At 49.1% G+C, this 132,018-nt stretch overlaps 2 long non-coding RNA genes across 2 annotated transcripts; both read left to right on the top strand.

The window, feature by feature from the left end:
* The first annotated feature begins 69,324 nt into the window (after positions 1-69,324).
* LOC122495686 lies at positions 69,325-92,877 on the top strand. Its single transcript, XR_006300538.1, has 3 exons — positions 69,325-70,784; positions 86,208-86,398; positions 92,494-92,877. It is a non-coding gene; the product is annotated as an uncharacterized LOC122495686 (long non-coding RNA).
* Positions 92,878-107,699: 14,822 nt separating this feature from the next.
* LOC122495685 lies at positions 107,700-110,549 on the top strand. The gene is made up of 2 exons (XR_006300537.1): positions 107,700-108,756; positions 109,854-110,549. It is a non-coding gene; the product is annotated as an uncharacterized LOC122495685 (long non-coding RNA).
* Positions 110,550-132,018: the final 21,469 nt, after the last annotated feature.

Below are 132,018 nucleotides of genomic sequence, written 5' to 3'. Positions count from 1 at the left end.
AGCAAGAATACTTGCTTAATTGACTAAAACAGTAGAAGAGGAGAAAAATCCGTAGTCTTGCCCATTCAAGTTGTGAATAAATCCTACAAATACTTTATAATTCCTGTCTTGTCCATGCTGAAGGCACAATAAAAGAATGGTCTATTTGCAGATTGAGGCTTTCATAATGAGAATAAACCTAGCCTAGGAATTAAAAAAAAAAAACCTTGTTCTGGTCTTTTGATAGCAAAAGTATGAATTTCTGAAGCCTTTTTACTCTGCTGGGATTGCAATCAAATTTGTTAAGGATGGTTTGGATTAGATTTTTTCCCCTAGGTCTGTTGCTAATTCAGGATGGGGTTTCAAAAGTATAGAAATAGGAAAGCATTTTAAGTTTGAAGAAATTCTGGTAACGTATGATCATCAATTTGGGCAAATTAACTTGAAAAGTAGCAGTGCCTACTCTTTACTGAAGGACTTTGTTTTTCCTTTGCTTACTACAGATTGTGGGTGTTACATGTATCTTAATCACAGTTTTTTATCTTCACCCAGAATGCAGTGTAGATAGGGGAAGACAGAACTGCTACAGGCACTCTGTCCAGTGTTGCACAGTGGAAGGATTTATGTTTTATCTGTTGAAAATGGCAAACTCTTTTTTTAACGGCAATGAGTAGAAGGTTTAATCTACCCAACACGCTCATTTTGTGTGTTGTCTTGGAGCAGGTAAGAACCATCTCTTAACTTCTGAATCCCTTGACCTATCTTGACTTTAATTTCAGATGCATATTCATTGGTAAATGGTGTTTCTAATCCTGATTGTACCATAACACTGCTTATGCCTGTTAAAACCTGTGCAGTTGATGGCCTAGTGAGAAGATTACTACTGTATTAACTATGGGAAGTTAAAAAGAATCTACAGTTGACCGATGACCTGATTGTGCATTGGTGTCCCCCCCCCCCGAAAGATTTTGTAGGAGTGCAAAAGAAAATCTTGTAGTAAGCTAGTAGGATATTATTCAGATTCAACATATCTACAACTTTGACACCACCTCGATTTTTAGCAGTAGTATGCAGAAGACCTATGACTAAAGGTTAGGAATTTTAATTTCTCTGGATTTTATTGATTTCCTCCCATCCACTTGGTGTCTCAAATTGCTTTCTAGGAGGTCTTCTTGGCTCCATATTCCAAGTCTATTTTTCACTTTGGCAACTTTTTAATTTCCAAGCTAAGGGTGCAGTATCTTTTATCCAGGAGACTGTCCCTGAATTCTTCATGACTTAACCCTACTCATATTTTTCCTTTTAAGTAATCAACAGCAATGAAGCAAGAGCACTTTCCAAGTTCAGTTTACTCTAATTCTACAAGGATGCAACACACTTGGGGCGCCTGGGTGGCTCAGTCAGTTGAGCTTCCGACTCTTGATTTTGGCTCAGGTCATGATCTCCGGATGGTGACATTGAGCCCCGTGCTGTGGTCTGTGCTGTCTGTGGACCCTGCTTGGATTTTCTCTCTCAAAAAAAGATGTAATACACTTTAAGAGTTTGCTGGGAGAGGGAGAACTTTAGTGGTTGCCAAAAGAAAAGCATTTAAAAATGTTTATGAATGTGTTATATCTCATGTTGCCCCAATAAGAACTGGGTTGAGAATAGACTGAAGGGGGGGGCATTAGGGTGTAGAGCTGGACATAAATTCATATTGAGGAAAATATTCCCAAATAGCATGACACGATTGCCCCCTCCCTTTTAGGTACATTTTTGCTCTAACTTGACATTCTTACTTAAACATGTTTACACTGAGGGGCACCTGGGTTAAGTCCGTTAAGCGTCCCCCTTTGGCTCAGGTCTTGATCTCACCAGTCCAAAGTTGGTGCCCTGCGTTGGGCTTTGTGCTGACCGCTCAGTCTGGAGCCTGCTTTGGATTCTGTGTCTCCATCTCTGTCAGCCCCTCCCCTGCTTGTGCTCTCTTTCTCTCAAAAAAAAAAAAATGATTGCACTGAAATTGTACCGTGGGCCCTTGGGAAAAATGTGGGGTTCAGAGCACAACACTTTGTCCGTGCAATATTATCTTAACATTGATCCCTAATAAAACCAATCACCTTGGGACAAAGCGGTTTCAAAATACCTCCCAGGAGGGAGTAGGGTTGAAAAGTACCAATACTAAAGGATCAGGCTCAAGCCTTAGCTACCAGCAACCCTACTCTTGAGTGACGGCAGTTTTGCGGCAATCGAGAAGATTAAAAAGACGGACATTGGAGCTAAAAGCCTAGGCTTAAGCTGTGTAAGGACCAACATCTCAACAGCCTCGGGACACTATTGTATGACACAAATGAGAAGCTCCAAGTGTCCTAAGGGTTTCTCTCTAACTTCTTGATTTCGCATTTGAAGAAATCTGGGATACCCAAATAGGTTAAGGAATTAGCCTGAGATTTTTACGGCTAAAACATGTCAGAGCAGAGATTTGAGCCTAATACTTGATAAACCTGTGTCATTGTCTTCGATTGGGCTTCCCGGATGCACAGCCACATGCAGAATGTTGGTCGGAAGTGCTCTTGGGAGATGGGAGGCAGGAATGGACAGAGGAGGAAGTTGTGACGATGCAGTTCCAGAGGAGGCCTCAGCTGATGCTACAGGCAGTCCTGGAGCTAGGATGGCTCTTCAGAGTTAAAGCAAATTGAAAAGTGGGGGCTGGGACTTTGTATCACAGTATCAGCCAGTCACTGGCTGGCTACGGGCTGCACTTTGCAAGACATAAGTTTGGGTGAGCAGTTCCCTGTGGCAAAGGACAATTCTCTGGACAATGTTGTGAGCCAATTCCAAGTGGAGAACGAAGCCATTAGCTGCGAGTCTTAAGCCGTTAGTTGTGAGTCTTAAGACGCACTTGATACTCCTGGTAGAAACCTTGGAGGAGCATCACAGTATCCGGTCCTTAAAAGAAAAAGGCTAGATCATGTTTAATGTCTGTTTAAGGTCAAAAGCAGTTTCTGCTAAGAAGGCTAGCAGCTGCTAGGGCTGCCGTAACAAGGTACCACAAATTGGGGGCCTTCAACAACAGAGATTCATTCATTGTCTCGGTCCTAGAGGCTAGAATTCCAAGGTCAGGGTAAGTGTTGGTTGCTTCGAGGGCTGTGAGGGAAGGATCTGTTCCCTCTTTCCTTGCCTTGTCAGATGGCCATTTTCACGTACACCTAGCATTCTCCCTGTATGTGCGTCTGTGCCCAAATTTCCCCTTTTGTAAGGACACCAGTTACATTGGATTAGGGTCCACCCTAATGACCTCATGTTAACTTCAATTACATCTGCAATTACCCTATTTCCAAGTAAGGTCATATTCTGAGGTACTGAGCATTAAGACTTCAACATGAATTTTAGGGGTACAAAATTAACAACAGGTATGCTGCCAATCCAAATGGGGCAACACCTTGACCCTGGGACCCTGGCCTGACTGCCTTAGTGTGCCTGCCTGTCCACTCCTTTCCTCTCAGCGGCTGCTCCTTTCTTCTGTCCCCTCCCTTTCCGTTGCCTGTTAACGTTCTCCAGCTTTCCTTCTTTCTCTTGTCTATCTTCCTTTTTTTCCTACAGAGATCTTTGTTTTTTCCCATTATGAAGTGATTTTGTTATAAAAATTCCAATAATAGGGGCGCCTGGGTGGTGCAGTCGGTTAAGCGTCCGACTTCAGCCAGGTCACGATCTCGCGGTCCGTGAGTTCGAGCCCCGCATCGGGCTCTGGGCTGATGGTTCAGAGCCTGGAGCCTGTTTCCGATTCTGTGTCTCCCTCTCTCTGCCCCTCCCCCGTTCATGCTTTGTCTCTCTCTGTCCCAAAAATAAATAAACGTTGAAAATAAAAAATTAAAAAAAAAATCCAATAATACAGAAAGGTATAAAGAAGACCGTTTTTAAAAATCACCTGAAAACTCTTGACAAATGCTTTTAATCCCGTGTGGCGCTGGCTTCCAGACACCTCCGTTTCCACCTCAACATTCCAGCCCTCTGTTTCCTCCTGGGAAAAGTATGGCTTCATTAACACTTGAGGGCCCAGCATTTTACTTCTGCCATTTCCAATCGTTTTTTCCCTCCAATAGTGCAAGTGAACTGGCTTTGAGTGATACAGGGGTCTGTGACTCCGGAGAAGAAAATCCAGAGAGATGCTCTGAAGTGAGACCACCCCTCAGGTAAGCCCTCGGGTACACCTGGAAATGGTGGGTTCGAATTGTACCAAAGGGGTGTGGCTACTTTGCAACTCTCCAGATGGTTCTCTAGGGGAAGGGGAAGCCCAGGGTGCAGACCTCCATGGCCTGGCCCAGAGGGCACCTGTAGCTGAGGGCGTGAGACTCTGTCCAAGAACTAGTTTTCTTCAGTCTGAGTGGCCACTTTTCACTCCCAGCATTTTAACGTCTCCCTCCCCGTAACCCGGCCCCCAGACCAGCAGCTCAGAAGGCCCTCACCCATTTCCTTGTGCCTCACTCACCATTCCCAGCTCCAGCCTGCTGACCACCTCCACGTACTGCGTGACCCAGAGGATACGCAGCACCAGACTTACCCAGACACCCAGGTGAGGGCAACAGGCACACCAGAAACCACGCCTGGTTCTAGAGACTTGCCAGTTTGACTCCCTCCTGTCTCTTAGTCACTGGACTATAGCAATAGTTCCTACCTGGTCTCCTTGCCCCTAGGAACTCCCCCTCAGCCCACCATTCTTAGGGCTGCCAAGTGGGCTTCTGTCACTGGTCTGATGGGATGACTGGGCCGCTTTACAATCTTGTGTTTGGGAAGATTCTGTTTGGGATCTGTGCTCTCCAGGCAGGCCTCAGTCGGCCTTAGGAACCATCTTGTTACCCATTCCATGAGATTCCTCATCACCTGTCAAATAGCTTGATTCCTGCAGGGCAAGGCTTGAGGGAGGGTCCAACTTCATCACTGATTCATGCACTCGGGTGATCATTTATTCTCCATTTATTTTTGATATTTAGAGGCCAGACATTCTTAACACTCGGACAACAGTAAACAAAATAGCCCCTAAATCCCTGCCCACGTGGCACTTCCCTTCCAGGGAGCCAACTGACTTCTTTCAACTGACTTCTAGATCATGTCTGACAGACAAACCAGCTTCTGCTGGATCTTTGGACCCGGCGGACCAAATGGTCTGACCCTGTAGGTGCCCCATATCTCTCGTCCAGGATGCCAGGCTGGGCAGGAGGAAACGACACTAATATCCACACAACCCCAATCACGTACCAAGCAAACTGCAGGTGACTGTATCACAGCCCCCACCCCTCTCTGCTGGCAAGTTCCTCTTCCAGCCTGTGACCCGAAAACAGAGCCCCGCTTCCCCCCACTCTGGCTTTGGCTGATGTCTGACACAGAGCTCATAAAGCAGTGGAGCTTGAGAATGTGGATTTGGGGCATTGCATTCCAACTTTGTTTCTACCACTTACTAGCTGTGTGCCCTTGGATGAGTTATGTAACCTCTCTGAGCCTCAGTTACCTCTTCCATAAAAAGGGCATATTAGTTATTTAATGCTGCATAGAAAACTGCCCCCAAACTCTCTGAGCTTCATTTCCCCACCTACAAAAATTGTGAGAATTCAATGAATTTTGCATTTAGTGCTTAAAAAAGTGCCCAGTGTATATAGTAAAGGTTCGATATGTGGTAGCCATTACGTCTCCCTTGTTTCTGCTCACTGAATTTTAGCTTGATGTATCCTGGGGTTCTGAACCCTCTCATTCCTGATGACTCCTGGATAAGATGTTTAGGGAGGTGACGGGGAGTCTGTGTGAAATACGGATGACTCCAACTTTTCCCAAAGATTTGAAAAAAATATTTTTCATGTAAGCTAGAAACTAGATAAGGAAAACGTCAATGAAGTGGGGCGTTGGGGGGGGGGGGCTTAAAAATGAGATAAAACGAAGGTGGGGTTAATTCAAAAGAGATCATTGTAAGGTCCTGATAAAGACTGGCCCCGTTTTGGCTCGGAGATTCCTAGCAGCCATAGTTAGAGGAAAATCACATCTAAGTCAAATTTTTTAAGACGTTTAACAAAATTTAAAGCACCTATAGGTGATGAGTGAGGCTTTCTTGGCTTCCTTTTTACAACGCAGAGCGCAGCGATAGGGGTAATGAAGCTCAACAAGTTTTCTCTGATGAGGACCCAGGCGGGTCTACTTCCTGATGGGAAAAATTCTGGTATCTCACGCGGTGCACCACAGCTTAAAGTTTACGGGGAGGACGGCAGTGACAGATATTCACACTAGATGGCGCTCGTGTATTACCTTTTGCTTAGTGCCTATGACGTTACCCCATTTTTTTCCCCCAATGTGCTTAAGCTGATTTCACTTAATATTAAGTTCTAATGTTCTTTCATGTTTCTGAACTTCAAGTGTGCTCCCGCCTTTCCACCCTTTGCATTGCTACAGCGGGGTTTGTAGTGGGGAGGAGCTAGGAGGAAGGGGGCATTCCTGCCTCACTTTCCCCACCCTCCCCCATATCCCCACTACTAGAAGCAACAGCCTTTGCCACTGTAAATCCCAAACTAAGTGCAGGTTTCCAGGTACTGTGACAACTTCTGGACCCCTGAGCCCAATGTGAGCTGGTGTTCCTGGGTGTGAGAAAATGTAACGAAAGGCTAGAAGACCTGGATGCTCAAGGGATGTGGTTGGTAAACTTTTGCGTGGCTTTTTCCAGGTGGGTTTTGAACTCCTTCAAGCTAGAATGCCAGGCCCGCCAAGGACAGGCGTGTGGCCCCACAAGCCAAGTTTACTTAGCTTGACACATGCAAGGAACTCCTACACCAGGCAAGCCTTCAGAGCCTCTCAACCTGATAGGGTTAGGATGGGCTTTTCGGAGGTGGTTGAGGCACTCATAAAGCAGGGAACCCTTAGGACTGGTTGGTTGGTTGGGAGAAAGGAGATTTTTTGCTGATTGGTTCGGGCTCAAAGAAGGGACCTTTTATCTGTGGGAGAAAGTTCCCTGTGTGGTTGTGTCTTTGCGAGATCCATGGGTTGGTTTTTTGTGATTTAGGAGTTAAGATCTTGAAGGCATTCAGTGAATTGGTTTCTCAGTGTGCCATCTCCTGAGGACACGGCTACATCTTTTACGTATCCCCAGAGCCTGGCACATAACAGATGCTCTTTGTCGGAACTCACAAACTCCCCCTCCTTTCTCTGCTTCTGCTTCTCTTCCTGGGCTTGTCCTGAGATGGGTGAGCAGAATGCCACACGCTACCCCAGAGGTGAGCAAACAGGGAGGGTAGCCATCATCTGTTCATTCACATGTTTACCGAACACATATTTATGGCTCTGGGCCAGGTGCTGGCAACACCATTATGGGCACACCAGAAGTGCCAGTATCCTGAGGGAGATGAGTGTCGAGCCAATACACGTAAGACTACGAGAGTCACGGTTATGGAGGAGTAGCACCTGGTGTTGAAGAGCATTCGATGGGGCATTTGGCTTGATCAGAAAGATTTCCTGGTTAGAGAATAGCTGCACTGAGATGTGAAGGAAGAGTGGGAGTTAAACAGGTGAAGAGATGGAGGGAGAATGGTCCATGTAAGGGGCACAGCGTGTGCAAAGGTCCTGGGGTGGAAACTCGAGGGACTGAGGAAGGCGGCCAATTATAGAAGCCTTATAGAGGCTCATAATGCAGTCACCATGCATTTTTATTCTAGGAGAAATGGGAAAGACGTTACCGTTTTTATAGCTACGGGTGGGGTGCGCCTCAGAGCTGTCAAACGATGTGCGTTTTGCAGGTCACGTGCCGCAGAATCCGAGGTGAGCTCGTATTCCTGGGCAGCTGCTCCTGGTGGCCCTGGAACGTGTCTATGTGTGACATAACTGAGTTTGTATTTCAAAGGCATTCGTCACGTTGCATTGTGGAGAAAGGACCTGAGTAAATAGAGAGTTGAAAGTGGAGACTGGTTAGGCCCTTGCATTGGCGGAGGTGGAGGTGGAGAGCAGGGAAGGGTGGGAGGGCTGTTTCAGAGGTAAATGGGCAAAGACGTGAGATGAGTCCAAAAAAAGGCTGGAGGAAAAGGAAGAAGAAGATGCCCGAGTTTCTAGCTGGTGTAATTGCATGGACGACAGGCTTCATCACTGACACGGGTCCCAACAGAAGAGGACCAGAGTGTGAGGGGAGGTTTGTGAGTGTGGTCTTGGGCATATCACATTTAAGGTAAATTTGGGGGTGGGAATCAAGTGGCAATGTCGGTAGGAGGTTGAATCTTCAGTCTGGAGCCTGGAGAGATGCCAGACACAGAGGCCACAGAGATGAATGCCTTGGTTCCCATACCTTTCTTGAGAAGTTACAGCAGTGTCCTTTTTGTCCCGGTAGTGCTCTGGGAGGGTCGGGGTGTTCGGGGGGAAGCTGGGCTCCTCTCTTTCAAAACCCCCAGGGGAGGTCCACTGGGGCCAGCTTCGCCCTGGAAGCGAGTCCAGGAAGAAGACGTGACCGCACACGTGCTGAGGTCCATTGGTTCGAAGGCAGCTGCGAGTAGGGAAGGAGGTGTGACCACGTCCAAAAGTCCAACCCCACTAAATCCCACTCCTCCACATCCCACATCCCAGATTCAATCACATCTCATCAGTTGGCACCTCAATTGTCTGGAGTTACGAGGCACACCGAGGGTGCAAGAGACAGGCGCACGGGAAAGCATGAGCTCATAGCAGAGACTTGCGTCGTCTACCCTCGGGTGTGGCCAGAGGTTAGTGCAGGGTCCACAGTGTCTACAAATTCAAAATTCAAGTTGCTCGGGAAACCCAAAGTTTTTAGTTTGGTTTGGCGAAAACCCATTTGGCCTCAAAACTTGACTGAACTGACATGCAGCTGTTTATGGTGTTTGTGTATCCTACTTGGTGTGAATAGCCATGCATTTTGCTGCAGGTATCGTGTGTTTGATTACAGGGTGTTGTCCAGATTCCAGGTGTGTGTGGGGGGGGGGGGGAGGGGTACCTTATACGTGTACTGTGAATACTTGTGAACCCCAAGCACATCTGCTACGAGGGCTAGTGGACCGTTTTACCATCAATCCCTTTCATACTCACATCTGTGGGGTCAGGGGATCATAAAAGAAAACTTAAGCATGATAACAACCACGATCCTGATAGCGTATAAAGCCTGATCCCCTGTAGATAGAGACGAATGGTTTCTCAGCATCTAGAACGCTGCCAGTGTTCTAAACACTGAGGACGGAGCAATGAATAAAATAAGGCCTCTGCGTTCACAGAGCTGGCAATATTGTATTTTTTATTCTATAAAGAGTGCACACACACAGATTTGCCGATGTGAAGCACCCTAAGGGTAGACATGAAAACTCCTAACAGTGTTGCTTTCTAGATACAGGAACTGTGAGTGATTTTATTCTTCTCCAAATTTCCGAATTTTCCTGAAATGCCCAGGACTCGCTTTTGAAATCGGATTTTTTTGGGGGGAGGGGGGAAATTATGATCTTTAATTAACCAGTAGTTTCTACTGACCAGACCCGAGCAGCCCCCTCAGTGTCCAAAGGCCGGTCGTCGCTGTAGGTGCAGGTGGGGCCCGCGTGCAGTTCTGAGGCTGTACCAGCAGAGGGCGCAGCGCCCCCTGGGCTCGGGGCGGGGCCGCGGCGGCGCTTTTCTCCCCAGCAACACCGGCCCGCGCGCCGCTCCAGAAGCGCGGCCTCGCGGCTTCCCCGGCGGGGCCTCCCCTCGCCCCGCCCCCCGCCCGCGGAGCGCCCGGCAGGGGCGGTGGCCGCGCTGCTGCGGCCCTGCCCACGCCTCGCCCCGGGGGCTCGGGCCGACTGGGGCACAGCGGGCGGGGCCCGGCCGCGCCCGCGCCGAGCGGGAGGGAAAGGGGGCCGAGCGCACTGACCCGCCGGTCCTGGCCGCCTCTCCTTCCCCTGCCCCCTCCGCCCCCGCCCCGCCCTTCCCCTCCCCCGGCCTCCGCCTCTCGGCCCGGTCGGCGGGGCAGCGGCTGACTAGTACTTTGGAGCCGAATGGGGAGACGTGACCGCCGAGACGCGGGCCGCGCGGAGAGCAGCCGCGGGGGCGGGAGAGGGAGGCCGAGTTTCTGGGCACCTGGCGGCCGGGCCGGGTGGGGAGGGCAGCGGCTACCCCCACCGCCAGCGGCCGGTTTCCAGGGGAAGGGGAAGGGAAATGGGCTCCTCCCCGGCGCTCGGGGCCCCGGCCCTAGGCTTGGGCTTGTGCGCGCGCGGCGAGAAGGCGCGTCCTGTTTGCCCCACCGCGCCCTGGGCCGCCGTGCAGCCCGGAGGGCCAGACCTGGGAGGGCGCCCGGATTACCGGTCCCGTCCGCAGTAGGTGGTCGGGCCTGGCTTCGGGACGCGACGGGGGAGGGAACCGGTGGCGTCCCATCCAGACACAGTTGTTTCCCAGTGGTACCTCTGTCCAGCCTCAAGTTTCTAATCTGTAAAATTGGAGCTTCCACACCGGGAAGCTTGCGACGCTGTAAGGAGAGGTGCCCGGTAGAATCCAGAGGGAGAACAGAATTGTCCATGCGGAAATCCGACAAAGGGCCGTCTCGTGGCGCCTCTGCTGCGTTTCTCGAGACCTTGGACAGTCTCTAGCTTGCCTTCAGTTTGGCCGGGAAAGACCTTCCAATAACCACTGGTTACCTTTATAGCATTTCCTCTAGCGTGATGGGGATTCAAAGGGAGAAGAGGGTGCAGCATGTCAATGACTCCCCTTGGGTTTAATGCCCCCACCGTAGGATTAAGTGTGGCCTCTCTAGGACTCTGGGTGCAAGGCTTGAGATGAAAAACGCAAAATCCTAGGATATTAGAAGAGTCGAAAGGCAGGGAGAGATTGCCACACTACTTTCAACTGCAGCTCTTCCAGATTCCAGTCTCCTTCCCGCCGCTTGCCGCTGGCCGTGGCTGCTTCACCAAGTTACTGAATGTCTCTCACCCTCAGTTTTCTCAGCTGTCAAATGGGAACAACACTGCTTGGTGGGGACAGGGTCAGGTGCTCGGGATGGATCTCAAACTGTTAGGGACTCCATGAGTCCTATAGGCAACATTGTCATTTGTCAGGAAACTCTCCCTTTAGGTCTAAATCCTCCCTGGACTCAAGGCCATAGTTCTGCTTCTTAGTCCTGGGAGAGGTTGGCTGGTTACCCTCTTGTTAGTCGATGCCATTTCCCTTGCAGCAGGGAGGCCACTGCCAAGTTCCTAAGCCTGACCTTCCTACCACAGGGCCTTAGATATGGCTTCAGGTTCCTCCCCAAAGCTGTGGACTGGGGAGGTGGGGGTGGACAAATACCGAGGGAGTTGTGAGGCCCAGATTTGGAGAGCTTTCCTACATTTGTGAAAAGAGTTACTAGCAAAACGGGAAGAAGCGAATGTTTACTGAAAACCTTCCCTATGCTGAGGTGACTTAGCTCAAGATCCTCACAGGGGCAGGAACCATCCCTTCCATTTTGCCTGTAAGAAAGAGAGGACCTATAGGCCGGGTCCCCAGTCTATCCCCAGTGGTCCTCTTCTACTTCCGAGGGCCGGTGTGGCAGGAGATGGTGCCACATCTAAGCCCCCTACCAGGCATGTGGAGTCAATGGGACCTGCCTGCAGGTCCCACTGACGCCCAGTTCTGCTGGTGGGGCTCATGGTGGCTGGCTATCACTGGCTCTTAAAAGGCCAGTTGGCTCTTGGGAAGCAAACAGAAGCCTCACCCTCCCTTCCTGTTGGAAACTTTGGGCTCAGCTACAGAGTGGATGCCTGGGAAACACATTTCAACTCCAGCTTCAGGGAGTCCGACTGCTCCTGGAGACCTGCCAAGGCCGTTCTCCGGGTTTGTCGGAGTTGGGAAGTCTGAAGGCCAGGAGGCCCCACTCTGAGGGTGGGCCTGACCTGGACGCGCTCAGTGGTGACATCTGCATCCGTACTTTTCATCCCTGGCTGCCCATTGAAAGAAAGCTGATGCCTGGGCTCCACCCCAGAAAAAGGAAGTCGAATTTCAGGGAGGGGGGCCCATGCATCTAAATTTTTGTTTTCGGAAGCACCCCCAGGTGATTCTAATGTGCTGGGATCGAGAAACACTGAGGGAGAACAATACATATAGATAGTGATCAAGGGACAGAATAGGAAAGTTTGAAATCTGAACAAAAGAGGATTTGCATTAGACACCAAGTAATAAAAGCCATCCAAAGCAGGGAGGTTCCAGCAGCTGTGACTGAGCAGGACTATGGAATTCTTGGAAGGAATCCATCTGTCTGGGAACTGGCATGACTCGGTGCCCTGGGGCAGAGGGCGGAACCCTGTGGCTCCAGGTCCCTCTGGGCCACTGTGCCTGCTTCTGAGATCCACATCTGTCTGCTGGGCCAAGCCGCTGATGCTCCTGTGAGCCTCCGTTCTTCCGGTCCAACTAGATTGCTTGCCATTCCCAGAACTCACCCTGCTCCTTCCCGCCTCTAGGTTTTGGTTCCAGGCATTTGTTTCTGTCTGGAATGTCCTTTCCCCATCTGTTCAAATCATTCCTCTTCAAGGTCCCTACCCTAATGCCAGCCCCACCAGGGAGCCTCCACCAGGGTTTCTGTGTGCTCTTGTTACCCCTGACCCCCATTCTGCTCAACGCGTGCCCTGGGTGCCTCCCTGGTTAGGTTGTATGTGCAGAGTGAGAACCATTAGACTCTTCTGTGCCTCTTCTTCCCCCACTTGTCACAGGGGATGGGGAGCGCCTTGCATAGAAGAGTCTCATATTTCTTGAATGCTACAGAATTTATCCCTGTTGCAGGACAGGGTGGACAGTCACCCAGAGAAATTCTCCGGGCTCATGAGCCTTCCTGAAGTTCTCTGGTCCCTCTGTTCAATTTTCTGAGAGCCACGGGGTCTTGTAGGTAGCCAACAGTGACAGCAAAGCCCTGGAACCAGGCCTTGACCCAGCACGTGGTGGCTACAGCACCAGGGTAGACGCCCCAGGAGAGGCAAGGGGTATAATAAAGAGCGAGGCCAGGAATGCACGGTCGAGGACCTGAATGCTGGTGCTGTCTCTTCCCAGACACACAGAAAGGCTTTCTTAGGGGGCGGAGGGAAGAACCCCGCGACCTCGGGCGCCACAGAGGCCAGCCCTGGTGTCTCGGGACCGCCTCCTCCCGATAGCTGGGCGTGTGCGACACGGGGCGAGGGGCCTCCCGCAGCCCTCGCCCCCACCGCACCCTGCGGGGGCCCGCTCGCCGGGACAGACTGCGCACGGGGGGCTGGGTAGGCCCCTGACGCGGCGCGCCGGCTGCGGGGAGGCGGGGACTTGTTCCCTCTCCGGTCGCCCGCCGCCCGCCCGCGCTGCAGGTGACCCCTGCAGCTGCCAGCCGGCCCCAGCGCCCTCGCCGCGGCCGCCTTCTTGGGGTTTTTCCGGCCCCGCGCGCCTCAGACGACCTCCGCCGCCGCCCGCCGGAGCCTCTCCGCCACACACACCCCCGCCTCCCCCTCCCCCTGCCTCCCCCTGCCTCCCCCTTCTTGCCTCTGTCCCCTGCCTCACTCCCCACCCCCCCGTCCCCTGCCGCGCCGTCCCGCCCCCCGGGCTGTGCAGCAGGGCTTTCTGATGAGTCAGCGGGAGCCCGGGAGCCTCCGGCCGCCCCGGGCATCTGCTCCGGTGACGCACAGTGACTCACGGGCGCCCGGGCCGCCGCAGCCGCCGAGCGAGCCGCACAGCCCCCCGCCGCGGCCCAGCGCCCGTGGGCCCTGCCCCGCGCCCCGCACCCCGCGCTTCCAGCCCCCAGCGTTCCCGCCCCCTCTCCCCTGGCCCCACTCCAAGCTGACATCAGACGCTGGCCGCCCGGCCACCCTCTGAGTCAACAGTTTCCGAAGCGGATCCCGCTGCCAGGGGCGGAGAAAGCGCTGCCTCCGGGGGAGGCGGTGGGGGGCCGGCCCCGGTCTGGCAGCCGCGGGAGGGCGGAGGTGGGTGGGGACGGGCGCAGCATTTTACAAGAAGTCACGGGGGGTAGGGGCGAAAGAGGGTGAGAACCGCCCCGCGGTGCAGCCGGGCGGAGAGGAAACCTGCCGCCCCACAGCCACGTGCTGAAGCCGGCTCTGGGTGGGTGGCTGGACCCGCCCCACAGTGGCTTGGGGAAGGGGGGCATGCTGGGAAAGGCCGCAGGCCGAGTTTCCGGGGGAGGAAGGGGAGCCCGGGTGAACACCCTGGCCCCGGGGCACCGGGGAGCTCGTGAGTCTGGAGGAGGTGGTCCAGCTCCCTTCGGTGGGAGCGGCTCTAGCCGAGCCTGAAGAGGTGCACTGGCCTAGCCTCCCTCCCTCCCTCCCTCCCCTGCCCCGTGGTGGGATGGGGTTGAGGCTGGTGACTCCCCCCACCTCACACCCTTCAAAGAGGACGTGTATCCTAGCCGAAAGGCTTTCCAGAACCTCAGGAAATAGAAGGTGGGTGGTGGTTTAGTGAAGGGGGTGGTGATAGGAAGATGGAAGGAAGCCGCTGTATGAAAAGAGGAAGGAAGAATATTAAGAACGTGTGAAGAACATGACTGGGCTCCTGGGAAAGTGAGCTGCTTCCTACCTGAGATGTTAGGTCAAAGCCCCTTGAGGATAGAAGACGGGTTAGCTGTAGGCAGGAATGAGACATGCCAAGGAGTCTGGCCTTGGTCTGGATAACAAGGCTGTAGCGGCTCTGGGCGCTATGATCTGCCCCTGAGTCGGTGTTCAGTAACCACTCCGGGAGGCTGCATCCTGTGGTTCTAGGGTGCTCACGGAGGGCAAAAGACCCTTTAAAAAGCACCCACTTGCGGTGGCCTAAGAGGCACCCGGAAGCTGCTTTAACCCTGATAGGTTTCCCTGCCCGTGTCAGACAGGAAGGAAGGCAGAGGAGCCCCACAGGTGCTTGGGCTTCCTCCACTCCCTGTCCATCCCTCCCCCCCCCCCCACCACCACCCTGGGCCCTGGGTGGTGGCCCTTCCGGGGAAGCTGGTGGGCTGGACCAGTGGGAGTTATCCTGGGAGCTAAGGCCAGGTGCAGGAGGGGGGCTGTGGCCGCCAGGATGAGCAAGACACAACTGTCGTTGGTGGGCCTCCAGCTGGATTTCATTCTCAGTCTCTTTCCGGGATTTAACTTGCTGTTCTTTCCAAAGCCACGGCTCAACAAGTGATGCCAACCCCGGGGAGGGGGGTGTCCGTGTCTCATCTTGCAGGAGAAGTAGCACAACAGCTGGGTGAACAGAACCCGCCCGGATCTGTCCAGAGCTGTTTGTGGGTACAGCCTCGACAGGGGCCACGTGAGCTGCTGCTTGCCCCATATGACCCTCACTCAAACTCGTGCAGAGTGGGAGCTCCTGGCCCCCTTCTCCTTGGGCAGCCTTTTCCCAAGTGTGCGGGTGGGTGGCTCATTTCTGCCAATCCAGTCCCGCTCAAAATAGCACTGAACCAGACTTCTGGGAAGCTCTGCGCTGTAGGCCTCTGCAGAAAAGAGTTAAGAATGACAGCTCTTGGGAAGTCGAGAGGTCTAATTTGCCGAGATGGGTCAGGATGCAGAGCCCTGTGACATCAGAGGGCAGAAATAGTGGCCAGGGATTGGTATGGAAAGTGTTAGTGGTGGAAGGTCCTGGGCCCTGTGTGGTGGCCCTTCGGGGAAGCTGGTGGGCTGGACCAGTGGGGGTTATCCTGGGAGCTAAGGCCAGGTGCAGGAGGGGAGCTGTGGCCGGATACCTAAGCCACAGACACTGCCACCCCCAACTTCCACATCTTTTTTTTTCAGGCTGAGAACTCCCTTGGGTAGGATTTGCCTCCTCCACTGTTTCACATTCCGATTTTTCATGTTTCTGGTTTGGGCCCAGTTCAGTTGCCACTTTTCTCTGCGAAACTCTTTTCTCCTGCCTGCCTGAGTGCACTTGGCTCTAAACGCATCCACGTAACTCTTACTTTGCTTTGCTTGGCCTGAGCAGTTTTGCTGAATTCAACTTCTTTCTCCACCCGGAGGCCCACGGGGAGGCCCAGGGTTTCATCTTTGCAGCACCCCTTGGTGGAACCCCTGAGGAAACGAATTAGCTGTCATCTCTGCCCTCCTCTGCCCCACGCTTGGCCTGATACTCTTCCTTTGTGTCTGACGGGGCTTCCTGCTTGCCGTGTCTGCTTCCATGAGAGCCTCAGCTTGGGTTTTGACCCAGTCTGCTCTTGGCTTGAGCTCAGCCTCTGCGCCCCCTGGCTCATCATTCTCATTGATTCCTAGCGACCATTCAGCAGGAAGAGCCTTTGCTCCTTCCCTTAGCAGTTGGAATTAGGGCAGAGGGCCAGTGGAATGTAAGGGCACCTCACTAGAGCTAGCCCATCGTGTGCAAGTCCATACTCAAGAATACCGATGGACTTCGTTAAAGCTAACATGTCATGTGTAAATACGTTCGTTAATACAAAAAAATTTTAGGGGCTGTCTCTCTCTCTTTTCCCCCCTGAGGGGCTCTGTCTCATCACAAAACTTTTTTCAAAGCATTCCATTAAATGTAAGAGTCCTCATCTGCATTTAGAGGGCTTACTTTTTTTTTTTTTTTCTTTTTGCAACTCTTGTGGAGCAGATATATTGAAAGTGAGATATAAGATCAAAAGATGAACTAGCAGAGATTAGACTCTTTTCAGGGGTCATGTAACAAAATTCTGTATTACTGCAGATACCAGAAAATTTGGGCATGAGACTGAGCTAAATTAGGAATATCTGCCTCCGAAAGTTGGGCATAACTCCTCAAAACATCTGGCTTCCTCTGGTAGCATTTATCGCTCCGCTGAGGAGCTAACCTTCCCTAAACCATCCTTGGCCACATAATAGACGAGAGGGCCCAGGACACTGTTTTAGAAAATCTTGGCTCCACGTCTGGCTCTGCCATGTCTGAGCTCTGCTACCTTGGGCCATCAGCCGGCTGATCTGCTGGGGCCTTGGGTTCTTTTCCTGTAAAATAGAGACCATTATACCCACCCACAGGGCTCTTGTGAGGACCAGAAGTCAGGGATGCTCAGTAAAGAGTAGTTTAACGTGTTTTAGGTTTTCAAACTGTGGGTGTAAAAACTTCCTTAGCGTGTATAATTTTTTCCACTTGGGGTTCTTTAGGTCCAGGTTATGTCCAGGGTCAAGAAGGTCAACTTGAGAGAGAAACAGGCTCTTTTTCAGAAGCCAGTGGAGTAAAGACCAACATTTCTAGAAGTAAGGAATTTAATTGCAGCATAATCTACTGACCAATCGTGGGTTTGGGGCCTGGGAGAAACCTGATCCTGAATCAGTCTGAGGCCTTATCAGTGACAAAGATGACCTTTGCGCAGGCACTTAGGTATGTCTGAACCGCTGAACAAGGCTTTAATCCAGGAGGTGTTGAAAGAGCCCAATAAATCCTTATTCCATTGAGTCAAATCCAAGAGTTTGAAAGAAAAATGCAAAGTTCATGTTTTGTGTGCCCATCTACCATGAGATGTGACTGAGGGAAATAGATGCTCTAATGGATTATGGGCCCCAGAGTCCCATGCTGGGCCCTGGACTCTTACTCCTGTGCACAGGAGCAGGAAATGCTCCCAGGAAGGATGGATTAACTGGCTGCACTGGACACTCTTCTGTCCTTTGCACCTCAGCCGTTTCTGGTCGAGGTGACACCAATCCAGGAAATACACGTATATTCATTTCCCAGGAATGCATAACCAAGTGCTACAGAAACTTACTTGCTTTAAACAACAGAAATTGATTTGCTCAGAATTCTGGAGGTTAGAAGTCTGAAATCAAGGTGTCACCAGGGCTATGCTCCCACTGAGACTCTGGGTGGAAGCCTTCCTTGTCGCTTCCTAGCTTCAGGCCACATTCCGTGGCACGCAGAAACATCACTCCAATCTCTGCCTCCTTTAGCACGCGATGCCCTCCCTGTGTATCTGTGACTTCACGTGGCATTCTCCTCTTAGTAAGGACACCTGTCATATTGGACAGAGGCCCACCCTAATTACCTCTTCTTAACTTGATTGCCTCTGCAAAGACCCTGTTTCCAAATAAGGTTAGGACTCCACAAATTTTTTTTTTTTTTTTTTTTTAGGGAAAATAATTCAACTCATAACATACAGTAAGAGTAATATCTTTGGTAACAGGCTGTGGTACAGGCTGAGGGCTAGTCAACACGGGGCATTCCACTATATGCCAGCGAGGGGGCAAATTGGAACAGCACGTTGGCAATCTCTTTATCAGAAGCCTCAAAAATATTCACATCCTTTAATCCAGTGATCCAATTCTAGGAACCTAGCTATCGGAAGTCAGAAAAAAATGTTGATAAAACTTTATGCGTAGAGATATCCGACTCAATATTACAATCATTAATTATTGTTCAATATCTAACAGGTAAGGGTGGTTATTAAAATAAGTCACATCCACACGAGGGGGATATTATGTAGCCTCAGAAATGGTATATTCAGGAAAAAATAGTGACACGAGGGAAGATGAAATAACACGATCTGTTCAGTATGTTGTCAACTTTATAAAAAATACACAAAGAAGAAAAAACCACAACGTGATGCTGATAGTCCCACCCCTTTTGGAGAGATTATGAGTGGCTGTTATTTTTTTTTTTTTATTATGGCATTATATAAGTTCTCTGCAATCGCTTTATAACCAAGGGGAAAAAATTATGTCATTGAAAAAATAGATATATAAATAGTTTCCTGGAATATACACTCCAGGAAGGTTCTGGCTGGGAGTAGAGCAGCATGCTGGGTGCCCAGCTGATTTCTACGCTTATAAGCCACAGCCATAGCCCTCTGGAGTTTTTTAACCTGTGGCTACTTGCATCAGAATTACCCACGGTGCTTTTTTATTTTTATTTTATTTTATTTTATTTTTATTTTAAAATGCAGAATTCTAGGCCCCACCCCAGACCCACCAAATCAGGATCTCTGGGCGCAGGGCCCAGGAATTGGCATTCTCACAGGCTCTGCACATTTGGGCTGAGTTCCCCCTGCCTTAGAGGCTGGGGACACCCCACTCATCAGTAATCCAGTGTGGTTTGTCACACCAGCTATGTATGCCCTCTCAGCCTACACTGGGCTTTGAAGAATCAAGCCAAACAGAGGAGTTTTTTTGTTTGTTTTGTTTTGTTTTGTTTTGTTTTTACGAAGTCTACTCTTGATTGTACCTAAGTCGGGAAGCTGCAAAACACCATATTCAGAAGAATAGAAAATTCACGTTTGTATCTTATTTTGGAATCCAGTAGCAGCAGATTGCGCTTCTTAAACTAGGCAAGGCTAATAATTAAAATGAATTAACATTCCCAGACTGGGCCCCAATTTGGAATTAGGAAAAGTAGTTGCAGGAGGACATCAGCCCGCAATGAAAGGTTTGCCCCATTAAAAAGTGGTTAATCTGTGCGCAGTTAGTTGAGACTCATAATTATAGACCTGATTGCTTTTAACTCACAACCTTGAGGTTTCCTTTATTGCCTGTTTTACTGGAATGATATTGGAGGATGGTAGAAAGTTCTCCACTTTAAGGTGTGTCTTGCCTTGGGGCGGGGTTTGGCCCAGAGCGCCCTTCAGCCCTGCAGTGCTGCGACTTGTCAAGGCCAAGGGGAGTTGTAGCATGCTCGGAGAGGGCCCAACAGCTGTGCAATTAGCCATGTCATCTGTAGGTGAAATTCAACACCTCAAAGAGGCAATAATTCAAGGTATCAGTCCACACTTGTTGCTTCCGGAGTTGGTCATAGCCTCTTAAGAGAAAAGGTGAGCCATCTCAAGAATGAAATATCTGGCTATGTGTGGGAGCAATCAGAGAAAAGAACCAAGAAGAACAGCAACTGTGAAACTCTGAATCAAGCCTCCTGGAAGGGGTCCTATTCCCTTTCTGTGCCTTCACGCAGATGGCTTCAGGATGCCATCCTCACGCTGCCCTCCACCTGACGCCCCTGCTTGTGGGGGAGAAGGGCAAAAGGAGGTAGGTTCCAGAGGGGCGAAGTGCCGGGCACCTAAACAACACCTTCCATTTGCGCTTTGTCATAATCCCTGGCACTTGGGATCTCCCTGCAGTGGCGCAGGGGGACCTGGATGGGTAGGGCTGTCGCCAGCTCACTGGTGCAGGGAGGCCCTGAGCTGTCAGCATCTGAGAGCCAGGCTCTGAGGAGCACAGTCAGGCTTGCTCCTCCTCACCGGGTGCCCCTCTTTCCTGCAGCACAGGGAAGAAGCAGAGGCAGACAGCCAAAAGGGTTAGGACCCATCAAGGAGGAAAAAAAAAATGTAAAAGGAAGCCCTGTATCTTTCACACAACATGTAATTAACTCTCAGCAGAAGATGCCATGGATTCATAATGGGAGCCGACGGCGGGGGAGGAAGGCTCTGACAAGCATGAGATTTCTAGTGGGCTTTTTTTAATTTAATTTTTAAAGGAACACGAACAGTTGCAATTGTAATTGTGGACCTTCAGTGATGGTGTCTCCCCAGCAGCAAACCAGATGCTGTATCTCACCCCTGTGCAGGCAGGTTGAACGAGAGGGGCTTTTCTGCTCCAGTATTCTCTCCTCCATCCCGACAGCAGGCTCTTTCTTGTCCCCGGTACCCCAGGGTGGGCCCGTCAGCAGCCCCAGTCATGTGAGCTGGCCCCAGAAGCTTCTCCTCTCCGTGACAGCAGTCCTTGGAGTCACCCTGACCTCTAGCCAGGGGCTCCAGGGTCACATTTGTGGCACAGGCCTCCCCCCAAGCACCTCAGTAAGGTGGTTGCACTTTGTGAGGAAGGGAGGCCCAGCTGGAGAGGAAAGGCGGGGAGCTCCGGGGCAGGGTGGCTGGAGGTGGGCAGTGTCTGGAAGTCTGCCAGAACAAACCGGGCCAATCCTCTCCTGGGCACAAAGGACGCTCTGTGAGGGACACGCCCAGCCCCTGTGCAATCAGGGAGGCTCACGTTTCTTACCACAAGGAGGCCCATTCCCAGACGGGCTTGGGTGTGGCCTGTAGGCTGAACCCTGCTGGGTAGGGCCCTGTGGACTCCTGGTGACCCATCTGGGTGACTTCAGTCCTCATTATGATCTGGTCTGCACACGAAGATGGAGAGAGGCCTGGGCAGGCAGCTTAACATCACAGGACATGGGCAATTGCCTCTTCGTCCTCTGGGAAAGAGACTTCCTAGGTCTACTCCCACAACACACACACACACTCTCTTTCTCAGACACATATACTCATATCCATGCAATCATACACTCAGTCTAAATGAGAGAAGATCTCCAGCCATACTTAGACTAGTCAAACATGCTGTGCAGACATTTGCCCCCACCCCCAAGTCATTGTCACAGAGAAATTAGACTAGGTCTCAAAGAAATCAGGCTAGCAAGTATGCAACAAGAACCACTGTACTGGCCACAGGCATAATTATCATTTTTTTCTTTAGAACTTGGAGTCTCTCCCTGCCACCAGGCACCTTCTCATTGTGACTCTGCATTGCATGAAAGAAGGGAAGGGAAGGGAAGGGAAGGGAAGGGAAGGGAAGGGAAGGGAAGGGAAGGGAAGGGAAGGGAGAAACTTTGGGGTAAGCAAAATAGCATGGAAGACATATTGAAAAGGTCCATGCTGATGTATGTTTTAGCAGAACCTGAGGTTTATCTGCGTGGCTATGCCATGCCGTGGTAAGGGATGGGTCGGGAAGGTATTTAAACCCTCACTGAGCCTCATGGGTTTTAAAATGAAAGAATGCAAGTAGGATTTCTGAAGTCTCTTCAGTAATCAGTCCAGGCCTGAAAGCCACAAGGCCAGGCGGCCATCCACCAGAACCTGCTGCCCGCACAGGGCCTGAGACCCCGTTGCATCACGGAGCTCTGCAGATGTCTGGCAGGTGGGTTCCCTCCTGGACCACAGCTGAGCTGGATGGTAATGGATAAAATCGCCATCTGTGAAGGTAGGACCTTTCTCTGTCTTGTATGGCCTGAGCTGTGAACGAGGAAGAAGACACTCATTTGTTGAACATGTATTTCTTTGGCACCATCTATGTGTCAGTAAATAAACCAGATAAAATTGCCTGCTCCTGGGAGTTTCCATTTGACACAAAAGCATAGGAACTTCCCCTCTGTGTTCATTTCCTGGGGCTGCTGTAACAAAGTACCGCAAACTGGGTGGCTTAAACAACAGAAACGTATTTTCACCCAGTTCTGGAAGCTGGCAATCTGAGATCAAGGTCTTGGCATCGTGGTTCCTTCTGGGGACTGCAAGGGAGAATCTGTTCCGTGCCTGTCTCCCAGCTTCTGGTGGTGCGCTGGCCATCTTTGGTCTTCCTTGGCCTCCTGATGCAGCGTCCCATCCCTGCCTTCATCTTCTCCCTGTGTGTCTGTCAGTGTCCAAATTTCCCTTTTCGTAAGGACGTCAGTCATGTTGGATTAGAGCCCACCCTAATGACCTCATTAACTTGATTATCTATGAAAAGATTCCATCTCCAAAAAAGTCACATTCTGAGGTACTGAGGGTTAGGATGCTAACATATCTGGGTTTTTTTTGGGGGAGGGGGGGGTAGACACGATTCAGTTTATGACACCCTCTAGAGAAAAGCCTAGGAAAGTATGGAGGAGAGTCATTTGCCCTTGAGGTACCTACCTGGTATCTCCTGCTTCTTCAAGGTCTCATGTGAATGCACCTGATTGGTGGAGCCTATATCATGTGCCTCTTTGCTGCAAGGCAGGCTGGGAAATCAAGTTTCTGGCTTCTACCTTGGGGAGGCATGGACCTCTACTGTAGGATTTTCCCCAGATATAGGAAGAACCTTCGAAGGATTCATGCAAAGATGGCCACAAAGCACAACAGAAATGCTATGCAGGTACTTTCAGGATTTCTCCAAGGGGACACAAGAGCAGAGAATGGAGACAACAGCTTCCATTTCTTACTTTAAAAAAAAATTGTTTTTAATGTTTATTTTTGAAAGAGAGAGAAACAGAGAGACAGAGCGTGAGTGGGGGGAGGGGCAGAGAGAGAGGGAGACACAGAATCCAAAGCAGGCTCCAGGCTCCCAGCTGTCAGCACAGAGCCCGATGCAGGGTTCAGACCCGTAACTGACTGAGCCACCCAGGTGCCCCCACAGCTTCCATTTCATATCGCTTCCCTTTAGTGCCTAGTATTAGGTGCTGTTCACTATAGGGACAAAATATTGATGCCTACAGAGGACACCTGGCAAATCTAGATAATGGCCAATAAGTAACATTTAGTAAACATTCACTATGTGCCAGACATTTTTCTTTTTTTTTTTTTTTAATTAAAAAAAATTTTTTTTAACGTTTATTTATTTTTGAGACAGAGAGAGACAGAGCATGAATGGGGGAGGGTCAGAGAGAGGGAGACACAGAATCTGAAACAGGCTCCAGGCTCTGAGCTGTCAGCACAGAGCCCGATGCGGGGCTTGAACTCACGGACCGCGAGATCATGACCTGAGCCAAAGTCGGCCGCTTAACCGACTGAGCCACCCAGGCGCCCCGCCAGACATTTTTCTAAGCTCTTTATAGGCATTGCTTCATTTAATCCTTACAACAGCTTTATGAGATAGGGGTGATTATCAGCCCCCTTTCACGGATGAGAAAACTAAGGCACAGACAGGTTAAGTAACTTAACCTAGCAGGTGGGAAAGCCAGGATTGGAACCCAGCAATTTCAGTCTGAGACTGACAGCTTAACCACTGTGCTTCCTAATAGAGATGGAAGAAGATGGAAAGTGGAAGAAAAGCCTCCCCAGCCAGTGCTCAGGGAAGGCAGATGCGTGCCATGAGCCGGACAGAACTACCCCTGAGTGGCATGTACATTGTCACACTCTCTGAGTCAAGGTGGGTGTGGTGCTGGCCTGAGACACACTGACAAAGTCCTTGGGAATCCTGGGAGAGAGGTATGGGAAGGGGTGGGGGGTGGGAAGGAGGAGCAAGCCTGCCACTAGAGTCCGGGAGGTTCAGCCCAGGAGGCCCTGCCTGGTGTGCCTGGGGAAGGCCTCCGTCACGGCACTGGCTTCTGAGCTTCCAGACTCAGCTGGGCTGGGCAGCTGGAAGCCTGCTTCCCTGCAAGGGCAGGGAGGGCCCAAGCCAGTCCCTTGCCAGGGTGCTGCCTGGAGAGGACCGGCATTTTTCCACGAAATCTTCTCCGGTGACCTAGAGTTGGGCCTCGGAGGGACCAGGTGGCTGCCAGAGCAAGACCCTGCAAGCTGAGGTGCATTTGAACACCTCAGCTGTGGCAAAGGTGGCTCAGGTACCTGCCACCTGCCCAGAGGCAGAGACCCAGGACTTCTGTGCCCGCCCTGGAGGAGCCCTTGCCCCTCCCTACTCCTGTGACCCTGGACATTGGAACATTGCTATTTCTTTTAACTTTTTGCACAAGGAGGCAAAAACAGACAGGATACGTTCTTATATCCCCAAGCATACCCAAACTGGAGGCTCCCCTGGGGCCCTGGCCCAATGGATCGGGCCTCAGACCTCACATCCTCCAAGTCCAGAACACAATTTCAAGAATATGCATGCACTGGGAGTGTTTCCCATTCACCGGTGAGCCCGATTAATACATATTTGTAAAACATGAGAAGCACTAACGCCTTGCGTGTACCCTCATGTCCGGTTGTCTCCCCACAGATAAGATGTAGAGACAAAGGACATTCTCAGAATTTAAAGAATGAGGTGTGGCCAGGGTTAAAATACAAGGTGGCCTATTAAATTTGAAAGCCAGATAAAACAAGGAATATTTTGTTAGTAGAAGTATGTTCCGAAGACTGCATGGGATATATCTATCCTAAAACAATTATTCGTTGTTTCTCTGACACTCAGATTTAACTGTTCATTGTGTATTTGTATTTGTTCAATTTGGCAACCTTGGGTAGGTGTTATCCATATCCACCCCAGTAGGGGAAGATAGAGGGGAGAATTCTAGAAAAGAGGCTGGTAGGCCTATGCCAAATCACGGGGACTCCAGGGAGGCCAGCCCCCCCCCCCCCCCCCCCCCCCCCCCGCCCTGCTCCCAGGCTGCTGCAGTGGGGCTCTGGGAAGCAGCTCTGGGCCTCTTCTCGGAGCCCTGTCTCCCTGGACAGAAGAGGCAGGGCCCAACGGCTGCCAAAGGAAGCCTTGAAAACAACCTGAAAACAGTTCTTCTCTGGGCAGTTGCCAGTGCAGGAGAAGATAGGCTCAGGGCATTTGGCAACGTGTCTGGCTTGTCTCCTACGGGCTTGAGGGGTCACACTGACTCCCAAGGGTATGGAAACACGGCACCACGCCTCAGCTGACCCTCTAAGCTTCCTAGCCTACACTGACCTCCCCTTCAGGTCTGGCTGTGTCAGCCCTGCCTCACACTGAATTCCCCCACATTCTCTGGGGCTGAGGTCACTGAATATCTCTGGGCCTTTCCTGCAAGGTTGGAGTGCCTACCCAGGGGCACGAGCTGGGTGAGTTATTTGTGCACTGCACAAAGGTACCCTGGGAGGCGAAGTGTGGACATCTGTACCCAGGAACCTGGAGAAAGCACTGGGTGAGAGAGTCCGGCAGTCTCCTCCACAGGCCGGGGAGCCCCCCCCACCCCCACCCCCACCCCCACCCCCACCCCCACCCCCAGGCCTGAGAGCCGCAGGTCCACCCCCCTCCCAGCCCCCCTGCTATGCTAGCTCTGATGCAGTATAGGCCTCCTCAGGGCCTTTCCCAGAGCTGTGTGGGAGCTGCTCTTGTGTCCTTTCCCAGTGAACAGGGCAGGAGAGGGAGGGAGAAAGGGCAGGCCTGCTCTGGGAAGTTTCAATTTGTATGTTGGACCAGAGCATTCACAGCAGTGCTGAGAAACAAAGGAAGGACGGCCTATGAGCAGAACATCTCTCTGATAATCTTGTGAGGTGCTTTGAATCCCATTTTTACAGAAGATGAAACAGACCCAGAGAGGTTATGGAACTTTCCTCAGGTCATACAATTAATAAGTGGTCGGGGGTGGGGGATAGGGGGCAGAAATCCTACCCAGACTGCTCTGACTCCAAAATCTGGGCCCATTCTATTCCCTTTGACTGCCCAGGAAAATTCTGGTCTAGCTCAGGAGGAAATATCTACTGTCAATTCTGTTACTCTGTTATTGTCAGGTTCCTGGCTTCCCCGTGACCTCCAAGACTTGGCTGTGACTGAAATTTCCACTAGAAAAGAATGCTGAAAGGACACAGCTGTGCTCCTCTGTGTCTACACCGGGAACTCCATCTCCCGGGCTCTCAACCCTCCTCCCACAGAGCCGAGTGGGTGCTCAGGGCCAGGCTGTGGTGGTTTCAGCACACAGGGAATTGTCCCCAGTCCCTGCCCTTGCATGACTCACCTGGTAATTCCTGAGACTAAACACCACACTCCCTGGTCATCAAACTCCTAAATCTAACCATGTGATTGGTTGAGTTTGGTCAAATTGTGGGATATAGGCCCCCCATGACGTCCTCCCCACCTACAAGGAATGCTGGGTGTTATCCCGGCCACCTGAGCCCTCCTCAGATCTCTCCGCACACAGGGAGTCAAGCCTTCCTTGTCTTCCCCTTTTGGCTTTCAGGGTTTCCATTGCTCTCTGACTCTCACACCACCTCGCCTCACTAATCTTCCCCCCCCCTCAACACCTCACAGCAGTAAGATGACAAAAGACTTCCAGTCCTGAGCATGGTGGGGAAAAAGTGAGGGGAGGCTTGAGCAGGGTGAGCTGGGAGGGAAGAGAGAGAGTTTTCTTTCTCCTAATCATGAACCTCACTCATGTATTCGTTTGGTTGCCCTGAGTATACGTTGGCTGGATGGGGAAACACAGGAGGGGTTGGAGGCTGGGCTTGACGGCCCACGCAGCTCTTTGCCCAAGGTCTGTTCAAAGAAGTGCACTATCAAGGAAGTCATTAAAATGGACTTCCAAGCCCTCCTTGGACTTCCTCTGCTGAGGCTCAACTCAGCTGTGCTTCTCAGAAGCGCCTTTCTTCTTTCACATTCGTAGCTCCTCCAAGTTTCCAGAACCATCCAGCCTACACCATGTCTCTTCTTGGCTGGAGTGTGGGTTTCGGAGCCAGACTGCCTGAGTTCTAATCCTGGCTCAGAAACTTATCAGACTTGGGCATGTTACTTAATCTCTCTCTGCCTCAGATCCCTTGACTCTGATGTGGGTCGAGAACATCTACTGAAGCGTACTGCTTAAGGTTGTTGCAAGGACTGTCGTGGTAACAGTCCTAAAAGATGGAAAGTAGCCTTGGCCCACGGCAGGCACCATGGAAGTGTCGGTAGCGATCAATGTTGTTACTATTATGATTATTCTCTCTCCCCTTCCCTCTTACCCCACATCTGCAGTTCGGTCTTTATCACCCCACTGTCCTCCCAAAGCCTTGGCAGGCTGGCTGAGGGTGGCATGGGTGGCTTGGAAATCTGCAGATGCTCACATGGCAGGGAACCTGTGCCGGGTGTTGGAGAAGCCATGGGGACCCTGCAGATGATCCTTAGGTGGAAAGGAGAGCCGGCCTCCACTGCACTGGGATGGATGAGCATCCTCGTTCCTGCACAGGAGGAAGTTTATCTCCTGGTAGCAGGAGAGCACTTCTCCTTTAGGTCCAGTCTAGTTTGGAGGACAACCCATCTGTCAGAAGCCTGCTGAGTGTGACCAGCTGGAGGTTGCAATCAAGACACTCATGCAACAGGACTCTGGTGGGTTGGCTGGTGGCCTCCCAAAAGGTATGTCCGTGTCCTAATCCCCCAAACCTGGGACTATGACCTTATTTGGACAAAGGATCTTTGCAGATGTAATCAGGAATCCTGAGATGAGAGCATCATGGATTATCCAGGGTGTACTAGGTCCAATGACAAGTGTGCTTTGAGCAGAAGATAATTCACAGATACGGACGAGAAGGCCATGTGGAGACAGAGGCAAAAGTTGGAGTGATGTGGCCTCGCACCAGAGAAGGCCTGGAGCCACCAGAAGCTGGACAAGGCCGGGAAGGAAGACTCTGGAGAGAGCATGTGACACACTGCCTGTGAGCTTCTGTGAGAGAATACATTTCTGTTGTTTTAAGCCACCCGGTTCGTGGTAATTTGTTACCACAGCTCTAGGAAACTAATACAAGGACCAGTTGCAACCCCCCCCCTCCCAGAGAGGAAAAGAGAACCTTGGCCATGGTCTGAAGTGGGAAAGACAGAGCAAGGTGAAACTCAAGGGATCAATGGAGGACTTTCATTGAGGTGGCTGCACACGATGGTGCAGGTTGTGCACTGCACAACAGTGGGGGTGCCATTTACAGCTTGGTTGTAGCGTGACTGCTTATTACTCAATTGTTCCTGCGAGCGTCAGGAAGGTGTCTTGAGGAAGGGGTACCTTTTTCTGAAACACACAAAGGCACCCTATGGCCTTGTTGGGTTTTGCTGAGAAAATCTAGACAGTGCCATATGGCCACACTCCACTGATACTGTTCAACGCCCAACCCCGGATGGTGCAAGGACCCAATAGCTGAAGGAGGAAGAGAGAAAGGGTTGCCTGAGGAGGTAAGAGTTTCCTCTCCAATTTGCTGATTCCCCACATCCCTTAGCAATCTTTTATGAATCTGCCAGTCATGAAGTTAGCTAAACTCTTTTGAACCTATTTTTTGTTTTCTTCCCTTGATTTTGAATAATGAACTTTTTAAAAAGTTTTTATTTAATTAATTAATCTCTCCACCCAACATGGGGCTCAAACTCACAACCATGAGATCAAGAGCCACACAGTCTTCTGATTGAGCCACGCAGGCACCCTGGGAATAATGAACTTTTTTATGGAGATGACCATAGAGATGGGTAGGGGGTGCCAGTTTGGGACTCTTGAGCCTCAGGGTCATTCGATTTTTGAAAGCGGGTTCTTTGGAAGCAGGTCTGTTTAAGCTCCCAGTCAACTCTGCAATGGGAAGGTTGGGAGCCCTTCCTGTCTGAGCCGCCCCATGTTACCCAAGTACAGCTGCACGTGAGCAGAATGTGGTGTCAAAACTCATGTTTTAACTGCCGCAGAGCAGGACATTTATTTGGGTGTGGTTTCATCTCTCCGAGGGACAGGAAGACTTCTCTGAGGTGGGAAGAGAGGTCTAACATGTCACTTGGTGATCATCACGTTCTGCCTGCGTGTTGGTAAGAGATGAGGTTGGACTCACCAGACTTTTAGGGGTAAGTCTCAGCCTGACAGTGAGGACCTGGCTATTCTGGCAGCCTCAGCATCTCCTGGGAGCTTGTTAGAAAGGCAGACTCTCAGGGGCGCCTGGGTGGCTCAGTCGGGTAAGTGTACAAGTGTACAATTTGGGAGATCGAGCCTCGTGTCGAGCTCTGCTCTGTCAGCGCGGAGCCTGCTTGGAATTCTCTCTCTCCCTCTCTCTGCCCCTCCTACGCGTGCAGACACACCCTCTCTCTCTCTTTCAAAATAAGTAAATAAACATTAAAAAAAAAAAGATAACAACCCAGGCAACAACAGATGTTGGCGAGGATGCGGAGAAAGAGGGTCTCTTTTGCATTGTTGGTGGCAATGCAAGCTGGTGCAGCCACTCTGGAAAACAGTATGGAGGGTCCTCAAAAAACTAAATATAGAGCTACCCTACGACCCAACAATTGCACTACTAGGCATTTATCCAAGGGATACAGGTGTGCTGTTTCGAAGGGCCACATGCACCCCCATGTTTATAGCAGCACTATCGACAATAGCCAAAGTATGGAAAGAGCCCAAATGTCCATCGATGGATGAATCGATAAAGATGTGGTAAATATATATATATATATGTATATATGTGTGTGTATATATATATATATATATATATATATATACATATGTATGCAATGGAGTATTACCCGGCAATCAAAAAGAATGAAATCTTGCCATTTGCAACTACGTGGATGGAACTGGAGGGTATTATGCTAAGCAAAATTAGTCAGTCAGAGAAAGACAAATATCCTATGACTTCACTCATATGAGGCCTTTAAGAGACCAAACAGATGAACATAAGGGAAGGGGAGCAAAAATAATATAAAAACAGGGAGGGGGACAAAACAGAAGAGACTTTGAAATATGGAGAACAAACAGGGTTACTGGAGGGGGTTGGGGAGGGGGGATGGGCTAAATGGGGAAGGGGCATTAAGGAATCTACTCCTGAAATCATTGTTGCACTATATGCTAACTAACTTGGATGTGAATTAAAAATAAATTAATTAAAAGGAAGGAAGGAAGGAAGGAAGGAACGGAGGGAGAAAGGAAGAAAGAAAGACTCTCAGACCTGGCCCCAGACCTGCAGAATCAAGATTTGTTTGTAAGGATCCCCAGGTGATTGGGGAGCAGAGCAAAGCTTGAGAAGCACTGAGCTAGAACAAGGCCTATTTCCTGGCATTGATTTAATGGACTTATCTTAAATTAGTTCAGAGCTGAACTGACCTTGCTGTTTCAGAATTCTGTTGGCTTTGCTGCCTTGGACAAACTTCCTCTGAAATAGAAATCTACCGAAATGGTTCCCAAGCCTGATTATCTCAAGTGGACACCCTTCTAAGGCAGTGAATGTTCTCGAAGCTGAGGGTCAGCTGTGTTCCATGTCCCCGATCTTTGGGTGGGTGACCCTTTGGGAGTAGAGTAGGGAGTGGGAGCCTCCTTTCAGGGCCAGCTCTGAAGCGTGGCTCTGCATCTGTGGCCACTTGTCCTGCCTCACCTGTGCTCTGCCTCCCTGGAGACCGGTTGCAGACACCTCCACCCTCACTTGTGGCTTCCCCACACCAAAGCCTGAAGGATTGGGGATCCTTATCGGGATTTTCGAAGACAGCCAGCAGCCCAGGACTGATAGCAAAAAAAGCGTATGAGCCTACTCTCAATGGGCTTAAAGAGACACAGCATCACACAATTAGAGAATGGTATCAGCAAGTCTACGACAGCCACACAACAAGAGACGCAGCTGTTTAAAATGATATTTTTTAATGTTTCTTTATTTTTGAGAGACAGAGAGTGAGCGGGGAAGGGACAGAGAGAGAGGGAGACACAGAATCCAAAGCAGATTGTCAGCACAGAGCCCGACGTGGGGCTTGAACTCACGAACCATGAGATCATGACCTGAGCCAAAGTTGGATCTGAACAAAATAGGGTGTTCAAAAATGATGTGGTTTTTTTTGTTTGTTTTTTTTTAACGGGGCGCCTGGGTGGCTCAGTCGGTTAAGTGACCGACTTCAGCTCAGGTCGTGATCTCGCAGTTTGTGAGTTCAAGCCCCACCTCGGTTCTATGGTGGCAGCTCAGAGCCGACTTTGCTCTGGGTCCCTGCTCTCAGTCTGTCTGTCCCTCCCCTTGCTTGTGCTCGCGCTCTCTCTCTCTCTTAAAAAAAAAAAAAAGTTTGTTAATTTAACAAAAAGCAGAGTGCAAATTAGAATCACTGTGCCTTCTCACATTTAAAATAAAACTATATCTATGTGAATAGGGAAATGATATCTGGAAGGATATATTCCAAAATCTATGGTGTCAATGCTCTTTAGCTGAAGGCCACCGGGAATACACGGGTAGTGGGGTTTATCTGCTTATTATACAGTGAGGGAGGGGGCACATCATGGGCAACACGAGGTATCTCAGGATGAGGCTGAAAGCAATTAGTTCCAGGCTTGGGCTTGCGCTTGGGGCTTTGGGGGAACAGTTCTAGCAAGCATGGCTTTGCTCTGGGTCGGATGCAGCGGAGGCGCCGGGGTAGTTTTATGATTGGATATCTTAATAATTCTGGTCAATGGAGTGCTAAGAACGAAGAAGGGGAGCTAGGCTATAATTGGTAAAAACAGGAACAACGGTTGCCATTAGCCAGGATAGGGGATGCTTGGTTGTTTTTGTCATTTGCACAACGTTCTTGTTTTTGTCTCATTCAGACATGATTGCAGAATGGTCTTGTTTTCGTCTTGACCTTCACAATCCAGTAGCCTTGGCTGGTGTTCTGTGGAGCTGGTCACGCTAAACAGCAGAGCCAGACTCGGCTGTGAGGGCCAGGCGAGCGCCCGGCTGTCAGGGGCTTTGCGCTACCTGCATGGGGCCACCTCCAGGTGTTGGCACGAAGGGTGATTTTTACTTTCCACCTCACATTCTGGAAAAAAAAAAAAAAAGGATTCTTTTGACGACAATCAACAACAAATAGACAATCTACTTGTCTTTAGAAAACAGCTGTTTCCTTTCTGGGAAAAACAAATCACCTATATAAGAAAATGCTAAACCGGATAAACCATATGCCAGTGCATTTGGTGGGAAAGGCAGACAGCCCAGCATGCTGAGCCCCCGCCCCGGGGAATGAGAGTCCCAAACAGCTGTCCAGTTCCGCATCCTGCAGAACAGCCCCAGACATTCTCCCAGGAGGCCCGCCGGGCGTGCCAGGGTTAGAGTTTAGATTGGATGGAAACCGGTGTTGCTCAAGACCTCAGCCCGGGGTCCAGACGGTGAGAAACGTGGCTGGCCTGTCAACAATGGGTGGAGGCCACCTGGACACTTTGGACACCTGCTTGGTGGGGTCCCCAAGGCAAGAGGCGGTGCCATGACCCAGAGCTCTGTCTATTGGCTTGGCCTGCCAGCGGAATCTGCCCTTAGACTCACCGGGGAAATGAAACCCGCCCCACCCCCACCTCGCAGCCACCCGGACCAATCAAATCAAGATCCCTGGGGGCAGGGCCCAGGTAGGAGTATTTCTTGGCTCCTCCCCCCCGCGATTCCTCCAACTTTCCCCTGCTCTGACCCTTGTTCATTCTACTTCTGTGATCTCTACCCTCTTCTTTCCATTCCCATCACCTCTACTCTGGGTCAGGCCCTCACTTCTCTCCCCGCAATCATCTCTATCCTCCACACTCCCTGACTGATCTTTGTAAATAAAAATCGGGGGTCACTGGTTCTCAGCCCTGGCAGCGTATTAGAATCACCAGGGGAGATTGAAAAAGCACTCCCGGTGCCTGGGCCCCACCCTCCGAGTTTCTGATTCCATTGGGCCGAGGTGGAGCCCGGGCACTGGTGGGTTTTTGTTGTTTTTTTTTTAATTTCCCAGGGGATTCTACGGGGTAGCCCGGGCTGAGAACCGTAGCTTTCCAGGCTTTTATTCCCTTAGCTCCGTAAGGGCCAAATGAAGAGCTAACCCTGTAAACTGAGGCACAGGAGTTCTTGAGGGCTCCTCTAGGCGAGTGTGTCACAAAGGGGAGGGGGCAGCCTTCCCTATTTTGCCAGAAAAGACCTTATGGCTCTCTGTTCCTGCGCAGCCAGCCAGGTGGTGTGATAGGGGAGGAATTCAACAGCTGCAGCAGTGGTAGCTGGTGATGACGGGGTGGGGGGAAGATAGGAAACACGTTCTAGATGATGTCCCAAAACACTTGAGGGAAGCTTTGCTGAGGGCTGGCTCTCTGGTAACAGATGGGGGCATAAGCTGAGGGAACAACATTCATCTCTGTGAACCCCTGACTGCAAAGAGCTCTGAGCCCAGGAGGCTGGCAGTGGATGTTGTGGGGTCCTGCCCAGATCCCCCTTCAGAACCCAGGCACTCCGCCCCGGGCCCCTCCCCGGGAGGTGCCCCCAGCTGAAGGGAGCTGCCGCGTTCCAGGCTGTACCCCTCCGGGACAGCAGCCTGCACCCCGTGACCGGCCAGTCAGTGAGGGGCACAGAGACCCGCCCCTTGCCTTATTTAGGACATCCCAGCTTCGGAGCTTTCCGTGGGATCGGCTAAAGCGGTGTCTGTCGCAAATGCACCCCGGTCCAGCCTCTGCCCCTACGCTGTCTTGCTTCCTTTACTCACCTGTGGGTGTTACTCTTCTGTTCTCCCCAATAGGCCACCCCACACACAAACCTCTACCTCAGTCTCTGTTTCCAGGGCAGCTGACCTATGAGAAAGTCCCTTAATATATGTGTGTGAGTGAAGAACGAACAGGGCCCGAGGAGTGTGAAAGGGGGTAGGGCACCACCGCTGCTCTGGGGGCCTTGTGGAACATCCATAGGTTCAAGGACCAGCAAACTGCGAATCTGATTGCGTAACTCCCCTTCTTAAAATCCCTCAGTGACTCCCTACTGCCTGTGGGGAACTGGAGAGCTCTTGGCTCAGGTGCGTGAGCTCCTCTGTAATCCGGCCTGACCACCGCTGCAGGCACCTCTTCCTCTCCCTTGCTCTCCAGGCTACCAAAACTATCAGCAGTCTTCCAAAGGCGGAGCTGTCTCTCACCCCTGCCTCCATGCGAGCAGAGCAGCTCGGCTGGCCATCTCTGGAAACCCTTTCTCCACCTCGGTCATTTGCATTCCCCCTGCACTGAATCATCTGTCCCCTTACTCCCCTTCTGGTCTGAATATTCTTGAGGCTCAGGATGGGATTTAGTTATCTGTCTCTCCAGGGCCCAGCACTATAATACCACGGCAGTGGCTGCTTCCTTCCTTTCTTGTATTTTTAAATGTTTGTTTATTTATTTTGAGAGGTGTTGGGGAGGGCAGAGAGAGAGGGAGAGAGAGAATCCCAAGCAGGTTCTGGGCTATCAGAGCAGAGCCCGATGTAGGGCTTGATCTCATGAACCGTGAGATGGTGACCTGAGCTGAAATCAAGAGTTGGATGCTTAACTGACTGAGCCACCCAGGCACCCTATTTTTTAAATTGCGGTAAAATGCATGTAACATGAAAGTTACCATCTTAACCGCTTTAATATATATTTTTTAAGTAAGCTCCACGCCCAACGTGGAACCCAACTCGAAGCCCGATGCGATGCGGAGTCCAACGTGGGGCCTGAACTCACGACCCTGAGATCAAGGACTAAGCTGAGATCAAGAGTCGGATGCTCAACTGACTGAGCCACCCAGGCGCCCCACTGTCTTAACCATGTACAATTCAGGATGCCTGGGTGTCTCTCTCCCTCTGCCCCTCTCTCCTGTTTGTGCTTTCTCTCTTTCCTAAATAAATAAATAAATAAATAAATAAATAAATAAATAAATAAATAAATAAGGTGTACAATCCAGTGGCCTTTAGTATAGTCACATTGTTCCAGAACATTTTAACCACTTCCAAAGAGAACTCCCTCCCTCCTCCCAGTGCATTAGGTAGTCACTCTCCATTACCCTCTCCTCCCAGCTGCTGGCAACCATTAATTTACTTTGTTTCTATGGATTTGCCAATTCTGGATATTATGTAAATGGAATCACACAACATGTGGCCCTTTGTGTCTGGCTTCTTTAGCTTACAATGTTCATCCAAGTCATAATATGTATCAGTAATTCATTCCTTTTTATGACTGGATGATATTTCATTGTATTGATATATCACATTTTGTTTATCCATTCATCCAGTTGATGGACAGTTGGGTTGTTTCCGCCTTTTGGCTACTGTGAATAGTGTTAGGAACAACACTGTACAAGTTTTTGATTGAACAACTGTCTTCAGTTCTCTTGGACACATGGCTAGGAGTGGAATTGCTGGATTATATGGTAACTCTATGTTTCACTTTTTGAGGAGCTGCTAGTCTTGTTTTCCATAGTGGTTGCCCCATTTCACATTCCCATCAGCCGTGTACGAGGGTTCCAATTTCTCTACATCCTTACCAACACTTGTCAGTTTCCATTTTTTGATTATTGCCATCCCAGTGGGCGTGAAGTGTCTTCTCATTGTGGTTTTGATTTGCTCAGCACCTCTTTTTGACGCCCTCCTGTGACCCAGACACTGTGCGAGGCTCTGGGGACACTACAGAGAACAAAATAGACAAAGACTCTGCTTTTGTGGAAGTTCATCCTGGTAGGGAGGTGACACAGGAGAACGCAGTTAGGAGACTTAACTCCATTAGTTAGCAGGGACATTAGTATCGTTTGGTTGCAGCTGGGGAAAGAGAAACGCAAGCTCTTCGGGCTTCTTCTATCCCTCCTCACCCTGGCGGGATGGAGCAGAGGTTGTAAACTCAAAGCCTTACGGGGCTGCCAGAGGAGAGGGACAGAGTGGTGAGTGTGCCTGCGTCTGTACCGGTATTGGGGGGGTGGTGCTAAGGTGAACTAGGGGGCACCAGCCCTGCCTCCCAGGGCAGAAACTGCTTTGTACTGGCTTCTTCCTGCCAAGTGGTAATGTGGACCTGGGCCTGGCCTCATACAGGCTGGAGATAAGATTTTTACACAAAAGCTTCCAATTGGTAATGATGGCACAGAAATTTTACGACATGGTTTGCGGGCCAGGTTTGGTGAACTGTCTACCAGTATGTGATTCTGGCAAATACGGAGCGTCATTCACAGCGTCGGAATGTCTAGGGGTGGACCTGGGAACCTGCCTTCTTTGTTCTTTTTTTTTACGTTTATTTTTGAGAGAGAGAGACGCACAGCGTGAGCGGGGGAGGGGCAGAGAGAGAGGGAGACACAGAATCCGAAGCAGGCTCCAGGCTCGGAGCTGTCAGCACAGAGCCCGACGCGGGGCTCGAACTCACGAACCGTGAGATCGTGCCATGAGCAAAGTCAGACGCGCTTAACCCACCGAGACGCCCAGGCGCCCCGGGGAGGGGGGGGGGATCTAAACAAGCCTCCTCTGTCTCCCCTCCCTCACCTCTAGGGTGGTCTGGTGCTCAGTGGAGTCTGAGAGCCACCACGCTGGAGTTGTCAGGGAGGCAGCTTCCCATGGAGTGGAGGACTGGGCAGGCAGGATCACGTTCCCTGTTTGCGCTGGCATGGAGCATCCGTGGCTTGGTCCCAGTTTGTCAGGGCAAACAGTGTCCAGAGCACATACTTCTCTGTGCCAAGAGCAGGGAGAGGCAGAGAGGGGCCCCATAGGAAGAAGACGCCCGTGCTCCCTCCCAGCCTCGCTCTGGCTCTCCACAGCCCCACATGGTTTGATGTCAGTCCCAGTGGCTTTTACCCTAGTGGGCAGTGCGACTGCCAGCCTGATGCCTGTTGCTTCCTGGGGAACTTTCTCTGGATGGGAACCCTTTGTGGGGAGATGGCCCAAATAGAGATGTCAAGTTCTAGGACAAGGCAGGCACAGCCCTCCGGACAGCCTGGGTGCTGATGGATGGGTGTTAAGCAATATGTTTGTAGGTCTCTTGCTTAATTGTCACAAGCGCAGTTAAAACTGGCAGTTTTCCGGCAGGGGGTGTTTGTTCTGAAAACCCACAGACATCTCTTTAACAGCTGGGAACCACCTGGCTTCTGGAGGTGTTTATTCTGAAGCCACCATGACACTTCACGGGGTTCACCTAGTGACTTGGTTGCCCTGTGGGGTTAGCATTCCCATCCAATATTTATAGGCATGTAGTTCAAGAACTCTGAAATGTCTCCTTCCCTCTCCGTGTCCCCCGTCCCCTCGCTAGGGCAAGGCACATGGGAGGAGCAAACATGTTGGTAGAGAGAGCAACAGGAAGGAAAATATCAATCTGGGGTTTGTCTTCCCGGGGACGATTATCAGAGGGATCCATTCCATTCGCCCCACCAGCCTGTGAACGCTCATTTACATGTTACAGCTAAGGAAGAAGCTTTGATCTCCCCAAGAGAAAATAACAAGAAACAAATTAATGAGACATGTTTCTATGTACATTTCTATCCCTAAAGGGTCTGCTTTTAAGTCTTCTGCCTAGATTGCCCTCGGTAAATATTGTCAGTTGTTAAGAACCATAATCAACACAAATATAGCTGCTCTGAAGCGGTATGGTAGTCCTGTAATAAGAGAGCAAACTTAGTGGAGATCATGGGTCATAACAAGAGCTAACATTTGCCGAGCACTTTCTATGGGCCAGGTCAGTACTGCGTGCTTTACTTGGGTTATTTCATTGAATCTTCACAAGTCTGTGAGATTTAATCCTCAAAACCGTTCAACCAGGGAAGTAATACCACTATTTTACGGGCAGGGAAAGTGCCTCTTAGAGGCTAAATATGCTAGATGCTTTACATGTTTTATATGATGTGATCCTTCGGCTAATCCGGTGAGATTTCCCTCCCAACAGCCCTATAGGAAGGCATTATTACCTTTTCAGGGACGAAGGAACTGAGGTGTCAGGTAGTTAAACATGCCCACGTTTGCACAGCTGTTAGGCAGAGGGGATGGAATTTGAGCCAGATACACCCCTTACCCTCTAAATTATACCAGGAAACACAGCTTAGGTAGACATGTGCATATACATTCATTGTGTCAGTGTTTATAAAGGAGAAAAACCTGGAAACCACCTAAATGTCCATCAGTAGAAACGTGAGAGATAATAAATGAATACTGTTGCTTTAATTTGGGGATGAGTCATTATTCAGGAATAAGTCTAATGCAAGCTGGGCGGGGGGGATGGTGGGGACTAATTTCCAGCAGGCATCCTGACATTCCCTAGAAACTGTCATTGTAGAAGAAAGCAGAGCATGGGTCCCTGTTGACTCCTCACCCCTGACCCAGGAATCCAAGAGCATTTTGCCCCTCATACTCATGGTCGTCTCCCAGCCTGTCTCAGGGACAGTAGTCTATCGCGCCAGCCTCCATTCTTGACTTCTTTCCTTCTCTGCTTACCCTCGTCTCCTTTCAGAGCAATGAAGTCCTCTTATTTCCCCTTTGCCCCCACCCTGCTGCCCTGTGAGGATCCTGGCCCGTGGTGTCATTTGGGCCTGGATTCCAAGGCTTTTCTCACCACTGTCATTTGTGTCATGGACAGCGGGCACTTGGGTCTAAAAGGGACTCTCTACCCCCTTTCTTCTTGGAACCGGTCCCTCCCACAGTTCTGGCCAAGAATTGGAATGGGGGCTCCCATCTTCTTATAGATCCGTTCCCCTTCCTCTCTATAGACTGGCCAGTCAGGGCTCTCTTCTGGAAGTTTCCAACTTGGGAACACAGAGAGAGGGCAGTCTGTGTCTCTGTGGGGACTGAATGTAGTTCTGGAGCTGCCAGAAGTCGGTGCCCCTTTATGGGTGGAGAAAATCAAGCTGCAGTAGAGGAAAACCAGTCTAGCCTACAGGAAAAGAGGAACTAAATACCCAGAAGGGGCATCTGCAGGCACCCTTGTTCCTGTCACCTGTTTTCCAGGCCCCACCTGCATCCTGCCTCTGTGTGACCAGGGGACGTGAGCTAGCACAAACCTCTTTGTTCCTGTTCAATCTCAAGAGGCAGGAAAGTGGAGGGGTTAGGAGGAAAAGCCTCCCTGAGTTTTAACCCTGGCTGGCCACGTTGTGTGATCCCGGGCAGATGACTCAGTGACTTTGTGTAAAGTGGGGACAAGAATAATAATTCCTTCCTCATAGAATTGTTGAGAGGAGCAGCAGTTACGGTATAGAGGACTTAGCTAGAGCTTGACGCACAGTAAACGCTCTACAACATGACCTATTATTACTTGTGCTTGAGTTGAATTTTCTGTCACTTCGGCTGGAAGAGTCTTGATCAACACAAAGCCTTCCCTTACTTGCCTCTGGGTTAAAATGTTCCCAAGCACCCATGTGTCTCAGGAGCAGGAAATTACCAAGCCACACAGGTGTGCCAGGAAATGCCAGTCAGAAGTATTTTCTCCGTGCCGTGAGCTGGCACCCGCCATCCATCGCTGAACTGTCCTGTTCCCACACCTGGAAAAGGTAAAGTCAACATGGCTCCTCTCCCTGCCCTCTGGCCTACTAAGGCTGTTTACAGACTTCTTCCCTCTGATTAGGAAACCAGATCCCTTCCTTCTGGGGAGTTTGCCTGGGTCTGCAGCCAGACCCTGCCTGGGTCTCTGTACCTACAGGAAACCGGATGTGAAGCTGGCTTATGGAGGAGCAAGCAGAAAATACAATCTCTCAGGATATTTGTTCCAGCCCTTTTCTAACTCTGTGGGCTTATTCAGTTACCGAGCGTCTAGGAAGTATTTGTGCTCACCACCATCCGGGTAACTGAATTAGAGGGACGAGGGGACTTCTGGGAAGACAAAAAATGCAGGGAAATTCAAGTCGGTGGGGAGTCGCTGGACACCTGCTCTGTGCACATCATTGCATGGGAGAGATTGGAACCACAGAGGCCCTGGTAAAGAGTAAAGGCGGTAACTAGTTAATAGCTCCCTGCAGGATGACCTCCCTCTGCTCCCGGCCTCCCTGCTGCTATCACCTCTGACCTCCAGGAGGGCAGGGGGCATTCTGCTGGGCTTGGGGCATGCTGGGAGGCAAGGCGCAGGAGCACGCAAAACTGAGGGGTGAACGGCCAGCGAGGCTGAAATGGCAGTCTCAAGAGAAGCCCTGGACAGTTATGCTCAAGGCCAAATGACGGCCAGGGAGCTGCAGGCCAGCTCCAGGTATAGATCTGATTTGAAGGAGCACAACAGGGTCTGAGCTTCCAAAGTGTGGCACAGAGATGGTGTAAGGGTTAATAGGCTAACGTAGGAGCCAGCCTGGGAGGGGAGGAGCCTGAGGGACCCCAGCAGAAATGGCTGTGAGGGCAGCCTGACCTCTCCTTGAAATATTCTGGAATACCTAGAAGAGAGAGAGAGAGAGAGAAACTCATGACTCTCTAGGGATAGAAGCCCATGGGACTATAGTGTCAAGGTCAGTTTTTCTAAACCCCATAAGTCAGTGGGGAAAGAGGGACTAGTGTCCTGCTTTGCTGCCCTCCTCTCCAGACAGGGGTGGGTAGGGATAGGGATCTGAATGTTCTTGTGGGCTGCTGGGCTAGGCAGAGCCTAGGCGGGGTTTGGCGTTTGTTTAGCAGATCCCCAAGTTTGGCTCACAAGCCAAAGGAGGGGGTACAGCTTTCCTTATCTCTCAAGGGTGCTGAGATGAGTGAAGGCCACTTGCTGTCTTCAGTTAAATATTTGGGCTGGGCCGGTTCATTGTGAGGCTCCCTTGTATCTTCATCACTCACTCACTATCTCTTAAACTCCTACGTTTAAAGCACTGTGCTAGGCATAGTACTTTAAAAAATCTTTTTAATGTTTGTTTATTTTTGAGAGACAGAGTGTGAGTGGGGGAGGGGCAGAGAGAGGGAGACACAGAATCGGAAGCAGGCTCCAGGCTCTGAGCTGTCAGCACAGAGCCCGACGTGGAACTCGAACTCTCAAACGGCAAGATTATGACCTGAGCCCAAGTCGGAAGCTTAACTGACTGAGCCACCCGGACACCCCTAGGCATAATCCTTTCACTCATAAGAGCTTTACATGCATCATGGATGATCTCATTTAACTCTCAGTTCAGCTCTATAGGGTAGATACGCAACTCTACTCTGACAGTCTGTGAGTCTATGTGATCATTTATTTAAAACAGGCTCACTACGTGCCAGGCACTGTTCTAGGTGGTGGGAACAGGACCAAGTCCCTGTTCCCATGGTGTTTGCTCCCTGGGCAGAGATATAATTAGCAGGGAACAAACACATAAAGGGGATGGCTTCAAGTAGCTAAGTGAACCTAAGAAAGTAACAGGGGAGGATGTGCTGGGGGTGGGTGAGTAGCAGTTGATGACAGCCATATCTCCTGTATTGCTCTACCCATCTCTCTAGTTGAGTCAGGAGGAGGCTAGAACACCCGGGCCTCTGCTCAGTGGAACTTTCAGGCTAGTCAAATTGTGAACTGGGCCGGGAGATGCGAGAACCCACTTGTACCGCTCTGCCAAGGTGGTGACAGGTTATTATTTATCACAATAAATCCCCAAAGCATGAAGCGCTTGGCTGGTTCTGGAGGCTGGCAGGTGTCACAAGGGCTTGTGCTACAAAAAGCGTGTATTGTGGGTCAGTTTGAGGTCATAGCACCTTCTGAATATGTTTGCGTTAACTTTTTTAAAAAAAATCTGTTTTATTTTTATTTTATTTTTTTTTAACATTTACTTATTATTAAGAGGCAGAGACAGAGCATGAGCAGGGGAGGGGCCGAGAGAGAGGGAGACACAGAATCGGAAGCAGGCTCCAGGCTCTGAGCTGTCAGCACAGAGCCGGACGCGGGGCTCGAACTCACAAACCGCGAGATCATGACCTGAGCCAAAGTCGGATGCTTAACCGACTGAGCCACCCAGGCTCCCCTGTTTTATTTTTTAAAAGGCCAGATATATACATAATACTAGATTTAAAAGATATAAATCTGGTATACACCGCAAAGTCAGTCTTCCTCCAACCCTGCCTGCAGGCTGCCCCCGCCCGGCCCCTTCCCTCAGGCCACCACCCCTGTCCAGGTTCAGGTGAACCTGAGGGGTCTACATGGCTCCCATTCGGTTCTTGGGCTTCTTACACTTTTGCATTTGGATTGATATTCATCACACTTTACAACCCTTGACCCTCCCCTCTGCCAAAAACTATGCCTGCTACCTGAAGAGAAGGCCCAGGGGAGAATCCCGGAGGCCTGCACGAGGTCTTTAGTGGGATGAATAGAAGGAGGTCCTGTCTCAAGGGGGGCAGATCCTGGCATGGCTAAGAGAGTGGGTTTGGAGTCAGCAGACCTGGGCACAAATCCTGGTTCTGTCTCTTTCGAGTTGAATAACTTAGGCAAGTGAAGGAATCTCCCCCAGCCCAGCATCCTCCTTTGTAAGCTGGAGATAATCATTACTGCACCGAGGCCACGGGTATTACATGAGCTAATGCAGGTAGGGCCTGGTCCCGTACTTGGCACAAAACTAAGCTTGTCATCATCCTATAGTGAGTTCCAGGCACCTCCTGAGTCCTCATTTGTATGCAAATGTATTCATGTCAAAGGACACTCTCACTAGGGCGCAGAAGTCACAGAAGGGTCACCTGCCACCTGTGTGTGTATATGTGTTGCGGGTGGAAATTGAAGGCCGGTGTGACTGGTGTTGCTTTGGTGGGTCCCAGGTTCTAGTTTTGCTGCCCACCCTCTGTCTGGATTTGAGCGTGTCATTTAGCCTCTCCGGGCCTCGGTCTCCTCATCTACTAGATGACAGAATTGGTCTTGATCATCTTCAGGTGCCTCCTGCCCTCACACGCGGGGATTCTGTGCTCAGGAGGGGACTCCGGGTATGTGTTCTCACGGCTCTGGCCTTCAGGCTTGACACTGAGCTGGAAGAAGCCTGGGCCGGCCCTGCCCACTGGTGTGAGGAATGGAGGGCTCTGACTGCCTCCTCAGTATTCCCTCGTCTCCTGTGTTTTCTGTAACCCTTCTCTCCCCTGACCGAGTCTGGGGAGGTGAGGTGTAGGGCCCCTGCTTAGTCTGGGGAGGTCAGGGGTAGGGATCAGCCAAACTCAGACTCATAAGGGACGCGCCCAGCTGACATCTGTGGGCGCATGGGACCAGAGTCACCGTGGCACGTCGCCACCGTACCTGTCACCTGGAGCCGGGCTCCAGGCCGCCGTTGTCAAGAACGGGGAGGGTTGCTATGAAAATAAACCCTGTGCAGCTGGCCCGGGCTGTGCTCGCAGGCGACGTGCAGACCTGAACTCTTGTTTGACAGAGTTTGCGTTCATCAGCGCAGTGAAGGGGAAACTTCCTGGCAGGCATGACCGGCTCCCTAATGCCTCCAGGGAGGGGAGCACCGTGGGGGACTACCTCTTTCAGCTGGCGTGACAGGGAGCCGCTGGAGAAAGAGCTTCACTGTGACTGCTCCTGCAGGTTAAAATTCGCTGGGGGATCTGGGAGCGCGCTCTGTAGGGAGCAGCGGATTGAACTGTTCTTCCATGATTTCCGTGTACAAGTGAGAGTCCAGAGAGCAAGGCGACGCTTAAGTGATGTGCCCTGCCTGTGGTGGTCATTCTGCGTCCGGGCCCTGTTTCCTCAGGTTGACCGCAAGCTGCAGAGGGCAGGGAGCAAAAGCGATGTTTACGGGTAGCAACCTCCCTGCCCCTCTCCTCCAGACCCCCACTGCCTTGCCCCTAGTCTTAGGGCCGCCGGTAAAAGATGTGGGTGATGTTTGTTGTCAGGGACAGCGGGGAGGAGGAGGAGCTGGCCTCCGTGCAGAAGGCCGAGCTTTTCCACAGGAAGGGAAGCAGCAGCCTCCCCTCTGCCCCTCTGCAGCCCCACGCTCCCCACGTGACCTGACAGTGCCGACCAGATGTCATCCCAGACAGCCGTAGCCCAGTGCCCGCGGGCCTCTCACCGTAGGCCTTCCGCCCCCTCTCCCTGGACCGTACCGTGCATCACATGGCTGCTGCAATCTGAGGGACCCTGCGTGAGAGACAGAAAGCTCTGGATGTCTGGATGTCTTTCGAGCTTTTACTTAACTCTTACTGTTTCGAGACTGTTGTTTCTCTGTCAGTTTTCTTCTGGAAGAACAAAGCCCACCTGGAAAGGCCCCTCGAAGCGGGCTGTGCCAAGCCAAGGGCAAGGGCACTCTTGGGAGACTGGCTGCTTTGCCCGTCAGGGCCCTTTTCTCCTCAGGGCCAAGGAGCCCAGCTGGCCCCATCCATGTGCAGGAGGGAGTTAGGGAAGGGCATGGACCTTCAGGAAATGACCTCTGCCTCCTCCTGTCTGTGTGGTAGACTTATGTTAATATGGCCCTCTTCTGCCTTTTCCAGGGGTAGGATCTTTTTACAACATTGTGGTAGTCTGAATAATGGCCCCTCGAAGATGGCGATGTCCAGATCTCTGGAACCTGGGAATACGTAACCTTACATGGTCAAGCAGACTTTCCAGATATGATTTAGTAAGGGATTTTGAAATGGGAAGTTTTTCCTGGATTACCTGGCAGGCCCAAAGTAATCACACAGGTCCTTATACGGGGAAGGCAGCAGGTCAGAGAGGAGACAAGTGCCATCTCCTGGCTTTGAAGACGGAAGAACAGGTCAGAGCCAAGGAATGCAGATGACCTCTGGAAAGTGGCAAAGGCGAGGAAACAGATTCTCCCCTAGAACTTCCAGGAGGAAAGCAGCCGTGTCGATTTTAGTCTTCCGACTTCCAGAACCGTAAAAGAGTAAATATATTTTGTGTAGAGCCACCAAACTTGCCGTAATTTGCTGCAGCAGTAACTGGGAGCGAATATACACATGAACAAACGCCCTGGCTCCTCCTATGATTGTTTTCAGCCACATTGGATTGATGAAGAGAATTCATAAGGACAATAGGCCACCTCGAGTTCAGTAATGCACTTACAGTCTGTTAAGCACACAGCAGCTACAAACATTTGAGAAGCAGTATAACCCACACCCGGCTCATACCAGGTGATGGATTCATTCATTCATTCATTCATTCATTCTGAACATGAGCTCTCTCCCAGACCGTCCAGGTTCAACTTTCAGCCTCAAGGTCCTCACCTGTAAATGGGAACAATTATAATACCTACCTTATATTATTATGAGGAATAAATGACTCAACGTCATTTGGGAAATGTCCTAGGCACACTGTAAAGTATATGAAAGTAATTGCTATGATTTTTATTAAGACATAGGATAGCTGTGAGAGACGTGCTATTTATTCCGTCAATAGATAATGTGCAAATAATGTTTAGTCCTGCTCTACTGCACTGTACTTTTGCTTTGTTTTAAAAAAAAAATTTAATGTTTATTTCTGAGACAGACGGGCGCCTGGGTGGCGCAGTTGGTTAAGCGTCCGACTTCAGCCAGGTCACGATCTCGCGGTCCGGGAGTTCGAGCCCCGCGTCGGGCTCTGGGCTGATGGCTCAGAGCCTGGAGCCTGTTTCCGATTCTGTGTCTCCCTCTCTCTCTGCCCCTCCCCCGTTCATGCTCTGTCTCTCTCTGTCCCAAAAATAATAAATAAACGTTGAAAAAAAAATGAAATAAAAAATAAAAAAAATAAAAGTTTAAAAAAAAAAAAAAAGAAAATATTTCTGAGACAGAGCATGAGTGGGGGAGGGGCAGAGAGAGAGGGAGACAGAATCAGAAGCAGGCTCCAGGCTCTGAGCTGTCAGCACAGAGCCCGACACGGGGCTCGAACTCACAAACCGCGAGACCACGACCTGAGCCGAAGTCGGTCGCTCAACCGACTGAGCCACCCAGGCGCCCCTGTACTTTTGCTTTTTAATATGTCCCAAGAATGCTTAGCCTTGCAGAGAAGAAAATACGAATGCTCACCTCAAATCAGCACAAACATAATGGATTCTTTTCTTATGGGTTCTCAGCCTGATCACGACGCCCAGTTTCTTAGACATTCATTACTACCATCAGCCAAACTTGGAAGACAAACGCCGCTCCCAGTCCAGCTTGTCTAATTAGGACCCTCCAAACCAGATAGGGGTCTCCCAGGCCCTGGGAAACAGAAACTATGGGTGCCAGCACCATAGCCATTTACCTCTTTGTTCAAGTGTGAGGCAGCAATATGCCCAACCCTAGCGGGTGGGGAGCGTGAATGTGGCTGGGTTAAACCTGTTACGGTAATCCCATTTATCTTCGCCAATTAGCTGGGGTCTGAAACCAGCACTAGCCCCTTAGATGTGAGTAAAAGTCTGATGGTGGATTTCTGGGAACGTTTTTCTTTTCTGAAAAAAGAAAAAAAGTTTAATTATGGTTCAGGCAGGAAGACAGACACCACTCTAGGTATTTCCAACAGGAAGGAGCTCTACACATGGAATTAAGTGGTTACACAACTGCTGAAAAGGCTGGAGGAGGAAACATAAAACGAGCCGCAGGGATGATCGCAGGTCGCTGCAGACCACAGCGAGAGATAGATGTTCACGCGCATTCCTAGAGGCCACTCTACGTTCTCGTGTTCCCCTCTTCTCTTCCTTCCTTCTCTTCCAAGTCTTACACAGGCACCTCCAAGGACCGCATTCGAACCCCGATCCTTGCCAGTGAAGGATTCTGGGTTCTGTAATTTTCAGGCTCTCAGCCTCCATGGCAAAAGGGATGCACTGGCAGTAGGGAGTGGTGAAGACACTCTGGGACAGAGAAACTTTGTCTTCCTCCTTTTGCATTTTTTTTTTTTTTTAAATCAGAGCAAGAAGCATGGGACTCACAGTGCTTGGGACCAAACTGCGCTGGAGAGTTACTCTTACTGTACATCCCTGTGTACCGCTTGTCTTTTTCACACGTGTTTCTAAAGCTAAATAAGGGCATTTCCCAGCAGTGGAGAGTTTAGCGGGCAAGTTCCTATTTATCCCTCAAGACCCAGCTCCTTTAAGAAGACTTTCTTGATCCTTCTCCCAGATCTTTGTTCTTTTCTTTATCTCTGTGTCGACACCTCATACCTGGTATACACTTGGTTCCCAGGAAACGTTTGCTAAATAAACAGCCCCTAAAATCCACCAAGCTTCCTGTCCCTTCTGCCTGGCCTTGACAAGTTTTCTTAGAGTGCCACTTCCTCATTGTTATTCCTTTGCTCAAACCCCATCCTATTTCCAAACCCCATCAATCTGGAATTTGGCCCGAGTTTCCAGGGTGTCCCCAGGCTGGCCTCGCCCTGCCTCACTAAACTCCCAGTGCTAGAAATCCTACCCACCCATTGAGACTCAGCCTTCGGGAGGCTGCGTGTGTTGATTCCAAGCCTTTGACTGTTAGTGAGGTTGACCATCTTTTCATCTGTTTATCGGGCATTTGTTTTTTTCTCTTGCAAATTATCCATGCATGTTCTTTATCCACTTTTTCCATATAGTTTTTTTTTTTTTTATCAAATTTTACAAACCCTTCTTAGAATGTAACAATTAGGACCTTTGACTGTCAAATATGGTGTCAATATTTTCCCTGATCTTTTGCTCCCCCTTCCCGTGCGTATGTGTCGATTTTTCTTTATTACTGAGGAATTTAACTCTTCGTGTAATCATATTTATTGACCATTTCCTTGATGAGAGCTGGGCTTCCTCTCGTATGAGGCTTGGAAAGTCTTTCCTAATTTCAGAATAATAACAATGCTCATCTGTAGTGTCCTCTAATACTTTAATAGTTTCTTTTTAACTATGAGCATGAATTTTTTATGAAAATTTAAATTAAAAATGCTCCTGGGCTATCTCCTCCCCTGTATCCCCACCACCACTGCCCTAGATCCTTATGCACTCTTGCCTGAACTATGAAAAGAGCCCCTGGCTGTTTGCTCTGCAATTTCCATTCAGGCCCTTTTAAGGGGGGGAGGGGGGGGCTCCTGCAAGTCTGTCTGTGATGCTCGAAGAGCCAGTGGGGGTCCACTGTGGCTCCAGCATTGTTTCTGCTCACTTCCTATTGGCCAGCTCTGCCACTCCTTGCTTCCGGCCTCCCCCTCCTTCCGACCTCTCCTCCCCCTCCAGCCTCCCCTTTGGGCCTCCGCTCCTTGACAAGCTCCATCCACCCTTTGGACTGATGACCCAGTGTGGAAGCTGCTGGCTCTGACCTGCATGTCCCCATATAGACCACCCATGGTGTCTGCTCTCCGGTTGTTGAGACCTTTGTCCCCTGGGCTTGCACTACCTCGGGCGTTGTCTTCCTGAGGAGGCCCGATCACCAGACTCCCCACCACTGTTCCCATCACCACCACGTGCTTTCATAAAACACAGCTCGCTCCCTGGCTCTCCAATTCTCCCCACGTCTAAGAATGAAGTCCAAACTTCATTTGTTTCACATCGCATGCCAGGCTCGGCTCAAGTATATTCATATATACTGGGCTCAATATATAAGTATATTCATCTTATATTCGAGCCGTGTTTGTAGTTGTCACTCTTGCTTTGTAAGCTCCCCGAGGGCACGAACCGTACGTTAGCTAGGACCCCACATTTAGACAACCACAAGAATAGAAATGTAATTCAAACTCACTTAAGGACCTACTAGGGAAAAGTTTTGCACCGAGGGCTGAGAATGTACCAGGGTTGGCCCAAGCTGGGTCCCCGTGCCACCCTCGGATTAATCCATTAGGACATGATGTCAGAGTGGCTTCCGTGGGAACCACGGAGATGCAGGTGGGGTGGGGAAGGAGCAGAGAAAGATTTCAGTAGGGAAGGGGCGTGGGGTGTGGCTTCCTGGCCATGAACCATAGGTGCCCACTACTCCTGCACTCACGTTGGGTTCTGGTCAGGGATGTCTCCTCCCTCTGTCTCATTCATGATTCATTCCAACTCTTTGTCGTTTAGCCTTCCGAATTTCAGACCCTCCTCTTCTCCTCTGCACAGGGGGTCTGTTGTTTTGCTTGCCCAGGCGATTGTTTGCCTGCCTTGTTCTACTGCGTGCTGGTGAGAGTGGTCTCCTCTACTTTTCCTTTGAGGACTTAGTCCCTTCCACCCGAGTTCCAAATCACAGGCCACGCGCTCCCCCCCACCCCCCACAGTTGGGCCCACGGCCCAAAGTAAGCCAATCCAGCTCTTTCCCTGAAAATTCGAGTCCAGGGGAGAGTTAAAGCTGCCACTTCGTGGGCCACCCTCTAGAGACCTCCAGGGTTCCCAGTCTGCCCCCAGAGCGCCCAGTCTTGTCCTTCCTGAGTGCAGCCATTCCTTCTTATTCATGAACTTCCTTCAGGATCTGGTTCTGGATCCCCGCACAACCAGATGTGACCAATTCCTGCCTTTTAGCATTTTGCTCAGACCTTTCTTTTAGTATTTGTCACCTTCTGACTTGCCTATAGTTATTTGGCAGTTCATCTCCATTGATTCAACCTCTATTCACACACTGATTATATGTGCCAAATAAATTCTCTTTTTGCTCAAGTTGGAATTGTATTTTATAGTTCGAAACCCAAACCACCCGAGCTGATACGCCACCCTAGCCCCACAGAGCGGGGAGGAGGTCTGGCGCTGTCCCAGGCGCGCCCGTGCACGGCTCATCCTGGCAATGTCGGATCACAGAGAGCTTGGGCTCACACTTGGGCTGTGCACCGTTCACCGCTGTCCCTGCTTGTTTGTCTTGCCCCTTAGCTGCGCTGTGAGCAGTGTGGTGCAGGCACCATAGCATCTACTCACCGTACCTGGGGGAGAGCTGGGCCCGTGCCATGCAATCCATTAGTATGGATGGAACACTTTCCGTCAGCCTGACTCTATTTCGAGGCTGGCTACCGCGACCTTTCCACCCAGAGAATCCTCTCCTGTTGTTGGGTAGCAAAGAGGGACAAATATCTGACTGGGATCATTCCTGCCCAGAAGCCTTCGCTGAATCCCTGTTGGCAAGCCCACAGCTGGCCAGTGGAGAGCCCCTCACGCTGTGTGAGCTTCCTGGGGCTGCCACAACAGAGCACCACAAACTGGGGGGGGGGGGGGGGAGGGGGTGGTTTAAACAACAGAAATTTATTCTCTTACAGTTCTAGAGACTGAAGTCTAAGATCAAGGTGTGGACAGGGGGGTTCCTTCTGGGGGCTGCAAGGGAGAATCTGCTCAGTATGCTGTTGTGTCCTCCGAATGCATAGCTGTGAGCATACCCTGTATTTAAGCTCCTAGGGAGGCCTATGCTCTTCCCTTGGCTGACATCCTCTCTCCCTCCTCCCCATGCTGAGTGCTAAAACCCAACTGGGCCCAAGGTTCAAACCCAATGCCACTTCCCCTTTCCTCCGAAAAGCTTTCCTGATTCCCCACCCAGATGCGACCACTTCCTGCTCCAAACTCCTTTGTTGTTTGGATCCCCCTCCTAGTATTTGTCAGTCCGTCTAGTATATTGTTATTTGCCTATTTATTCGTTCATTCAACATTTATTCAATATGAGTCAACATTTGTTATGCTCTGTGTACCAGGCGCTCTGCTAACCCCTGGACATCCAAAGATCAAACAGAACCCCTACCCTGGGGAAGTTCCTACACAGAGCAACAGTCAGGACAGTAGCTACACTGAAATGAGATATGGACAATGATGGAACTCTGTTGCTGTTGTTTTTAATGTTCATGTATTTGTTTTGAGACAGAGAGCGAGAGCAAGTGGGGGAGAGGTGGAGAGAGAGAGAGAATCACAAGAAGGCTCCATGCTGTTAGCATAGAGCCTGACACAGGGCTCGATCTCCCAAACTGTGGGATCATGACCTGAGCTGAAACCAAGAGTCGGACGCTTAACCGACTGATCCATCCAGGTGCCCCAAGGGAACTCTGTTTTTGAGCCCGTTAATTAATTGCATCTTGGGGGTGCAGTGAACCTTTCACTTCCTGGGTGATGTCGGAGACTGTTTGGTAATGACACGGGTATGGAGTCCAGCAGCCGTGGTTTGGAACCCAGTAAACATGAATGATTCACGATGCTTAATCTTGAAGCCTGGGCACCTTTGGAAGCGGGGGCAGGGAGGGAAGAGCATCTAAGCAGCTGGAATAGCACATGCAAAGGCATCAAGGCAGGCAGGAGTGCGGCATCTTCAGTGGGAGGTGGGGTGGGGTACACAAGGAGAAGATGAAAAGAGAGCAAGGGAAGGTTGAGAGCCTGGTCTTGGTGCAAAGGTGGAGTGTTTCTAACTCTGTACCCTTTACCCTGAGCAAGCTCATAGTCATAATCCCTCAATCAGTGTTTATCAAACGAATTCAGTGGTTGGATTCAATCCCTCCAGGGACATACTCATTCTTACTGGGAAAATACAAGCCAGCCAAAAAAATCTTCAACCAGTTTAAGTCAGAGAGATGCCGTGCAGAGCACCTCAAGGCTGTGTGAGGCCCTACAACCTTCCAGAAGTGGCACAGCTTCAGCTGGGAGTCTGGGCCCCTTGGTGGCCTAGACCCTCCTCCTGCCCTCCGGTTCCCGTCTCTCCTCTCCTGCTCTCAGAGGGTCCATGCGGCTATGCCTAGGATTAGTGCTATGTTAGGGGCCAACTGTGTGACTGTGGCCTCTCCTGGAGTTTGGACCAGCGCTGGCTGGGTCAGCTGAGGACAAGCAGCAGCCTGTGGCGTCTCCTCACACTGTCCCAGGGAGAAGGAGTCCTGGGAACTGCCTCTGATATTCTGGGAATCCATCTCCCGGCTTTCTAGTTCTTCTCTCTTTTCCTTTTTCTCAGGCTTCTTAGCAATCCCACTGGACCAAGACAGGCGAGTCAAAAGTCCCCAGGACCTGTGGCGAGCAGGAGATATCCTCTGAGTCATGTGCTGTCTCACACCTGGCCCACCCAATGGTCTCACTTCCAACAGGACAGACTCACCTTGCCAAGGTCATAGGACATGCCAAAGGTCAGAGAACACATTCTCTGTCAGGCAGGAAGGCACTGAGATCATGCCACTGGGGTCCTGCCTTTCCTGGCCCAGTGACAGTTGCTAGAGAGGGTTATTTCAAAACTGAGAGACGGTTCTCCAATTCCCTCTTGATTTCTTGATTTTTGACTCAGCAAGGCATACAACACTTTTGTGCAACATAATAATAATAATCGTAACCAACACTTTTGTAGACACTTGCATGTTGGCATTTTTCTAAGTGCTCTATGCCATCAAAGAGCAGCTCTGTCCCTGACTGGGCTAAGCTGGGTGGCTTGTTCTGTCCCCAATTATGGCTTCCTTTAGCAATACTAGATTGTCCAACTCTGATTCAAGAAGGAGGCAGAAAAAAAGTGCTGGTCTTAGAACTGGATTCGCGGCTCCCCTGGGCCAAGTAATTAGCTCTGTGACCTGGGGCAAACCACCGAGCTTCTCCGCACTCTAGTTCCATCCACGGTGACATGGACTTCACGATCATTCCTTCAGGCTCACCTCATGGTGCAGGTGGGAAGCCCAAATGGGATAAGGGGTGGGAAAACCCTGTGGACGCTTAGAACTGTACAGATGGAGCTTTGTCATTAATGGCAAGAGCTCTCACTGACCTCCCTGGCGGAGGAGGGGACTGTGCCTCTCACAGGAGAGTGGACCAGGGCGATAAGGAAGCCAGGGCAATCCCAGTCTTGCCTCGTCCCACATCGGCAGGCTTTTGTGTGTTGGATGAAGAAAGCTGGGTTTTGAATTCAGGTCTGAATTCCCGTCGCACTTCTGCCCCTTAGTCGTGACAACTCCAGAGTGACAACTGTTGAGTCCCTTAATGTCCCAGCAAGTCAGTTAGTCACCTGTAGTGTGGGCCTGAGGATACCCCGTGAGGCAGTGGGCGATGCGTAATAGGGGCTTGAGAAATGTTAGTTTGCTCCTCCTTTCTCCCTCAAGTGGTAGGTTGGGTCCGCAGTGGTTCTGCGGAGATTCACGATGTGAGCTGCATCTTAGAGACACCTGGGGGACTTCTGGTAAATCCTGCTCAGGACCCATCCCAGATCAATGAACACAGAACCTCTGGGCGGTGGGGCCCAAGCTATGGTTGTTTTCAAAATTCCCCATGTGATTCCTGGGGGCGGTCAGCTGGAGAGAGGCATAGGGCCCCAGGATAGAATGCAACTGCCCCGTAGCTGGGGCTGGCACCCAGGCTGGCCCCGACTCAACTGCACCCCCTCTCCCATTTCCTCACTGTGCTTCACTTTAATGCAGCCTGTGTGAGAGCTGAGCAGGGCAAGCGTACTCACACGGTTTTTCCCACCCAGCCTGGTCGTCCCCGAGGAATGGTTCCTTGGCACTGGAGTTCCTGTCTTGGTCACCTCTGCTTTCCTTTCCTTCCCTGCCCATCTTGGTAACGGTGCAGGGGCTCTGCCCTCACCACCGGCACCCGCACCCTCTCTTCTGTCATTCACGGCACATTTACCCAGGCATAGACACCATGACAGGCATTAGGAGTTTCAGACCCGGGTGAGATACCAGGATGGGCTCCAGGAAGGCACTCACATGGAACAAAGCCAGTGAGGGCCGCCTGTGGAGGGGCGGGGCAGCCAGCAAGGGCCCTGCGGCCCAGCAGAACTGGCTCCAGTTCTGGATCCACGGTGTAGCCTTGTCCCCTTAATTTAAACTCGTCTACTCCATCTACAAGTAGGGCTTATCATACTCCTAGGTTTGTAGTGAAAGCCAAAGTCAGTGAGGGAAGGAAAGAGTATCCATATGGCAGGTGTTCAGGCGTGACAAAGGAGGCCAGTGCGGAGTGACCGAAGCAGGAGCAAAGCTCTGTGGGCTTCCTCCTTCCTCTCATTCTCAATTGATCTCTCAATGATCTCATTGATCTCATTTCATTGCCACCCCATCTTTCCCTCCTCCCTCCTTTTTCTCCCCTTGGATTCTCTCCTCCCTTTCCTTTAACTAGGGGGGTAATGGCCATGGCCTCCATTCAGCTGGCACTTGATCATGCAATTGATAAACATTTATTGAGGAGCTGTTATGTCCCTGCTTTCAACTTTAAAAGCAGGTGACTAGAATTGATTATCCTCAACTAAGTTTCCTGGGTGCACGTGTGCACCTGTGTGGGTGTGCGTGTGTGCGTGTCTGCACGGCGGGGGGGGGGGGGGGGGGGGCAGACTGAGTTGGAGACTCAGTTGGCTGCTGAGCCCCTCAGGGGTGGTGTCGGCCTGAGAGTTTCCTAGAGGGAAGGAATCAGACAGGCTGGGGACCGGCTCTCATCTGAGAGCTATCAGCCCCTTCTTCCTGACCAGAAGGGAACCGGACCTCGGGCCTGAAGGCTGGGCCTGCTTCCAGTGACCCTGTACGGAGTATAGACTATTTCTCGAGGCGCTCCCAAATGGATCTCATTCTATGTCACTCCCACAGCTACTGTCCCCTCACTGGCCAACTGACTGCTCCCTCACTGACACCACCCACACCCTAGATGCCTAACTCAAAACCTACGTGCTCCGGGTGTGCCTCTTCCCTCTCCCCCACCCGAGGCCCACATTTCCATGGAAGAGAAAAGTGGCACCACTGCCCACAAAGAAACCACTAGGGGAGCCTTACCTGCGGCCCCCCAGCTTCCCATGACTATCCAGACTGGGCAGAAGCTGATACCTGTACAGGGATTCAAACCCAAAGGCTGGGCTGACAATCGCATTGTACTAACTTCGCAGAGTGACAGAGGGTAACTAGAGTGATGGAGGTGAGCATTTCATAGTGTATAAAAATACCGAATCGCCGTGTGGTGCCCCCGAAACTTACATAATATTGTATGCCAATTACAATTCAATTTCAACATTGTTACTCATAAGAAGTCCCCCGCAGCTAGCTGCTCACTCCTGAACTGCTGGCTGGTCAGAGTTTTGCTTGTTTAACATTTAAACTACTAATTCTTCCATAAAAGATTACCACTACCTTACTTACTCCTTTGTTAAATCGGAGAGCCGCAAAAACAAGTACTGTAACCCTGAGAAATGATAATGTGCCAGGCCTCAGGATTCAGGTTATCAGTGGGAGGCTCCCAGACAAATCCATCTCCAAATGATAAAGCAGACCAGTCTCCAGAAACTTCTAAGACCTGTTGTGCTGCATAGACAGGCACAAAGAGAAAGGAGTCGGGCTCTTTTAATCTCTCCACAAGTGGGGTCTGAAGTTCTTCGCTCATAAAAAGCTACATTTTCAGTAAGAACATGATGGAGTTGTTTTGTTAATATCTAAAGTAGGAGCTTTTTCTGTTTTTTAATGTATGTTTATTTTTGAGAGAGAGAAAGAACGTGTGAGTCGGGGAGGGACAGAGAGAGGGAGAGAGAGAGAATCTGAAGCAGGCTCTGAGCTGCCAGCATAAAGCCAAACGTGGGGCTTGAACCCACGAACCAAGAGACCATGACCTGAGCGGAAGTCAGATGCTCAAATGACTGAGCCAGCCAGGCGCCACACAGCTCTTTCTTTTTATTTTTTTAAAAAGTTTTAAAAATGTTTTTATTTATTTTTGAGACAGAGAGAGACCGAGCATGAGCAGGGGAGGGGCAGAGAGAGAGGGAGACAGAATCAGAAGCAGGCTCCAGGCTCTGAGCTGTCAGCACAGAGCCCAACAGGGTGCTCAAACTCACGAACCGTGAGATCATGACCTGAGCTGAAGTCAGATGCTTAACTGACTGAGCCACCCAGGCGCCCCACAGCTCTTTCTTTTTAAATCACGTTTTGAAAATAATCATCTTGGGGTAAAAGTAAGGATCTGTGAGGAAGTCTTTGAGTCCAATTTTTAGGACTTCTCTGGGCAGTGGTGCCATGCGTAGTCATGGCACGCGTGGTCCAAGTGCATCATAGTAAACATGCAGATGTCCCCCTTGTGCTGACAGGACTCCTAAAGCCCTCTGTTGGGGGAGCCAGTTCCTTTTTGCTCTCCTCAAACTCTCAGAGGTCCAGGGCCCGTCTCGGCTCCATATCCCCAGCTTGAAACTTGCCGATGACTTTGGCCCAGTAATCTTTTCCTTCCTTCCTTTCGTCTCTCTGGAATGACCCATCACCTGCGTGATTCTCTGTTTAGCCTAAGCTTCCCCCACATAGACAGGGAAGCTCCCAGAGGGTAGGCGCTAGTCGGCTTGCTCACCTCTGTACCCCTAATGCTTCGCTTGGAGCCTGGCACACATCGGAGCTCCACAGCTGGCTGCCGGATGAATGAGCTGAATGGCCACAGCTCTGGGTCCCAGTTCCAGGTTTCTGTGGGTGTTCTGCTGCCCCAGCCACCCCGGTTCCAGTTGCTTTAGACTTGGCTCCCCATCAGGGAGAAGGTGGGATTCCACAAGGAAGCTAGCAGATGGGTAAGCAGCAGTCTGTTATCCATCTCAAAGGGCCATTATGAAGATTCCGTGTGGTTGTATTTGGCATATCAGTACCTACAGGACGTTAGAAGACTATATTTGTTTATTTCTGCCCATCTCTCTGACCTTAAGTCGCCACAATGGCCTTACCCACTGTGAGGACAGGACCCTCCAAGACTTCCTGGGACACCAGAAAAGCGTGCAGAACCCATGCAGTCAAAGGCCCACTGGGCTCTGTTGCCACTGTTTTTTTCTTTCTTTAAAAAAAATTTTTTTGGGGGTTTGCCTGGGTGGCTCAGTCGGTTAAGCGTCTGACTTCAGCTCAGGTCATGATCTCACGGTCCGTGAGTTCGAGCCCCGCGTCAGGCTCTGTGCTGACAGCTCAGAGCCTGGAGCCTTCTTCGGATTCCATGTCTCCCTCTCTCTCTGCCCCTCCCCCGTTCATGCTCTGTCTCTCTCTGTCTCAAAAATAAATAAACGTTAAAAAAAAATTTTTAAAAAAATTTTTTTTAACGTTTATTTATTTTTGAGAGACAGAGACAGAGAACAAGCGGGGGTGGGGGGGGTGGCGGGCAGAGAGAAAAGGAGACATGGCATCTGAAGCAGGCACCAGGCTCTTAGCTGTAAGCACAGAGCCCGACGCGGGGCTCGAACCCACAAACCGTGAGATCATGACCTGAGCCGAAGTCAGTTGCTTAACTGACTGAGCCACCCAGGTGCCCCATCACTGCTCTTTTCGATAGTAGGATCTAGGCCAGTGCAGTGGCATGGAGAAAATAGGAGTTTATTTGCCTGCAGGTCAGTGAGACCTTTTAGGGGAGACTCTACCATTCTCCTTGCATAGACCTCTGGCTCCGAGTTGCTTCAGTTCTTGGGATCTGCCAGCTGACCAGAAGAGGGAAAGGGAGACAGGCGAGCACTCACCTAATCAAGAGGACAGAAATCACTTCTGTTTGTACCCCATCGCCAAGAACTCAGTCGCATGACCACATCTAGCTGCAAGGGAGGCCAAGAAACATAGTCCTTAGCTGGGCAACCATGTTCCCGCTTAAAACTCCATTATTATGAAAGAAAGGAAAAGCGGATGTTGGAGAACAATAGCAGGTTCTGCCACCGTGGTCTTATGAAAGCTGGTGAGATGATCAGAAAGTCCATAATCAAGGCACTGCCCTGCTGAAAACATTTCAGTGGTTCCTCCATTGCCCTCGGGATAAAGCCCACATTCTTTAACATGGCTTATAGTCCCCCCTGCATATAGCTCTTCAGCGTGCCATCATTCTGGAACATTCTTGCCCATCCTAACCTGTCCCAGCTGCATGGAACCACTTTTAGTGTCCCAAGTGGATCTTTATGTCACCGGAGCTGGACACGAACATGCCTTCCTTTCTGCCTGTGCTTTCCCCCCAGGGTCTCCCCTTTCTCTTGAGCCTCCCAGCATAGATGTCCAGCCCCACCTATGTGCCTCCTTAGGCCCCCATCCCAAGTGGTCTTCTGAGCCCCAGACTCTTGGGTACATCTGTCTTCTGGATTGCCTCTACTTGGAGGCCCCACAGGTACCTTAAACTACAGTCCCAAATGGGATCATCATTTCCCTTCTGTCCAGTCCTGTTCTCCTTCTGGATCCCTGAGACTAACCCCACCATCCATCTACCCAGAAGCCCAGGACAGAATCCTGGGAGTCATTTTCTCTCCTTCCTCTCCTTGATCCCACATCCTCTCAACCACCCTGGCTCACCTGCACTTCCTAGTCTCTACCCTCATGGCTGTGACCTTGGTTCCAGCCCCTACCACCTGGCACCTGGATTTCTGCAGCAGACTCCGAGCTCTGACTCCTGGCTTGTCCTCCCATCCATTCTTCACACTACAGCCAGAAGGTGGTTCTAAAATACCAGCTCAGTCAAGTTTCCATCTTTGTAAAGCCCTTTAGTGGTTCCCCATTGACCTGGTTCCTGCTCACCTTCCTACTGCCTCCCTTACTGGCTTGCTCGCTGAATTCCTTGCAGATCTTTAAAGCGATGCCAAGCTCCCTCTAATAACCTTCTTGCGTCATTCTGTGCTTCACCCCGAGGTACTTCCCACGTTTCCCTGGCTGAGCCCTTGCGCTTGGCTCCGACGCCATCTCCTTCGGGAAGCCTTCCCTGAGCACCGAGGGGCGGCAGATCCCCCTCACGTGCAGTCCCATGTGCTCTCTGCGACTGTGGGGAGCACATGGATGTCACAGTTTCCTTGTCTGCCGCTCAGGGAGCCAGGCGGTCCGTTCTGCGGGGGTCACCTTGCCCACCTCCCCCTGAGCCTTCACCTGTTTCTCAGGACTCACGGCTGCTGCACCTTGTTCTGGCCTTCTCCACGCAGTGATGAGGGCGGCCACGTAGAGGACACGGTGTGCCCCGTGCTCTCCTCACTGTCCCTTTATGATGGAGTCACCCAGCTGACACCAGTGCTGCCGGGACGGTGACTGTCCCTTGCAGGTGCGGAAACACGCGTCCACACGTCTGGGACACATTGGGTCTGTCTGACCCCACAGTGCAGCTCTTTGTGCGGGCGCTCCTTTAGCTTCACCCTTCCCCAGAAACCAGGGCCTCTCACAGAGTCTGGGACCATCTCGTTCCTTGCCTCAGGGCTCTTGGAACTCCGCAGGCCATCGCTGTGGCCTTTTGCCAGGACAGAGTCGTGTCTAGCCTGTGCTATGCCAGGGCAAGGATGGTCAGGCTGACCGGCCCTGGTAGTGGCCTGGCCCGGGGCTCCTGGCTCTGGTTCTGTCATCATCCCACAGCTCGGCACGGCTATCACGTGGTGTCCGATACCACCCCGGGGACACAGAGCAGTTTCCCTGGAGATGCCAGCCTTGCCGTTTTCCTGTGAAGCCCACACATCTACCCAGAACAGCAGGAATTTCTAAAGTGAAGGCTGGTCCTCCTTTTTTTCCCAGGGAAGAGACACTTCATGCTTAGCTCTAGTCCTTCTTATTAACAGGAGGTTTGAACCCTCAGTAGTCCACTGGCTCTGTGACCCCGGGCAGGCACCTCAACCTCTCTGAGCCTCAGTTTGCCCAGATGTAAAGTGCAGTAAATACTTGTGAGGGTTAAAAGAGGCCACTTGTGGAAAGCACCAGAACAGTCCTGACCGTTAGTAGGTGTTCAGTCGACGATAGCCCCTGCCATTATGATTGTTGACTTCGTTCCCTGTGCCCACCTCTTGAGATTTCTAAGCTCCTGGCACAGGCATCGGCTCTCTCCTTGGCATCTCTCTCCTTTCCCTTTTTAAGGGCATTTCTGCTGCTCCAGCTGCGCAGTCAGCCCCAGTTCAGACCCTCTCGGAGTCCTGAGGTCCTGCCAGCAGTCCCAGCCCCAACCAACCCGAGTCCTCCGCCCGCATTCCTGCTAACTGTAGTCAGGGATCTGCCGAGGTCTGGCGGGGTGTGTCCGTGCCTGGGAGGGAGGGAGGGGGTGGAGGAGGTGGGGGGGAGCGAGCGACAGCTGCTCTTTTGTCAGCCAGTCACGGGCGGGTGAGGCCAGGGCACAGCCTGTCCAGGCCAAGAACAGGAAACAGGTGGACTTTGCTGAGGCCCAGATGGGGGTGGGACGTGAGGCGGCCCACGTCTGGGCTTGAGGAGGTGCATGGCGAAATGAAAAGGACTCTCTGGGTTCCCAGGCCGGGGCGTCCGGAGGCCCTCAGCTGGGTTTCAGGTTGCTTTGGGACAAGGCAATCGACTGACTCATGCAGCTGTGCATTGAAAATTGTTTAGTCACCCTCCGCCTCTCTGTTAGGGTGCAGGTTAAGTTGCTGTAACAAAAAGCCCCCAACAGACGATTGTGTAAATGAGGCAGGACTTTACCTCAAAGAGCAGCCCCCCCCCCCCCCCCCCCCCCCCCCCCTCCGCCCCGCACCTTGCTGGCGTGGCTCGGCCTCAAGCAGTCATTCCTGAAGGCGGGTTTTCAGGCTTGTGGTTCTACCATCCCCAGAGACTGATATTCTCAAACAGGGCTGGCCGGAATTCGGGGGCTGTCTGAACTTGCATGAGAAAACATCACTTCTTGATTTCCACCGTGGTGTACCTGAAAATTAGCATTTCTTTCCATCATGACATCAGGCCACAAACACAGGAGTGTTGGTGGTACCTGCGACCTCGTCTCTGACAGAAACCACAGATATTTTTGTATCACACTTAGTTGTTGTAGATGTTGGGAAATCCCACTCATACTGATTGCCATTACTTTGAAAGCAGGGTAGTTAGTAATATGTACTGTTGGGCCGAATCTTTAAGATTTCAACAGTATTTCAATATAGCTGTTTTCCTTTGTAATCTTATGATTTTTTTTCTATGAATTTAAGAATATTCTTCTGAGAAGCATCCATTGACTTCTCCAGACAGCCAGAGGGGTCTGAGGCACAAACAAACAAAAAACAAAAAACAAGCAAAAAAAAAAAAAAAAAAAAAACCCCAAGCAGCCCTGCCTCGTGCTTTGCTCTTGCTGTTGCTGGGAGCTAGGCCACCGCTTGTCAACATTCCAGAAAGGGAGAAGGGTACAGGTGCAGGACAAACAAATTCCTTCTGTGCAAGCAATATGGAACTTGCACGCTTCACTGCTGTCATCCTCTGTTGCCAGAACTTAGTCACATGGCTATACCTAGCTGCAAGGGAGGCTGGGAAATAGGGTTTTTCCCTGGGCAGGAATGTGCACAGCAGGACTCTGTAGTTATGGAGGAAGGAAAGAATGGATTTGGGGACCAGCTAAGGGTCTTTCACAATCTCCAACAATTCTCCTGCCCCATCAGGACCCGGATCTTCTGAAGCCATCACCTTCTCACCATTCCTGCTGTCTGCCTCATGGCCACACCCCATACCCGGCCTCCTTCTTCAGTTCCTTCCTACACCCCAACTCCCTGTCTTCCCTCACGTGGCATAAGGGTCCAGAACTCCATCCTTCTTGTCTGCCAGTCTGGGTGTTCCCCTCCTAGGCTAATGCTCCCACTGTGCCCCCATCGTCACCCTCTGCCCACTGGAGCCCTTCGCTCCCAAATTCTCTGTTCCTCTCCTGCATCATCACTTCCTTACTATGTGGTTCCCACCGCCGTGGAAACAAACCCTTACTTCCCCATCCTCAGGAAACTTCTCCTGACCTCACTTCTCCCACCGGCTCTTGTCTGTTTCTGCACCCCCCTTCATAGCAAAACTCCTTGGGAGTGGTCTGTACCTGCTCTCCACACGGTCTCTCTCTGCTTCTCTCTCAGACCACCTTCCTTCCCCACCACTCTGTAGTGACTTCTACTGACAAAGTCACCGAAGATCCTCGTGTTGTTAATTCAGTGATCATTCCTCTCATTACCAGACTCAGCAGCCACACTGAGTCCAGATAATCACTCCCTCCTCCTGGAAACACTGTCTTTCCTTGGCTTCCAGGATACCGCGCTCTCCGGGTGTCCCCGTGACCTGGGGGTTTGCGCCTTCTCCCCGACCCGGCACTGGCAAGCCCCAGACGTCAGACCGTGGTCCCCTTCTCTGTCCACAGTCCCTTGATGGTCTCACTCATTCTCACGACCTTGAATGCCAACCATACGTGGACAACTCCCAATTTTATTTCTCCACCTGGTCTCCCCCGATGCAAATCTCATGTATCCAGCTGCCTACTTGACTTCAAAAACCATCTCAAGCTTCACGTGTCCAAATCTCATATCCTAATCTTATCCCCAAAAGCTTCGCCTCCCCTAGACTTCCCCACGTTTCCAGTTCCTTAGGCCAGAGACCTCAGAACCAGACTTATTCCACTCTTTCCAACACATCCTACCTCCTGTTGTCATTGTCTTCAAACTCACCTGGAAACAGGCCACCACTTCTCATCTTCCACAGCCACCAAACCTGTCCTCATTGCAGCCATCTCCCACCTGAATTCTTGGAACAGTCTCTAACTGGTCTCCCCGGTTCAAGGCTTGCCTTCCATAGTTTCTTCTCAACTTGGCAGAGGGAGGGATCCTTCCAAAATAAAAGTCAGTCTCCCATCTCTCTTTGAGTATGGTCCAAATTCGTCATGATGGCCCACCGTACCTGTCTCATCTGGTCCCTGTCACCTTGCTGATCCCTCTCTTGCTATTTTCCCCTCACTCACAATAGGCCTTTTTGTTATTCCTCTCACTCATTAGGCACGCTCCTGCCTCAGGGCCTTTGCATTGGTGGTTCCTTCTGCTGGGAAGGCCTTTCCCCAGATGGCCACATGACTCCCTCTCTCACCGTCTTCAGAGCTTTCTCATGTGTCACTTGCTGCATGAGGACCTCCCACACACCCGCCTTTTCCCCAGCAAACCTGATCTCCTTTCCTGCCTTATTTTTTTCCATAGCACTTATCAGCATCTGCCAGGCTATGATATTATTTATTTTGTTACAGTGTATTTCTCCTCAGTAGTGTGCAGTCTTCTTGGAGGCAGGGATATTTATTTAGAACAGTACCTAAGAAACAGTTATTGAATGTATAAATTGACTATCTTCTTCTAGAGCCCCGTTAGGCCCTATAGGAAGGTTTCTTTCTTTTCTTTTCTTTCTCCCCCCACCCCCTCCCCCCCCACCCCCCCACCGCTGCTCCCGAGAAACTCTATCCAAAACATTAAGGTAGGGCTGGGAACCCATGAGCATGAAACAGATTAGTTGGTGGAGACCAAGGGCACAAAACAGAGAAGGTAGAGTGTGTGCATTTATTCAACATGCCTTTGAGTGCCTTCTATGGACCACCCCTCCCCCCATGCAAACACTGACATTATAGTGGAGACAGCTGGGCAACTCCTGTTTACAGTGTCATGTTTTCACAGGGTGAGCCCTGCAATGGAGGGGATGAGACTGATGACAGTCCCGGCCCATCCGGGACAGCAGGGAATGCCGGTGTGGTACAGTGACCAAGGGCACCGTCTTAGGCAAATGACTTCTTCTCTCTGAGTCTCCCTGTCAACATCTGGATATGGAGATACTTATGGGGACAATTCTTACCAACTTCACTTGACTACTGTGGGGTTTACATGAGACTAGAGAGGAGTTTACTGTGAATCTGACAAAGCTTGAATGTCAAGGCCCTTACTTGCCCAGGCTCCTTCCAAAGCCCTAGCTATTTGTTCACAAGGTCATTTTTCGGGATAATTTTTCACTCCCTTTTAAAAAGAAGGCCTCCTAAGTTGTTTAAGTGTCAGGGCCCACAAAACCTGAGTCTGCCTCTGCATGAGACCATATGTGGAGTGCTCAGCATAGATCCTAGCATAAAGTAATCACTTAATAATGTAAAAATAGGCACACCTGTGGGAGTGCAAGCTGGTGCAGCCACTCTGGAAAACAGTATGGAGGTGCCTCAAAACACTAAAAATAGAACTACCCTACGACCCAGCAATTGCACTACTAGGTATTTATCCAAGGGATACAGGTGTGCTGTTTCGAAGGGACACACGCACCCCGATGTTTATAGCAGCACTATCGGCAATAGCCAACGTATGGAAAGAGCCCAAATGTCCACTGATGGATGAATAGGCAAGGAAGATGTGGCATTTATATACAATGGAGTATTACTCGGCACTCAAGAAGAATGAAATCTTGCCATTTGCAACTACGTGGGTGGAACTAGACGGTATTATGCTAAGTGAAATTAGTGAGAGAGACAAAAATCATACGACTTCACTCATACGAGGACTTTAAGAGACAAAACAGATGAACATAAGGGAAGGGAAACAAAAATAATATAAAACAGGGAGGGGGACAAAACAGAAGAGACTCACACATATGGAGAACAAATGCGTGCTACGGGAGGAGTTGTGGGAGGGGGGATGAGCTAAATGGGTAAGGGGCCCTAAGGAATCGACTCCTGAAATCATTGTTGCACTACATGCTAGCTAATTTGGATGTAAATTTTAAAAAATAAAAAATAAAAATAAAAAAAAAAATAGGGGTACCTGGGTGGCTCAGTCAGTTAAGCATCTGACTCTTCATGTCGGCTCAGGTCATGAGCTCATCATTCCTGGGATCGGCCCCGCATGGGGCTCCTCACTGACAGTGCAGAGGCTGCTTGGGATTCTCTCTCCCTCTGTCTCTCTGTCCCTCCCCCACGCTCTTTGTCTCTGTCTGTCTCTTTCAAAATAAATAAATAAACTTCAAGAAATTAAAAAATGATAAGCATGAAATAAATAAGTAAAATGCATTTATACATAAGCATGGGAAAGGGGCGTCACAGAGGAGGTGTCACTTGAACCGAGTCTTTACGGACAAGTAAAGGTTTACCAGGTTCCAAATAGGGTACCAGGAACACAAGCATCTCCCAGGTTTTGCAGGGATGTCTCCATGGGCCTCATTAGAGACCGCAAGGGATGCCTCTGCTCGGATAACAAGAGCTACCATTTGTTGAGCCCTTTGCATGGGCCACTGTGGTGCACTAAGAAATCTGGTCTTTGTCCTCAGTTCCTGGTCCAGAGTAGGACGTCCAGAGGGAGAGGGGTGCTGGAGGCATCTTTTGTTGTAATATTTGGTCTTCGACCCCGGTTCCTGACACAGAGCTCCTAAATCCCTTGTAGAGTGATGGGAGTTACAGGAGTATTTTTACACAGAGTTCCTGGATCCCTTGAGATTTCCGGGGTGACAGGAATATCTTTTGCTCTGATGGGACAGCTCTTGGTGGGCTCCTGGATCTGGGCTGGTCACCAGAAAGACCAAGCCTGATTAAAGCTTGGAGCTTCCAGTCCCACCCTTCATCCTCTGGGGAGTGGACAGGGGCTAGAGATTTAATTAATAATGAGCATGCCTACGTGATGAAGCGTCCATAAAAATCCCTACAGCGTGGGGTTTGGAGAGCTTCTGGGCTGGCGAACACATGGGGTGCTGGGAGGGTGGTGAGCACTGAGCAGGCATGGAAACTCCATGTTCCTTCTCCCATAGCTCGCCCCCTAGGCACCTCTTTATCGGGCTGCTCATCGTTGCATAATAAACTGGTAAATGTAAATAAATAGGTGTTTCCCTGAGGTTTGTTTTTTTTTTTTGAGCCATTATAACAAATAAACCGAAGATGGGGTTGGGGGAGCCCCATTTCTAGGCAGTTGGTCAGAGTACAGGTAACAGCCTGGGTCTTATCAGTGGCATCTGAAGTGGGGGGAGGGGGGCAGTGTTGTGGGACAGCAGCCTCAACCCTAACTCGGGGCAGTTAGTGTCAGAATAGAAGTACAGGGCACCCAGTGGATGTCCGAACGGTTGGAAAATCCCCACCCGTTGGGTGTCAGAAGTATTCTGTGAGTGTAGAAGAAACACAGTTTTGTTTTGTTTTGTTCCCTGTTTTCCTTTCGGCCACTCTCAATGCTTTCCCTGAATCAATGTGTTGATCCTCACCACAAACCGTGAGGCAGATAGGTGCTCAGAGGTGCAGAGAGATTTAAGTACCTGCGTAAGTTCAAGCTACCCGAGGGCACAGCTGGGACTCAAACCCAGCTTTCTGCCTTCAGAACACCGGCCCTCAGTCTTTACTGGATCTGCCTCCTGTGGGTGGCTCGTCGAAGTTTCATCTGCCAGCAGTGGCTCCTGGTTTCCCTCTGTGCCTCTGGGATGGATTGTGCCCCTGTGACCCCGCTTCCCTAGGGCCCTAGTTCATTCTCATACGCTGCCCTGAAGGCAGATGCGGGTCCCCTATCCGGTCCCAGACAGCCCTGCCCCTGACTTCAGGGAAGGAGGCTCAGACGCTGGCCACCTCCCCCAGCCTGAGCGCCTGCCACAGCCCAGCTCACAGAGGGCGGAGGCAAGGCAATTACCCGGAAAATGCAGGCAAAACTCCCACAGAACCACAGGGCCTTCTTCTTCTTCTTCTTTTTTTTTTTAAAAAAAGCTCTGATGTGACAGTGTGGTGGCAGGAATCTTACCCAGTCTCATTTCCCAGCTCCCATCACGGCTCAGCCCCTGAGAACCTGCTGCTGAGCAGCTCAGAGCATCCCTTTGCTCTATGTGAAAATGAGAGTGAGACCCCCGGGAGCCAGCCTAACACAGTGTGTGCAAGATGAAAGCAGCCCGCATCCCTCAAGTCTGCGGTTTCTCTCCCTTCCCCTCTTAAATCTACAAAACACCCAGATTCTGGTGCCGCTGGAAAAAAGTCAAGGTAATTGCCCAATCCCTGGACCTTTCCAGAGTGATTATCGTTTGAATAAGTCAGGCAATTGCCTTGCCTTGCGTTGGTATGCTCTTGCTTTAGGCATTTGACAGATATTGTCCATTATGCTACATTTTGGGACAAACACGGCTTCCCTCATTTCTTACACCCTCACCTCACAGGGACCCAGCCGACCGGAGCGGAGAACAAAAAGAAATTGGGCAGAAATAACCAGTACTCCTTGCATGTGGACAGCAACCTACAACATGGGATGTCTCCCCTATGGGGAGAGCCCGTAGGGATTGAAAGAGAGTCATGACTTCTCAAGGTCACTAGTCTGATCAGTGGCAGAGCTAAGACTGAAACTCAGAGCTTCTGGTTCCAATCCAGCTCCTGTGGTAGGGTTCCCGTGGTAGAGGAGTGCACATGAAAACATAGCTCTGACACTGTCGGTCCCTGGGGGGGGGGGGGGGGGGGGGGAGGTGGCAGTTGACAATTGCTAGCTTTAATGTGGTACTTTACTGTGGATTGGGGTTATTGCCTAGTAAGTACACTTTTAGACCAGAGCTGTGGGGTACATACGATCCCTTCTTTTCTTTCCTTTCTTCTTCTTTTTTAATGTTTATTTATTTTTGAGACAGAGAGAGAGCATGAACGGGGGAGGGTCAGAGAGGGGGAGACACAGAATCCGAAGCAGGCTCCAGGCTCTGAGCTGTCAGCACGGAGCCCGATGCGGGGCTCGAACTCATGGACCGCGAGATCATGACCTGAGCTGAAGTTGGACGCTTAACCGACTGAGCCACCCAGGCGCCCCTGATCCCTTATTTTCTTATGGAAGACTGTAGACCTGGAGGGTGAGGCCCGGCCCCACAAAGGACCCCAGCAGCAGGGATCCAAAATTCAGCATCTCCAGTATGCATCTGGCCAATAGCTATGTTATACTTGGCCCCCAAAGTATCCTTTAAAGTGTGGATATTTTTGCTAACATTTAAAAATTAGGAGAACTCACATAAAACTTGGTGTTTGCTGCGGTATCTCTTAAAAATGTAAAGATGGGCGGGACGAGGAGCTGAGCAGTCTTGCTCCCCCTAGAAGGAGGGTGTATTCTCCTGGACGCCAAGTTCACAGCCATTCCATACTGGTTCGTGATGCCACCCGTCTGGCCCCTGTGGGCACTGGGGCTTTTGACTTTTGCTACAGGACAGAAACTCTTAACATTCTAAAGGTTATGGATAGAATTCAGGGGATCCACGAACGTGAGTGGGCAAAAACGATATCTTTATTTTCATGAGGCTCTACCTAAAACTGAACTTTCCTTCCATTTTGACTGTAGGCAGTGATCATGATAGTCATGGGATCTGTGACTTTGTCACCAGAAGAAATCACAGACATTTGCATATCACATTAGAGCTTTGGGGATGTCTCCAAATGTCATTTGTGTTTATTGCTACTCTAACATCAGGGCCTGTCACTAGATCTCGTTCTTTAATGCATTTGATACAGAAGCACATTTGTTGTGATAGAAGTTTGATTTTCAAAATATAGTGTGATAACTGATTCTCAATGTAATTGGTTTCTTTTGTAATCCCATGTGTTTTATGCATTTTGAGTATTTTTTAATTGAAGTATAATTAACAGTGCTATATTAGTTTCAGGTGTACGATATAATAACTCAATTCTGTGCAGTACTCAGTACTCATAAGTGTACTCTCAATCGCCTTTATCCATTTTACCCACCCCCCAACCCACCTCCCCTCTGGCAACCACCAGTCTGTTCTCTGTATTTAAGAGTCTGTGTTCTTGTTCAGCTTTTTTGTTGTTTATTTTGTTTCTTAAATTTCACATGAGTGAAATCATGGCATTTGTCTTTCTCTTTTTCACTTAGTGTTATACCTTCTTAGGTACATCCTTGTGGTTGTGAATGGCAAGATCTCATTCTTTTTTGTGGTTGAGTAATATTCCATTATATCTGTATCTGTGTAGCTATATCTAATCTATATATCTCACGTCTTTCTCTATTCATCTATCAATGGACACTGAGGTTGCTTCTGTATCTCGGCTATTGTAAATAATGCTGCAATAAAATAGGGGTGTATACCTTTCCAAATTCGAGTTGTCATTTTCTTTGGATCATATGGTAATTCTATTTTTAATTTTTTTTTCAACGTTTATTTATTTTTGGGACAGAGAGAGACAGAGCATGAACGGGGGAGGGGCAGAGAGAGAGGGAGACACAGAATCGGAAACAGGCTCCAGGCTCCAAGCCATCAGCCCAGAGCCCGACGCGGGGCTCGAACTCACGGACCGCGAGATCATGACCTGGCTGAAGTCGGACGCTTAACCGACTGCGCCACCCAGGCGCCCCTGGTAATTCTATTTTTAATGTTTTGAGGAACCTCCACCCTGTTTTCCAAATTGGTTGCACCAATTTGCATTCCCACCAGTTGTGCTCCCAACAACAGCTGGGGAGGGTGACATTGTCACCAACACTTGTCATTTCTTATTTTTTTGATTCTAGCCATTCTGACAGGCGTGAGATGATACTCATCGTGGTTCTGATTTGCATTTCCTTAATGATGAGTGATGTTTCCTTAATGATGAGTGACACATCTTTTCATGCGTCTGTTGGCCATTTGTATGTCTTCGTTGGAAAAATGTCTATTCAGGCCTTCTGGCCATTTTTAATAAGATTTTGTTGTTGTTGTTGTTGTTGTTGTTTGGTGTTGCGTTGTATCATTTCTTTATATGTTTTGTATTTTAACCCCTTATGGGGTATATCATTTGCAAATCTCTTCCCCCATTCAGTAGGTTGCCTTGTCATTTTGTTGATGGTTTCCTTTGCCGTGCAAAAGCTTTCTATTTTGGTGTAATCCCAATAGTATATATTTTTGCTTTTGTTTCCCTTGCCTGAGGAGACCTATCTAGAAAAAGTTGCTATAGCCAATGTCAAAGAAATCGCTGCCTGTGTTTTCTTCTAGGATTTTTATGGTTGCAGATCTCACATGTAGATCTTTAATCCATTTTGAATATATTTTTGTGTATGGCATAAGAAAGTGGTCCAGTTTCATTCTTTTGCATGTAGCTGCCCAGTTTTCCCAACACCATGTGTTGAAGAGATTATCTTTTCCCTATTGTATATTCTCGCCTCCTTTGTCCTACATTAATTGACCATAAAAGCACGGGTTTATTTCTCGGCTTTCTATTCTGTTCCATTGATCTATATGTCTATTTTTGGGCCAGTACCATACTATTTTGAATACTACAGTTTTGTAGTATATCTTAAAATCTGGGATTGTGATATTGCCAGCTTTGTTCTTCTTTCTCAAGATCCTTTTGGCCATTCGAGGTCTTCTGTGCTTAGATTTATTCTAGTTCTGTGAAAGATGTTGTTGGTATTTTGATATATTTTATGCATTTATCCTGCGAAAACGTCCATAGGCTTCGCCAGCCCGCCAAAGGAGTGGAAAGTGCAAAACTGGGCTCACGTCTTCAACATATGGCTGTTGGATCCCTTGGGCTGGGGAGAGCAGTTCTGGAACCTTTTAGAGGAGTGGGGCAGGAGGTTCTACACACTCCCATCCAGTCCCTCCCCAGTGGCTTCATACTAGGCTCCCAGCCCAGGGCGTGGGGCCTTCTGAGGTCTCCTAGAACCTGGGGAGCACTCGGCCTCCGAGCAGGAGGCTATGCTGGGCTTCTGCGTTCAGGGGCCTGAGCCCCAGGTCTCCAGGGTCCTCTCTAAAGCAATCCGAATTCGCACCTGCAGGGAGAAAAGCTTAGCTCCCCCGCCCCAAGCGCGATGCCGGTTTGACCCGGGCGGGAGCCAGGAGCTGGTCTCAGTGCCCGGGCGGCTCCCACCTCTCACGGACTGAGCGCCCCGGGTGCTGACTCATGCTCGGACTCTCCCGTCCAGCCGGGTGCACGCCCACGACGTGCCCTCCTTCTCGCTTCTCCACTGCTTCCTCCCAGGCGCTTCCAGGCGCCCACACGCGCGCTCCCGTCCCGCCGCCGCCCCTCCTAGCAACCGCCCTCCGCTCCCCCTGCCAGATCCGGAAACGGGCGGTCTGGTCCGCTGCTGCCTCCGGAACCCTGCAAGCCGCTAGGCCTCCGCCTCCGCCTCCGGCTCCCCTGCCCTCTGCTGAAACCACCCTGCTGAAGGTCGACCGAGCCCGCCTGCCCCGCGAGGACAGGTGGCCCTGGGCCTCCCACTCCCGCTCCCGCCCTGCGGCGCCGATGCTCCGGCTGCCGCCTCTTCCCGGATGGACCTGCTCGCTCCCCTGGTTTCCATGACACTGCACTTTCCCACGCCGCCTCCGAGTTTCTGACAGCTCGTTTCCTCGCTGGCATCGCACCCCCCCCCCCTCAGCCTCTCCCCGTGGGCCTGCCCGAGGCGCTGCCCTGGGCTCTCTCTCCCTCCTCCCGCTTGCGTGCCCACGGGCTCCCCCTCCGCCCCTGCCTCGTGCCACCCCCCTAACTGCTGCCTCTCCAGCGGCTGCCCGTCCCTCCGTAGCCCCCAGTCCCACGTGGCTAGGGCTTACGGAACTCTTACCCTACCCCCACCCCATGTCCTAAATCACTGGACGTCAGACTGGTGCCCCTGGAGGTGTTCAGGCGTGGTCTGGCCCGCCAGCCACATGACCTGGTGGGATGTCCTGGAGGTGACTTCACATGCCCCCTGCGCCTGAGCCCCGCGGCAGGCCTGCGCGAGGTAAGGCTGTGAGGGTGCAAGGCTTACAGGATGGGATTCTGTAAAACGGCTGCACGAGTTCAAATCCTGCCTCTGCCACTTGCCTCGGGCAGGGTCCTGTATTTGTTCATCCATTTATGCAGCAAATGTTAATCGAGCCACTTCTGTGTGTCAGACTCTGTTGAAAACACAAATGGAAAAACCAAGCAGCTCCCCACACTCTTGAGTCATGGCCTTAATCAAATAAGGTCCAAACAAACGCCAAACTGTGACTCTGACGAGCATTGTGACGCAGAGGCACAGGCTGCTGTGAGACCCCCACCTCCAGAAGGTCTCCTCTGGGCTGTCAGACACAGTTTCCTTGAGGACATGCTCTTGAGGCTCAGGTGTGAAGAATGAGTGTGGGGTTATGAGGTGTGACAGGCTGAATAATGGCCCCCAAAGATGTCTACATCCTCATCCTCAGAACGTAGGAATGTGTTACCTTACAGGGCAAGAAACCTGTGATTCTATTAAGGAGTGAAGCTGTGAGTCTCCTGGATTATCTGGGTGGCACAATGTCATCACAGGAGGCCTTATAAGAAGGCGGCAGGAGGGTCAGAGTCAGAGATGTGACGATGGAAGCAGAGGTCAAGTGATGGCACTGCTGGAAGGGGGCTGTGAGCCAAGGAAGCCTCTAGAAGCTGGAAGAGGCAAGGAAATGGATTCTCCCCCTCGAGCCTCCAAAAGGAGCAAAGCCCTGCTGGCCCACTTTGGAGACTTCTGATCCCCAGAAGTATGAGACAATTTGTGTTGTTTTAAGCCACTGTTTGTGATCATTTGTTACAGAATCAATAAGAGACTAACATACTGGTTGAAGAATGGAAAAGCGTGTGCCGAGGCCAGGGATGCGAGATGGGTACCTGTGATTTAAAGAAAGGAAGTGTGGTTGCAGCGTATATGTGGGTGTGTGTGTGGGTGTGTACGTGTGAGTGTGTGTGAGGGGGTGGCAGCCATGGGGCTACACAGCTGGGCAGGCGCCAGACCGTGACCGCCAAGCAGTTCTTTCAAGCTGCCATTGATTGGTTGATGTTATCAACCCCTTTAAGCCTCAGGCTCCTCATTATAAAAAGATGACTTTATAGGGTCATGGGGAAAATGAAATGAGGGGCGCCTGAGTGGCTCAGTCGGTTAAGTATCTGACTTCGGCTCAGCTCATGATCTCGCGGTTTGTGAGTTTGAGCCCCGCGTCGGGCTCTGCGCTGACAGCTTAGAGTCTGCACCCTGCTTCAGATTCTGTGTCTTCCCCTCCCTCTGCCCCTTCCATGCTCATGCTCTGTCTCTCAATAATAAATAAACGTTAAAAAGAATTAAAAAAAAAAAGAAAATGAAATGAGACAGCGTAAGTCATGATAGCTGTCGGTAAGTGCTCATTTAATGTTAAGTCCTATTCTGATCCCATGGCGTTCCTGCTGGGAATTTGGTGGAGCCCCTCTTGGGCTGTGGAGAATGGAAATGGAAAGGCAGACGGGGCGGGGGGCAGTTCGGCCCTCAGTCAGAGCAGTCGAGCTTGTGTTTGTTTGCTCACTGGATTTGGCTTATGCTTACGCTCCTCAGCTAAAGGTTTGAAAAGGTTCCTCAGCTAAAACAGTTTGAAAACCACTGCTCTAGTCTGTCTCTGCTTCTTCCCGTAAAGGAACCCTGCTGTGGAGGTGCCACCATGATTCGTCCTGCATCAGAATCAGTCCCCGACCACTAATGCCTCAGCCCTTCGTGGTCCAGCGGCCTGGGCTTTGGGGTCAAACTGGGCACTTTGTAACATAGAGTCCATTTTCTTTCCTGGCACTTCCTGTGATCTGCGTTATGTTTTCTTGCATCTTTCCTTTACGTCTGTCTTCCTCACGGGACGCTAAGGTCCACGGGGGCAGGAATCTCTTGTTTTGTTAACCACAATATATCCAGGGCCTGACGCTGTGTCCCGACATGATAACAACGGGGAACGCTTGGAAAATGCCCCCTCTGTCCCGGCCACTGTTCCATGTCCTCTATACACATCCATGGACTTAATGCTCAACCCTACCTCACATAGTCAGCATTCAAGGTTTGTGTTGAATTCACGGCTTCCCATCACTTGCGCGCCTGGTGAGTTTCTTAGCCTCTTTGAACCACGGTGGCCGCGTGCGTAAAGTGGGGAACAGCAGCATGGACGGTGGTGGTGGTGGTGAGGAGGAAATGGTGTCACAATGTCTGCCCGTCTGCAGGCTTTGGGTCTGGCGGCAGCAGGCACCCAGGAAAGGGTAGCCGTGGCGCTGACCTCCCTGTGCTGGGTACCGAGTGCCCTGGTTCTGGCCGCACCGTCTGGACAGGGCCTCAGCTTCAGTCTCATGCCCCGAGCCGCAGTGGATTCCTTCCCTCCATCAGCCTAGTCACTTCCTGCGAAGTTTCTCCTGCTCACTCCTCCTCCTCTTTCTCCCCTGGGCCCAGAGCAGCACATCTGCCTTTCTGGGCTCCCGCTCCCCGCCCCCCCACCCCCGCCCATTCCGATGAACCCTGCAGGCAGCTGCTTCCTTCTGTACTCCACTTCCGTTCCCACCTTCCCTCTGGGGGGGGGGGGGCTCCCAGAAGGTCCCTACAACCCATACCATCAAGTGTGACCCTGCTGGGATCCCGAGGACCAGCGTAAGTCCACACCCTGCCCAGTGGCTCCCAGGCCACCACTATCACCTCTGGCAGGAGCCTCTACCTGTGGCCTGGCCCTGTCTGTCAGCCTTCGCTGAGCCCTCTCCTGTACCCTTCCAGTGTCCTGCGTACCTCCATTGCTACTTATCTGCCGTGGTCTATACGTGTTTGTCTTTCACGTGCCTGATGTAAGTGTGGTGGAAGTGGGAGATCCCGAGGACCAGGATTCACTTTTTTTTTTTTTTTTTTCAGTGCGAAAAAGGTGATCTTTATTAAAGCATGGGGGCAGGGCCCATGGGGCAGAAAGAGCTGCCGTCACTTTTGCTCTTAAGTAATTCTGGAATGTGTCTCCTTGTCCCCTTTTCCACCACCACCCTAGTTGAGGCCACCCCAGTCTCTCACCTGGATGATTACAAAATATCATGGTCTGTCTCCTCTGGCCTTGTCTCCTCCCATTGGGCATTAAGGTAATCCTCGGAAGACACCAGTGAGTTTATGGCCCTCCCTTTCAGGGTCTCCATTGGCCTCAGAGCCCTGGTGACCGGTTTCCCTCCCTCCCCATCTAATTGGATCCAGACACACTGAGCTGACTTGTAGCAGCCTGAATGGACTGAACTCTCCAGATGATTGAAATGTTCTTCCTTTTGCTCAAGACTCTCCCTTTCTTCTCCTGTCCGGCCCTCCTCTACCCGTGGGCTAATTCCTGCTCATACCCAGATCTCAGCTGAGATCCTCCACCTGGGAAAGGGCTCCTTGGCTACCTGTAGCCTTGGCCACATGACCTCCTCCGACCCTACACACTCCCTGCTTTATTGTGGGGAACACAACAGGGAGTGTTGCCTATTTGTTGTATCCAGCTTGCCTGTCAGTTCTTTAAGGGCAGGGCCCCTGTCTCCACTACCCCAGAGCCAAGCACAATGCTTGGTACATAGTTGGTGCTTAATAAATAAATAGAACTGAACTACTCCAGAAGCTTGGTCAGGCCTCCCAATCCCTAGCCGTCTCCAAATTTCACCCACTCTTCTTGATAACAAAAGCCATGGCTGACATTTATTGAGTGCTTATCTTGGGCCTGGCACTTTGTTAAGCACCTTGTGCATATCGTTTACTCCTCAACAGCCTTGCGAGGTAGGAACTATTTTATAGACACTAAGTCTTCGACAGGTGACATAACTAACCTAAGGGCACACAGCGTGACAGGGTAGAGCTGGAGGGGAACCCTGCTAGCTGACTTCCTTCTCAACCTCAAGATGACCCTGTCCCCCACGCCCACTCGTTCCCCACCTTCTTCACCAAGTCTTCTCCTGCCTCTGGCCCCCAGGGTCTCTGTCTCACTAGATCCTTCTGGCCACTTCATCTGTGCTATTGCTCCCTGATTGCACACTGCCCTGAACAGCTCTGTGGTACAGAGGTTTTGCAACAGTTAATCTCTCTCGCTAGTGACAAAGTCCCCAGGGACAAGGGCTGAGATCTGTTTGTCTAGAACCCCTGGGATATCCAGCACAGTGCCAGACACATGGCTGACACCCAGTTCACCAGTAAAACAAAGGCCAGGTCTCCAGGCTCCTGTCCATCTGAGGAGGTGGCTTGGTTGGTTCTGGTCTCTCTTCTATTCCTAGATCCATTTAAATAATGAGGAAAAGTGTCAGGGCTCAAGGGCATTCGCTGATGGAAAACTCCAGCATTTTTCTAATCCCAGTGCTGCTGAACGTAATGGGTTTCTGGGAGCCAGAGAATTTGGGGGAAGGGAATGCCAAGATTCATTGATGCTAAGTTTGTGAGCAGCATCTTGACTTCATTTTTCTGGTCAGGGAGTCCCATTTTTAACCATAGCATGTTCCTGGAAACCATGTCATAAATCAGATTATCAAAAAGAAGATATTTAAAAGAGGATATTTAATCAGCAAAAATTTCATGCCCCGAGCACTTACTATATGCCAGGCAAGCAATGAGCTAGGTGACGGGAGTCAAGTTAAATATGACATGACTGTGCTCTCAGTGGTCTCACTGTCTGGCTAGAGTCATGGAGCAACACATCGCGGCAAAAGGCACCTGAGTTTTGCATGTTCTTCCTCCCATCTGCCTCTGCGAGCTCATACCAAGTGTTTCTAGAAGTTTCCCATGGGTGTTTCCCATGGGGCTCATGTCTAAGTCCAGGCATTGCCGCTAACACGTGATTTCCATGATCGCTTCCCCCTCTTCCCGGTGTAATATGTACCACACCCCTGCTGGGCACCTAAGGCTGATGATGAAGCAGGTCTAGGACCTGTTCTTCAGTGAAACAACTCTGCAATGCCTGACATGGCTGGACCACGTCAGGAACCCCTCCCCACCCCCTTCCCCACATGACCCAGACTTGATTCCATAGGTTCTGAGCTCTCAGGCTGAGCTAGGTTATTATATTCAGATGCGGCCCTTCTTTAATGACGAGGGCTCACTCACTAAGGCAAAGACATCTGCTTGACCACTCGTCCCCATGGGACGAGCCCTCATTCAGAAGGTTCCTCGCTCCTTCTAGAGCATCAGCCCCTGGCAGCTGCCCCACCACTTCCCTACAGAAGCCCACACCTGATCCGGTTTTGCCACAGACACAGCTCTCTACTCCCCCCTGTTCCTCTTACACATGAACTACTTATTTATGCTCCGATTGAGAAAAAAGACAAGAAGGAAATATTCTAAGAGGTGGTGATTCTGGGAGACGTTATTTGCTTTTTTATACTCTGCTATCTTTTCTGAAATTAAGAAAATAAGCATATGTCACATTCACAATCCCCACCCCCCAATAAAAGCTTTTAGCTGTGGTAGATGTTGTTACGATACAAAATTAACAACACACGCTGTAGAAGCAAAGAGGAAAGAAAGATACATTTTAAGGTGTCAAGGAGAAGTAGAAAATCTTCCAAAAGGAATAATGTTACAATTGGAGGTTCCTAAACAAATGAATCATAAATACAGCCAAAAAATATACCATAAAACCAATGCCATAGTGACTATAAATCTCCACAATTATTCAAAAGAGTAAAATTATTTTCCAGGCCCTACAAAATACACACATCACATGGATTATATAAAGGCCTGCAATGAACTTTTAAGTGTGTGTATCACATATTAAACAACACCCACAACTTCACAACCTTTATAACATAGCAAGGCAAGGTAGGTTAGCTATAATAAACAGTACACATTTAATTGACGATAGTTATGTTCACTTTCCACTTTAGAAGTGGGGCAATGCTTGGTCTCATGACTTCCCTTTCTCTGAAACAAACAGGGATGTTCAAGATCACTCCTTGGAGATCAGCGCTGAGCATAAGGGGTGTGATTTAAGTGTCTATTTGCTCTCGATAATGATGCTCTACTGAAAGTCTTGTATTTATTTTATTTGCTGTGAGAGGTAGTATCATCCCCGTGTTATAGGTGAGAAAGCAGAGAATCAGAATCCGCGAGCTTAAGAGACTTACCGTATATTGGTTTGCTGCAGCTGCCGTAACAACGCATCACAAACCGGGCCCCTTAACAGCAATTTCTTGCCTCCTGGTTCTGGTGGGTGGAAGTCTGAGAACAAGGTGCCCGCAGGGCTGGTTCTGGGGGCTGTGAGGGAGGACCTGTGCCACGCATCTTTCTCCTAGCTTTCGACGTTTGCCCGCAATCCGGTGGCGTTCCGTGGCTTGTGGTTACGTCATCTCAATCTCTGCCTTCATCTTTTTTATTTTTTTTAATTTTTTTTTTAACGTTTATTTATTTTTGAGACAGAGAGAGACAGAGCATGAATGGGGGAGGGTCAGAGAGAGAGGGAGACACAGAATCCGAAACAGGCTCCAGGCTCTGAGCAGTCAGCCCAGAGCCCCACGCGGGGCTCGAACTCACGGACCGCGAGATCGTGACCTGAGCCGAAGTCGGACGCCCAACCGACTGAGCCACCCAGGCGCCCCTCTGCCTTCATCTTCGACGGCATTCTCCCCAGGTGCGTGCCTGAGTCCAAATTTCCCCTTTCAAAAGGACAGCGGTCGTATTCAACTGGGGCCCACTGTCATGACCTCATTTTGACCATTACCTCTGTAAAGACCCTATTTCCAAACAAGACTCCGTTCTCTGTATCGGGGTTAGGACCTGTCTTGGGGGGAGAGAAGCGGACACAGTTCAGTCCAGTCGCCTCTGAAGATCTCCCCTCCAAAGAGTTACAGAGCCGATATTCAAAACGTAGGCAGTCTGACGCCAGCTCTTAGCCAAACCCTATGCTGCCTCCTTCCCGGCTCTTCCTGGCTACCAGCCTCTCTCCTGTAGGACACATCTATCACATGGGACCCGTGACTCTAGAGGACAAAGCCCACCTACCACTTTCGAGGACTTCCTAAGTAGAATCTCTTATTTTCTATGCTTTCTCCTGGAGGGACACGCCGATGGCTCAAGTCTTTTTTGCCACGTAGGGACGGACGGACATCTGCTCTACTGAAGGAGTGTTCCCCTCCCGCAATTTTTTTTTTTCTGTTAATTAAAAAAGCACCGTCCGTATAGCCCCAATTTAGACTTTGTCTTGGTTGGTTCTCTCGCCAGAAGATGGCCAGCTCTGGACTGCATCACACCCGACTGGGGTACTGTTGGGATCCACCTAACTCCTTTCTGGGGTCTCAGGGACCCCTCCGGCTGGGTGAGGTCGTCAGTGAATAAGGCAGACGCGCACTGAGGGTCTTGTGGTGGCACGGCCGGCCGTGCGCCCAGACCCCCCTTCAGAAAGCACTTGCCGCCCCAGCTGTGGGGAGCCCCTCCCTGCAGAGAGCATCACGAGGCCGAGGCCAGGCCCCCAGCCGGTGATGGGCTGAGGCTGGGGTATAAAGGCCCAGAGCTTCAGCCTACTACGCGGCAATTCTTAGGGGCTATGTTAGTTCCAGAGTCCCGTGCTGTCTGCCGAGGTTGTCCTTGGGCCTAAATCAGAGCTCAACGTCTCCAAGTCACTGCAGCTTCCTGCCCCTCCCTTCCTTGGGTGTTGCCCTCAAGAGCACGCCCTCACGAGCCCCCACACTCAATTCCATCCCAGAGTCTGCTTCCCGAGAGCCTGCCCTGGGACTGGCCTCTCCAGGGGCTCAAGTCAAAGTTAGGTCCTGAAGCTGCAAAGAAGCAGCACTAAGTGTCCACAGGTTACTTCTGTTTGGGGGATGGGCCTCAAACTTGAGCTTTCCCAACATTTGGCCAGGATGCTCAGAGGCCTGTCCAGACTCCCTTCTGTTTGCACCACTCGAAATGAGCTGACCAACATCTTTCTCCCTCCCTCTCCTCCACAAAGATTTATTGAGAAACTACTATGTGCCAAGTGCTGTTCTAGACACTAGAAATATAGCAGTTAAAAAAAAAAAGAGAAAAGTGTTTAAACTCATGAGGCTTACATTCTAGCAGGGGGAGCAGATAATTACCTGATAAATCAGTAAAATAATGTCACTGGGTGATGGTACTATAGGGAGGAAAAAGCAGGCAGTGGAGAGGGTTTGGGCAGGACAGAGGGGATAAGGCGAATAGGGTAAGATTCACCGAAAAGGTGATATTTTAGCAAAACCTGAAGGAGGTGAGGGACTGAGTCATGAAGCTATTTGAGGGTCAGCCTTTCAGACAGCAGAAACAGCATGTGCAAAGGCCCTGAAGCAGGAGCTTGCTGTCCGTGTTGAAGCACAAGCAAGGAGGCTGGTGGAACTGCAGCAGAGAGGGAGAACAGTAAGGAGTGAAATCAGAGGTCATGTGTGGAGGGATAATGGGACTGCAGGTGTGGAGGGCCTTCTAGGCCACTGTGGGGACTTTGGCATCGACTCTAAGACATGAGCCACTGGAAGGCTCTGAGCAGAGGAGAGACATGATCAGAGGGAACACCTTAAAGGCTCACTCTGCTGTGTGGAGAACGGCCAGGGAGGGTGAAGGCAGGAGACCCATTAGGTGGGGGATCTCAGTAAATTCCGGTGGGAGGCAGAGGTGGCTCAGCCGAGGGGCTGCGGTAGACGTGGCCAGATTTTGGAAACGTTTGGAAGGTAGAGCTAATGGGATCTGCTGTTGGGCCTTCCAGGGAAGCCAGATGTGTGGCTGGCAGGATCCCTCATGTGAGCACAGCCAGCAGCGTCTCTCAATGTGACAAGCACTCTGTCGCGGCCTTGGAGCCAGACACACCTACGTGTGGACCCCCGACTCCATCCACACTAACAGATTGTCTGGAGTAGGTTACATCAGCTAAGTCTCCGTTTCTTCACCCCTAAACCGGAGAATCCTTATATCACGGGATCATTGTGAAGATTAAATTAGATAATGTAGACCAAAAAGGGCAGGCACAAGGGTAAGATGATTATTTTAAATCATGAAGTTTTCCATGAGCCCCGGAAAGAGAGCAGGGGCCCGCGGAGGGGATAGGAGAATCGGAGGGCCAAGGGAATGTGCAGGAGGGGCTGGGGCAAAGCCGGGGGGCAGCAAAGACAGCCCGGGGGAGCGGGAGCGCTAGGGTGGGGAGAGGGCAGGAATCCAGGGCACATGCTCGCCTTCTCCAGTGAGGCTGGGGGATTCCACAGCTTGGGCGGGTTGGGGCGGGGGCGGAGGAAGGTGGAGCAGTGGAAAATGGGAACATCCCCAAATTCTGGAGAGGATGAGGTCATCCCAGCTGAAGCCAATCAAAACTCTCCCCTGGGCAGGCAGAAAAAGGGTTTTACTAGGCCAAAAACTGCAGAGATGGCTAGCAGCTGCCAAGAAAGGAGGCGAGGCAAGTTCTGGGCCCGAGGCCATGAGCCCCAGGGGCCCCACCCTGGCTAGAAAAAGAGACTGGAGGAGTGGGGGGGGGCAGCCCAGAAGCCAGGGGAAGGGGGGGCCTGTCTGAACCGTCTGGTGGTGATGCGGTATGCTCCTGGAAAAACCGATAGGTCCTGGTCACAGGCAGCTGACCGAGCTCTGTGAACCAGGGCTCTGCGATTCTGTCTTTTCCTTACGAAAGGACAAAAAGCAGGATTCACCTTCCTTCCATCAGAGATGTCCTACTGATTTATGCATGTGTGTGTTTTTGGTTTTGTTTTCTTTTGTTTTTGCAGCCAACCAGGGCATAGGCAGAGGTTAAACTGGGGATCCTGCACGAACCTCCCGGTTAGGGCAAGCCGTGGTGCTGAACAGGATGTGGGTTCAAATTCTGGTGTGGCTGTTGACCTCAGGCACGATGTTTGACCTCCGAGTCTTGTGAAATGGAGATCACGGTTATTCCGTAGGTGTCCCCTGGTGGCACTTCTCTCCCCTCCCCCACCCCCGAGGTCAGGAGAATGAAAAGAGACCTTTTGTGTGTCACGGAGGCCATGGGGGCTGGTTACTAGGGGCCAGAGTGGAGAGGTGGGGTCTGGAACCTCGGGGAGCGGGCACATACCCCAGGGCCTCTGGAGCAGCACCCCCGTTGCAGGATGGGGTGCCCTCCTTACGCGATGTCTCCCAGTTCGGATGCCTTCCCCCTCCACACCGTCGTCTGTTCCCACGTCAGCAGGGCCCCAAAGAAATGGGACAGAGCACTTGGACGAGGGACATCCTTTCCCCAGTCGTCCCTTAAGGTAGAAGTCCCCCCAAGCCCAAAGCCTTCCAGAGGCACTAACGTCAGCCAGAAGCAGGGCCGTGGAGCTTTTCTGGAAATCTCCTTCTCGAAGCGTCACCTCCGGGAAGGACACTGCTGGGATGGGGGCCAAGTCCCACAGCTGCTCGGCACCCGCCTGGCCTGGAGTGGCTTCCTGTGTGCCCGCTCGCACAGTCACAGTCCTGGGGTCCCGGGGGCAGGGGTGCTGGCTGGCCATTCCCCTCCCTGTCACCACCCTCTGCAAGAAGCCAAAGCAGCCCATCGCCAGCAGATTCCCATAGTCTCTTTCCCTCGGGCAGGAATGGAAACAGAAGTCTCTCCCTCCTCCTCCCCCATCCCTTGCCTGCCTTCCTCCCCTTGACTGTTCTTTCTCTGGTCAGGTCGCAGGCTTTGAAAGCCATTGGGGTTTTATGTCCAAGTAACTAGGTAGAAGACAGAAGCTCTGACTCCTGGTCCCCAGTCAGTTTTTCAGGCCAGCACGTCATAGAACTTGAACACAGGCTCCAGGATCTCCCCAACCAGGCCAGTGCCCTTTCCGCAAGTGGTTTCTGTGTGCCCGGGCACCGCACTCAGTGCTTGAGGGGCATTATTTACTCCTGACGACAAGTTCAGGAAAGAGCCACTAGGAGCTCTAGTTTACAGATGTGAAAATGGACATAAGCAAGTTGCTTAAGGTCACGCGCACCACAGCCTGCGTCGGGAGCCAGGTCTTATGACTTCAAAGTTGAGCTCTTTGCCACCATATCACACTTCCCAAAGCATGTTCCATGAATCATTCATTCCTCAAGGTCGGCCAGGAATGACAGAGACCTGGGGTCAAGCATGCTAGGATGATGCTAGCCTCTCCACTTCTTGGAGAGTCTCAGAACACGTTAACAGATTAAAGGCTCTGAGAAGTCCTGCAGGGAGTAAATCCGTTTAACTCTCTGTAACCCAATGTGTCCCAAACTTATCTGCACTTGGATCCCACCTCCCCACCCCACCTTGTTTTGTTTGTTTGTTTGTTTGTTTGTTTTTAAAGGGACACTGTTTCCATCCCAGAGAAGGCTCTGGGAAGCGCCACCCAAGGTCACATTACCTGTCCTGTTTAGATATTGCCTGGCAATATGGCACAAGTTCCGTGCCTGGACCTCAATAAATATTGGTTGGATAAAATGAATATACTTCTCCTATTTTCAGCCATCCTCACCCATTCCCCACTCTTCTTTTCCCTGAGAAATTCCTCAGCTGGGGGACATACCCAGGCCTGCAGATAACCCACTCTTGATGTCCTCCTGGGTGGCTCTTCCGGGCTGGACTGGTCACGTGGGAAGAAAATTCCATTCAGGCAGCTCCTGAGGCCTCCCCTAGTCCAGCCCCTCGGAGGTCTCTGTTCTAAGGATGAAGGGAAACGTTGGAGACAATCCCGTCCTGTTTTGGCCCCAGGACTATGGGTGTGGAAGAGGGGGTAGAAAGTCTGCAGCCCTCCCAGCCCTTAAGGCAGAACTCAGACCTCGAGGTGTCCCTCCTCCCCTGCTAGCCCTCACACCTCCATTTCCACGCTCCTCCACTCCCTTCCTCCGCGTGTACCTCTTCCTCCCTACCCTCCCGGCCTCGGCCTCAACTCCCTACTGGAATGGAATCAGAAGTCCTCACCGGGGACCACGAACACACGCCCAGTTCGGGAGATTCGGGGGTAATTGCTACGGGACGGGGCTCAGCCCTCCTGTGCCTTCAAATGCAGCCAGGGTCGGGAACCGCGGTCTCCCACCAGTAGCCATGGCCCTCTCCCCCACCCTTTGGCAGCACCCCCTCGGCAAGCCTCCTACCCTGGCACGGCAGCCACAGTGCCCCTTCCTCCCTTCTCCTGACCCCGGAGCGCCGCTGGAGAAATGCCGCCTCCACCGCTACCAACTGGGACTCCCAGATCAGTGCCACTCGCCGGCACGAGTAGCGGGCCTGAAGTCTTGTCGTCTTCAACCTCCTCCTATTCTGGGCCTTCCTCACTCCCTCTATGTTCCCTCCTGACCCCAGGCATAACGCTCAGCTCCCTGTCTGCTACCGGAAAACAAAATTGAGGCCGCCGGGAGCACATGATCTCCATCAGATTCTTGCCCCCTACCGATCTGCTATCACCGTCCCTACCGCTTTCCTGTTAATTTTAGAAGCGGGCCGAAATCCAGGTCAGATCCCCCTAGCCTCTAAAGTCAGGTTGCCAGGGTTCAAATCCCATTTATATCACTTGCAGGCCGTGTGATCTTGGGTAGGTCTCTTAATCTCCTCAGTGCCTCAGTTTCCTCATCAGGGAAATGGGATCATCCTTGCCTTTACCTCATAGAGTTGACGGAAGGACTAAATGAGATAAGCCCCACAGAGAGCTCAGCACGGCCCTGGCACGTTGGCAAGTGCTAACACAGGCTAGTTCTTGTCAGCTGCTCCCTGCCTCCTCCAGACCTTGTTCCGTCATTGCGAGCCTCTCCTGCTTCTAGCTCTCGCCTCTTGCTGCACAGAGATGCACAAGTCCCTCTGTCCTCAAAAACCCCTCTTGATCCTGTGTTCCAGATTTCTCTTGTTCCTTCTCATCCAAGCCTCTTGGAAGCTTTATCGGCTCTCTCATTGCCTTATCTCCCTTTTGTTCCTCAGTCCACCAAGGACCTGGCCAAAACCACCTGGTCCCTAACTTCTGTCGACTGCACTGGACTCTCTTGCTCATTTCCTCTTTACAAACAGGCTCAGCTTCCATGCCTCCTCAGCCCTCGCTTGCTTCTCCTGTGTGTCCGTCCTCTGCCCGTCCCCTCTGAGGCTCATCATCCTCTGCCGGCCCCAGGAAGGCTATCGTTACCCTGCGTTTGTCCTTAGTTGATGGGTCTCCTCTGCCCCCTCACACTCAGCTCAAGTGATCTTAGCAGCTCTCATGGGCCCGACTTCCTCTTGATGATCGATACCTGTCAGGGACTGAGTCGTGTGCCCCCCAAATTCCTATGTCAAAGCCCAACCCCCAGTGTGACTGTATATGGAGATGGGACCTCTAAGGAGGTAATTAAGGGTAAGTGAGGTTATAAGTGCAGGGCCCGAATCTGATAGGACTGATGTCCTTATACGGAGAGGGAGAGTCACCAGAGATCTCTCTCTCTTTCTGGGCTCGCACAGAGTAAAGGTCATGGGAGGACACAGCAAGAGGGTGCCATCTGCAAGTCGGGAAGAGAAGCCTCACCACAGAGCAGCTCTGCTGGCACCTTGGTCTAGGACTCCAGCATCTAGAGCCATGAGAAAACAAATTTAAGCCCCCAGCCTGTGGCATCTTGTTACAGCAGCCTAAGCTAACAGGACATCTAAGCGGATCAGTTAGCTTTGCCTGCATAACAAGCAATTCCAAAATTTAGTGGCTGAAAACAACAGCCATGTATTTAACTTCCCTTTCTGCGGGTCAGCGTTTGGTCTGGGCTCAGCAAGGTGGTTCTTCTGCCCTTGGCCAGGTCCACTCATGTGTCTGTGGCCAGCTGCTGGCTTGGCTGGGTGCTGGCTGGTCAGGTGGCCCCAGGGGGGACGGCCCATCCCCACGCCATGTTATCTCTCATCCTCCCGCATGTGGGCCCGGGCTTGTGTTTACAGCAGTGCAGCATCAGGCTTCTAAGAAAGCAGAGTTGAGGTTTGCAGGAAAAGCCTCAAGCTAGAGGCAGAGATCTGGGTCTTTCCATTCACACCTGGTCCCCTGCTAGTGGACTTCTCAATATCAATTGTCATTGGGCAATGAACTAGGAATATAGACTAATAATTAAATAAGCAAATTCTGGGAGAAGCACCTAGCACTTTAAAATGTGGTTGATGGGGCACCTGGGTGGCTCAGTCGGTTAAGTGTCCGACTTTGGCTCAGGTCACGGTCTCACGGTCCGTGAGTTCGAGCCCCGCATCGGGATCTGTGCTGACAGCTCAGAGCCTGGAGCCTGTTTTGGATTCTGTGTCTCCCTCTCTCTGACCCTCCCCCGTTCATGCTCTGTCTCTGTCTATCTCAAAAATAAATAAACGTTAAAAAAAATTTAAAAAATAATAATAATAAAATAAAATGTGGTTGACAGGACTTGACAGACGTGGGATGAGGAAGGATAGGGAAAATAGGCCTTCTCCTGGGCAGATGGCTTGGTGGGCTGGATGGAAAGTGGAAATAACTTGCTGAGCACTTATTATATGCCGGATACTGTGCTAAGCACCTGGCACCCAGAGGACATCAAGGTGCTTGAGAAAAGGTCTCTGGAGCCAGACTTGCTGAATTTGAAGCTCAATTCTGTCATTAAGCCAGAGAAAGTTACTTAACCTTTCTGTGCCTCGGTCTCCTCCTCTGTAAAGGAGGCATGATCACGATACTTCCCCGGGCGCCTAGCTGGCTCTGTAGGTAGAGCAGGCGACTCTTGACTTCAGCCCCACGCAGGCCTGGAGCCTACTTCTATTGTTTTTTAAATCATCATCATCATCAGTAATAATGATAAATAATGGCACTTACCTCACGAGGCTGTTGCAAGGATTAAATGAAATAATACACATCGGTCCCATAGAAATGCCCAGCACGTGTGGTGTCCTATAAACATCTGCTCTTGGCCTTATTGTCTCATTGAACCCTCGCAACCGACTTAAGAGACAGGCACCTCTGTCTCCACTTTACAGGTGAGGACACGGAGGCCTGGAAAGGTTAAATAATGGCCCTACCACGCATGGCTAGGCTGTGGCTTTGGACCCAGGCAGCCATAACTCTAGAACCTGTTCTAGAACTTATGCTGTTAACCACCACTTCCTCCATACCCCGCCCACCCGCGCCCCCCACCCATTTACCGTTCATCAACAGCAAGAGAACGTGTTTGAGGCTGAAGAGCATGAGTTTGGTTTAGATGTCGATGTGGAATTGCTGCTGAGACATCCAGGTAGAGACTTCTGGCCAGCAGCTGGGTTTGTACGTGGAGTACAGAAATCAAGACACGGTGGACTGATGGGGACGTGTAGACAGATTGAGTCACGGCTGGTAAGGTCACACAGGGAGCTGGTGTAGCACGACAGCAGGGGACGGCCCGGGACACATTTAAAGAGTAGATGGAGGAAAAGGAGTCTGAGGATAGACAGCCACGGAAGGGAGAGGGAGGTTTTGGAGGCAGGGAGACCATACGTCTGGGTTCGCCTTGGGAGAGTCTTAGTTTATGACGGTTAGCCTGGCGTAATAATTCATTAGTGCCCTTTGTCTCTTTAAATAGCGGCCCAGTTTGGAAGACAAATGATATATTCACCCTCCTTCGGGGGTCAAGGAGGAGAAAGCATCCGGGAGGAGGAAACACAGGTGTAAACTACCACGGAAAGAACAAGGAAGCGGTGTTTGCAATGTGGTCCGCTGGAGTTGAGTTTGGCGAACTGCTGACTTTGAGAGAGGTTTCTGAGGAAAGAAGTGGTAAGTACGTGCATACTGACATCTGAAAAGGAGCTCAGTAGAGATAACAGATATGCGCACGTCACTATCTTTGAGACTGGGGTTACAGAAGTGAACAGACAGGACTGTCCTGATGGGATTGTGTGTGTGTTGGGGGTGGGGGGGGTGGGGTTGGAAGAATCAAGTAGAGTGACCTGGTAGAATCACTAGGAGCTATTTGAGGTACATGGGGTGGGGTGGGAAGCCCTCTCAGAAGCCCTAACACTTGACCTGAGAGCTCTGTGAAAAGGGTGAGTCTGCCTGGGAAGCTTAAGAGATGGAACCTTCCAGAGAGGGAGGTAAGAGTTCATGCAAAGGCCCTGAGGTGGGAGTTTGAAAAACACAAAGGAGGCTAGTAAGGGTGGCCGTGGAAACCAGAGGGGAGAAGACGGATTCGAGCGCTAGCACAAGTGAATCGACGGCCCTGGTGACTGACTGGATATGAGGCGGGGGACGGGGGGGACGCAGGGGATGGTCTAAGGGTGACTTCCCATGTCAACTTGGGAAACGTGGGTACACCCCTCCCCACCCTCGACGGAGCTGGCAGAAGGAACTGGTTTTGAAGGAATGCGATGAATCATGTAGTGAGTTAAATAGTGGTTTATCCACTTGGACATGTCCTTTGTCCAACCCTATCCTGTGAACCTGTGAATGTAACCTGATTTAGAAGAGCAGTCTCTGCAGATGTAATTAAGGATCTTGAGATAAGATCATCCTAGGGTTAGAATGGGCCTTATATCCAATGACAGGAAGGGCAGAGGGAAATCTGAGACGCAGAGGGGACAGGAGAAGGCCATGTGAAGATGGAGGCAGAGATTGGATTCTTGGCAGCCATGGCCAAGCAATGCCTGGGGTTACCAGAAGCTGGAAGGGGCAAGGAAGGATCCTCCCCTAGAGCCTTCAGAGGGAGCGTGGCCTTGCTGACACCTTGACTTCAGACCTCTGGCCTCCACAGCTGTGAAAAACTAAAATTCCTGTTGTTGTAAGCCACCAAGAATGGGCTAATTTGTTATGGCAGCCACGGGATACCAATACGGACTCCTCCGCGTTGAGTTGGGGTGGGGGGCACATAGAGGTGTTGACTGGGCAAGTGCATGAGCTCCCCTCAGGAGAGAGAGTCCAGGGCTGGAGATAAAGCTTTGGAAGCCCATTGAGCAGGTGGCAGTTTAAACCAGTGTTATCTCTGAGGGGACCCTGGAACATGGCTCCAGCAGCTCTTTCTCAGAAGCACAGAACCAAAAGCTTTCCAGATTTTTAAAAACAGATTTCACTCACTGATATAACCCAACACCCACACTATATATATATCAATGAAATGTAATGTTCATACCAAAGAATATGTTTATATGCATTTTAATATCTCCCAATAGATTAAAGAATATTTTTATCAGATTATTTTAAGTCAGGAATGCTTGCACTTCCTTGGACTTCTTCTGGGTCTGATGTGAGGCGAGCCCGTTTTACATCTGACACTACTGAGAATATATAGGGAGAAGGGCGTATACATTAGAAGGAAGTGCCAGAAATAGTATTTGTTAGTTTCTGAAATTGCATAGCATAATTTTCTCCCAGGGCCCCTGGGTGGGCAGAGGAAGTGCTTCAGTTTCCTCTTTATGACTTCTCTCAAAATGGTCCACTCGCCGATATTGCAAAAGTCACATTCCTCTCTTAGCACCTGGTATGCCTCTAACATTTGCAGGACCTGGGCCAAGAGTACAAATAGAGGCCCGTGTAACGCATATCTAACAATCTCTCAATGATTAAACCCATAAACAGTTAATTAGAATGCAGTGTTTCTCTCTACCTTGACGAATAACTTCCTAATGCCCTGGAAGTCCCAGATCAAGTTCAGAACCAGCAGGCTTTTTGGAGTTCGCACTGGAATGTGGAACATGGGCAGGGCTCCCTCCCGGCCCCTTCTTCTCCCACTCCCTGCTCAACAGCACACCCGGAGGGGCCTCCCAGGATGCAGGCTGACACCAGTGCCCAGAGCCAAGCTTCAGCCACACGCTCCTACAAACAGAGCCTCAGGCCACCCTCAGGCCTGAGCACCACCGTGGCTCTAGAGGACTGGCCCAGAAAAGAGGCCATGCATAGGCCCTAGAGTTGATTTGGGACATTTGGGGCAGGAAATTCTGGGATCTAGGAATTTCTGGGATCTGGAATGGCCTAGGGATAGGTTTGGTCCTGTGGCTCTGTGGACTCCTTGACCAGCGAGAAGGGGCACAGAGCACAGGACCAGGACAGGGGCTCCTCTTGCCTAGATAGATCTAAGGTGGGGGTGCTGGTCAGCCTGCACTCTAACAAGAGAGTCAGAGAAGTAGACCAACACCTGGCCAAGCCCATGTGCAGACTTTCTTGTGTACTTTTCAGTTTTGAGAAAATGCCAGGTTAAAAAATGAAGTACCATAGATATTTTGAGCCCTGATTAATAAACACTATTATCATGCCAATATTTCATTGAGTTCTAGAAATCAAAGGTCAAATCCCTAAAAAGTTTTGAAAATAGTAAAATAAGACAACGAAGCAATAACTTGGGTGGCAGTGCTTTCTGGAAGTTTTTTCCACTTCTTCCTTTCTTCCTGCCTTCCTCCCTCCCTCCTTCCAATCCATCTCCTTCTTTCCAAAGCAGGAAGAGCCTAAATGAAGGCCATAGGCTTGGATGCAGTGGGAAATTGCAGCTGAAGTACAAAGCAAGAGGGCCATGGCAGAATTCTAAGAGATGTCAATATCCAATAATCAAGCCAAAGAAGAGCTTCTACCAAGGAAAGTTCTGGAGTGGCATGGGAGGGAGAGGAGAGACTGGGGATCCATAGACTGGGGAGGAAAGAGTTCCACGGGAGGGAGTTGTCCAGAAGAGCAAATGCCTCAAGGAGGTACCACCTTCCTCAGGCCGACTGAAGCAAATCGGGCCCATGCCTCTTCCAACCCAGTCCCTCTACTTCTCTGGAGAGCACCAGCTCTTCCTCATACCCCATGTGGGGCTGCTTCAGTCCTGCCCCATCTTTTCTCACCCTGCATTTTCCCGCTTTATCACAGCTGTCCTCACCGTTGGCTTCCCAACGTCCATCTCCATCCCTGGTCTCTTTCTTGAACCTCTCGCAGAACAATGGGTCCCAGGCATGTGCTTTGGTTAAGGGAGATGCTCACCAGATAATGGCCCAATGACCTTGTCCAAAACAGAAATGTTCACCAGTGTTCCTGATTCCCAAAGCGAGGACAATCTACTTCATCTCTGGAGAGAAAAGTGTGCATAAGCCCTTTATCCTGTGCTCTTCCTGTCCCCTCAACATTGGAATGTTCTTGTCCTTTCCCCTGCTCCCCAGCAATGCTCTTTCCTTGGTCTGGAATGTTCTCTCCCCCATCCTGCCCTCCCAGTTCAAATGTCACCTCTTGGTGACTCCTCAGGCAGGAAGGCTTTTCTGGATAGTGTGTGTGTGTGTGTGTGTGTGTGTGTGTGTGTGTGTGTGTTCACCTCTTATATTTTTCATTTTATATTTTCATTGTCTCCTTTCCTCCACCAAAATTGTAAGGCTGGTAGGGAAAGTTTGCTTTACCCAGTGTACCCAGTGTTATAAACCGAATTTAAGTGCCCCAAATTTGTAGAACATAGTAATACTCTCTCATAGAAGTTTATTTAAAAGTTCAATGGGTGATGGGCACCCATATTAAGGAGGGCACTTGTTGAGATGAACACTGGATGTTACATATAAGTGATAAATCACTAAATTCTCCTTCTGAAACCAATACTGCACTATATGTTAACTAACATGAATTTAAATAAAAATAAAATTTAAAAGTTCAAATTTGATGAAGCAATCAGGAAAGATTTTGTTTAAGAATCCTTCAGTCTTTGTTAATCTGTTTTTCAGGGATCAGCCCCTCTGGGTTGATCCCGGTTTTAAAAGGGCAACCTACTATCTCCCATTCTGGGCGGGATCCGAGCCTAATATCTGTATTATGTATCATCACTTAATTATGGGAGAAAAGCTCTTAGATGTTCTGCAAGTATCTGGAATTTAAAATGCTTTAAACTCAGCCCCTTCCCCAATATCCGTGAGCTTGATTCCTCATCTCTAAATTTTGTTCAAATGTTCCCTTCTCCGGAAAGTCTTCCTTACTCATTCTATTGAAATCTGCAGCTGCCTCTTCCCTAGTCATTACATACAACCTCTTTCCTGCTTCATTTTCCTCCATAGCACATATCACTCCCTGATATACTACATAGTTTATTATAATCTATTAATTACCTATCTCCCCTCAATAAAAGATAAGTTCCATGAGGGTGGAGTTTGTTCATTGCTGCATCCCAGTGCCTAGAGCAGTACCTGGCACATAGTAGGTCTTTTTTTTTATTTGAGTGAGAGAAAGAGAGAGAGAGAAAGAGAGTGCATGAGCAGGGGAGAGGGGCAAGGGAGAAAGAGAGAGAATCTTAAGCAGTCTCCACGTTCAGTGCACAGCCTGACGTGGGGTTCAATCCCATGACCCTGGGATCATGACCTGAGCTAAAATCGAGAGTCAGATGCCCAACTGACTGAGCCACCCTGGTGCCCCTGAACTATTTGATATTTTAAAAATCAATAGAGTTGTACTAGAGAGTATTGGCTTCCTATCACCCATTTCTACCCCAACTTCCATACTTCAGGTGTCCATCAAACTCCACATGGCCCATTACCTGTCCAGGAGATGCTCACTCTAACTCTTCAACTTGGCTGTCAGAGAAAGGATGGGTCCTGATTAGTTTAAGCCATTATCTATATGCATGTATATTACCACCCCCTTCAGGAGGGCACAAGACGGAAGTTGACCCGCTCAAGTGTTTTCTCTTTCCTCATAGATGTGGACAAGATAATGCCAACTGTCTCAGGCAGCCATCTTGTGACCACAAAACCAGCCAGGGGCAAAGCTGTCATTGAACATGCAGAGCTGAGAGAGAAAGAGTTTGGGTCTTCCATGCACCCTATGTCTGTACTGCTGGTCCATTCATTCCCTTATTCTTCAAATACTGATTGAGCACCTGGTATCCATCAAGTACCATTTTACATGCTGGGGATACAGCTGTAAATCTAAACAGACAAAAATCTACTTCATGGAGCTTCCATTCCTGGGGCAGGAGGTGGTGGGGAGAGTAGTGACATCATAAAAATGACTACAATACACACGTAAATAACATATAAGTGCTATGTAAAAAAAAAAAAAAGCCATTTGCTAGAATGGATTTTCAAACACTGAAGTCCTATATGTGTTGTGTGTTCTTTTCAAAGATAAATCAAAACATCCCTTTTGGAAATTGACAATCGTTTAGTTTCCAATGTGTAAGAATACATCATTGTGCACTGGAGTTGGGATTCTGATCTTATTTTTTATCTAATCCAATGGTTGAAGACAGGTGGAGATTGTGAAGGACTTGGGAGCACTCCTGCTGATTGGGATTTAAAAAGGCATTTGTCTTTGGACGAGGGTAATGACCACATGAATAAATATCGGAACTGCCTGTCAGTGTTGCAAAAATATCAGACACAAACAAGGCAAATGACAACAGAACAATAAAGCACGCATACACATATGTGGTGGTAATTCTTTGAAATGTGGATTACCAATGCACTGGCAATGAAAATGAACCAATGCTATCATGCATCACACATTTTGGAGATGCTCCTAAATTCTGGCATAAATTTATCCAACATCAAGCATCATTTTGAAATGTACATGGAATACCATATAAAAATGATCAGAGCAACTTAACATTACAACCAGAATACAGCGTATCAGGAGATAAAAGTGTAAACTCTGCTGAAGCCAAATGCATATGATTATATTTAATTGCAAAGCCTGGAACTGCTAAGTTTATTGACAAATTGTCAGTCCTGACACCAAAAAAAAAAAAAAAAAAAAAAAGAGAATGATGATCAAAGTAAACATAATGACTGACGAGATATCTCTGTCCAGCAAAATAAATGACAGAAATGGCAGCCGATATAGAGCAGCCATTTTTATCGGTACAACAAAGTGAAATGAGTCACTGAAAACTGGCAAACCCAAGTGATATTCTGAATCCTGGTGGTTTTTTTTTTTAGGATTGTCAGTATGACAGCCTATGAGTCAAGTGAAGAAGCCCATGAAAATATTTTATGCTGCCAACTTTGGCCAGCTTGTACGGACAACTGACTGATAACTTGCGGTATGGACCGGAAGCAAGAATTTAGGGTAGGCATGGATGGGCTGAAGCTCTGGCTGGCAACACGAGAAATCTGTCTCCATATTCAAGCTGTTACCGCAAAGCTGTGTCTCCTCAGTGCCCTTATATACAAAGAAACCGTTGCCCTCCAGAATGCGTGTGCAGATTTAAGACAAGTACTTAATGAAGCTGATAAACTTGTCAATCATGTCACAAGCAGGCAGTTCAATAAAGACCTGACCTGTTTTCTTGGCTGAGTGAAGAGACGGGTGGTGACTACAAAGAACCACTGTTTCAAATGAAAGCTCATTGTCTTTTGATTAGAAAAGTTTTTACTCTACCGAGTTATAAGGGGAACTTTACTGTTTCAGAGAAAACTTTCCTTTGGTGAGATAGTATAGCAGGGTGGGCGTGGCTTACAAGTTAGTCTGTGTGCTCATCTCAACTCCTGTACATGCTGTTACCAGGCAAGTGTATGAGGAGTCGGCCATCGACACCCGGGAGATGCATTGGCAGAAACCTGGCCCCGTCTGGCAGAGACTTCGATCCTGGGACTTAAGGTTTTTGCTGTTGCCTGAAAGACCTGGTTTTTAACTCATCTGAAAATAGGACGAGATATTAGACGACTTAATAAAAAGGCTAAGGAGTCAAACTGGAAGTGGTTTAGTAGACAAGGAAACTTTTACTGCTCTACTTTAGGACATCACCAAATAATTTTGGACCTTAGTTTGAAGAGCGGATCCTGGAGATAGTGTCAGATGGTTTCTTGAAACTACTTTTCTGGTTCTTTCGTTCGGGGTTTTTGTTTTTGAATACAGTCATTTATATCATTTTCTTCCACTCGCATCATTTTGAGTGGGAATTATCTTTCAGCATCTGATCCAGTCAAGGGAGACAGTTAAACAGAGTAGGAGTCAACGTTTCCTGGCACTTTCTTTGTGCAAGGGACCGTTGGAAGTGCACATACTCACTTAATCCTCTCAGTGACACCGTCAGGTAATATCATCCCATAAATAAGTGACTGTTATTGTCTTTGTTTTATAGATATTGAAACTTAGGCACAAAAGGTTAAGCACTTTGCCCAAGGTCGCACAGGTAGAAAAGCCAGGATTAAAGGCCAGACAATTCTGCCTGCCAAGGGCAAACTTTGAACCATTGCGCTATATTTTTTAAATACATAAATATGCATGTATGTATATACTTAACATAGGTGGCACTTTATTGCTCCTGCAACAAATGACCACAAGCCTCCTGGTTAAAGCAGCATGCGGTTATTATCTCAGCGTCATGGAGGTCAGAAGTCCGAAATGGATGTCACCAGGGCTGCGTTCCTTCTGGAGGCTCTAGGGAGAATCTGTTTCCTTGCTTTTTTTCATTTTCTAGAGGTTACCTGCATCCCTCGACTCTTGGCTCCCTTCCCCCATCTTCAAAGGCGGAAGTGTCACACTTTCAGTTCTCTCTCTGACTCTGACAATGATTCTCCTGTCTCCCTCTTTTGCTTGTAAGGACACTTGAGATTACATCTGGATAATCCAGGATCATCTCTTGATTGTAAGGTCGTTGACTAGCAACCCTAATTCCATCTGCAACCTGAATTACTCCTTGCCACATAGCATAACATGTTCACGGGTTCCGGGAGTGGGGACATGGATATCTTAGCGAGGTCGCCATCCTGCCAACCGTAACTTTCTTAGTTCACACTCCGAAACTTAAAACCCAAAACGGTGTCCAGTGGATAATCTCCCTCTATGTTTGCTCCCTGGCCACATAGCTCCCTTCCTCAGAAGCATCTGATGTTATCCTGTGTCCTAGATATATTTTATGCATGTGAAGGCAAATATGTATATTTGTTATTTTGTTAATTGTTTGATCTTCCCTACAAACACTGTCCTACATATTGCTTGTTTTCATTTAAAAGCTATGTCCTGGAGATCGGTCAGGTTCATATATAAAGATCTGGGTGTCCTTCTTTTCTGTGTCTACATCATCTTCCACTCCATGAGTGTATATTATGTTGTATTTACCTTCTTCACTTAGCCCACAGGACAGGTGGGGGGGGCGGTCTCCAATCTTTCAGTTGTTTTCAGTGTTTTGCGATACAAACAATGCTGTAGTGAACAGCTTTGTACCCTCATCTGGAAAGTGTAGGGTGTGTCTATAGGATTAACCTCTAGAAGGAGAATGACAGGGTCATGGAGTCTGTGCATGTGTCATTTAGCTAGCTAATGCGAAACTGCCTTCTTTTACCCTTTCCAATTAGGAATTTAAAAAATAAATAAGGGGCGCCTGGGTGGCTCAGACGGTTAAGCGTCCGACTTCGGCTCAGGTCACGATCTCATGGCTCATGAGTTCAAGCCCCAATCAGGCTCTGTGCTGACAGCTCAGAGCCTGGAGTCTGCTTCAGATTCTTTGTCTCCCTCTCTCTCTCTGCCCCTCCCCTGCTCACACTCTGTCTCTCCCCCAAAATAAAATAAACATTTAAAAAGTTTTAAAAAATTCCGACTTCAGCCAGGTCACGATCTCGCGGTCCGTGAGTTCGAGCCCCGCGTCGGGCTCTGGGCTGATGGCTCAGAGCCTGGAGCCTGTTTCGACTCTGTGTCTCCCTCTCTCTCTGCCCCTCCCCCGTTCATGCTCTGTCTCTCTCTGTCCCAAAAATAAATAAAAAACGTTGAAAAAAAAATTAAAAAAAAAAAAGTTTTAAAAAATAAATAAAAAAAATAAAGAACCTATGTTTACCTAACAAATGTAATAAATAGCTCTTGATGCCTAGGAACGTGTTCTAAAAATGTCAGTAGGTATGTTATTTGCTTTTCGTTATTGTCTTTTAATCCTCTTAACATTTCAAGTTTAACAACCTGTTTTTGCTTTTATTGTAATTTTTAAATTTTCTTCTTTATGGTGAGTGATAGTGGCTTTCTGTTTATAAAGTACTATAAACTCCCATTTAAATATATTTCTTTGGGGAAAAAAACCAATATATTTCTTTGGGACACCTGGGTGGCTCAGTTGGTTGAGCATCTGCCTCTTGATTTCAGCTCAGGTCATGATCTCGGGGCTGTGGGGTTGAGCCCACATCAGGCTCCATGTGGAGCCTGCTTAAGATTCTTTCTCTCTTCCTCTGACCCTCTCCCCTGCTCTCTCTCGCTCTCTCTCAAATTAAAAAAAAAAATTAAGGATGGTATTTATAAAAATAAATAAGTGAATGTATATATTTCTTTATGTTAAAAGGGTGAGATGATTTAAAGACAAATAATATGTCAATAATAATACAGAAGTTACCCTGACATGGCCAAAAATTATGAGGGAGGTGTCCTAATGGCTCATTCCTCGCATCCAATCACTACTACCTGATTAGTTTTTGTTGAGGTTTTTTTTTTTTTTTTTTTTTCCATAACAGAGAATCATTGTCAACAGCAAGATCCTTAATAGACAAACGGGGGTGGAGACTGGCAAAGCAGAAATTCTGCAGAAGCTGCCTTTGTGATATTCTCAAATGCTTTTAAATCCTAGCTCGTGGATGGAAGCCAGAAACTCGGGCACCCAACAGAGAAAAAGTCAAATTCAAATAGATAAACTGAAATAATTAAAACCAGACAGTCCTAGAGCGTTAGGCTTCCTGCTACTAGTCAGGCGACAGCTTTTAGGGAAGTCTAGCCTTGATTCATGTGCTATAAACATGCTCACCTTTTTCATCCTTTGCTATGAACACTCAGCCTAGCTCACGCACTTTGTGGATCGCGGGTGGCAAACTTTAATCAGGGCTCTCCCCTGGGGCGTATCCTTGTTGTGACGGAGCGTATCGCATTCCCTAGTTGAAAAATGAGGGATGCAAACTCTTTTTAATGTTTGCTCTGCCAACACTCCCCAAGGGAGGGGACTACAGAAAAGAGTTTTGGGGGCCTTCAATGAATATTACTTGGAAAAGGAATTCTATGAGTAGATGTTTGGAAAACTTTGAGTTAAAAGCTTTCTTTACTGCAGGCCAGCTCACAGCATTTAGTATGCTCTCTGGCCAGGACCATGAACTCAGTTGATCTCAAAGGACCAGCGTTTCATGGAGCACCGGGTGTTCAGTGGTGCTAGCCTAGACAAAACATAATTAGGAAAGTGAAACTTTACCTGAATTAGACAACGTACTCTCAAAGCTAAATTTGGGATAACTGGGGTTATCTGCTTTCTTGGATTATTCACATGCTGATCATTTCCAATGACCAAAGCACTTGCTTTGGGCCAGCTACTGTGCTGACATCTCAATGAATCTTACGACGACCCTGAAAAGGCCTTCTTTAATCTCTACTTTAACAAAAATAAATTAAGGATCAGAAAGACTAACTAAGTTCATCCGTTTAACAAATCTTTCGGTTTATTTATTCTGAAAGAGAGAGAGCGCACGAGCAGGGTGAGGGCAGAGAGAGAGGGAGAGAGAGAATCCCAAGCAGGCTGCCCGCTCTCAGAGCAGAACTCGACACGGGGCTCAATCTTATGATCCACGAGATCCTGACCTGAGCCGAAATCAAGAGTTGGACGCTGAACCAAGTCACCCAGGCGCCCCCATTTAATAAATTTTTATTATGAAGCTCCTGCTAAGCACTGGGCCTGACTCACTGGCTCCACAGCCCTAATGCCCTGCAGATTGGGCCCTGTAACCAAGAGTGAGCACTCTTGGCAAGCAGAAAAACAAACCTAACAGAGCTCCTGGCGTATGTTTGGGAGATACTGTGACATAGTGGCTTGGAGCAGGGGCTCTAGAGTCTAAATCTGTTAGAATCTCAGCTTTTCCGTCTGAAAAATGGGTCTAGAAAGAATACCCCACCTCAGAAGGAGGTTGTGGCGATCAAGTGAAATCATACCGGGAATATGTTTTGCGTGGAGCAGTTACATGGAAATGCTCAACAACTGTTAGCTTGACCTGTGGGTCAAGATGTGAGGAACTCAAGTGTTCAGGCTTTCCGTGAACACACTGCCTGTCTCCTCTATCTAAAATCGCCAAGAGAGGGAAGAAGGGAGCAGAAAAGGAAGGAAGGAAAGCAGACTATCAAAAACGTTGATTGTTCTGGTCACACTGATTTGGGGTTGGTGGTGGCGTTCTAGAGTTGGCTTCCGTGTCAAGCAAAGCTACCCACGTAGAGATCCCAGCTCGTCTGGAACAGAGAACACTGGAGGTCAGAGTAGCTCTCCTGAGGGGAGAAACATTTTTGGACAAGAACACAGAGCGTTCAGAATGCACACAGAATCATCAAACTCAAGAAATCTGACACTAGGATTGAAAAATCGCAAGTAATGGGAACTGAGCTGATGTCTTAAAGACTCTGGGAAGTCTGGTTGAGTGAGCAACTCCTAATTAAAGAACAGACCTGGACACAATGGGGACTTTGTGGGGGGTGGATCAGGCCAACATTCCCTGAAGTCCCTGATCAATCTGAATTCCACTAAGCACTATGTGCCTCTAGAGGTCACACAATAGGAAGATCCCAGAACTGCCTATAAAGAATTCTTACAAAAAAGTAAAAATAAAAACTTGAACCTGACTTCAATCAAGTCTCTAGACTTGATGTGATAGAAAACCCAGGGGAAACAGAACATGTTAAATGACACCATAAAGATGCAATCAGCCAACCCAGAGCCAGGAAAACTATCGAACAAATGAACAAATAACTTTTGTTCAAATAAATGGATTTTTTTTTTTTTAATTTGGGAATTGTTACAGATTCATTCGGGAATTGTTAGAGATTTGATGGGATTTAAGAAATGCAAAGTGTGGCACTTGTGTGGGTTCTATTCAAAGAAACCAACTGAAAAATGGCATTTTTTGGAGACAACTGGGGAAAATTGAGCCAATTGGACAATAATTGAGTCTGAGTGTATTGTTATTATATCTCACCAGCAGGATATTAGATGATGTTAAAAAGTTCTTTGTAATTGTAGGTATGATAACAGTCTCATGTTATATTTTTATTAAAGTACTTACTGGTTAGCGATAAATCCTGAAGTATTTACAAGTGAAATGACACGCCGTCTGGAATTCACTTTAAAATATTCCAGCAAAAGCAAACAGACCATTAAAATTGTTTGGTTGGGGAAGACTGAATGAAACAGCAGGACAGTGCTTGAGGCTGAGTGTTGAATACATGGGGCTTCATTACCCTCTGTTCTACATGTGTGTATGTTTTTAAAATGCCATTAGAAGTTAAATGAATACAATTAATTTCTGAAATCTTGAGAGCTGACACGGAGGAGTTTTCCAGGCTCCTATCAAAGGGAAAACTGGTATGTGGTGAGATTCCAAGAGGTGGCAGCCCCAGGGAGCCCTGCCGGGCAGCAGCTTCTCAGCAGCACAAGACGTCTACTCCCCGCACGGCCATTGTAAAGCTGTCTATTTGACATGCTGCACTGGCTTCTATAATGTCTAACTATCTACAGAGCTAATTAAATTATTAGACTCAGAGCTGTGAGATGGCCCAGTTTACATGCAGAGAGTACCTCTTCCAACGCTGTAGCCACTAAGCGAATTCCCCTTGAAGTCATAATTAGTCATCCGGAGTGCTTCCCAATCAAGTTGTGTCTCTGATAAAGAATTCCCAGTTTGCTCCTAACACTTCCCTGGTGGTGAGATTGTTTATTTAATTTCAGCACAAACAGATGGAGGCGGGGGCAGACCGGGAGAAAAAGGTTTCTCTGTCTGGCCTGGAAGGGCCAGTTTTTGAGTTAGGGCGTCCAGTGAGAGGGGCCTCTACTGAACTAACAGGGACTGAGTTTATGCCTCTTCAAAGGCTCAGACACGGCCTGTTGCCCGTGATGTCTTTGTGATGAGGGAACTGTGCCCTCCCCGTCTTCTCTGCCAGCATCCATCAAGGTCAGAGAAGGGGCCTAACCCCCTTGAAGAGAAGCGACAGGGATGAACAGTGTGGGAGATGGAAAAGCCACTGTGCTGAGAACCAAAGACGTGGGCTCAGGGTAAGTCTCCACACTCATCTTGGGCCCTAGGGTCCTCGTCTACAAGATGGTGGCTGAACAAAGAGATTTCAAAGATCCCTTTCCGGTTACGAAATGGGTTTAAGTGGCTGGGGTTCTTTTGAGAAATGGTCCAAAAACTCAGAGTGACATGTTTGCAGTTGGCCGAGAAAGGACTCTGAAGCCAGAGCGCTGGGGTTCTGGTGCAGCAACTGCCCAGCCCCCCCCCCCCCCCCCCCCCCCCCCCCCCCCCGCCGCAACAGTGTGGCCTATTGCTTAACCTCTTGAACCTCGTTTCCGCTCTGTCAAATGAGGATAACAGCAGGAATTTCCTCGCAGGTTTTATGAGGACCAAGGAAATGAATACACATACAGAGCTGTTGCTATGACGTTTATCGAGAAAAGTAACACTTTATACACCTTTACAGCCCTAGGAGCGAAGCATGATGCTGTAGACATTTTGTGATTGAAATGAGGCCCTCCCCACTGATTTTAGAGTCTGGAAGACGGGCATTCCTATCAAAACCTTGGCCCTAGGTGTGTCTGGTTGGCTCAGACACCCACACTTAATTTCGGTTCAGGTCATGATCTCACATTTGTGACATAGAGCCCGTCTTGAGTGTGAAGCTTGCTTGGGATTCTTTCTCTGCTCTTCCCCTCACTCATTCCCTCTCTTTCTCTCAAAATAAAAACAAACCTTGGCCTTGACACTGATACTATTGATATGAAGTAGTGTTTATTGAACACACTATTTTCTAAACTTGCTTTAAAAAAAATTTCTTTTAATGTTTATTTATTTTTGAAAGAGAGAGAGAGAGAAAGAGAGAGAGAGAGAGAGAGCATGAGTGTGGGAAGGGTAGAGAGAGAGGGAGGAAGACACAAAATCTGAAGCAGGCTCCAGGCTCCCGATGCAGGGCTCGAACTCACGAGCTGCGAGATCATGACCCAAGCCAAAGTCGGATGCTTAACCGACTGAGCCACACAGGCGCCCCTCTAAACTTGCTTTTTAAGTCAGAAGGTTGGAAGGACAGAAGGTTGGAAAGGACCTCTAGGGTTTTCCAGCTTCAGCCTCAATCAGAAGTTCAAGGCCATGTACAAAATCACTGCCCAGTGACACGTCGTGTTCTGCTTGAATTCCTCCGGGGACATGGGGCTTACAGCCCTCTGACAGACCTGCTCTTTGAACCTTGCCCCAGGAAAAAACATGAAAAGAAGTGAGGATCTTTAAGCTGGAAAACAGGTTAGTGGAAACATAGCTGACTTTAAATATTTGAAGGATCGTTATCAGTGTTAAAAGAAAAATGAACATTAAGCATGGCCATTAATGTATTGTCATTATCGTGATCATGTATCCACCTCGTGCCCTGTGTCAGACACCACACAAAATGTCTTGTGTGACTTCCAATTTAATCCTTCAACATCCCCCTAAGACAGTATTAGTATTCTGATGTTATAGTTGAGGAAACTGAGGTAGAGGACAGTTAGGTAAAACTCTGCCTAGGAGATACAGTCAGTCAGGGGCAAAAACAGGATTGGTCTGACTTTGGAAGGTAGAATGAGAACTGTTTTTGCAGAAATTCCTGGGACCCTAAGGCACCCACTGTCTGGGAAGCAGGTTTGGGAGCAACATGACGAGAACTTTAACATGAGACTGAACTCATTTCAGGTAAGGAAGGGTTGCAGGGCTTTTGTAAAACACACACACACACACACACACACACACACACACACACACACTCTGATCAGCCTGACATGGGTTTCTGGAGAGACAATGGGTAGACAGGAAGGGTGGGGACCTGGGGAGGCCAGACGGGTGAAATGGGCTGGTAGAGAGGGTTGCCCATGGCCGGTGACAGGGCTGGAGAGAACACCCAGGAGGCATGACTGGCGTGCCTGAAAATGTGTGGTCTCCAGCGCAGCTCTGCCTCCCCACTGTTCCCTCCACAGTGGACCCTATTCTGGACCAATCTCCCTGAGCAGACGCCACTCTTCCTATTTCACAGGGAAGGTAGAGGTCATTGGGCATAGCTGACCTCAACTGTCAGCCTCTCTCCATGACCTTCACTTCCTCCTCCCCTGCTTCAAGAACGGGGCTCCAAGAACATCTCGGGATCTTGACTTACACACTCTCCACTCTCTTTCTTGAACCTTTATCTGCCCTGTCTGCCCAGGCTTCTTTCCATCTGCCTGTCACCTTGTCAAAAACACAGGGGAAAATAACTCTTGTGATCCTGCACCCAGCTCGCAGCAAGTGTCCCGGCCCCCTTTTCAAACCAAGCTTCTAAAACACAGTTGGCGCTCACTCTCTCCAGTCCTTTGAGGATCTGCTGTCAGCCCAGCCCATCCAGCTTCCAAACACACCCACGTGGGAACTGAGGACACCTCTGGCCTCTCAGTTCCTACTGTCCAGCAAACACTTGTGGCCTCAGCCTTACCTGACCGGATCTGTTACTCACTCCCTCTTTATGAAATTCCCGTTTCTCCTGGTTGCTATAAAACACTTTCTTGGTTTCCCCCTTATCTTTCTGGCTCTTTCTGGATCCTCTTTCTCTGGGGCCTCTGACTTGTTTACCAGGAGCCATCTGAGCCCCTATGCCCAGTCTAGACCCCCTGCAGGACCATTCACCCCCAGATGGCTTCTCCACACTGCCCACCCTCCCAATCTAGACATCCAGCTGTCACCCAACAAACACCTCAGCCCCTACATAGAGCTGCCTACTAAGGGGGGTGGCTCTGGACCCTCCATGTAGAAAATAAAAAACTCCCCCCCCCCGCCCCCGCCCTACAAATCTGCCAACAGCTTTAAGGGATTCCTGAGAGATGCTGAACTATACTCACCACCCTACACAACATGAAGTGTTAAGGCTTCCTATGGTCCCAGGCTAGAGCAAACTCTAGTGGGATCCTCTGACCCAACTCCTTCTGCCTTCCTCTAACCTCAGACCTTCTGGCTCTGCCTTTGCCTCGGCCCTCCAAGGCTGAACCGTGGGTATGTGATCTTTCCTCCACTAATTTGCTTCCTTTTGGTCCCTTCTCTCAACCCCCTATTCTCCCACTTCCCCAACACCTGCAATGCCACACATTACATCTCTATCGCAGCCCTCTCCCCTCCCCTTGCATACGCTATTTATAGAGGCCAAATACATTATTATGTCAGCTACCTTTGCAGCTCACTTACATGTCGGGAGAATAGAAATGGCTCACACAGACACCATGACAGGTGCTGTGTCAAAGTCACGGACGAAGACCACACATGGGTGCTTCTCAGTCCTCAGCACGGGCTCCAGACTATGGAGAGGCCGCATCAGCTGGGCCTCAAGGCACAGGCGGCCCGAAAAGGAAAAGAGTAGCCTTCCCCACGGAGGGCTCCCAGGGGACCCAGAGCACCCAGGATCTCATAGAAACAAGAGGTGTCCTGGCCTCAGGACAATGCTGAGGGCGGGTGAGAGGAGGAGCAAGAAGAGGAACATTCTGGCTGGGAAGCTTGCAGACGCCCTGCTGTGGGTCTGCGTCCCAACGGGGCAACTGAATCAGGCTTCTCTGGGCTCCCTCTGTGCCCTTTGGCCTTTTTCCTTCCCCAGAACCAGTGTTTGTTCTTTGTCAGGAGCAGTTGTCCTAGGCTGGTGCTTCTCCTTTTTCTTCTTCTGAGGCCAGCATTTCGGTGTGCTCCACCCCTGCCCTTTTCTTTGGCTCCCCCCTCCCCCAACTGGGCTGACCCTGGGGGGGGGGGCATACCTTCCTCCCTCCCTCCTCCCTCCTCCCTCCCTCCTCCCTCTTACCTCTCTCCTCTCCTTCTCCATCCCACCTCCTTCTCTCTTCCGTCTGCTCCCTTCTCCCTGAACTGGGACTCAGAACTGTGCCCACCCCGGGGGGCTCAACATGCATTTCATGAGGGACATCGGGTGTTGCTCAGATATTCTCAGACACCCAAGAACAAGCGGTAGATAACAGGGTGGTTATAGACCCTCAATGTACACGGGGCTCTCCTGTGGTTGCTTTCTGATAACCAAACACCTCGCTCAGGATGGGGACCCGAGATATTCTTACACTGCTCTGGCAACTCTCATTACATCTGTGGACAATAATTTTTGTCTGGCTACCCAATAACTTTTATTTCAGCTTGGCCCACTCTTGAATTCTCCGTAGATCAAAGCAGCTTAACCAAGAATGTCAGAAAGCAAGCATTTTCTGAATTAACAAGAACCACCACCACAATCTTTCAAGAAGAAGAAGAAGAAGAAGAAGAAGAAAGGGAGGAGGAGGAGAAAGAACACCAGAGGAAATATAAAAGAGATTTCAACCAGACGACTCTCACCTAAAAAGTTCTTGTAAAAATAGGTAGATCGTGTATCTGTCCCACATTGCCTGGGTCTCTAAAGCCCAGATAACAAAAATCAGTTCAAATCCCTTTTTTTTCTTTTTTCTAAAATAAGAATTTATGGAATGCTGTTGCCTTTTAGAGGCTGGGAAAGTGGGAAACACCGTGAAGCTGAGCTTTGGCGTGATAACCACCGCCACCGCCGGGTGTCACCCACCAAGGCGAGGCGCTGTGCCAACCGCGGCAGACACGTTACTTAATTTCACCCCCTTGGAGCCCTGTGAAGCAGATATCATCGTCCCATTTCGCAGGCCCCAGAGAACGTATTTCATGACCCAGGAGTCAAACTCGATTCTTTCAAACTGCAAAGTCTTGACGCTTAGCCCCTGCACTCCCCCTGCCTCATGCTGTATTTCAGGTACCCGCCAGATCCATTATCATTCACTCCCATCGCCTTTAGCAAGACTCCCAGAATCATTCCCAGCTCAGCTAAGGGCAGAAAACACAGAACACGTGGAATGCTTGTCCCTTAATGTCTTGAAGGCAATACCAGTGCGATCTAGATCAGGACTTCTCAACCTCAGCATTCCGCATGCTTTGCCTGGAATAATTCTTGGTGGGGGGGTGGGGGCTGTCCTGTGTGTGGTACGATGCTTAGTAGCATCTCTGTCCTCTGCCCACTAGAATCCAGAACATCCCTTCCCGCCACCCGTCGTGGCAACAAGAGTATCTCCGGACAGGGCCAAGTGTCCACTGGGTGGAAGACACTGCCCTCAGTTGGAACCACCCATCTAGACGTCCAGACCGTCAGCACGGACTCAACACCTCATCTCTGCCCCACCAACTTTGCTCTCTATGCTTTGCGTACTCCTACCTGGAAGCAGCAGACCTGGCAATCCCACAGCAGGATGGGCAGGAAGAGAGTGGCTGTGAAGAACTCAGTAACAGGTGATCTCTAGAAGTCAGGTGGGTTGGCAGCTGGCTTCGGGTTTCCGGATTTTTCCACATAGGTCAGTATTTTCTTTTCTTTTTTCTTTTTTTTAAAATTTTGTTTTTAACGTTTATTTATTTTTGAGACAGCGAGAGACAGAGCATGAGCAGGGGAGGGCAGAGAGAGAGGGAGACACAGATTCAGAAGCAGGCTCCAGGCTCTGAGCCATCAGCCCAGAGCCCGACGTGGGGCTTGAACGCACAGACCGTGAGATCGTGACCTGAGCTAAAGTCGGACGCTTAACCGACTGAGCCACCCAGGCGCCCCAGGCCAGTATTTTCTTGACGAAAACGTCTATTTTACTTCCCCTCATGTCAAGTCTTTACACAAAGACCATTCTTAGTACGTTTCTATTTTAAATATTTTTTTTTTCAACGTTTATTTATTTTTGGGACAGAGAGAGACAGAGCATGAACGGGGGAGGGGCAGAGAGAGAGGGAGACACAGAATCGGAAACAGGCTCCAGGCTCTGAGCCATCAGCCCAGAGCCCGACGCGGGGCTCGAACTCCCGGACCGCGAGATCGTGACCTGGCTGAAGTCGGACGCTTAACCGACTGCGCCACCCAGGCGCCCCAGTACGTTTCTATTTTAAAGGTCATAGATGTGAAGACTAGGAAAACTAGGCAGAAAAATGCTCACGACAATGAAAAGAGCAGGTGACAAAAACTGTATGAACTCTGTCGTGGCATCTAACGTGACAAGAGAAATGATGGAATGAAGGATTATGGGTGGTGTCTTCCTCCTCTTTCTAAATTCCCTTCCTCCTCTTTCTAAAGGTAACTTCCAACGTACCTTCGTAATTTAGAAGGTAAAATTCCAGACGGTGTCCCCAGACGTAGGTCTCCCTACCCCCCTCTCCAGGTCGTGTCTCCAGAGCAGTAACCTCACAATGAGCAATTACTACCTGCTCCCTGAATTGCCACCTAGATCCCCAGTGTGACCATAGACAATGTCATCTGTATAGGCTGTGCCGTATCTAAACTGCACTTAACACGTTTGTTTAATGAAGTTTATTAAAATTCAAAAATGATTACATTATTTTTCAGAAAAAAACGAAGATTGATTCTTCCATTGCCTGATCCCATTTGAGCATCTGAAACCAACCGTGGCTGAGACACCCCCCCACCCCCCACCCCACACACACTCCCTCCCAGGGATTCCCTTACCTGGAGGCAGCCTGGAGGCAGAGGTGGACCCTCCTCCCTCCACTGTGGCCACTTTGGCACTTTAGGCCCCGCCCCTAACCTGAGCTGGACCCATCAGATTCTCTTTCTTAGAAATTCGGAATTTTGGGGGCGCCTGGGTGGCGCAGTCGGTTAAGCGTCCGACTTCAGCCAGGTCACGATCTCGCGGTCCGTGAGTTCGAGTCCCGCGTCGGGCTCTGGGCTGATGGCTCAGAGCCTGGAGCCTGTTTCCGATTCTGTGTCTCCCTCTCTCTCTGCCCCTCCCCCGTTCATGCTCTGTCTCTCTCTGTCCCAAAAATAAATAAACATTGAAAAAAAAATTTTTTTAAAGAAATTCGGAATTTTGAACCAATAGACCTAGCCCCTTGTCCTGTTCATGTAAGCGGCAGCTCTCCAAAAAGTCTATAATAAATTCCTGCTACTTGGATCCCCGATTTCTGTTCCTTCTGCAATCTGGCTGGTCCATTTTGCCTGGAATCCTCCCCCACCAAAAATAATAATTTTATTTGTTTGTTTGAGCTGGTTCTAATTCGAATTGACTCTTGCTTCTTCCAACTCAAAGAATCTTAACTCCTAGATGTCATAATTGACATCTCTTTATTATCCACATAAGTATCAGGCCATAAGTATTCTGACCCTCTTGCCAGTGGTGATGTCTTTTATGGTCACATCTGAAGAGCAGAAATACTGGCTTCCGTCAGACTGGTTGCATTCTCATCTCTGCCCCTTTAAGCGCGAGTTTCCTTATAGGGTGTGTGGGCACTTAACCGCTGTTGCAGGGGATGAAGGGCTTTGAATGAGGGGTGTGCTCGGGGCTATTTCTGCAAGGGGCTGTTTCCCCTTTACATTCTGTCTCAAGCAAGAAGATACTCGTTCTTCTTTATTAACTCATGGTCTAAAAAAACAAAATCCCATTTTGCAAAAACAGTCTGTATTTCTCTCTGTGCACTTCCCACATTGTTGTTTTTTTTTCTCTCCCTAAATCCCAACACTTGATTTGAAGCATGTCTTCAAGGCCTTCCGTTTCCTACCCGGGATTTCCTGACCTTAGAGATGCCTGTTAGGTTTCTTCTGACATAGAATTTGGGTCCTCATGAGAGCCGCTAACACTGAGTAGTGGTTAACGAGCTTGGAACCTCTTTAGAGATGCTTTACCAACATCCCATACATTTGATCCAGAAGTGCTGATAATTACTGAGTGCTTACTGTGTGCTTTGCTTAAGTTGTCTTATTTAATCCTCATGCAACTCTGTGAGGTAGGTACGATCATTCCACCCATTTTACAGAAGAAACTAAGGCTCCGAGCGGTTAAATAATCTGCTCAGTGTCACATAACTGGTAACCGGTAGACCTGTGTGCTTAGCTGCCATCTGTGCTAAATTTGCTGCCTTTACGTTCCATATGACTAACTTCCTGGCCTGCCCTCAGTGAATGATGAGCCAAGCACCAGGACACCCGTGTTCCTCTTGGGCCCAGAGCAAAGTTCTCCGTATCTAGGGGCCTGAGGGTCCTTCCTCACAGGGCCTGGGAGCAAATACCCTGCTTTTCCCGAGAAAGTCCCCGCGTGTTGTGCAGTCCTGTCATTTAGAGTTACTGCGCCTCCTTCTCCTGTCTCATCCATCTACGTGCTGTCTACACCCTCGGCTTCTTGCACTTCTGCTTTTTTTTTTTTTTTAATTCTTTTTTAACGTTTATTTATTTTTTGAGAGACAGAGAGAGACAGAGCAGGAGCAGGAGAGGGGCAGAGAGAGAGGGTGGCACAGAATCCAGAGAGCAGGCTCCAGGCTCCGAGCTGTCAGCACAGAGTCCGATGCGGGGCTGGAACGCACAAGCCGTGAGGTCATGACCTGAGCCGAAGTCGGACGCTCAACCGACTGAGCCACCCAGGCGCCCCTTCTTGCGCTTCTGTTTAGTGAGCACTTGCTATGTACCGCATGAATGCACAGAACATATTTCACAATAAATATCACCTCTTGTTTTTGTCATTAGGGTTCACACCGCCCCCCCCCCCAGCCCACACACACACACATGGGCCCACATGGCCCTGTGTGATCTATCCTGAGCCACCTCCCTGACCACCTCCCACCCCCTCCCTCTCCCTCACAGGCTCCAGCCGCACTAGTTTCCTTGCTGCAAGCTCGCTCCTGCTTCAGAGACTTGGCATCTAGCATTCCTTCTGTCCGGATGGCTTACCCACTTCCCTCAGTTCCCGCCTCAAATATTTCTCAAAACCTGTGCTATGCCCTCTTCATAAATGATCTCATTTCGCCCTCAGCAATCCTATGAGGTGGGTACCATGTTGGGTTAAGCGCCTATGCAATTGCCAGTATTTGACCATTTGGCTTACCGGAAAGCAACTTCCTATTGTTCAACCTAATATTATGCCTATTTTACAGAGGAAGGAATTGGGCCTTAAATAATTTGGCCAAGGTCACACTGTTATCAAGCGGCAGGGACAGGATTCAGTCTTAGACCTCTTTTATCCTAAGGTCCACACCCTTAATGTCTAACCATTTGCCTCCCAGACCTTCCCTGTTTCTTTCTTGGATTTTTGTCCTTCCATTTGGTCAAGGAGCATGACATACCCTCTACGAAGCTGGGGTACCAAGAAACTGAAACACTAATGTTCCCACTTGAAGAGCCTCGAGCCTTCCAGTCAACACAGAGGCTGCCTACTTGGATCTTTCCTGTCTCTGCTATCTGGCTCCAAGCCGCTGGTAAGTGAGCCCAGACAGCCAAGGATGAGCCCTACAGACCAGATCTGCACTTCCTGAAAAGTGAGGGGGCATCACAAGCTATTAGGCCTTGGGGATCTTGCCTGAAAACAGAAAAATGGCTCAGAAACTGGGGAGGAGAAAAGAAACCTGGGAACTTAAAAACACTATTTTAACACTGTTAAACCCTGTTATAACTCTCTCATCGGCTGAGCAGAAGCCTCCCTAGGTAGTAAGCACATAGCCAGGGGCTTGGGGAAGTGTCTGAGAACCAACAGCAGAAGAGAGGGCAATGTTAATTAGCACAAGTGTATGGGGCACCTGGGTGGCTCAGGCGGTTATGTGTCTAACTCCGGATCTCGGTTCAGGTCATGATCTCAGGATCCATGGTCATGATCTCAGGGCCCAGGTAAGGGCCTTGATCTCTAAGGGCCCTGATCTTGGCTCAGGTCATGATCTCAGAGCCCTGTGTTGGGCTCTGTGCTGACAGTTCGGAGCCTGCTTGGGATTGTCTCTCTCCCTCTGTCTCTCTCTGCCCTTCCCACACTTGCGTGTGTGTGTATGTGTGTTTATCATGAGAGTAGATAAATCTTCTGAGGAAAACCACACCGTGCACTCTCTCTCTCTCTCTCTCTCACACACACACACACACAAAGTAAATAAATACACTTAAAAAATATATAAGCACAAGTGGAGGGCTTTGGGGGAACACCAACCATCATCACTTCTCGCCCCCAGCATACATGCAGTCTGAAGACCAGATCTGGCCCAAGCTTGATTTTGTTAATGCCATTTTGAATATCATTGCCAGACAGTAGCGTATGTTACAAACTTTACCAGTTATGGCAAATCTGCTCAGGGGAAAAATGACTCCCATCCTCTGTTTAGCTCTCTGGGTTTCCAGTTTTACTTGGATTTGGGTCTATCTGCCAGTTCAATATCCTGCCAGGTCTTTGATACCTGGAGGATTTTTAGAGGATGTACCCTGGAGGGTCATTCCACATCCTTACCTCACTGTGTTACTGAAAAGGAAAGTCCATTAAGTGTTCTTAAGCAGAGGAATCACATACTATCAGCCCTTTTGCTTTGTTTTGTAACAGATGACTGACAGCTGTGGGAAGAATGGATGAACTGGGGACAGAACCCGAACAAGGAAAACCATTTCAGAGGCCATCACGTTCGTCCCGGTGAGAAATGCTGTTCGCTTGGCCTGGCCTGCGCCGGTGGCAGTGGAGGGAGACAGAAAAGAACCAATTCAATAGGTATTGTGGATGTATCTGTACCAGCTGGCAACCTGCCCCTGGGCGTGAGCTGAGCAGGTGCTCCAGGTGGTCTATCCTACGGTCTCGGGCCATACAGCTAGTGGGCCAAATGACTCTAAAATCCTTCCCAACTCGATGATTCTATTGATCTAGAACACCAACGGCATGGCTATGGCTGTGGGTAGAAATACGCATTGTTTGGTAGTTGTGACCCATGCCCACGCACATGGTCATATGTGAGCCTCATAGCAATCCTGGGAGGTACGTATTATTTTTTCCACTTTAAAAATTAGAAAATTCAGGCCCAGAGAGTTTAAATGATGGATCCAAACACTGACCAAATCCAATGGCTCTTGGGTTCAAATGCAAGTCTTTTGACTCCAGAACCCACCTGTTTCTTCTATCATGAGAGTAGATAAATCTTCTGAGCAGAAGTGCCAAGGAGACCATAAAGTTGAGACTAATAAAATCAATGCTATTATTTTAAAATAAATAGATATCTGTATTATTAAACTGATACAAGTGTAATTATAACAACACCCTGTATTCGAGTGCTTACTCTGTGTAAGGACTATTGAAACACCAAGTGTATAATCATAATTAGTCCTCACAAGAACCCAGGGAGGGAGGTACTATTATTATCTCCATATCATATACGGAGAAACTGCAGTATAGTGGTTAAATATATTGCCCAAGTTCACACAGCTAGTTAGCTGTGGAACTGGAATTAAAACCCAGGCCACTTAGACACCTGAGTCCTTTGGGCTAAATGGCCTCCCAAGAAAGAATATATACACAGGTGATATTATATGCATAGGAAGCTTCTGAAACTCCCTGTAGGAAGGAAGACCAGAAGCTAGAATGGGAAGGAAGATTCTAGCTTTCACTGTCTGCCCTTTTGTATTTTTTACACTATAGTGACTGAGACTGCCAGCAGGCCACCAATATCCATTCTCCCCTTCTTCCTTTAATTATAGGAATCCTGAGTGTTAGCTAGGCATGTGGGAACCCATCCTGAGTGTATACTCCCCAGCCTCCTCTATAGTAATAGGTATGGCCATGTGACTAAGTTCTAGCCAGCAGAAAGGATATATGTAAATTCTGGGCCATGTCCTTACAAGGAATGGAGAAAGGTTACCCTAGCCTTTTTCCCTCTGGACCGCTGGGATGTAGTTATGATGACAGGAGCTCAAGCAGCCACCTTGGACCTAGAGACAGAAGCAATATATTGAGGATAAGAGAGCTACCTTACTAAACTGGGGAAGTCTATTTCTGGAATTTTACCTGAGGAAAAAAAAAATCGAACTTATATCATATTTAAACCACTATATTTGTAGGTCTATTTTTAACAAGTTTCTGCTGTATCTAACACGCATACGCATATATTGCCTTTTTCAATGAAAAAACTAATTAAAAGGGGTGCCTGGGCCGCTCAGTCGGTTAAGCATCTGACTTCAGCTCAGCTCATGATCCCACAGCTTGTGAGTTCAACCCCCATGTTGGGCTCTGTGCGGACAGCTCAGAGCCTGGAGCCTGCTTCAGATTCTGTCTCCCTCTCTCTGCCCCTCCCCCACTTGCGCCTGCGCTCTCTCTCTCTCTCTCTCTCTCTCTCAAATATAAATAAACATTAACAAATTTTTTTAAACTAACTTAAAAAATCATGACATGTGGAACATAGCCACAATTATATATTTGAGATAATTATTCAGTGAAATAGTAGTCAGTACTTAAAAACAGCTCTCCAGGGTGGGGAAAAGCCCTGATTTGTAGCATTTTCCAATTTTCCTGGTGTACTCTTCCAGGGCTGATTTCAAGCTACCAATGTGAGGTTACTGAGCACAGAGTTGGGAAGAGAGGGTACACACTTGGCTCCCAAGAGTTAATAGGAACTAACTCTAGCATACCACCACAATTATCCCTATAACCTTTGGAGAAAATGCTTTAAATACTAACTGCGACAAAATCTGGACATGATCAAATAGGATTCTAAGGAGCCTCTGGTATAGACGAATAGAAGGATTTTTTAAAGTATTTTTTTCTACCTGTAAGACATTGCTCAAGTCAGAAAATCTTACAAAACATGAAAGATATTTAATTTTACTTCTCAAACGATGGGTTTGGACTCTACATAAGTTTCATACTTACTGCAATAGAAGTATCAAAAGATGAAAGCCAGAAATGATGTTGGGAACACACAGTCCTTTAACAACCATTAATCATACCTACTAGCATGGGAGGGAAAGAGGGAAATCAAATATGGCCCCTGCAAACATTGGTGGCTTTAATATGCAGTGTCTAGAAATGAGGCTCCATTTCCGAGTGGTAAGATTATGAGGATTAAGGAGAGTATTTCTCTCTGTCCAACACCACAAATTAAAATGAAGGCTTCCTTATTAGTATTTTAGCTCAGTTTTGCAGAAATGAAATTCTCTCGTCCTAAGGGAGCAATGGCAAGTTCTACCAAGAGCGTACTGTGCAGGAGGAAGAAGAAGATGGGTACATTTGGGAAGGGCTGACCACACGGAGCAATTGCCACAGTTACAGGATTTTTAAATCTCGAAGACAGTGAGATTCCAACAGCAAATGCTGGAAACGTGTGGGGCTTCAAACGTTTCCCCGGGGAAATGGTGGAAGCCCTATCGCCTCGTGGAACCTCACAGATAAATTCCAAAGAATCTGAGCCCATCCTCATCAGTCTGTCAAATTTCCACAGACCCTCTTCCCACAAACCAGTGCTAAAACAAAAAAGATGCCTAGGTGAAAAGAGCTAAGGAAATGCTGTCTCAGAGTCTGAATTCTTCTTTTACTTCAAACAATCCTCTACTCCTAGAACTTGCCTTATTGGAGCTAGAATCAAGTGGTTTAATCCATGGCTGTGAAAACAAAGTCTGGTCAGGAGGGAATCCAAACATCTGAGAGCCGCACGAATAAATGTCCCCGGGGTGACTATTGCATCTGGAAGGGTAGGAGCCATTTCTACTCTCTAGGAGTTGCACACAAAGGAAAGGAGAAGCACATTGGATTCCAGGCTGTCTTGCTCCTGGTGTCTGATGTCATTGCAGAGGCCACCAGTGGCCCAGAGTGAGTCCAGCTGGCAGATGACTGGATAGCCTACAGGGCTACCCTGGGCTTATCTTCTTGGCTGCAAGCCTCTGAGCTGTGGGGCTCTGTCTGAACGGCCGGATTCCATACCCAAGCAGAGGCTGCACACTACCGGTGACATCCAACCAGTCGGCAATGAGCTTCTGGGCAATTCTTCCAAGAGACTAGATGGACACCTGGAGCCAGACTTTATCAGACTCACTGAAGTTTGACCCTTATAAACAGTTCAGTTCTCCAGAGTTTTCTGGCTTGCATGGGGTTGGAAGTGGGACCGTGCCAAGTTCCGAGTCCAGCTTTGAAACGTTTATCCTGTACCACCTGCTCCAAAACACGAGGTGAGTAAAGGCCACGGCTCGTGGGCTAGGTATGTGTGGTGCTGCCTGACACGCCAGAGTCACATGGTCGTACAGATGGCCACCAGCCACGCGTCTGGGCTTTTAGCTTCTGACAGTTTCCATTATGGCTCCTCTGACAGGCTGTGGTGTGGGATGATCTGGGGGGACTGTGTTTTCTTGCGCCCATTGCCATCAGGAAAACTGCATACCTTGCCAAGAGACACTGTTCTTCAGAGTTCCCTGGGGCTGAAGTGCAATGACCAGGATAAAATCAAACCTGAAGTACGAATAGCTTACCCAAACCCTAGTCAACGAAAATGACTAGTGCCTTCTAAATGCAAGGTACTGTCCCGGGAGGTATGATGTGGGGTGGGGGGCGGGGAGACAATACAAAGAAGTAAGACTGGGCACAAAGACAAAGTAAAAAATTTGGTCCTTGCTTTTATGCAGCAGAGGAGCAAGATCTGAAACAAATACTTCCTGTGTCTCTCCTCCTCGGTGGAAGTTTGATCACCACCCCCAGCTCGGTCCAAAGTATTTAGGTTAAACCACATTTGTGGCTGCACCATACAAAATTGCTGTTTTTCTGGTCAAAAAGGTAGAATGTCAGCAACTTCATTTGGTTCAACTTAATGATCAGTTCTCCCAAAGCACTTTGCCTCTGTGTGTGTGTGTGTGTGTGTGTGTATCCAAGCAGTGTGCTGGTCCTGGGGATGAAAGACTGAATCGACATGGTCACTGCTCAGGATGAGCTTGGGTCTCAGTGAGACACAGAAAATTTCCTACCATCAAGAAGGGTTCAACAGCGGCACTATTGGCATTTTGGGTCAGGTAATTCTTTGTTGTGGGGATGGCTGAGCTGTGCATTGCATGACGCACTCACTACCCACTCAACACCACTGGTATAGCCCATACCCTCCCACACAGCCATGACCATCAAAAATGTCTCCAGATGTTGTCAGGTGTCCCCTCGGGATCAAAGTCACCCCTGATTGAGAACCACTGGTACGCATGTGCTAACGTGGCAGGATGCCAACATGGTGATTCAGAGAAACTTCCTGGAAAGGATGACACCTGGGGTAGGTCCTGAATGACATGTAGGAACTAGCAAGGGGAAGCAAAGCAGAGGCCATTGCACAAGCAAAGACATGACCCCTTGCCTGCACTTTACCTTGACGAGGCATAGGTGTGGCCCACACAGGAGTGAAAGCCAACTTTCAAAAGTGAATTCTGAAAAGAATATTAGTCCACATACTTACACTTTAAAAAGTAGATCCCCCCCAAGTCTTGGTTTCTGATATAACCTTCTTTCCATGAAATCCTCTTTCTTTAACAATGCTTGACCCAAACATAGGACCTCGATGAATTGAGGTCCCTCAGAATGATTTTAATGCTTGTGCAGAAGCAACACCAAGAGTTAGAATAATACTATCTTCTTTTGGCAAGATACTTCATAGGGCTTTTCTCTCTCTACTATTTTTTTTTGCATTAATTTTTTAAGTGCTTTAATGAGATGTTGAATACATACAAAAGAATATTTTTTAAGTTTTTAATTTTAATTCCAGTACAATTAACATCCAGTGTTACATTAGTTTGGGGTGTACAATATTGTGACTCAACACTTCCATATATCACCCAGTGCTCATGAGGACAAGTGCACTCCTTAATCACCATCACCTATTTCACCATCCCCCCCCCCACCTCCCCTCTGGTAACCATCAGTTAAGAGTCTGTTTCTTTTTTTTTTTTAATGTTTATGTATTTTTGAGAGAGAGACAGAGTGTGAGTGGGGGAGGAGCAGAGAAAGAGGGAGACACAGAATCTGAAGCAGGCTCCAGGCTCCGAGCTGTCAGCACAAAGTCCGATCAGGGCTCGAACACACGAACCATGAGATCATGACCTGAGCTGAAGTTGGACGCTTACCGACTGAGCCACCCACACGCCCTAAGAGTCTGTTTCTTGGTTTGCTTCTCTCTCTCTCTCTCTCTCTCTTTTTTACCCTGTGTTTGTTTTGTTTCTTAAATTCCATATATAAGTGAAATGATATGGTATTTGTCTTTCTCTGACTGACTTAATTTGCTTAGCATAATACCCCCTAGCTCCATGCATGTTGCTGCAAATGGCAAGATTTCATTCTTTTTTTATAGCTGAATAATATTCCATGGTGTGTGTGTGTGTGTGCGTGTGTGTGTGTGTATCACATCTTCTTTATCCACTCTTCTATTGATGGACACTTGGGCTGCTTCTATAACTTGGCTATAGGTGATGCCGCAATAAACATAGGGGTGCATATATCTTTTCAAATTAGTGTTTTTGTATTCTTTGGATAAATAGCCAGTAGTGTGATTATTGGATTTTAGGGTATTTCTATTTTTAATTTTTGAAGAAAATTAATTTTTTGAAGAAATTCCATACTGTCTCCCACAGTGGCCGTACCAGTTTTCATTCCTACCAACGGCGCGAGAGGGTTCCTTTGTCGCCACATCCTCACCAACACTTGTGTCTTGTGTTTTTGATTTTAGCCATGCTGAGAGGTGTGAGGGGATACCTCATTGTAGTTTTGATTTGCATTTCCCTGATGATGAGTGATGTTAAGCATCTTTTCATGGGTCTGTTGGCCATCTCTGTTTTCTTTGGAAAAACGTCCATGTCATTTGCCCATTTTTTAGATTCTTTGTTTTTGGGTGTTGAGTTGTATAAGTTCTTTATCTATTTTGGATGCTAACCCTTTATCAGGTATGTCATTTGCAAATAGCTTCTCTCATTTAGTAGGTCGTCTTTTAGTTTTGTTGGTTGTTTCCTTTGCTGTGCACAAGCTTTTTATTTTGATGTAGTCCCAAAAGTTTATTTTTACTTTTGTTTCCCTTGCCTCTGGAGACATGTCCAGAAAAACATTGCTCTCGTTGACGTCTGCTTGTGCTTTCTTCAAGGATTTTTATGGGTTCGGTTCTTACGGTTCGCTCTTTAGTCCATTTTTGAGTTTGTTTTTGCATACGAAAGAATATTTAACATGCAAACACACAGAGTACTGATGAAGCACATAACTTCCATGCTGCTGTGGACATAGAATATCACTCCCACCTTTAAAGTCTTCTGTGTACTCCTTCGTGATCCCATCCCTCCCTCTACCTCCAGGGGAGAAAGATTTTTTTGTTCACATTTATTCATTCAAAAGACATTTTCCTGACCACCCCACTAGCTATGGGTCAGGCTCTGTGCTATAAAGTAGTGAACAGAACAAAGCCTTTCCCTCCCTAACTTAAAGCGCTTTTACATCAGCCATTTCCGTTTGATTTCACGTTCTTAATATCCCAATGAGACTCATATAAGCAGCTAATAATTACTCTTTCCCTGGCCTGCTTCACAGATGAGAAAATGGAGGCTCAAACTATTGACTTACCCCAGGTCACGTGGTTTCTAAGTGGCAGAACTGGAGCGAGAAGACAAGTGGTTGCACCCCTCCCATCCACCTCCTTCCATTGCACCACATCTTCTCTCCTCCTCTCCTGGCCTCGCCCAACAACAACACACTGGGGCTTCGACTGCTGCCGAATGCCAAGCTCGGCAGCTGAAGTGAGGCAACCGCAGAGCAGAGAGCTGGGTGGGGTCCAGAGACCCCTAACTGCCGTGCTGGATTCAAGACTAACCAGCCTGCATGTTGGGAGGGAGGTCTCTGCAGTGAAACAGCCCCCAGTGGGGACAGACTCGTCCCCAGGAATTTGAGACCATATCCAACCCCGACTTTAAAGTTGCACTATATCATGCACACCAAACCATCTTTTTGCCTTTTCCATTTCATTGGGGAAAACATGGTTTACTTGTGGTTCATTTATTAGCTCCTTAAGTTGGATAAACTTGGGGCCATTTATGTACGACTCGATTTCTGCTTCACTTGTTGGTATCCTTTGGTAAGGACCTCCCTGTAAACAAAACTGCTAATGCCTGATAATGCCAGGTGACAGAAAGACAGTTCTCAGAGGCTGCCCAAAGGTGAAGAATGGCTTCTATCTAGTGTAGCAACGCTGATCCATTGGCAGCAACTAACCGGGGTGTTGTCTTAAGAAGGCTCAAGGATCATAATAGATTTGCAATCATGGGCTCTGGAGAATGGAGTGGGGGCTCTTACACCACGTATTTATCAACCCTGATGTGGCCTGTGATCAGTCAAGATTAGCCAAGCACCAAGGAAGACCTCAGACCAGAAAGGTCCATGGTGCCCAGTAATTGGCCTATGTCTTGGTGTGTGACCCTAGTCACATACTCAAAGGAAGGCAAAGATCTGGTTCCTGGTTCTAGACCCTTTCGAATGAGGACATAGCATGACAAGAAAGTCCCAGCTCTAGAACCAGATGTGACCTCTTGTGACATAATAAAAAAATGTATTTGGTCTCTGCCTGCGATTCCTGACACAGAGCTCTTAAAACCCTTCTAATCTCCTGAGTGATAAAGATGCTAAGACATCTTTTGTTCTAATATTTGGTCTTTGACCCTAGTTCCTGACAAAGCTCCTAAGTCCCTCGGGGTTTCCTGGGTGACAGGAACATCTCTTGTTCTAATGAGGTGACTCTGGGTGAGCTCCTGGATAGCTTCAGGACGAGGGCTGGTCACCTGAAAGACCAAGCCATGATTAGAAGCTTGGAACTTTTAGACCCACCCCCATCCTCCAAGGAGCAGCGAGGGGCTAGAGTTGGGTTAATAATCCATCATGCCTACGTGATGAACCTCCATGACAATCCCTCAGCTATGGGGTTTGGAGAGCTTCTGGGTTGGTGAACACTTCCATGTGCTGAGAGGATAATGTGCCTCAACTCCATAGGAGCAGGAGGTCCTGCACTAGGAATCCTTCCAGACTTTGCCCTGTGTATTTCTTCTTCTGGCTGTTCATCTGTATTCTTTGTATCCTTCACCATAAGCCAGCAGGTGTGTTTCCCTGAGTTCTGTGAGAAATTCTTGAACCTGAGGAGAAGGTCATGCAGACAAAGCTCTGATTTATGGCCAGTGGGTCAGAAATACAAATGACCACCTGGGGCTTTCGATTAGTGTCCAAAGGGAGTAGAGGAAGACGAGAGTTTTCCTTTAGCTCTGTTGGACTCATTGACTCCGTCCACGAATATTTTTGTTGCGGCCTCTTCTCTGCCAGATCCTCTGCTGGACACTGGGGATCCTAAGGTGACCAAATCAGAGACCCCGTCCTGAGGGTGCTCGCTTCCTGTCAAGTGGGTAAGACAGATAATCACATAAATAGCAACACTGCAGTATAGTGAGGGCCATGAGAGGGGAAATGCAGAATCCTACCAGAGGTTGTTCACACGGGTAGTCAGGAAAGGATGGCTGCCCATAACACTGGGGGCAGAGAACATTCTGCAGTGAGGCAAAGAATCCCTACTCTTCCCTGAAACATGTTGGTGAGGTTGTTTTGTGATCTGCTGGGTCTCGATGATACTGGGAAAGCAGGTAGAGGCTGGACTCTTTGCGTTAAGGGGCAGAATAGGTACCCAGGGCCGCTGTATACGGTTATGCAGGTTGTGGCTTACACAAGGTAACTGGCTTAAAGGGGAAAATAGGAGGGAGGAAAGGGTAACTTTTACTAACTCTGCCCAAAGAGGTAATCTTTCCATTACCCTATAACCATGGAAGGTAGGACTGACTGGATTACCTTTTAGCTCCTTTCATGGTGTCTACACATCTTAATATCCTTTGATCTAAATGGACATCCAGACATTTCTTTGGATCTACATGGAAGGGTTCACTCGGAGAAGCCGAAGCTGTGGGTTCTGGTTAAGGGTTTTATTACAGGCATGAGCCTCCCTCTGAAGGAGACGCTGGAGGGGTGAAGGCACAGGAGGCCCTGAAGGTCAGAGAAGGAGACACCAGGCTGTCAGTCAAGCAAACTAAGTACATCCACCACTGTGGAGGGACCATATGGAGAAGCCTGTGGGAGGTGTTGGCGGGGGGGGGGGGGGGGGGCATGTGGCTTCCTTCTCTGTGGATCTGCCACAAAGCACCTGAGGAAGAGCCCGGGACTGCTGTCACGTCTAGAATCAGCAGTCAGGAAGAGGAGCAGGATGTGGAGGGGAAGCGAGTGAGGACAAGTGAGACCCTGGCACCTTGGTATCTTCCTATCACCACATCTGACCCCGATGACCTTCCAAGTGTAATGGCCACTGCTTCAGTTTCACCTTCCAGATCCTGAACAGATTCCTCCATGGGCCAGATCTAACTCGGAACCATGTGGGAGAGGGGGTCTGGGAAAGGGAGTTCCATTTCAGCCAAGTCGCCAGAGTGCAGCCCGCCATGCTTGAAGAAAACGTAGTGGGTGAGGGCAGCTCCAACCTTCTTTAATAAAGAAACAATTCAACAAAGTTAATCAACCTCCTGGTTTTAATAAAGAAACCAACTCTGGCAGAAGTCCCCAGTTCAAAGCACCGGTGGTCCTGAGTCTCGCGGGTATAGCTGAATTGCTTGGGGAGCTGATAAAAAGACCAATTCCCAAGGCTCGTCTCTCCAGATTCCAAGGTGCAGCTGGGTGCCTATTTCAGCAAGCTCTATAGGTGATCCTGATGGGCACGAAAGCTTGAGACCCACTATCCTCAACCTTACAAGCAAATAAATAGGTTATTAATCAATGCCACTCAAATGACCTCCTATTGGAAGCCCTTATCAATTACCTGCCATTTAGGGACACTGAGATGGTGACCCAGATGTTCGACGCAACCCCAAATTCCCTCCTGAGCTGGACTTGATGGGTCCCCCATCTCCCTGCCGGAACCCTCCCAAATTGAGACTCAAGATTCACTCCTGAACTCTTCTCTGAGGAAGCTGGGTGTGGCTGGACAGCCGGAGAAATCTCATGCAGACACTGCCAAGGGGCTGATGGATTGGGAAAGCCAGAGGTATGCTCCACCCTGCAAACTGGGTTTACTGGTAATCACACAATTGATTTATCTCATTCAGGTGATCACTATTAAACAGCATGCCTGCGACACCTTGAAGTGCGTGGGCATCCATGCAGAGTGCTATGTGTCGCAAGTGAAAATGATAGGCACCTGCCTTGGAGGTCAGGGATGACCAGACCTGCAGACCCTCCCATGTTCTTGTTGGCCCTGGGGCTCTCAGATCCTCACCCGGGGAACATACCTGCCCTCCTGTCTCCTCCCCAGCACCACGGAAACTTTTGACCCAGCTTCCAAGGCTACTGAAAGTGCCAGCCTCTCTCTCCTTGGGGAGGCAAGGCAGGCAGCTTGAGAATCTCAAAGAAGGATGGGGCAGGGTCAGGAGCGGCCCAGCTAAGGTGCAAAACAGAGCTGAGAGATCTTCCTGCTGAGTTCCACAGGGTCAGAGTCAAGGCCAGCACGCACCCCTCGCATTGTTCCCTTCCCATGCCTGCCTTTCCTGCCTTTGCAAACAAAGTCACAGAGGAATTGAGGCACATTAAAATGCCCTCCTCACCCTGTCTTCTCCTACTACTGGTCAGTTTTAGCATTTCTGACTGAACAAATTGAGCCGGAGGGGGGTGGGGGCGCAGATCCTCAACCAGTAAAGTGCCTTGACCACCCAGGGAGCTTGTCAGTGACACAGATTCCTGACTTCCACCCTCAAAGAACCTAACTCCATAGGCAAGACTGGGAAACTGCATTTTATTTTATTTATTTATTTTTTTTTAATTTTTTTTTTTCAACGTTTTTATTTATTTTGGGGACAGAGAGAGACAGAGCATGAACGGGGGAGGGGCAGAAAGAGAGGGAGACACAGAATTGGAAACAGGCTCCAGGCTCCGAGCCATCAACCCAAAGCCTGATGCGGGGCTCGAACTCACGGACCATGAGATCGTGACCTGGCTGAAGTCGGACGCTCAACCGACTGCGCCACCCAGGCGCCCCTGGAAACTGCATTTTAAATAGGTGTCACCAGGGATTCCACTCAAGTGGCCAGGGACAAGATTCTGGAGAACACCACCCCGGGCAGAATGCCTGTGGAGGTGGGATGACCAGAGAAGGATGGGGGAGAATACAACTCCAGTCTAGGTGGGAAGGCAGACGGTACACAAATGAAAAAGACTTCAGGGTGGGCAACACGCATAGCTTCACAAAGACCCTGGGAAGGGAGATCGCCTGGATCCATTTATCCCAGTCTGCTTGGTTCATGGCTGTATCTCTGGCATCTCATAGGGTGAGGACAAGGGAGGGGCAAACGAGGCGCCCGAAGCATTAAAGGAGGCTCTCACTCCCAATTTCCAGCCCTGGATTTGTGCGACCCTAGGGAGGGCACCTGCTAAATGTCGCCCCTCAGCATAGCCCTGGCACCTGCAACCGTGCCTGGCACACAGTAGGCACTCTGTAAATATCTGTTGACTGACTGAATGAATCTATTTAACAGACATCACATAAAGCGCAAGCCTTTACACTCGGTGTGTGCAGCTGGATGTGGGGGGGGGGGGTGGGTCCGGGAGGCAATGACACCCTCAAAACGCATTGGACCCAGATCTAGCTCCAAAAGGAGTTTCTGATCTGGTTAAGTTTGGCAAGCCCGAAAATAAAAAATGCAAGGGAACAAAGGCTGGTGGATAATGGAAATCTGGGGGCAGGAGAGAGGGAGTCAGCCAACATGTTCCGTGAGAGCAGGGCCCCGGCCTCTCGTGCCATTCTCTGTTTCTGGCACAGCATGGGTAGGTACGTGGTGGGCACAATATACATTTGACAAGTGACCGAGTGGTAAGCGCCAGCCTCCAGCTTCTAGAGATATACCCTGGTGTGCTGTGTAGCTTTATAACTGAAGCTAAGGCCGGTAAAGCAGGTGCCTGGAATTAGGTGAGGCTCACGACAAAGGCCCCCGCTAACAATCGAGCCGCGCGGTTGCCAACTTTGGCTGGATGATCCAAAACATCTGATGAGTGTTTGGAAAATAATGACTCCCAGGCCCCACCCAAGAGGTGCCAAAGCAGGATCTTTAAACTCAGGGATCCGTATTTGAACTCCCTGGGCGCAGTTCGTGAGCACCCAGGCCTGGGAACTACTGCTCTCATCAGGACTCAAATCTCCAGCTTTTCAAGAGCACTGGATCCCAGCCTTCAGGAGTGGCCACATCCTCCCACAGCCCCGGGCCAGGTGGGGAGGCAGAGGCAGGTGAGGCACAGAAAGCAGCGTGCCTGGGCTCTCGCCTACTGACCAGCTGGGTGACCCCTTTTGGTTTTAAAAAGTGTTTATTTAATAGAAGTTAGATCATAGTATTAGTAATTAGGTTATTAATAATCATTTAGCATGGATATATTAATTATTAATATACAGTAATTATATCGATATAATAATATTGGTAGATTGGCAGATTATTGTAGATCATAGTATTGGTGGTTAGATTATTATGCTTATTGGTTATTAGTGTGTTAGTTGTTATTGATGTGTATATATTATATAATTAATTTAATTTGAATATTAATCATTATTAGATTATTAATATACGCTGAAACGCATTTTTTTTTAATTTTTTTTTCAACGTTTTTTATTTATTTTTGGGACAGAGAGAGACAGAGCATGAACGGGGGAGGGGCAGAAAGAGAGGGAGACACAGAATCGGAAACAGGCTCCAGGCCCTGAGCCATCAGCCCAGAGCCTGACGCGGGGCTCGAACTCACGGACCGCAAGATCGTGACCTGGCTGAAGTCGGACGCTCAACCGACTGCGCCACCCAGGCGCCCCTGAAACGCATTTAATGGTATGCTTTTTTCCTTTTTTCTCCCCAATCTTTTATTGTGAGAAAATACACACAAAATTTACCATCTGAACCTTTTTTTTTTTTTAACGTTTATTTATTTTTGAGACAGAGAACGACAGAGCATGAACGGGGGTGGTCAGAGAGAGAGACACACAGAATCTGAAACAGGCTCCAGGCTCTGAGCTGTCAGCACAGAGCTCGACGCGGGGCTCGAACTCACGGACCGCGAGATCATGACCTGAGCCGAAGTCGGCCGCTTAACCGACTGAGCCACCCAGGCGCCCCTGAACCATTTTTAAAAAACGTGTATTTATTTTGTGAGAGAGAGAGAGAGAGAGAGAGCACACATGAGTGGGGCAGAGGGGGGAGGCGCAGAGAGAAAGAGAGAGACAATCCCAAGGGAGAGACCATCCCTGTGCTCTCATCGAAGAGACTAATGGGACTTGATCTCACCAATCGTGAGATTCTGCAAACACTTTTTACAAGTCATTTATTGGCCTGTGTTTAACCTTTACTTAATAGGTCCTAAGTCACTTTATTAAGTGATGCCCAGTGCCAGAAAAAACTCTGGTTCTAAGTTTACAGCCTACTGAAAAAAATGATTGAGATGTGTACACACAGGAGGAAGATTCTCACCACAGTTCAGGTGATAAGATCCTTCAAATATATGAGAGGCATCCACACAACAAAGGAATTCTATTTGTCTGGGGGAGGAAGCCCACCGTGGCAGAACTGGGATTAGTGGGGATGGGAGCTTCAGGAAGGAAGACATCCAAGGAAAAACTTTTGAACAATTATGATTATTTTCAAAGAAAAATGAAAGCAAAGTGCTGTTGAAGCTGCTGTGAGCACCCGAACACTGAAGTATTGAATCAGGGGATGGAAGTGTCACCAGTCAAGATGCTGAGATGGGTCTGAGCTGAGGTCAGAGGAGGTCCCACCCAGGTCTAGGACCCTGTGATGGTGTGGGCTAGAAAGCTCTCTACCTTATCTGGACGGACTTATCTTCTGTGGAGGGCCCGGGGAAATGTTTTTTCAGACCGGATTAAGGAGAAAGGATTTCTACCTCTGAAGACCTGTTCCGGAATATTCCCAGTTGTTTCAACAGGTAGTTACCAAAATAGAGCGTGCACGTGAACTTATTTACAAAATGGAGGGGGCATTATGCACCTCAGTCACAGGGCTGCTGTAAATACCAAATGAGCAAATATAGGAAGGTGCTCGAAAGGGAGCCTCGGCTCAATAAGTGTTAGAGATTATTATTAGCATTATAATGCATAAAAACTAGACGGGCAGTTTCTTTCTCAGGACACAGTTATTAAACAGCTAGAGAAATTACTAGAAAGAGGGGCACCTGGCAGGCACAGTTGGTAGAGCGTGTGACTCTTGATCTTGGGGTCGTGAGTTCAAGTTCCACATTGGGTGTAAAGCCTACTTAAAAAAAAATTTTAAAAAGCCTCCTTCCAGAAATTACTAAACGTCTATGAAAATTGCCAGCGGTAGAGTAGGGGGAGGTAAGTTGTTGAGTTTAGAAACCAAAAGTTGGTTAACATCTCCGCTTCTCTAAGTACAGAAATAGTGACATTGCCTAATTCCATATCGGCACAAATTACAATAACTTATGTTATTGTAATTATGTAACTTACATATTGTTTAAATAGCATATACTTTACAGTATACAGTTTCCTCTTTTGTGTATAGATGGGGATATATGGGGTAAGTATTTATATGTATATTTATAATTATTCAAGTCTCCATTATCCAATTCCTTGAAGTTAGGGAACTGAGTAGTGAAAATATTTTTTTTTTCAACGTTTATTTATTTTTGGGACAGAGAGAGACAGAGCATGAACGGGGGAGGGGCAGAGAGAGAGGGAGACACAGAATCGGAAACAGGCTCCAGACTCCGAGCCAACAGCCCAGAGCCCGACGCGGGGCTCGAACTCACGGACCGCGAGATCGTGACCTGGCTGAAGTTGGACACTTAACCGACTGCGCCACCCAGGCGCCCCTAGTGAAAATATTTTTTAATAAACAAATCACCTATAACATTGGTCCCTACTAAAACATTTCTCAGCTAACACTCCTGTCTTACCAAGTAGGTCTGTGTGAGTCAATCTCTTGCTATTTAAAAAAGTTAGGAAATATAATATAGTAAAACTGCCAAACTTGCGAAAGACGCAGGATTTCATGAAGTTGCCAAAATAATATTGGAGAATTGCTTGCATCTCAAGCAAAGACATCGGTAAATAAAGGTGTGGGATGTTTAAACCAGTTTACAATTGAGAAGCCACTCTGAGAAAGGTGTGCCATATAAGCCCTTCAGAAGCAAACGATTTAATATCAAAGGATAAAGAGAAGCTTTAGGAAAAATTGATAAACTCTTAAATATATTGCAAAAGCAACAAACAAAACCCCAAACCTGGCCTCTTCTGTGATAGTGCTTTAAAAGCCAAGTAAAGTGAAAGATGTTACAGTATATAATTTTGTCAGGAAATGTATGCTGAGAAAAGTAACGTATAATTCATTCTTTGAGAATTAGTGCACATTTTCAGTTATAACCTAGATTTGTTACACCTAAGAAAGCATGTTTTAATATCACTCAGTTTCATTTTTCAGTATGAATTTCCAGTCAAGCTCCCCCCACCCCATTACCAAACCATGATTCTCTTATTAAGTGGATTCATATTAAATGTCCTTGCCTGGCAGCAATTATCCCCAGATATGGCAAGAGAAAGAGAGGGAGTGTGAGTGAGCGCTAGAGACCTTTCTCAGTAGTCGCCTAATTCTTCAGCTAAGTAGCAATGTGAGACAAACAGACCCACTGTCCTTTCTTTAAAGTCTTGTGCCATGGAGGGAGAAAGATATTTCCTCTTACTAGCGAAAGCCCTAGAAAGTTACCTGGGTTCTTTTCCCAGACTTTCACCGGAAGAGTTTGTAGGGTGAGCGTGAAGTAGATCGCGACATTCAAATCAGATACTTCGAGGCACCTCAGAGTTTGAACCTCAACTTGACTCTGAATCGCTGCTTGACTGTGTTCTTAGAACTTCAAACCTAGAAAACCATTTTACAAAATGGTCCCTGAGGGTCAAAATTGGTCAAATACGTTTGGAATCGATCCCCCCATTTCATAGGTAAGAAAACTAAAGAGATTGCGGACATGTGACTTTCCCCAGACTACACTTGCTATTAATGGCTCAATTAGAATCAAGACCCAAGTCCCCTGAATATAGAGCTGTGATTCTCAACCTCGGTTACACATTGGAATCACCTGACAGCTTTTAAAACTACTGATGTCTGGGTGTCATCCCCAGAAACTCTGGCTTAATTCGTCTTGAGTACGGCTGAACTGGGGATTTTAAAGAGCTCCCAGGTGATTCTAACATGCAGCCAAGGTTGAGGTCCTGATCTTTCCTAATTTTTGCTCGTGCAAAAGGACCTATGTCACTTAGCACCACAGTCTTTCACAACCTTCCACTTTTCTCTCCCAATTAATCCTAGTTCTTCTCTAGTGTTGTCATATCCCAATAATTGTCAAAGCCTAATGCTCGAAAGGTGGGCTGTGTGACCACAGAGCAGCGGGCACCTAGTCGCCTCACTTGCTGACACTGGACAGATGTTGAATTTCAAAGCCGAATGTAGCACAGAACCAATGCCACCCTAGCAGCAGCCGTATACCCAAATTTAAGTTTAAATATCCTGCATATGCTCAGGCTTTGGATTCTCTCCTGGAGCAACAGGCAGCGGAAACTAACCACCCAAGTCCTAGCAAACAGCAATGACTTTTGGAGCTGAGAACTGTGGACTGCTGTGATAATGGGAGCATGACCAGGCGCTGGACCAACCCGCTTCACTACCTAATTGCTCTGCCCTCAGCTGTGAGACGGCCTTTACATCCCCCCCTTAGTTGCGTGCGTAAAAATGAGTGTTGGATCCCACCACAAGAGGAGCCGTGGTGAAAAAAGCAGACCTAAAAAATTAAATCTCTTTTTGAGAAAAGTGATCAGTACCAGGAGACAAGCCTATTCCCGAGGCCCAAGCCCTTGCGGTGCTGGGCTTCAGGCCCACGTGGCTCATAAAGGTATGCAAGCTCCACCTCCAAAGGCCATCACGGCCAGTCTCTCAGACCTCTCGAGAAGCTCTGACCCCGCCTCCTGGAGAATGAATCAATCAGGACAGGCCCACTGCGGTCCGCAGTAGGCTGGGGGATTCCCATGATGCTCTGTAACAATAACCTGTTGCTTAGGAGGTGGGTTCTGGCAGCTACTTCCGGTTCCCGCCACTCCGAAAGCGGAAGTGCAGGCTTTCCAGCGAACCGCCAACCAGACAAATTCCGACCCACTGGCCTTGTGCACCCCGGAGCTGACTGCACGTGCAGAAAGTAGCTTCCGCTTCTCTGAAAGGTGTACGGGCCCACTGAGGAATACCCACTCCTTGCCTGCATGGGCTTTCATCCTTTCTTGAAGGATAGCAAAGTAGAGATGGTACTTTAATGCCTCAGGACACAAGAACTTGAGCAACACTCTCCTTATCATGTACTAAATCTGTGGCTTATTCTAGAACAATAATACGAAGCGTAATACAAACTATTACCAATTACAGTTTTGAATTAGGTGCGGAAGCTAATTAGAGGCCAGATTGCTCCATCTTTTGGCTTAGGGGCCCAGGGAAGCCATTTCTCAGAGCTTATTAGGGAGGTGCCCCTTATGTGATCACTTCTGGGCAGTGGACACAGGCAAATAAAGTTCCGACCCTCCCTGAGTTTATAGTCTAATGGAAAACAGAGATGTTTGAATTATAGATAACTGTGCTGTGTGATATGTATGCAGGAGAAAGACGCACGATTAAATGACTTCCTTACTTATAAAATAAAAATAAAATCGGGGCACCTGGCTCGCTCAGTCAGGGGAGCATCTGACTCTTTATCTCAGGGTTGTGAGTTCCAGCCCCAAGTAGGCACGGAACCTACTTAAAAGTAAGTAAATAAAATAAAAAATAAAATAAATGACTTCCTAAGGTTCTCTGTCAAATCAGTGGTGTCACCAAACCTCAGGAAAGCAAACCCCCTGACTTAACGTACCCTGACACATCTTTGGCTAAAGTTGGCCACATCACTTTGGGGCCCAGACCCTGCCTGCTAGAGACCACTTGAAGGTGAATGTAGCAAGAAGCTTTGATGAAAAGAATTTGACTGCAGCCAAGATGACGGCAAAGAGGGTATGTTGTGATCTGTTATGAGGTAACAGTGAAGAACACGGCACCTGAAATGGGGAGCTAATTTTGGGTTAGGTCGTGTGGGGCTGGATTGTAAAGCCTTTATACATGTGGTAGAGGAGAGTTTTAGGGGGGGTTGTGTGCTTTTATCTTTATTTTTAATTTTTTTTAATGTTTATTTATTTATTTTTGAGACAGAGAGAGAGAGAGAGCATGAATGGGGGAGGGTCAGGGAGAGAGGGAGACACAGAATCTGAAGCAGGCTCCAGGCTCCGAGCGCTCAGCACAGAGCCTGACGTGGGGTTCGAACTCACAGACCATGAGATCGTGACCTGAGCCGAAGTCGGACGCTTAACCGACTGAGCCACCCAGGCCCCCCGTGTGCTTTTATCTTTTTGGTCTTTACCCCCGGTGAAGAAATTTTCAAAAACTCAATTTTTAAGCAATTCGCCATTAACCTACGCAAGATTCTTCCCTATTTTTTCTTTTTAGTTCCAAACCCTGATTCTATTTTTCTTTGCTCCCGTAGCACCCACTCTAATATGTTTAATATATCTTTATATGGGCATGCATGTCTTCTTACAAAAGGTGTATTATTTTTATGCCAATGTGTCTTTACAGAAAGGATAATGTGCTCTGATGATAACGTGTTCTGTTTCCTATATTTTTTCCCTTAATGCTAGGTTTTAAGATCCATCAATGTTGTTAATGTGCATCTGGTTGACACTTCTGGATTTAGTTTTCAACAGCGCACATCTGCCATATTTTACTCACCCCCTTCTCTATGATGAGCATCTAAACTGCTTCCAACATTCAGCTACCCTGTAAACATCCTTGAGTCTGCGGGAGAATTTCCTACGAATATATGTATTCTAGCATTTTCCCACAGATCATAAGGCATGCGCATGCTGGAGCTCAACAACTGCGAGATGACCTTCCTGAGTGGTGGTGGTACCAGGTGAGACTCCCTCCAGCAGTGCCCCAGAGTTCCATCTTCTGTATTCTCACCTGCACCATTTTCTCCCTTCTGACATTGACCATTCTTAGACATGCAAAGGCAGAGCTCAGGTAGATGCAGTAGGTCATAGGGAGCTGGCGAAAGCTCTTCACCTGTGGGTACCGTGAGAAAGGGGCTGCTTTAGAAGAATTGTGCAGGAACGGATCTGACTTGCAAAACCAAAAGATGCAATATATATATATGTATTCTCTGAGAGGTTTGGGAGATGTTTAGCGTGACAAATAAAAACTATTTTGTACATATACTTCCTTTTTTGTTCAAATGTCCTCTTCGGTATTTGCTCCTTCTTCCCATGTTTGGTTAGTTGGTGCTGATTTGGTCTGAAATGTGGTTTGACTTGGCCGTGGCCGGTCTCTGCCGTGGCTGGTCGCAGGAGGGGGGGAAGAGGCAGAGCTGTGAGATCAGAGTGTCCTGCTGAGCAGAAGCCTGGCCTCACTTGGTGAGCTCTGTCTCCCTCCCTGTCTTCAGCTGTCATTCCCCTTGAGGGTTGGGTGGAATATTACAGTGACAATAAATAGTAACAATGAACATTTGTAGAGTACTGGCTACTCAGAATGTGATCTTCAGACTGGCAGTTTAGGCATCACCTGGGACACGGTTAGAGATTTGGAATCTTGGGGGCCACCTCAGGCCCACTGAATCAGAATCTGCCTTTGGCAAGATCGCCAGTGGGTTCTGTGCACATTAGCACTGCTTCAGTCTTTGCCAAACATTTTCACATAGATTGTCTCATCTAAACTCTTCCCAACACCCCTGATTTCCTTGGGCATAGTTGTTACGTGCCTCCCCTGTTACAGTTGAAGAAACTGAGGCTTGGCAGGTGAAAGGGACTAGCCCAAGAGTTTCAGAAGAGCCCAGGGCAAACAGATTTTCAGACTCTGCCACTGCATCTCAAGGTCATACTTTATTTATAGCCCCCCTCTCCCCATGCCCATTTTCCCTCAGTCCAAAAGGAAACCACCCAGGAAGAGCTCATTTCAGAGCCAAAAGAAAGTGGAGTGGAGGTGAAGCCTCCGGGTCTCCTCAGGGATGTAAACGGCCACTGAGACCAAGAAGCACTCCCTGCTGTGCAGCCTTGATCCCCCTCCTGCTGCACTGCAGCTTTGAGCTAAGAGGGGCAGCCCGATCTCACCGAGTGTGAAGTAGGTGGAGATATTAGTGGGTCCCTCCCTTGAGCAAAGTCTACCAGGTTCCATTTTCCTTCTTAAAAGCAAGCCATGCAGGGGTTGCTTAATCTGGGGTTCCCCAGATCCCCAAAGCATTTGTGGGTAGAATTCAGGAGTCTGGGAACTTAGCATTATCTCCACCCTAACTAAAGGAAACAAACCCACAGTAGCATCAGCAGGACCTGTGACTTTGTAACTAATAGAAATCACAGCTATTCCCATACTGAGTTGCAACTGTTGCACATCTCGAAGTCTTGTTCCAGCTCTTCTTGACTCCAGTACTTTAGGTATTGGACCCACACTAGATCCTGTTGTTGAATATGCTCAGAAAAGGGCACTATATTGCTAAATTTCAACTTTATTGGTTGATATTTTGATAACTATCAATATAATAGTTTCCTTTGTAATTTTACAAATTTCATCTATGAACTTGAAAATATCATTCTGAGAAGGAACTCATAGGCTTTACTAAACTGTAAAAGGACTATGTCAAACTTTGGAAACCATCACATCCCCAGGCTGTTTTTGGTTGGTTTGGGTCACCCCCTATATTTGTTTTATGTCTTTTTTTTTTTTTTTTTTTTTTTTTTTTGTCAGCAACATAGCACGTAAAACCAAAGTGGCCAATATGTTTGTCTTCAGGGGTGAAACAAAGGATTTCCTGAGAAGATTGTACTCCATTGCATAGCCAGGCTTGATGGGAGTGAGGGCTGAAGAACTCCAAGGGAGACCATTTATGACCCTTCTGTTATTCTAGAAGATCTTCTCAACATTCAGAAGATTTCAGTTAAAAATGCATGCCACTTGTTGGACAGAGGGACCATTAACTATAGCTTTCCTTGGTCGCTTACCTTTCTGCAGGTTTGTGTCATGACCTCAGTTATAATTCACAAAGAAGCTGGAAGATGTTTGGCCTTTCAAAAGGAACACCCCTCTCTTCATACCCGTGACATTAACCAAGATTACCAAGATTCTGAAGTCTGAAAAGGTAAGTTAGTGACTGCACCATCCAGAGAAAATGGAGGCTCAGACTTTTATGTAAGCTGTAAGAATTCTACCTTGATAATTATCGATGCACAGAGAGATGTCCATGATAAAGTTAAAAAAAATCAGGTTACAAAATAGCACATTTTACTCTGTAGAGAGAGGGGAAAGTGAGAGGCCAGGGCAGAGAAAAAGAGTCTGAAAAAAAATATATACATTAATGTTAATTCTGGGGAGTGGAATTACAGGAGATTTTCATCTTTTATTCCTTTTTGTATTTCTTTTTCCTTTGTATGATCAGCAGGTACTACTTTTGTTTTTTAAAAAAAGGCAGTAAGCCTATTTTCACTTTGTAAAAATCAAAATGTTTAACAATTATAGTTTACTGCTAGTTGGAACCTTGCAGAGTCACTTAACCGCGTAACTAGCTTCATACCTCTTGGGAAGATAAAAAAGAGCAGAATGGAAAGTGGGAA

The sequence above is a fragment of the Prionailurus bengalensis genome, chromosome F2 (genome assembly GCF_016509475.1).
Source record: "Prionailurus bengalensis isolate Pbe53 chromosome F2, Fcat_Pben_1.1_paternal_pri, whole genome shotgun sequence".
NCBI lineage: Eukaryota > Metazoa > Chordata > Mammalia > Carnivora > Felidae > Prionailurus > Prionailurus bengalensis.
Note: the sequence above shows the minus strand (reverse complement) of the source record. Positions and strands in the feature narration are given on the sequence as shown.